This window comes from Rhyacophila brunnea, unplaced genomic scaffold, assembly GCF_057557595.1.
Source record: "Rhyacophila brunnea isolate RB1 unplaced genomic scaffold, BYU_Rbru_1.0 scaffold_16, whole genome shotgun sequence".
Taxonomy (NCBI): Eukaryota; Metazoa; Arthropoda; class Insecta; order Trichoptera; family Rhyacophilidae; genus Rhyacophila; species Rhyacophila brunnea.
Window position 1 is genome coordinate 2,916,238 of NW_028232816.1, and position 119,312 is coordinate 3,035,549.

General features: G+C 33.9%; 5 protein-coding genes across 9 annotated transcripts; 1 reads left to right on the forward strand and 4 right to left on the reverse strand.

Annotated features, from left to right (window-relative positions):
- The first annotated feature begins 3,174 nt into the window (after positions 1–3,174).
- LOC147074210 (uncharacterized) lies at positions 3,175–10,255 on the forward strand. Its single transcript, XM_085944024.1, has 3 exons — positions 3,175–4,230; positions 6,201–6,334; positions 9,123–10,255. Exons 1-3 carry the CDS (start codon positions 3,344–3,346, stop codon positions 9,311–9,313), a joined length of 1,212 nt encoding a protein of 403 aa, XP_085800150.1. The 5' UTR covers positions 3,175–3,343; the 3' UTR covers positions 9,314–10,255.
- On the reverse strand, positions 4,819–21,871 carry LOC147074211 (putative peptidoglycan muropeptide transporter SLC46). 2 transcript variants are annotated; one of them, XM_085944022.1, is made up of 6 exons: positions 21,684–21,871; positions 17,539–18,396; positions 16,552–16,653; positions 14,725–14,946; positions 13,560–13,716; positions 4,819–5,341 (listed from the first exon to the last, which is right to left on the reverse strand). In XM_085944022.1, the coding sequence occupies exons 2-6, from the start codon at positions 18,362–18,364 to the stop codon at positions 5,317–5,319; spliced, it is 1,332 nt and encodes a 443-aa protein (XP_085800148.1). In that variant the 5' UTR covers positions 18,365–18,396; positions 21,684–21,871; the 3' UTR covers positions 4,819–5,316. The 2 variants fall into 2 exon arrangements, with proteins under 2 accessions (XP_085800148.1, XP_085800147.1); XM_085944021.1 differs by lacking the exons at positions 4,819–5,341; positions 21,684–21,871 and adding an exon at positions 10,902–11,162 and having other exon boundaries at positions 17,539–18,401.
- A 9,358-nt stretch (positions 21,872–31,229) lies between these two features.
- Positions 31,230–37,331, reverse strand: LOC147074212 (lysosomal proton-coupled steroid conjugate and bile acid symporter SLC46A3-like). The gene is made up of 4 exons (XM_085943927.1): positions 36,398–37,331; positions 34,490–34,591; positions 33,113–33,334; positions 31,230–31,390 (listed from the first exon to the last, which is right to left on the reverse strand). The coding sequence occupies exons 1-4, from the start codon at positions 37,329–37,331 to the stop codon at positions 31,230–31,232; spliced, it is 1,419 nt and encodes a 472-aa protein (XP_085800053.1).
- Positions 37,332–43,142: 5,811 nt separating this feature from the next.
- LOC147074213 (lysosomal proton-coupled steroid conjugate and bile acid symporter SLC46A3-like) lies at positions 43,143–71,087 on the reverse strand. 4 transcript variants are annotated; one of them, XM_085943519.1, is made up of 6 exons: positions 71,013–71,087; positions 67,957–69,037; positions 60,058–60,159; positions 54,723–54,944; positions 50,731–50,887; positions 43,143–44,815 (listed from the first exon to the last, which is right to left on the reverse strand). In XM_085943519.1, the coding sequence occupies exons 2-6, from the start codon at positions 68,951–68,953 to the stop codon at positions 44,716–44,718; spliced, it is 1,578 nt and encodes a 525-aa protein (XP_085799645.1). In that variant the 5' UTR covers positions 68,954–69,037; positions 71,013–71,087; the 3' UTR covers positions 43,143–44,715. The 4 variants fall into 4 exon arrangements, with proteins under 4 accessions (XP_085799645.1, XP_085799642.1, XP_085799643.1 ...); XM_085943516.1 differs by having other exon boundaries at positions 70,773–71,078; XM_085943517.1 differs by having other exon boundaries at positions 70,960–71,067.
- A 13,440-nt stretch (positions 71,088–84,527) lies between these two features.
- LOC147074214 (lysosomal proton-coupled steroid conjugate and bile acid symporter SLC46A3-like) lies at positions 84,528–103,794 on the reverse strand. The gene is made up of 7 exons (XM_085943928.1): positions 103,764–103,794; positions 101,479–102,460; positions 99,346–99,447; positions 98,186–98,407; positions 94,891–95,047; positions 89,671–89,745; positions 84,528–84,636 (listed from the first exon to the last, which is right to left on the reverse strand). The coding sequence occupies exons 2-7, from the start codon at positions 102,455–102,457 to the stop codon at positions 84,528–84,530; spliced, it is 1,644 nt and encodes a 547-aa protein (XP_085800054.1). The 5' UTR covers positions 102,458–102,460; positions 103,764–103,794.
- Positions 103,795–119,312: the final 15,518 nt, after the last annotated feature.

A 119,312-nucleotide genomic window follows, 5' to 3' on the forward strand; every position in this document is an offset into this window, starting at 1 on the left:
GTTTCAGCGAGTTAAATTATTCTTCATACAATCAGGTCACGTCATCTACTTCTCCAGTCAAATTTAATAATATAGACACCGAATTATCTATAGGTACCTACCTTCGAAACTTGTAAGTACATAACGTGAAGTGTCCAACGCGTTCTTTGGTCTTAACCGAAACGTCCTAAACGTATTATTTGTATTTTGTTGAATAATCGTGAATCGGGAATCTGTTCCGCGCGTGACAATCTATTAAACAACGTTTTTCTTAGCTCGTATTCTTATTTGTCCGGTGGTTCTTTGTCCAGTACAAGTCTTGCAATTGATTTTTAACTTATTTCCCGACTAGCTAGACATTTGAAACTTTTAGAATGTATCAGAACACGATGCCAATGCATTTCTTAAATACTTTTAGCCATCTTTAAGTAGAATTGAATTCATTTTCAGTTAATTCTGTTCTGTATGAAAAGTTATTTCGACACCATTATTGGTTGCTAAGGGTTTAGCAACTAAATTATTAATATATACGTGCGTTACTATGGAAATCAATATGACATGTCAAGTACATTTTCTTTTGATCATTTAAGCTAGTCAAGTCAAGTTTATAAATGGTTCAACAGAAAATTTAAAAACGTTGTATATAAAAAGTTCTTTTTATCTTGTAATTATTTGATTAAGCGGGACATCTCGCAAAAATCGGGATGTCTGGCAACGCTGATTGGTGGTGACTCGATAATAATAATTTATCTATGACTCGAATGACTCATTACATTGTTATGTGCATACAGCTGCATTCTGTATCTTATAAAATAATTGGTTAAATGTAATAATCAGAAACACAAGATAAATAATAACCTTCATAAAATCTTGTAAATTCTGATAAACGGTCATATTTTTATTACACATTTTATGGAAATAATATTTTTCGTCACTGTTCTGGCAGAAGACACTAATTCGAAAAAATGACATATTGAGTAAGTACCAAAATGTTCCTTATTTCAAACTTTACCGTCTGGAAATCTTCTTAATAAATAAACAGTCTTTATTTTAAAGTCATCCTTTTTATGATTACTTAATAAACTCACATGATAGACCATTATTTCAAACTTTTTAACAACTTCAAAGTCAAACTACTCAAAACTAGTATTTTCCAGTTAGTGTGTTCTGCCAGAACAGAGACGAATGTTCCATGCGTAGCAAAAAACAAGTTTGTTTAGTAGATATAGGTACTCGTAGGTAGGATACATTAATAAATTGTAATTGTAACAAAAGTGTGCTTGCGCGATTCTTGCGTGAGTCTTTAAGACGATACATCAGTGAAACGGCAAATAATTTTCAACTATAGGCGCGACGAAATTTTGGACTCGCTGGCATTCGGAGAGAGAACGTCGAGCTGGGAACACGTCAATTTGTTTCGTGATGGCGACAGGGGTATTTAATCTTAAATCGTGTAAAGATGACTAAAAACGTTACCCATTTACTTGAAAAAAGAAAACATGTCAATGAATATATTATTATTGTTACTAATAGAACAATAAACAGAACATAAAATGGACGTATGTTGGATTTATATGACAAATAATATTTCGTTTGACAGGCGTCATTTGCACCCGCGACCCGCAATCCGCGCATCGCCTAGCAACGATCTTTTTAGACCGTGCCTCAACTGATGTACGGCCTTAAGACGATACATCACTGAAACGGCAAATAATTTTCAACTATAACGCGACGAAATTTTGGACTCGCTGGCATTCGGAGAGAGAACGTCGAGCTGGGAACACGTCAATTTGTTTCGTGATGGCGACAGGGGTATTAATTATTAAATCGTGTAAAGATGACTAAAAACGTTACCCATTTACTTGAAAAAGAAAACATGTCAATGAATATATTATTATTGTTACTAATAGAACATACGTTAAAGTGCCCACCACCACCCGTCATATATGCACAACCGTGGATATGCACGGCCGCTTTCTATGACGCTTTAAACGTGTCTGAAAGAAGTGATTTTAAGTGCTCATTCCGTCTCGAGACGGAGCCGCACGGGACTGATGCTGCAACCATGCACCGTAGTGCTTAAAGAAGAAAATTAAGAAAGAAAATGTTTGTTTTTGGACTGGCTCTGCTGTCCGCTGACATTAAGCGCTTTGTGTACCCGCATACTGAGTGTCACGAATTGAAATGGATGTTACTAATAGAACAATAAACAGAATATTGAATGGACGCATGTTGGATTTATATGACAAATTATATTTCGTTCGGCATGCGTCATTTGCACCCGCGACCCGCAATCCGCGCATCGCCTAGCCACGATCTTTTTATTCCGTGTCTCAACTTAAGGCTATATTTCAGTTGAGGCATGGTCTAAAAAGATCGTGGCTAGGCGTTGCGCGGATTGTGCAAGTGATGCGTGCCGAACGAAATATAATTTGTCACAAAAATCCAACATGCTTCCATTTAATGTTATGTTTATTGTTATATTACTAATAATAATAGTATATTCATTGACATGTTTTCTTTTTTTAAGTAGGTACATACTTAAAGTTTTTTAATCATCTTTACACGATTTAAGAATATTTTCATGCGACGCCATGACAAAACAAATCGACGTGGAGACACTCAACTGTCGGTCTCCGATTGGCGACTAGTGAGAAATTTCGTCGCACCTACTACTGTTGAAAATTATTTGCCGTTTCACTGAAGTACGCTCTTAAGCGGTCAATTTATTACATTTGCAGCCATGTTTACCAATGAAAATCGTAGTAATTAATTAGTACTTACCTATTAAAATTATTCTAGAATTTATATAAAAAGTTCATTAAACTCCATCCAAACTCTTTAGCTACAACTAAATTAAAATTGGTCACCATCTGGAGACATTGTTCTATTACTTTGTCTTCATGAGGACAAAATTAAAAAATGTGGTTTTCCCGCTCTTTTTCGAGTCAGTGGGTATGACGTATGAGACAGGATATTAAAAATGTAGTTCGCGATTTTAACGAATAAGTTGTGTCTGCATGATTTTATGTTTATTTTTTATAAAATGACAATAAAAATATTAAAGTATATTATAATAAATTATTGTAATATTTGTTGTAAAAAAAAAATGAACACGCTAGGTTTATTTCTTATTTAAATTTCGCTGGGTGCCAACATTACTCCATATATTTTTTGTAGCGGCAACTATTTTTTAGTTGTCATCAGTTGTCAGAAATTGAAAATGACAGTTCAATTTTATTTGTTTACGAAATAAATATACAATCAGTCTTTTTCGTCATTATCATTCGACCGTTTGCCAGAATTATTATAAAATGAAGATATATAAATAGTGTTCACCATTGTTTACCCTAGTGCCTTAACTATGACTACTTGCAACCTGATGCACTGTCAAAAAATAATTGCATTAACCTCACTTTTGCAAAAGTATCGCTTGCATAATATTCCAGAAATATGCATCAGCCTCAGCCGCCTACAAACAAACGACAACAAATACACTACAGTTGATCTTATAGATGATTTTACTAAGAGTCTTGTCAAGCAGAAGTCTGTAAAATGGAATTCTATGAACATGTCTAAACCAATACCCAAAGAAACATTCACTCCTATCGGCCAATGGAAATTAGATTTTAAATCGAAACTGAAGAATATATCTAACAATAAATTGGATATAGACATTACTACATTATCTACTGAACAGTTAGATTCGTTGGTATTGGGGGCGTTAGAGGCAAAAAGGTTGGATGATGTTGAGTATTTGGTAATGCAATTTATTGACAATGAACAGTGCCCATCGTTGGACGTGTTACTCGATATTTTTTCAGTCTACTCACAAAATGGCAATGTAAAAATGGTTAAGTCTCTGCAAAGGTTCTACAAAGTTGTAAATCCCGCTGTTAGTTCGGATAATTCAGATTTTAATCATTTTTTAGCACGGTCACATTGGATGAAAGGAAATGTTCAAATGGGACTTCAATTATTTTTGGATGTCTACAAGAATAACGTAACGCTCAGATTCCCGATAAAGAAAATGTTGAAGCGTTTGATATACGATACCATTTTAAACAGATCTGAAGCATCGGTAGTCATTTTGAACAAATATGTCATCCTGTTTGGTACCGAATGTCAAGAATGGTACCCTCTGTCTTGTTTTTGGGAGAATTGTTGGCTAAGTGAATGGTTTTGTGATCAGCAGTTAGCCGATAGCCTATTCAAGGACCATAAACAACTGCGATATATACTAAATGATTAGTAAGTATTTTTTGTAATTATTACTCCAGATTTTTTTTTCATAATATACTTTTACCAGTGACGTCCCGTGGGGGTAGGCAGATTGAGCATCGCTTGGGGGCAGCAGTTATTCGAAGGGCGGCAAATCGAGGAGAATCATTAGGTTCTATATGTAGAAATAGCCACCCAAACTTAGTAATAACGGAAATATCTGTCCATTAAAGAATCCAGCTCACTAGTTGGAAACAAAATGTATTAATTAACAGAGGTTTAGATTTAATTAAAGAAGAACAAAGGTTTAACAGGACTGTATTTTTTGTCGGGTTCGCGATGTCTAGTTTACTTCTGTTGTCCTTGAACGTCACATCCTCGATGGTCAATAATGACACGTGCAGATTTGCGAATTATAAGTATTTTAATTATTGGCAGGTACATACTTACCTAATTTTAAATTTATCCAAAAATGTTTTTGCCAGTCAGTCATGAAATTTGGAAGTTGTTATGTGTATTTTTAAATGTTATCACCGGCCTTCTGCGTGTGAAGCAGAGATAGCAGGCCGTGATAACGTCAAGACCAAAACGGGGGTGGGAGACAGAAACGCACGGTGTATAGTGTCAAGGCTGGTTTATTAATCGTATTGCAGGGTAGTCGTCGTTGGCGGTCGGTTGGTAATTGGGATTTGGCGGACTACAACGTGGTGTCGCGGCTGGGCTGCTGATGCTTGGCATCCGCGTCCGAGGCGAGAGAAGAGCTCCTGGCTGGTCGACGTCTGATCCGAGAGAGATGCTGGCTGGTCGACGTATCAGGCAAGAGAGAGCTTTCGCGCCCATCCAGATCCAACTGCCAGATTCGCGGCGTCCTGTTTATCCATCGGTCGGGAAGCTCCCTGTTTTACCGACGGATTGACTAGTGGCGGCGCGAGCGGCTGTTTTTGACAGACCGCGTCTGTTTTGGCGGGAGATTGACGATTTGAATTTCCCGATTCTTTGAGGCGGGCTTCGCTCGGCCGAGGGTTGCGATAACCGCGAAGAGTGGACGTAGGCTGTGGTGTACGGGAAAGTTGATGGTTCGGTCTGCCCTTTGAGGTAGTCTCCTGTGGGAGACTTTCATCTGGTATCAATGTATCTGAAACTGTGGACTCGCAATATTGTCTATTCATTGAAGTAGAGACGGCATTTAAATAAAATTAGATTTAGTGGTAATTATATTTTGTTCGTAATGTATCCATACATCACAGTTCTTAAATATTGGAGTCATGGAAGAATGATAAAAAATACTGTTTAAAAAATGGGACGGCATTTTGGCCCTGCCTGAGGGCGGCTAGGGACGTCACTGACTTTTACGGCACATGAGACGTTGTGTTGCACACATAGTCCAATCTGGTTTAAAACCTTGATTATTTTTTCTCCATATACAAAGGGAATACATTCCAGAGATTACCGAGATTGGTTCCATTACTTAAAATCAAATCAAAATATAAAATTCTCGAACTCAAAAATAAAATCAAATTTTTTTTTTATTTACTTATATATAAGTAAATATAATTTTATAAGTTATGTACATTTTATGCTCTGGGTTTAATTTCCGGTGAGGACATGTGATTGTTCAAAATTACCAACAACCACCTTATATGAAAAAGCAAGGACATGGTTACACATTCGCAGACACGTGTTACCTAATACATGTTAGTGATATGACACATTGAAATTATTGTATTAAAAATGTTCCACTTACTTTTTTTAACTTTTGATTTAAATACATATATAGAAATGAAGTATTAAGATATGACATTATCTAATAGAAATATGTTCGCGCTGTGACACAAGTAGACAGGGAACATATAATTTTAATCCAAAATACGACTTCTGTAAACGTTGTGTCGTATTCCGTTCCACAGTACATGACGTCAATGGACGTCCTGTCATATCACAACTAATTTATTATTATGTTTGATAAGTATCTATTTACATGGCAAATATTCTTCTTTCAGCCTTTTTCCAATGTCAATCGGAGCTCTCAGAAATCATCAAGAAGATGCTGTCATAAGACTTCTTCAACTCACTTTACACTTTGAAATGCAATTTCACTCTACCAGAATCATACAAGCACTTTTCAACTATAGAAGTAAGTATTCATACGACTGAGTGTTAAGGAATTGATTGCATATCGACTGTAGAAAGTAAAAAGAACGTAATCTACACAAATCAAATTTTACAGGAGGAACAAAAAGTTCTTGTTATGGTTTTTGGTCAAAGTTAAAATACAAAATATACATAACCTTGAAGTGCATGGTAATTAATAATTTAGTTATTTTATTCCTAATCTGATATTAATTATTTAGTTAATTAAAGAAAAACCAGCAAATATGATGGTTAACCTTATCACTGCCAGCCAATTTTTACTAGGTGGACACTTGTAGGCCAGCTATTTTCGGAATAAAATAAATCATTTAAAAAATATGAAATAGGAACGGAATGATAAATATTTGTGAAAACTTTGTAACACAACATGTTTATCAAGATTATCGTGAAAATTTTCACGTTAATATGATAAATATTGTTTAGAAATTATACACAGAATGTTTATTCAGAAGTTATGACGATTACAAGAACCCGCGAATATATTCGTCTGTGGCCTGACGCGACATGCATGCTTTGGCGAGTTAATTCGTCCGTGGCACGGATCAGGTTAAGTAGTTTTTCCCTCTTCACTTCCTTCTTTTTTTAAAAATTGCCAGCTAAATTTAGATAAAAAAATCGGAGTTTGCTGCTTACATGCTTTGGACACATGTATTTTAGTTGTGTACAACGTTATTATCCAATAAAACCTATTTTGAAAAAACTGAGGGTTACGTCATTTTTCCTTTCTACAGTTGATATGGTATGAGCAATAAGGTGTGCGTTGAACAGTGGTGAAGGATAGAGGTAGGCTGTCAAGATCCAATATAAATAGTACACACTATACTTTGTCAGTATTTGTTTTCATTGAATTAAGAGTACAAATTGCAGATGGTGTCGGTTAATTTAAAATAATCAAATAAACCCTACCTAAATCAAACCATACAGCGTCTATACAGCCACATCTCTAAAGCTTCATGTATAGACGCATCCTCAAAATTCCTTGAACTGACCGGGTGACAAATGTTGAAGTTCTCAATCGAATCGGGAAGGACCGAGAAGTTCTACGTAGTATCAAAACCAGGAAACTACATTAACTCGGCCACATTATGAGAGGACAAAAATACACCATTCCCCAACTTGTCATTCAAGGAAAGATCAATGGAAAGCGTAGCAGAGGACGGCGCCGCATTTCGTGGCTTAAGAACCTCCGTGATTGGTACGAGTGCAACTCCACTGAACTGTTCCGGGTAGCAGACGACAAAGATAAGATCTCCTTGATGGTGGCCGACCTCTGCTAAGGGATGGCACAATAAGAAGATGAAATCAAACCATAATAGTTTTGGCATGCTATGAGCGATCCAACAAATTTAATTTCAAATTGCAAATGGTGTTTGTTAGTTTTTAAAATTCATGTTACCATTCCTAAACCGTAATAGATAAAAAATATTCTTCTATTTATAAAATATCTAAAATGATGTATGATTTAATGGAATAATTTTGGATATTTTATAGATAGATGAGTATTTTTTGACTATTTATTATGGCTTGTTTGTCGCAGGGCTTAATTGAATTTAAAAAACTAACCAACACCATCTTTAAATTGTAGTCTTAGTTCAATGGAAACAAATATGTAAGACGCGGAAATTATTGTACACTATTTATGGATCTTAACAGCGTACCTCCACCCTTCGAAAGTTGCTTATTCCTCTGAAGTGAAACATTTTTAAATTTTGGGTTGAGCAAACAAGAATGTCGTTAAACAAGTAAATTACCGCGATCAACCCTATGGGCCTACACAGAGTGGAAGTTGTATTAACAGTTTTTTGTCTGTACGAGAAATTATTGTTAGTCACTTGCTGAACGTATTAGGTCCATACTCTGGGTCCGAACACATATTGAACAAAACTGTATGTGAATTCGTTGAATGCGGGATTTGAATTTGAGACTTACGACTTTTTAAGTCGACACGTTCATGCTCGATCATCATGGGTTGGAATGAACTAAAACGCAGCTATTACCTTATACGTATACCAAGACAATGCATTCATGAACGGATTCACAAGCCTATTAAAAACAAACTATTATTACTAGCTAGCTGCTCACAGAACAGATTAATAAATAGAAATGTAAAAGCCATCGCCATTGACCAAAGCTCTGAAGCAGGGTGGTTTATGGCCTGACTGCCATAAAACCCAAGTAAAAAAAAACGCGTTGAGTGTTCCAAAGATTGAATGCACGTTACATAAATTACTGCAGCAAACACGTATCTCGACTTGTGAGAAAGAGCTTCAGTACAATCATCTGTCGGAGTTCACTATTCTGTATACTTACAAACACGTAACTCAAGATACGAGTTTGTAATATTTATAAAAGTCTTTAATTGTGATACGAGTTTTTGTTAATGCTTAAATCTATTATGTTGTATAGTATGTTTTGAGATACGTGTTAGTGGAATATGTGCTTATTCAAATTCTTAATTCATTACATCAAACAACTCAAAACTGACAAAAATTGAGATACGTGTTTGTAGAAAATTAATGACAATATGTTTCTTTGACCCTAAGGGGCTGTATTTCTAGTAATAATGGATCTGTTAATATAACTTCGACTTTGTGGAGGCCCATATGATTCGTTTAAGAACCTCCGTAATTTAGACGAATATATAATTTAATGTCAAACAAATCTTTCAGTGCGTCACCAAGTCTTTGCTATAAATAATGTATTTTGTTTCACCGGATTAATGTAAAATTGTATTATTAATTACGATAGTATATTCCATTTCTCAATTTCAGGTAGACGAAATGATATCAATGGCTGTTCGGAAATAATTCAAACATGTTCCACATTAAAGATACACCTGACATCTTTACAATATAAAAGGTATCTCCATATGATGATTGATAATGATGACACACCGGCCTCTCCAAATACTTCTAAATTAAAGCAACCAGCACCTGCCGATCAATATAGACTGAAATTTTAATTTTTTTATGGAAATATATTCTTTTCATGATATAAAATTATAGATTGACTTTATCAGAGATTAAAATGTACATATTCAATACATTGCATATTTTATTTTTTTATGATTGCAATATTTGTATTTTTGTAAATAGAGTACAATATTAGGAATAAGTTAGTAAGTAGGAAGGGAAACTAGTGGCGAGGGATGGATGTAGGCTGTTAAAATCTGATATAAATAGTGCACACTAAATTTTGTCAGTTATACATATTTGTTTTCATTGAAATAAGAATGCAAATACAATACTACTGTCAAACAAGATCTTGTCAACGTGTTAAAACTGTGAACTAATAAGCCCCTTCTGTTTTTAACCGCACTTTGACTGCAATGACTTCCGGTTATCGACGAGTTGTCCACGTGTTAAAACTGTGAACTAACAAGCCCCTCCTATTTAGGTAATCGCACTTTGACTACAGCTACTTCCGGTTATTGCCTAGATCTTCTTGTTGGACAGTAGCGTAGTACACCTATGTTAATATGTTGACCAAGTTGTTAACATTCATTTCTCATAAAAACAACAATGTGTTAATACAAATCTCCACTCTGTGGAGGCCAATATGATCTTAGGATTGGATACGATCTAAATGTAATCTCTAATAGTGTCTAGTTTTGAAGTCAAGTAACATATATAATATGGAAATTTTACTGGCATTTATAAGATTTAAAATTCATGAAAAAACAAGAAATGGATAAAGTTCATTAATAATAGGTAATTATAACCAGAGGATTGGTGCGGATCCTTTTTTTGAGTTGCTCCGCTCCAACTTCAATCAAGGGTCTGCTCCGCTCCGGGTAAAAAGTTTTAATAGTGTACAAATTTTAATATAAGAAAATTAAAACAATAAGTTCTTTTGAAATACGGTTTATTACTCGTCCTTTTTATTATTAATTCTATTAAACGAAATTGCCAAAAGCAAATCGTCTTTCATTATCTGCCTCTTCTGTCAAAAAAAAGTGAGGTTATTTATCACTTATCAGTGTTGCCTTATTTCAAATAATTCCTTTGTTACAAAGTGTCAAATATAATATTTTCATTGGGTTTTAGGATGAAAATTTAATAATAAAAAAAACATCCGGAGCAGTGGAGCACTACAAATTTTTGGTGCTCTGGTAAAACCCCATTGTTCCATAGCTCCGTGCTCCTGTCCAAGCTCCGCTCCAATGCTCGGATTATAACAACTATAATATCATTATTGTTTATTTAAATTTTTATATATATATGTACCATTATAATTAATATTCGTAGGTAACTGATAAGTTTATTGCATGCCCTGATGCCGTCACACTTCACCGTGAAATGTTGTATCGGAAATATATGGCCGTATATTAAAGACCGTCCAACCTCTTTGGGTCGTATAGTACTGACATAAAATTCATGTCTAAATACAACACGGTTCTTGTCGGTCTACACTTTACAGGAAGCCAGCAGCAATCAAATTTTGAAAATAGCCGATATAGTAGATTATTTGTAAGGTTAGGTTTTCATTAATGAATTTTGCCAAAATTAGCTATGAAAGTTGAATTATTGTTCATATTGAATCTAATAAAATTGGAGACCGTCTACTATACAGTCGTCTCTTTCCGATAAGAAAGCTCATGGCGAACTGTGCCACGGTGAAATGTTTTACGTACAATTTTTTACATGTAACCGGTTAATTGTTTACGTCACTTGACTAACATTGTTTAATCAACATCTTTGATATCATTGGTCCTCAATGTGGCTAATTCACGATCATTTTGTTTGTTAATCTCTGTACTTGAGCCAACTGCGATTGAGGATTCTTCAGTCTTGCTGAGTTTATACATATATCTGGAAATATTTAAAAACAAAACTTTTTATATACGTTTTTAAATTTTCTGTTGAATTATTCTGCTCAATATGCTCAAACTTGTACTTCATATGAAGTAAATAAAAAACAAACAAACAAACAAATATAGAATATCTACTGAAATGTCATTTTGATTTCCATAGTAACGCACATATATATTAATAATTTAGTTGCTAGGACCACCCCCTAGCAACCAATAATAGTGGATTGGATTACGGATTTCTTCCGAAATAACTTTTCATACAAAACAGAATTAACTGAAAATGTATTCAATTCTGCTCAAAGATGACTAAAAGTATTGAAAGAATTCATTGGCATCGTGTTCTGATATATTCTAAAAGTTCCAAATGTCTAGCTCAGGGGTTCCCAACCCCGTGCCCGCGGGCACCATGGCGCCCGCGGAACGATTCGTTTGTGCCCGCCACTATTCGACAGAGACAGAATTTTCACGCTAGCCTGACACACGCAGAAAGCCCGAAGTAAACGAACGCCATGAACTGAGCCGATGAACGCCGAAGCACGTGACAGTAGTCACGTGCTCGTACCGTCCCGATTGCTTCAGCGATCATCGGCTCAGTTCGGGTTTTCGGTGTGTACAAGGAGTGATGTGCAAATAGCATTCCCCGCCTGGAACCGCGTTGTTGTCATTGTGATTGCGATTGCTGCCCCGTTCGGGTCGCGACAATTAGCTAGGAAACATCTTCGTCTGACGAAACACGAATTAGGAATTTTGATATTCCTTCTATATAGTTCTAAAATGAGTGGACCGAGTAAAAGACAACGAACCTATAATTTTAACACTGACTGGGAGGAATCATATTGTTTCTTTAATGTGAAAAATAAATGCGTCTGTTTGTTGTGTGGTAGTAGTATTGCAGTGCCGAAAAAACGTAATGTTGAACGACACTTTCAGACAATTCATGCCACTTTTGATGTGAATTATCCACATAAATCTGAAGTAAGATTACTATTAACTATTTTTTTATAAAATGTTTTCTTTGTATTTGTGTTTTTTTTTTATTTGTTTACGTTTTGTAAAAACATTTCTCTGTGTGTATGCAATTTGAATAATAGTTTTATTATTTTGAAACATTTTTTTTTATTATTTATTAATTAATTATGAATATAAGAAAATAAATTATGGGAAAATGAGAAGTTATGGAAGGAGTTTGTCGATTAAAAATAGGTGGTGCCCGCCACCCTACCGATATTTTAGAATGTGCTCTAGAGTACAAAAAGGTTGGGAACCCCTGGTCTAGCTAGTCGGGAAGTTAGTTAAAAATCGATTGCAAGATTTGTACTGGACAAACAACCAACGGACAAATAAGAAAACAAGCTAATAAAAACGTAGTAAAATAGAATGTAATTATTATGATATAGGAATCATTCACAGTTTTTAAATTATTACTAGTTTAGCAGTGATGTATTGGGGGTTTGGTGACTTTTTAAGACAAAGCATGATCCTTAAAAGTACGGGTATAAGTGTATTTTTTCGAGATAGTACAGTCTGGTGGCGATATATATTTGGCGGTAGATGAGGTGGAGGAGAAAGAAGGTCGTTGTTGTGAGAGGAGAGTTTATTGGTCGATACAAGAATACAATGATGAAGATGACAGCGTGAGGTTATAATCGCGGGTAATGATGTACTTGTGAGATCGATGTGATCAAAAGATTGATTATATTAATGAACTGAGAGACTTGATTCGAGTGAAATGACAGTTTACTACGTCGAGTGAAGGACTCGTGACGATAGTTGTGAGTCGGATGAGTTGAGTGAAGATTCCTGCATTGTCCTTCCAATTTATATAAATGCAGTACATAATAGATATTGTCGTAATTACCAATCATAACAGACCCTACTGATACAGTTATGATTGCAGAAATGCTGACAAATATTATCACTCTAAGCTGGCTCTCACATCAAAACTCGTCTCACCTAAAACGTGTCGAATACGTCCGTGTGATGTTATCGTTATTCCCAATACACACATTACCAAATGGAGCTCCGCAGATTGGTCGAATGCAACTGTTGAATCCTTCTCGGGCTCCGAGACACCTACGAATTGGTCATTCCTATACCGGCTCGCCGATCACCGCATTCAAATATCTATACGTTTCGAAGGCTACAAGTGACTGTCGCTAGGTAGATGTGCGCGATGTACACAAGCAATACTGGATCTCAGTTCTCGGAAGGTTTGTTTTATGGCTGTGGCACACGAGACGAGTTTTGATGTAAGAGCCGGCTAATGTTTTGTTTTGACAACGAGACATACATATTAAAGTGTGTCACTCATTTAATGCTGAGTCGTATGATTGCTACATATAGATTATTTTGACTTGTTTTTTGATGTTTAACAAATGATATTTGGAATACTTACAAGAAAATAAAAATAGGCGGGACAGTTAGCGAAGCCCCGAGTAGAAAAAATGCTCCGGGCAAGATGTTCAGAGTGTTCACATAAAAAGCTGCAAACATTGGGCCGTATGCCAAACCCAGAATGACTTCACACACACCAAATAAAGAATTTATTTTTCCTGGAATGTGAAAACAAGAATATTAGTCAATATCGGTGGCGAAAGGTGGAGGTAGGCTATTAAGATTCAGCACAAATAGAGCGTCAGTGCATAAACCGAAAGCATTTGTCAGAACGAAGGACCAGCTTAGAATGACGTACATATTCTTGACACGTGTTTAAGTTTTTCCCATATTCTTCCATACTCGAGATCGGTTGCCTGTTACCCGTTAGGTATTTCAGTTCCCATTAATTCTGTATTCCCTGGTCATCATCATCATCATCATCAGGGGCGCGACAACCCGGTGTTCATTGTCATTCATACGGTGCACATGACCTAGCCATCGCAGTCTCCCAATCTTAATTGATTGTACTGCGCTGCAATCTTTGTACAGCCCGTAGAGCTCAGCATTATATCTTCTCCTCCAATTGGTGCCATCCCTGATCGGTCCATATATACAGCGGAGATGTTCAGGGCTCGTTCATTTCGCAGAGTTAATGTCCAGGTTTCCGATGCGTAGGTGAGCACTGGCTTCACAAGTGTCTTGTAAAGAGTGCTTTTAGTTCGGCGAGATAGTATGCGGGACTTAAAAATGTCTTAACAGGCCAAAGTAGCATTTATTCGCAGACATGATTCTCTTGTTGATTTCTTCTGTAATATCATTATGTCGAGTTACAAGAGATCCAAGGTATATGAAACTGTCGACCGTATCAAACTTGTATACACCAATATCTAACTTTGGTGCGCGTTCTCGTGGTGTGACATAGACAGGCATGTATTTGGTTTTTGCCTCGTTTATTTGTAAGCCGATTCTTTTGGCAGAGGCTTCTAGTGCTGTGAATGCCTTTTTCAGCGCCAATTCTGATATGGCAATGTGTATTCCCTGGTCACTGCTTATTAATTTACATGTCCCTGTAGTTAGGGGTTCCCTGATATTTCATAAAATATCCCAACAGGTTCTGCCAACCAAAAAAGTTTCAAAAGTAGTAGTTGAAGGTATAAAAGAATATTACAATTGAAATGGTGTACCTATTTCATCGGCTTCCACGATCTTTGTGGCCATTGATCTCATTGCTGTTGTTACAGTAGTTCCAATAAATTCCACCACAGGCGCTACATACAGCCACGTGATATTCGGTGCAAACGCATACACAAAACTGGCACAGATTTTGCTTGTGCAAGCCAGAATAGCCAGGGTGCAATCGTTTATCTGGAATTTCTTACTGAGAAAATGTAGTGCAAATAACACTCCTGGAACAAAAGTACAGCACAATTTAATTTTTTTTATTTATGTAAAGCGGACTTTACAAATTATTAATATACAAGAATAATGAGTGATATTTGACAAAGATATACTAAATACAGAACGATTAAAAGTGATATTTCACTAGTATTTATGACCGAGTAAGCGAAATAGACAAAAGAATTAAAACAACGTCAACCTAAACTCATCTTACATGACGTAGAATATATTAAGGCTATACTTCAGCTGGGGCACGGTCTAAAACGATTGTTACTACGCGACGCGAAGATTGTGCAAATGACGCGTGCAGAACAAAACATAATTTGTCATAAAAATTTAACATGCGTCCATTTAATGTTATGTTTATTGTTCTATTACTAATAATATTAATATATTCATTGACATGTTTTCTTTTTCAAGTAAATGGGTAATGTTTTTTAGTCATCTTTACACGATTTAAGAATTAATTCCCCGGTCGCCATCATAAAACAAATTGACGTGTTCACAGCTCGACTTTCGCTCTCCGATTGCCAGCCAGTCCGAAATTTCGTCGCACCTATAGTTGAAAATTATTTGCCGTTTCACTGAAGTACCGTCTTAATATTGGAAGCAATTATGTTCTGCGGAAGAATGTGATAACTAAAAGCATAGGACAGTAAGTAATAGAATCAGTTTGGAGAGGCCTTTATTCATCAGTGGATTATTCCAGGCTGACAATGATGTCCAGGTAGGCATGTCATGTATTGCTTAGGGGTGGAAAATGAGGGAACGAATACGATTATCACAACTTTTGAAAGCAGTGACGGTTTTTCATGAAGTAGATTTCATTAGAAAGTACCGGCATCAAGGGGATCTCTTGTCTTGTCTGTGCCGCAGATGTTTATGTAGGTACTTAAAAACACTGGTATCTGAGAGTGGATTTCGTAGAAATGCTCTAATCTCAGTAGATTGTATGTAATTTTTTCAAGAATTCTGTTATAATTTAAGATTTATATTATTTTGTAGGTATGCACTTAACAATTTTGCTTTCTTTCTAGCTTTCTATGTCTACCTAAGAGCGGCAATTTGCTTAGAGACGTCACGGCAGGCTGACGATCTACATAAAATAATTACAAGATAAAAAGAACTTTATATATACCACATTTTTAAATTTTCTGTTGAATCATATAGACTTGACAATTCTATGTATCAATAATTTAGGTCAACTAAGGTAATTGTCAACAAATCATTTTTTTGTTATTTTTCAACAAACAAACAAATATAGAATTCTGAAATGTCATTTTGATTTCCATAGTAACGCACGTATATATTAATAATTTAGTTGCTAGGACCACCCCCTTAGCAACCAATAATAGCGGATTGGATTACAGATTTCTTCCGAAATAACTTTTCATACAAAACAGAATTAACTGAAAATGAATTCAATTCTACTTAAAGCATTGGCGTCGTGTTCTGATATATTCTAAAAGTTTCAAATGTCTAGCTAGTCAAGAAGTTAGTTAAAAATCGATTGCAAGATTTGTACTGGTTAAACAGCCACCGGACAAACAAGAATACGAGCTAAGAAAAACGTGGTAAAATACCAAATATATTGCATATATAAAAATACTTACCCAATAGTTGTATAATAATACTGTATAAAGAAAATATACTGAAGTCGACTTCATCGAACTTGAAATTTTTACGTAAGAACAGATATTGTAACATTTCTCCACCTGCAATGGGAAAAAATATGTATATGAAGTTAATTGGAATTAATTAGGTGTTATTTAATAAATACATATTCGACTGTAGAAAGGAAAAAGGACTTAACCCTCAAAATTTCAAAATAGGTTTTATTGACTAATAACTTTGTACATGAGGCGTCTAATTCCAAAAAGCGATAAGTCCGCATTTGGTCAAAATCGAGAAAAAAATACGCACATATTCTTTGTGTAATTTTACACAATATGTATTGAAGGAAAAATCCCAAAACGCGACAAATCCTAGGAAAAAAAATATTTTAAGTCTCGATTAATTACAAAAAGCGCCAAGTCCGTGTTTCATATTATTTAAAGCTTGGTTGATTTCGCGCGTGTTTAAGTCAACCAATAAAGGAACGTTTAATATTAAAAATGGCGTCTCCCATGCTGTAGCATCCGGTAAATTTATGACAGTACCACGGAAATATGTGCCTTATGCGGAAAAAATTAAAAAGTGAGGTACAAGTAGCGCTACATCCAATTTTATTTTGCATATATTTATTACATTTAAGAGTTTTTCGGCTGAAACAAATTGCCATTTGGTTCTAATTTTGACATAGAATACAACGGAAAAAAAAATCTCACGTTAAAACAAATAATTGAAGCTTGAAACATAAAAACGTTGTTACCCGAAAATATTGAATTGTCGACTTGTCGCTTTTTGTAATTAGACGCCTCAAATACGCTTTTTGATGGGTTTTTTACATTGCTTTACTTTTATACATTCAACATTCATACACATTTTTAAAAACCAATTATGTAAAAAATTTGAGGACGGCCTGTAATAGTTTATTAACCACAGTGTGATTATTTATTTACAAAATATTAATCTCTGGTTCTTGTACCGTAATATTTTACCTCGTATCGGTCCAGTCACCATAATATAAACCAACATCAGCATCAATATCTGCAACCTTCTTCTTCCCTTTCTCTTCTTGAATAAAATCATAAACGTATCACGGATATGATTCACGTTGACTACCTCTTCGCACGTGGATTTATTTTCTTGCTTCTTTACATTATCATCTTTTATCCTAAGCAAGATGTATACCAGCGCGGTGATATACAATCCTAAGCACACTGAAAACACTCCGTAATATCCGATGTTCTTCAACATAACTCCGCTCAATGCTTTACCTAAAGTAGTCGCAACCAAAGTGATGATGTCTATTATCCCAAGACGAAATGTTCTTTCTCTCACTGTCGTATGGTCAGCTATATAACTGTATACGGCCATGAACATCGTTGTCCAGCCGCCTGTAAATGCTGGAAAAATCGATTCGATAAGCCCTGATACTTCCAGCGGCCATTGCGTGAAGTAATACGTGCATAATATAAGCCCGACAGAAGTGCAGCTCTCCCCGATGATGGGAGCTATCATGCACGGTTTTCTCCTTCGAGTATAATCACTCCACGCACCGATAAAGAGCACCAGTATTGCCGGAATAGCTGATTGGATGATCATCCGCCAAGAATTCATGTACGCGACTAATGTTTGCACTTCTATTTCTTCTGGTCGTTGAGTTGTGAATGTTTGACGCATTAATCCGTCGCATATTTCGGTACTGTAGTTTTTGTTTACCCGACAAGCTTTTTCTAAGCCTAAATTTTGTACTCCTATTCCTTCGAGGATGCTGGGCATTATAAAGCATGCAAACATCGGTTCGACTGTAATATTTTTCATTATTCTACATGTTTTATCCCTTAATGACAGATCTTTAAGGTGATGTCTCTAGGTAAAGTTGTTATCGAAAAATAGCTAGAAAAGTTTATTAATCGGTAAATATATATTCAAAAGTAATGAGAAAAATAAAATAAAAAATTAAGATGTATCGTGGAGTTCTATATACCAAAAATACATGTCAAATTCGGTACATTTCTATCGGGTGGTAAGAATGAATGACATAAGATTTATTATCAAAATTACGATAAAAATGTACGTAAATCTATTGCCTAGGGAAACGCTAAACGTTAATTGGAATTTATTATATCCTTATATCTTTTTTTTCAAATTTAAAAAACATCGATTTAGAGGTTAGAAAGCATGCAATTAAAATCGAAACATCTTGGTTCAGACTTAATTTATCGCAAAAAACGATTAGCGTTTCTATTAAAAATATTATTTAATAATTTTTAGGCTAGTTATTTAAATTTAATCTTGTATTTTTGTATATTAACGAATCGATTGTAAATAAAATGAATATTTGACAAGACTTTATCGACATATGCTGCTAACGCGGAAATAAATCGAACTATTTTTGAAACAGTACTTGCATAGATTAAAAAATACATACACACACACATACATTGAAAATAAAGGTTCGCCAGGTACGAAGACAAAAACTGTGTTAATTCTGCTGTCAATAATTTTTGTTTGCGATATTGGAGCATATGTCAATGGACTACATATATCAACCTCCACTTTCTGAAATAGTGTTGTGTAATTATTTCAGATATTTATTACTGTTTTGACGTACCTACCTTTTATAAAGCGATTTTAAAATAAATATAGTTTCATAATAATATAAAGAAAGCATACGAGCGAAAATGCCTAAGATACTTCTGACACACATCAAATTTAATCTTTGTCTAGTAACTGTACAATTTATCCATATTTATGTTAAGTGTTTAAAATGTTATAAGTAAAAAAAAAATCGTCTATTCACGTGGTAGTCGCGAAAATTATGAACAATATACAATGTTAAAAATAATAAGAATTGTTAAAATTTCTAGTCACAATATTATTCAAAGACAAATTAACCCGATCAAAACAGCCTCGACAAACTTCCACTTCACTAACTTTTGTTCTATATGTTTATCCTGGATACAGCGGCAAACACATTTTGAAAATAGCCGATATACTGGATTATTTGTTAGTTTGGGTTAGCTTAAGTTAGATTAGGTAATCCTAACAAATAATCCAGTATATAGGCTATTTTCAAAATGTCTTTGCCGCTGTATCCAGGATAACCGACTTGTACCCTAATTTTAATTACATACATACTATTGTACTATATTTGGGCCACCAAACGTTCATTCCTGTCTACGGCCTTAAAATTATTATCTACGTGCCTATATAACTGTATGCCGTCCTGTCAAAAAGTGGAGGTTGATAATTTAGTATGTAGAAAATAGAAGTTATTATTAGTCTCCATAAAATATAGGGTAAACAATTCAGTGAATGAACACATAAGAGGTGAATTTGAAAATAAATTAAATTAAAAACGATTAAATGAACTAAGAAAATTATAACAATAGGTAGGTACAATAAATTGTGTATAACCGTGGTATTACTAATTTTATGCCGTGATGCTTTGATAGTTGAACTTTTCATAATATTTGGATCACTATTTAGTTGCTCATTTATCTGCTACATCATAAAGTCGTAAATATTGTTTTTTTATGAAGCAATCATAAATACAAAAAATTAAGATTTACTTTTCAATCATAGTAGATACCTAGGAATATGGTATAGGTGTTGATAATTTTTAATTATTTATTCGAGATCTTCAGGGAATTACAAAAGTCCACACCTAGAAACCACTGGGCCAATAAGGTTTCTTTTTATATCTCCAAATCCATTTCACTTACACATTTATAGGTAAAATAAATAAAACTATCTTTTATTTTATCTTGCACTGTTCTTTAAAATCGACATTAGATTTTTTCAAAGAAATAACGTTCTGTCTTTTTCTTAGAATATTATGTAATCAGTGGTGCACTTACTTCAAATTCTAAATTTTTTTCTTACGTTTTACAATTTTTTTTTTAATTTGTCACTTATTTTGTCCTTGGGTTTGCTTATCAAGATTTGTTCGCATGTTTATTTACGTTTTTTCTTACCTCCAACTTCTTTTTTATTCAATTCGTTGCGTGTCTTACTTTATTCTTATCTCAGATATAGTTAGTTAGTTAATACAAACCGTCCACTCTGTGGAGGCCCATATGAACCCATTAGGATCGGACATGGTTGAAACGAAATGAATTGGGATGTCTATATAATATCGACATTGTCATAATTATAACTACAGTCGAACTCGGTTATTACAATCTCGGACATAGCGAGATCTCGGATGTAATGAGGAAACAGTCGTTGACATTTGGTATATGATTTTCTCCGTACATTTTTATTCACTGTTATAACGAGATACTTATCGGATATACCGAGCTAAAATACTGGTAATGTGTTGATCGTTTAAAGACATTTCGACCCTAAGCAATAAAATCCGATCGGACAGGATGCCGCCGGGGACAGATTACGTTTATGACACTAGTTAAGTGTCTAATTGTTGTTTTCGCCGACAATAAAAATACCTATTCTCTGATATAACGAGTACCGCTTATAACGAGCACATTCAGCCGGTCCAACCTTCCTAGTAATAACCAAGTACAACTGTATATTCCTTATTTTGTTTAATAATAATTCGAATGGCATTTGTTTTGCTATTCATTTCATATCATTCTTTTATTCCACCTCTAGTAGAAATTCGATGTAATTGTCAATTGTACAAGATTAAACTCAATCTTATAAACATTTGTACTTAAATGTTCATTTACTACTATAAATGAATTTTACTGTAGAAAAATATTTATATTAATTCGTATTGACAACGTAAAAAAATCTGGTTCATTGACTGGACAGGATACCCTTGTATTGCCACTGTAAAAAAAACTACGGTAAACAAAATGTAAAAATCATAAACACTTTAAATCAAATCAAATAGATATGTTAGAATTGTAAATATTTTATGGGGAAAATATTAATTGTAAATATTTTTACATAGGTAAGTAAATATATAATAAATTTAAATGCATTTTTATCAAGCTTATGATTTTTAATATGTGGCGACACACAATATTTTATTTTATATTTTATTGCCATCTGGTTGCGATCGACGAAAGTTTTTAGTAACACATTTTTAGAAATTCATGGTAGATGCCTGTAGATGCCTTTAGATGGCGTTGAAGTCACATTTGATCGTAAATTGAGGCAAAGAATTCGCCTTAAACTGACTAACCTCATTTTTACTTTTTTTTTCTTCATTATCACTTCTTTCACTTTCACTATTTTTTTTAGAAATGGTCACCATTTGATTTTTAGCTTAATTAAATCACTAACTTATAAATCGCGAGAATTGAATGAGTATAAAAATTATTCTAGCATTGTTTAAACTGTGTTTGATTGCAATACAACATTACTTATGGTTATATCTGGTTATGTTGAAACAACTTAAATAATTGTACGGATAACAATGATAATATTATTAGGGGTGTCACTTCAACAATAGAAAATATTATACAATGTATGAAATACAGCAGAAATCTTACAGAATTCTGTTTGTTGAATATTTTAAGTCATTCATAAGACCACTAGCAGGTGAAAGTGAAAGGTAATTCTGTACCTTAGAGCTGAAAGTGCAGAAGTCACATTTTTATAATTTTTGAGTAAAGTATGCAGATTTAAATGTGTATTCACGTTCTCTTAATGCTGAAAATTTGGGAGTCCAATCGTCGCTATAGGATTGGTTTCCCGAATATCCGTTTTTGTCGAAATCGACCTCTTAATGCAGAATGTTTTTTTGTATCTAATTGGACGAGAACCATCCCTTTCTTTAAATTACTTTGTAATGGTAATGAATACATCATTCATATGCTGTAAAAATAACAATTTAAATATCTCCATGTATTTAAATATAGGAATATTAAATTTGTTTTTCGTCTCCTGAACATTTGGTCTATTCGGGAAACCAATCCTACAGCGACGCAATGTCACATGGTTTTCAAAATACTTATTTATAGAACGACGGTAGTCCAATTATTATACTTTAGAGCTGAAAGAGTGGATGTCCAATTTTCGTCATTTTCGCTTAAATCTATAGCAAAAAGATTAATAATTGTAAAAGTGCGGAAGTCCAACATACGGAGTTTTAGTTCGAATGCGGGTGAGTATTTTAACTAGATTAGATCAATGGTTCTCACGTGAAATTTAACTGTGGCCTCACAATTGACATTGACAGTTCTATGGAAACGTCTGGTGGCCGCACCAAATTTCACTTTTGGTGTGATTGAAAAAATTAAAGCTAAATTTTATTCACAAAAAAAAATGGATCGATTTATTTATAGACAAGTCCATTTAATCAAAGACATTTGAACATTTTAGTACATACCTATCTATTTATTTTAAAATAATGCAAATGGAAATTCCAAAATACTTTTTCAATGCGAGCCGCATGGCTGCTTCTAAGTTTACATCTGTCAACTGGCTTTGATATGTGTTTTTTATGAAGTGCATTACACTGAATGATCTTTCACAGTATATAGTAGTAGGAAAAATCGACAATATTAATAAAGCAATTGTTGCCAATTCTTTGAATTTACTTGATTCTTGGTCAACGTATAACTTCAACCAAAAATTTTCAACCGTGGTATTAATAAAATGGTTTTTAAGTACTTGGTCATGACTCATTTTCATTAACGCATATTTAACGTTAGCCCAGTAAATTAAATTAAATACTGAAAATGATGTTGGTGGCCGCACATGAGAACCACTGGATTAGATTAACTAGGTATTTTAAAACTGCTCTCCTCCAAAATATTGAATATTATGCGACTTCCAGACTTTAAGCTCTAAGGTACAGAATTTTACGTCACGAATTATAAATTATTTATGCAACAAAGTTGCCAATGATTAAGCTGGCACACTATTGATGAAATATTAGGTGAGTTTGTAATGATGATCAGTAAATTCGTCCACCAGTATTAGTTGTCCGCTGAGTGAAGGCGCCACATACTAATATTTGACATAATATCATTAACCGATTCACTGCGGAGCATTTCATTACTTTTTAATCACCACATTTAAATAACATGCTAATTATATCTAATGGCCTCCTAATCAGGACACAACAGCTGTGGCGTTCGCGCTGTAAGGATTAAATACTTTTTATACTGTGTTGAGCTTAGTTCTAAATTCGAATACGATGATTCAAGATGGTATATCTATACCTATTAATTTTTTTTCTTGAAAAATATTATGCCGGGCGGGACTTGAGCCCGCATCCATCGGATTTTGAGCAATATCGTTATGTTCTCATGTGTATTAGCGACTGAATCGTATACTCTACCAATGTACTTACCTTGATTCCTAGTCGGCGTCTTTTACTTGCTTATAATTTTAATAAAACAACTTTTTTATTTAACGAATAATTTATAGGAGTGGAGGTGGCTAAATTGGTAAAACAAATTGGCCGGAATCCCTGCAGGTTGAAATACCTCCCGGCACTATATTTTGTTCAAGATTTTTGTTAATAAGTAGGTATGTTTCCAAATTATGTAGTACCTAAGTTCAATAAAGAATGTTACATTCTTAAATCTTGTGAATTATTTGTGTAATAAAAAAAATAGTTTTAATAGGTAAGTTATTTTTAGTATTAGGTCCTAGGGCTTTCAGGAACACCCTTATGTTTGTTGTTATCTAACTCTACCTTCAAAAATGTTGTTGCCATAAGCAGAAAGTGGTTGCGGCTTCCTATGTCGTGGCTTGCGTGTAACTTTGACAGAAACATTAATTATTTACATACATTGAAATACACTTACAAGATAAATAAACATTGCAAAATTATTACTTTAAATCATTTTCTCGTAGAGTGACAATTTGATGTCCCGGCCCTATGTTATCATTAAATTGATATCATATTGATGTGCATATAACCTCTTATCATAGTGTGGTATGTTTTATTTATGTTGGTAAAGTTGTTTTATCATTCAGAAAATCAATGAAAAACCGGTTCTTCATTTCATAAACAAACAGTGGCAGAACATCTTTGAAAATAATATAGCTCGAGCTATTCTCGTGTATTTGTTATCATTTTTTTAATACCTCACCAATTATTATTGTTCTTCTTTCATTTTATTTCTCCAATGTCTCAGGCTTGTTACAGGGACCATTCTCAAGAGATAAAGTGGAGGAGCGTACTTAACTGTCAATTACATGAATGCGAATATTGTTCTAAAAACTTGTGTTTCGAAAAAGGTTGAAAAATAGACTAACAACGAACATTACGCAAAGTAAATGCTGGTTGAGAATAGAGATGAGTTGGAAATACTGTCACCAGTTTGTGTACTCAAGTTTAGGATGAAACTACCCATACTCAGTATGTGTGGCCCAATAAACTTATTCCAAAAAACTAGCAATGATATCATCGCGAGTCGCTGTTCTGTGCACTCGCCAGTTGGTAGACTTTCAACAATATTGACATTTGATGCGCGCGAACGAGATAGCACTTGAATATAGGTATATTTTAATTTATTAGTCTATTGCGTTCGAATGTATGAATAATAGGTCATAAATTTTGTGTCGCAGCACAGTGGTGAGATGACGCACAGGCTTAGGCATATTATGACAGCTCAAAACATGTTTAGAATTTTAAAAAAATCACTGTTATTCATTTTTGTTAACAAGAATATTGTAACATAACAGAAAAATAACTCATAAATTTAAAATGTGTTTAAAATTTTATAATAAATGGGACTTTTCGACAAGCGGATCTCAGCATATTTTTAGCGATTCTACTGAAGCCGATACACAGTCTGAGTTTCCTGAGCCGATACGTATTTCAAAAACTAATATGGAGTTGGTTTTAGTTTCAGTTGAGTATGAAACTTTTATCGAATACGCATGCCAAACGCTCTATATAGTATTCCAAATACTAGTAAGTATTTTGGAACAAGTTTCCATACTAAGTATTTTTTTATACTGGTAGTAAGTATACTTAGTCTTCAAAATCGACCAGTTTTCCCATCTCTAGTTGAGATTGTTGTCATCGTGATTCCTCAATGATAAACAAGACAGTCTTATCACTCTCTGCTTAATATTGGAATTAAAACAATTAATTTGTAATATGTAATTTTGTACATGCAATGAGTAAGGAGCTGAATTGGGCATATTGTAGATGAAGTATAATAAAAGTGACTCTATCCAGAATCAGTGTTACATATTCAAATGGGTTAATACATAAAAAATTAACACAGTTTCAAATATTGTATTTTGACTTCTACTGAATTTGTTTCTTATCTTTAATTACATTAGAAAAAGGTATATGTATTAAAGGGAAGAATAATTAATATAAATAATCAAATGTGTTATACCTCATTATAAATTATATTTAAAACTTTATTTAAAATACAATCTTATTTTAATAAATTATATAATATTATATTATCATCATATAAAAACACAAACACCACTGTCCTTCCTTGAAGTCATTAATTAAATTTGCATGTCATTTACGTGTGGACGGTTGTGGCTTTTCACGTAGAAATTTTCGACTGTTTCTTGGGTATTTTGCATTTAATTTGTTAGGTGGCACATGTAGACAAGAATATAATAATATGATTACTTTGTACATGTACCTATATGACATATAATATCTGAAATTGAAAATTTGAAAACCTATACATTGTATAGGTTTTCACATTTTCAGGTCAGCCTGCATTTGTGGTGCATTGGTGAGTGCGGATAGTGTCTGAAGATTCCGAAAGGCGAAATCCTGATCGCAAAAAAATTACTCAAACGGAATATATCAAGAAAATGTAAGTGTAAACACATATGAGGTGTCTAATTCCAAAAAGCGATAAGTCCACATTTGGTCAAAATCGAGAAAAAAATACGCACGTAATCTTTGTTTCATATTATTTAAAGCTTGGTTGATTTCGCGCGTGTTTAAGTCAGCCAATAAGGGAACGTTCAATGTTGGAAATGGCGTCTCCCATGCTGTAGCATCCGGTAAACTCATGACAGCGCCACGGAAATATGCGCCTTATGCGGAATAAACTAAAAAGTGAGGTTCAAGTAGCGCTACGTCCAATTTTATTTTGCCTATATTTGGTTACATTTAAGAGTTTATCGGCTGAAAAAAATTGTCATTTGGTTCTAATTTCGACATAGAATACAGCGGAAAAAATAATCTCACGTTAAAACAAATAATTGAAGCTTGAAACATAAAAACGTTGTTTCCCGAAAATATTGAATTGTGGGCTTTTTGTAATTGGACGCCTCATTTCATCCGATGGACTCCCAACAACATTCAGAGTCTTTTTTAGAATTCGGCATCTCCAAAAACTTAAAATTTGATACTGAACATGAAACTTGTCGCTTTTTGTAATTAGACGCCACATATTATCGTGTATTTGTAATTTGCAAAACTGAAAAAATTTCTGAATTTTCACTTCTCAGAGTATGCGCAGTAGAAATATAGTGGTGATTTTGTTGTTTACCGATTTTGATAACCTGTCCGAACCTGTCAAATAGCACCACATAACGACAACAGATGCGTTTGCTTATGCTTGAAGAATGAGATCGGTGAGACAGTCAGCATTTTTGTGTGTGAACAATTATTGTCACGATAGTTTAATTCACACTTTATTTTCCAGTAAATCCATGTAACAATAACGTCGAGTGATTCAATAAGGACCATGAGGCAGCTGATTGCTTGATGTACCGAATTGAAAAGCGGCCACATTGGCTAGAGATACGTGAACAGAATTGTCGAGCTCATAGTGATGATGATGAGACGAAAAAATAATAATATGAACAATGTCATAATTGCAATTTTATGTTTTTGATTACAGAGTCCAAATGCTCTCACATGTTTAGTTTCACTCATTATTATTACAAGTCTGTCATCTGTCTATGATTTATTATAGGTATCAATAAATTTCTTCTATTTTATTTATATATTATTCAGTTTTGTCAATTCATCGTCTTTGGTAATTTCTTTGATGAACTGTGTTGCTTCAGATCTGTTATCAGCCTTTTGCAGATTATACAAGTACCTGAAAGTAATAAACCATTGATAAGTTTGTTTACCTTTTTGATTGACAATAATTTGCAATATTATGAATTACGATATTAACACATTCTATGACATCTATAAATGTCCTATTTTGTGAGATGTGATATTATGACAGGACGTCCATTGAAACTCTGTACTGTGGGAACGGAATATGACACGACGTTTATAGAAGTCGTATTTTCGAATAAAACAATATGTTCCCTGCTACTTCTGTCACGGTTCGAACATATTTCTATTAGATAGTGTTGTATCTCATTTTTATAATTATAATTTATCTAAATCGAAAATTTTAATATGTCTCATATAACTAACATGTATTAACTAGGGATTGCAATACCGAATGAATATATCAATACTGGTATTTCGGTATTTCTTATTGAATATCGGTATTAATACCAGTATTCGCCAAGACATATTATAGAAAAAAATAAGTACCTATCAATAAATATAACTATTTAAATCTATTTAAAACATTATTTTATGGCAACCTAAAGTACTGAGATGCCCGGGGTTCCAGCGGCTAGCTCAGGTGTCCATCGAACCCCGGATTCACAAAAAAAGATATTTTAAATTGAGGAGAAATTAAATGAAACCACGTCTGTCTCGTGCGTAACTTGGTATTATATATTTTAAATTTTCTTTACAGGTTTATATATTTTGTTTTTACAATAAGTTTCGCAGGTCCGTACATGTTGGAAAAGGGACGCTTACTTCTTTTTTTTTTCTCTTTTTAAATTCCTCGTACCCACGCCGATCAGCAAAAAGGACTCTCGTGATTGGCCAAATTTTATCGCGTGATCCTTTTGATTTGACAAATCACGAGGACCACCTCGGCACAGGCGCGCGGAGATTTTAATGTTGCCAGCAAAATTTATTAGATTTAAATACTTATATTTTATACATTATATTTAGTCTTAAAATAATCTCTTTCATCCATCATCATTTATACTTTTTAAATCAAATTAAATTTATCTTAATTACACCTCCGCCCAGTATGTGATTTTCACACACCGGACGAAGGCCTTTACTTATGAATAAAAAAAAATTTACATAGTTGAGCAAGGAATCAGATTAGATGTTTTATGAAGCCGTTTCTAGAGGTCAGGGTTACGTTTCGACTTATGACTACTAAATGATTATTTTACACCGGGAGAAGCCCGCCTGTAACAGGGGTGTATCAGTACCTACCTAAATTTATTATGTTGACCTTTATTAATATGTATTGATCATAATGTTTTAGAACTTGAAAAATCTCTCTCAAATTCAACGATTGTTGGATGTATGTAGTGTTATTGATTATTAGAAATGTTTGCTACGCATAATGTCTTTTTCAAACATGTTAATTTATAGCGACAATTCCATAAGCATGTTTGAGGGATTTTATTTTAATTTTATTTAACTTTTTGTGGTTCAAGTCAATATATTTGTGTTCCGACAACATTAAACTTATACACTTAATTTAATATACAATAAATAATAGTAAGTAAATAACATTAAATTTATTTTCGAAAAACATAAACGTGTATGCTTTTTTAATACCGAAAATATCGGTATTTTGGTATCGATAAATAATTGAATACCGGTTTTTAAATACCGGCATTGCAATCCGTAGTATTAGCTAACACCTGTCCACGAATATGTTAATATTATTATTATTCAATATTTATAATTATATCATTAATTGAATTTGAAAGTTATATATATATATATATTGTCATCCAGTGGTGAAGGGTGTAGGTAGGCTGTTAAGATCTAACATAAATAGTGCACACCAAACTTAGTCAGTTAAACGTATTTGTTTTCATTGAACTAATACCCCGTTTACACGTGCTTGGATTTACTGTTGACAGTAAACAAGAAAATGTATGGGTAAACATGTATTATCCTGCAGCGAGATAGTGGACTACAATTAGATTTGATGGACGACAATTAAATAGGATACGGCGATTTGGAAAATTAATACTAACATTGTGACAAGTCAAATGTCATTGATAATGCAAAATATTTTTTTATATATATAATTTTAAGGAATTTGTGATATACAGTAAGCGCTCGGTAATCCGGCACCTATATTTTTTCACCTATGCCGGATAGTCGGAAATGCCGGATTATTGGATTTCTATAGGAAATAATATATAAGATCCGGCACCGAACTGCCAAGCGAATGGCTCTCCGCTTTGTAATCCGGCAGTTTAATTTGAAACTTGCCGGATTATAGAGCAGGAGAGCTGAGTTGCAAAATGCCGGACTATTGGATGTGCCAGATTGGTGAACGCCAGATTACCGAGCGCCTACTGTATATTACAAATGCCGTATATAATACAACAATAGTTACAAACCGTGATAATATAATGTATATACGTTAAAGTGCCCACCACCACCCGTCATATATGCACAACCGTGGATATGCACGGCCGCTTTCTATGACGCTTTAAACGTGTCTGAAAGAAGTGATTTTAAGTGCTCATTCCGTCCCGAGACGGAGCCGCACGGGACTGATGCTGCAACCATGCACCGTAGTGCTTAAAGAAGAAAGTTAAGAAAGAAAATTTTTGTTTTTTGGACTGGCTCTGCTGTCCGCTTACGTTAAGCGCCTTGTGTACCCGCACACTGAGTGTCACGAATTGAAATGGATGAGTCTACAGAAGAGTCGGGACTATCCCGCTCCCCATACGACGCTGCAAATTTCTCAAATGCCGCAAAGTTGGCCTCGGTTGCTACCAGATCTCCATGACAAATTGACACAATAAAAAAAATGTGGCAGCGGGTGTTAGGTGTTAACTTGCAATTATTTAGACAACCGCCTTGATCAAAATCTGTATTATTTCGATTCAAGATAAATAACGGACAGGTGTTATTGTGTTAACTAGTTGGAGTAGCCCTGCAGGCATGGTATATTATTAGTAGGGCCCGGATTTATATGCTAGTGAATGTTTTGTTATGGTGTATGCAGAGCTGCACAGAAATCCGTTTTGAAAGACGCAGAATCCAAAAATAAAATTTTATTGTGCATATAAATGCATATTTGAGACATTAGTGCATATTTTAGAGCTTTTGCATTAATAATTTAATTTTTTTTTATAAATTATTTTATCGAAATATTACTAAATTAGGTAGGTAGATAGTTTAGATGCACTTGCATTTTTAATGGCATAAAAGTGAAGTCAAGTCGGGCACCTTTTTTAAAATTTAGCGCAATCACCTCTATGGACGTTGAGAGGTCGTTTTCAGCATATAAACAAAATACTGACAGATATGCGGAAAATTTAATGCCGAAGCACAATATTAAAAAAATATTGTAACTTTTTTTCGGACAAAAAAAAACAGCACTTAAATAATAGTATTTAGGAATAGTTAAGTATGTCATTTTTGTTTTTTTAAGTTGTGTATAGTTTACATTGCATTTCTTATTCAATTATTTGTACTTGTAAACAAACTATTTTGAAAATTGTAATTGATTAACTTTATATTGATTATTTGCGTTTTTTTATTATTGTATTATATTGATTGAGATTATTAATTTGTTATTCGATTTTTTATCAGTAATATTGGATGAAGTGGGTATTTACAATTTTTTTCCATAAAAATGTAAATTTTTATGATTTTAAGTGCATATGTGCATGCATATAATCATGTTTTTTGTTGCATATAAATCCGTTCCCTAATTATTAGTATGGTATAGCAAAATAAATGTGCTTACAAGAATATAAAGAGAGATGGCACCATTAATGAGGCTCCAAGTAAACAGAATGCGCCTGGAAATGTGTGAACTGTCTTCACATAAAATGCTGTGTACATCGGTCCGTAAACCAATCCCAAAATAACTTCACATACTCCGAACAAGGAGTTTACTTTTCCTGAAATAATATGGAAATATTATTCTATAATAAAATTAAAATACAAAGTACAGGCCTATAAACTTATCTGTAGAATGGCCAAAAATGGAACTACGGACTACCATAGGACGCCATTTTTTAAATTTCATTTGAATGTCAGATTTTGTCCGGTTACAAGTCTTGATTGGGTAGTTTTCGACAGTGGCTCCCCCACCCCATTCTTCAGATAAGTTTGTAGGTCTGTGTGTTTGTTTGTTCCTTCCAATTTTGAATTTAATTTGAATATGATTTTAATTTGGTGTTCTTTTGTTTAACTTTTACTCCTGTCAGAAATATTTTTTTATTTTGACACATTGTATGTATATAGAAAAATGTGGTAATCATGTATTGTTTATGAACATAACTGTTTTTAACATATTGTAAATGTGGTCTTATTCTCAAACGATTCCTTATTAGTCCTATTACTATTTCTCGAAAACAAGTTCTCATGTGGAAACCACCCTTTTAAAATCTATATTATGCCACGTTCTCATGTGTTGATTTTTGTTCTTCAACTGTTTGTTAAAAGTCGAACAAGAAATCAAAAGGAATGTTTCCACCACGTATCGATTTAAGTTGAATCGATAGTTGTAATCAAGATGGTGTCAAGTGAAACAAACAAGTTTAACGTATGTGAGTTGTTATCAATCAATTATTGACTTCAATGATGATTCACTGTTGAATCAACAAAAGTCGACCTCCATTGGTAATTAATTATTGGTAATTAAAAATGCTATGTTTTTGTTGTTTGCTGATGACTTGAAACTCTTCATGGAAGTTGTCACCTTGGACGATTGTCGCCAACTCCTACTTGATATAGATAATATATTAGATTGCGGAAGGCGTAACAAACTGGACTTCAATATTGCCTAAAATTGGGAATACACGAGTATTGTTTTTCCAGTATTCAATGATGCAGCAGTTCTCAAGCGAATATCATCTGTAAGGGATCTTGGCATTACGTTTGTCAGTAAACTGACGTTTAGTGATCATATTATGGATACCATTTGTAAAAAGGCGCTAAAAATGTTGGGTTTTGTGTTGCGTACTTCCCGGGTCTTTTCGGATGTTACGGTAATAAAAATTCTCTATAACTCCTTAGTTAAAAGCAGACTTGACAGTGGGTCTATTGTTTAGGCCTCGCATCAGTTGAAGTACAGTTTTATGGTGGAAAGGGTCCAGATGAATTATCATTTGTTATGTTAATTATTTAAAATTAATAAATTTGAATTTTAATTTGAATTCGACTTCATTCAATTCAACTTACAAGTACAATAATTTACTTGTCATTCAACATACCTACAGCTTTTTTTATGTGATTGCTCATTATTAACGCTTTCGCTGCTGAATAGATAATGAGATTTTAATTGCCCCCTTTAAAATGCACGTTAATTACATCGATCGGCCGCCTGGTCATTACGCACCGTGTGCGTCTTCCGCGTCCAAAGTATTAATAATTAGTTCACTGTACATATAAAACCCTTCATAGATTTGTATCACTAGTGTTTTTAGCTGTCAGTTTTTAAGATATTGGCAAATTGTCAAATAATTTGTGCGCTGTTAGATAAAAATATGAGAGTATGGTATTTGTTGCAAATTAATTTGCAACACGAAATGAATTACACCTAATTAGCCTTAATAACTTTTCAGCTTCACGTTTATTTATTTATAATGGTTATTTTTATATCTTTGTTATTTATTTACCTATTTCGTCCGGCTCAACAACTTTTGTAGCCATTGATTTTACTATTGTCAGTGCAGTGCCTCCAATAAATTCCACCAGAGGCGCTAAATACAGCCACCGCCTATTTGGTGCAAATGCATAGACGAAACTCGCGCATATCTTTGTAGCGCATGCCATTGTTGCCAGGATGTTATCGTTCAACTGAAAATATTTGCTCAGTATGCACAGAGCAAACGCCACACCTGAAACATTGTAGCATAATATTAAAATAAATATTTATTTTATAATTGCTAAAACACAAGCTTGTATCTCTAATAAATGAGAATTTTATTTAGCACTACAAAGGGTATCACAGTAACATCGAGGATGGAGAAAATCACATAGATGGATAGATGTGATGTGACCTCCTGGGAATAGATCCCAGAGCCGTAGGGCAGGTATGACAAGTCAGTGCCATGTGTATTTGGCTATAACAACTGCCTAGGTTTATGACGCTACATACCAGTGGCGAAGGGTGGAGGTAGGCTGTGAAGATCCAACATAAATAGTGCACACTAAACTTTGTTAATCTAACATATTTGTTTTTATTGAACTAATACTATAATGTGTAGATAGTGATTGTTAGTTTTTAAAATTCAATTAAACCCTACCTAATAATTATTCAAGCCCGTAGTAGATAATAGTCAAAAAAATGTTTATAAAACATCTAAAATTATGCCATTAAACTATAGAAACCTATCTATAGAAGAATCTTTTTTATCGATTATGGTTTGGTTTAAACAGGGCTTAATGAATTAAAAGAAATAATAAGAAATAACTTTTTATATACAACGTTTTAAAATTTTATGTTGAATATAAACTTGACTTGACTAGCTTAAACGATCAAAAAAATTTGTACTTGGCATGTCATATTGATTTCCATAGTAACGCACGTATATATTAATAATTTAGTTGCTAGGACCCCAGAGCCGTAGCTAGCCTAGTCGAAATAACTTTTCATACAAAACAGAATTAACTGAAAATGAATTCAATTCTACTTAAAGATGGCTAAAAGTATTAAAAAAATGCATTGGCATCGTATTCTGATATATTGTAAAAGTTTCAAATGTCTAGTTAGTCGGGAAGTTAGTTAAAATCGATTGCAAGATTTGTACCGGACAAATAAGAATACGAGCTAAGAATAATGTTGTAAAAATGAAAAATTGTGTTGTCATGATTTTTTATGCTTCAATTATTTTTTAAACTGAGATGTAGATAGTTTCTAACATTGTCTAGTTTATTGAAAACCACCATAGCTCTCAAAAATTTCTATTCGTTGCTTCATTTACCGCCCATATGCAAAGCATGACCTGCCTACCCCGACGGGACGACACTTTTACTTATATACAGATACTTACCAATTAATTCAATTATAATACTGTACGATGAAAACATACTGAAGTCGACTTCATCGAATTTAAAATGCCTGCGCATGTATAGATATTGAAGTAGGTTTGCTCCTGAAATGGAAAACAATTAAAATAATATTAAAACTTACTAATAATAGACAGTTAAGTAGGAATACAAAATAACTGTGTTATCTGAAATGTGTATTAAAACTTCTTTATAATTCCTTGGTTAGAAGCCGTCTTGAGAGTGGGTCTATTGTCTGGGCCCTGCATCAGTGGAAGTACGGCTTTATGGTAGAGAGGGTTCAAAAGAAATTTTTGAGACTCATTTACTTTAGGCTGTATGAATATTATCCCTGGCTCTAACCAACTGACTTTCTCTGAGGAATGTATACATTTCTTTTATTTTGTTAACTGTCAATTCATGGTGGAACTGCATTGTATTGTTGTTTTTATTCAATAAAACGCATTTTTTTTTGTAGTACTTATTCCACTTTTATTCAATAGATTAGGACGGGATTCGTCCGCCTCAGAGGGAAAAATCTTGAAAATGTCCCTCTGAGGCGGACGAAACCGGTCCTAATCTATTGATTAAAAGTGGAATAAGTACTACAAAAAAAAATGCGTTTTATTAAATAAAAACAACAATAGAATGCATACATACTGTACTTTAAAGATATCTATATTTTTATTTACAGGATATTTTATCTAACTTATTTTTTTTTCTTTTGACCATGTCCGATCCTTATAAGATAAGAACCACAATGTGGAGGTTTGTATTAACAGATTTTTGTTCTTACGAGTAATGGATATTAACCATTTGCTCAACCTATATGTCCATACACATACTCCAAACACAAATTAAAATACAATATACGTATTTACCAGGCCCAGGATTCGAACCTGGGACCCACGACATTATAAGCTGCTCGGCCATGGTACATTCATACGCGGTGTAAATTAGAAACTTTGGTAGTATCGGGTGCATCCATTATAGTAGTAGTACCAGTTGAGAGTGTAATAACAATGTTCAATCAAATCGCTTCAGATATTGATATATTACACTTATGTGAGTTTTAATGGAAGATTGTTTTAAAACTTTTTAAGATAGGGTCTACTTAGTTCACTTGGTGTATTTCCTTTACTCATATTCACCATCAAAGTGCCTTAAGCCGGCTATAAACATACTAACAGTGTACTTGTACAATTTTAATGCATATTAAGTTCATGGTTCCAGTTTACGCTTGAACCATGTCGTTAAAAAATGCAAAAAGTGACTGGTTCAGACTTGTGCAAGTCTTTGTTACGCATGTGCAAGTATGCAATATAGAAATTTAAACATTTTCACACTTGTGCAATACATAATATTATCATATTATTATACATGCTAATATGTGCACAAAATTTCACAAGTACACGACTTAAGTATGCAATTACGTTTGTAGCAGGCTTTAAGTCGACTGTGTTTAGGAAAAAGGGTGTAACCAACTACAAAAACTAATAAAGTGCTTTTATTAGATATTAACCATGTATACAACTAAATACACGTTCTATAAAATTATTATCTAAATTCAGGTTTTAATTGAGGTTAATTAATTTTTAATTTATGGAAAAAAGCACTTATCCTAAATTTTTATGATTTTTCTGTAATAACTTCTTTAATTATTATTAGATCGAAAATATATTACACCAAATCATCAATCATCATGCACTCAATGTCTGTGCCTATTTTTTTTTAAATGTTAAACTAAAAACTCTCAAAAAACGTTTTTTGCCTCTCCTGTAAAATTTGTTCAGTGAGGGTTAGGTCCTTTTTCCTAAACACGGTCGAAGTATTTGACTATTTTGGAACGATGGTGATATTTTAGCTATAGTTCAATTTATTATTCTTCGCAATGTAATATATTAGTTACCTACCTCTTACTGGTCCACTGGTTGTGATATAAGCGAGCATCAGTAATGCAATTTGCAGTTTTCTTCTTCCTTTTCGTTTTTTGAACAGAACCGAAAACGTGTCATAAATATGTCTCCAGTGGATCACTTCCTTCAATGTTATCGTGCTTTTAACTGTTACTTCTTTAGTTACCAAATTATCTTCAATTCTAAACGATACATATACCAAACCGGTTATATATAAACAAAAACATATTGTAAAAACTCCATAAAATCCAATACTTTTCAACATTATTCCACTAATCGCTCTCCCTAAAGGGGAAGCAACTGATATAAAGACATCGATAATGCCTATTCGAAGCGTTCTTTCTTGTGTTATAGTATGATCGGTAACATAGCAATACATTCCCATGATCATCGTCGACCATCCTCCAGTGAAGGCCGGAATTAATGACTCGATAAGTCCAGAAACTTCCAGTGGCCATTGAGTGTAATAGTACGTACACAACATAAGCCCGACGGCTGTGCAAGCTTCACCGATTATCGGAACGAACATGCAAGGCTTTCTTCTTCTCGTACGGTCACTCCACGCACCGATAAACAATATCAAAACGGCTGGTATAGCTGTTTGGAGAATTAATCGCAATGCATTCATGTATGCGACTAGCGATTGAACCTCGATTTCTTCAGGCCGTTGAATTGTGAAGGTTTGTCTCATTAATCCGTCGCATATTTCTGCGCTATAATTTTTATTTACACGGCAAGCTTTTTCTAGTCCCAAGTTCTGTACTGCTAAACCTTCTAAAACACTAGGCACAATGAAACATGCAATTATTGGTTCGACAGTAATATTGCTGAAGATTTTATTAATTTTTTTTACGCAAGGTAAACATTTTTTATTGAGACTTTTATGTATTTCATTGTTATAGACTTTTTCATCACTTTGTTCCATATACATTTTAGTCATGATTTGAATGTATCTAACACCTTCTATTCAAAATTAAACAATACACAAAAATTAAAATGTCTTTTTATTATGTATGCATTCACTATTATGTATTTAATTTATTTATTGTTGTAATTAGATTTAGAAAGGAATTGAAAGAAATTATAATTAGCATAAATTAATTATTTAAATACACTATCAATTAACACTATGTAAGAACTGCTTTTTACTACTGATCTAATGAAACTGTATTATCACATACAATAAATAAGAACATAATAATATAGCTACCTACTAATCGTATATTATGTGTATGCTTAAGGCTATGCTTGCGTTTGATGTTAGATATTGCATTTATATATCGTCACCTCAATACTACAACTAGATAACTTGATTTTCACTGTTTTTAAGATAGCTATTGAATTTGATTCTACATTTCCTTCTCTACAAAATGATAAAACTAGTTATATCAGAAGTTAATGGGAACTGTATTAATTTTTTGTTTAAAAATATTAGATAACTTTAAAACCATAAATGCATTAAATAATTAAAATAATAGGTACAGTTCGGTTATGAGGAATACAACAGTGGAAAACACATTTTGAAAAAACCCGATATACTGGATTATTTGTTAGTTTGGGTTAGTTTAGGTTAGGTTAGGTTTGGTTAGGTTAACCTAACAAATAATTCAGTATATCGACTATTTTCAAAATGTGTTTGCCGCTGTATTCCTCATAACCGAACTGTACCAAATAATATATTATCTACAATATTTTTTCATACAATTGAACATTATTTAATAGTTCCAAATTATTAGACAAGCAGAATTTTCCATTTTTACTTTAAATAATGATTATAGCCTAGATTTATGTTAATCAAGTAAAGCTAAAATTTCATTTTCCCAATAATGACCAAATCAGAGTTATCTAGTTGTAGTATTGAGGTGACGATATACATACGGCAAATTGTGTTGACAGTTAATATTTTGTTGTTTTTTTAATTATTAGCAAGTGCAAGTACGTTAAGCAAAAATTTGGAGAGATCCGGTCGTCGGATAGGAATCAAAGTAAGTAGGTACCTATTATTGAAACTACAAAAGCAGGTAACCGATATAAACAAAATTTAAGAATCACCTCAGTTCGTAATTAGGTAGGGTACAGGTGGCTATATTCGTAAAGTACATTGGCTAAAATCCGATGGAAGCAGATTCGAGACTCGTTTGGCACTATATTTTTTATAAGATTTTTTCTAATTTGTATGTTTCTGAGGTGTTCCAAATTAGATAATATTTTAGATTGTAGCATACTTCATTGAAATTGAAATAGCCTCATATTAATTAGTACCTACAGACTAAAAACATCTGTATGTGAACAATGTTTTCATATTTTGTAGGTATCATAAAATTTTCAATGTTCATAAATGTTCACTAAAAATGTTCATGTACATAATTTAGAAAAATCTTTGATTCAGTGGTATTTGAACATCTGTCTTCAACGCATGGGCTTTAAACATTACACTACCAACCTAAATATCCTTTGCAGACATTTTCTATGCAAATAATGGCTATATTCAGTGACGTTTCGTGGGGATAGGCAGATTGAGTGTCGCTTGGGGGCCGCAGTTACTCAAAGGCGGCAAATCGAGGAGAATCATTAGTTATGAATTATAGGTAGGTACATAGGTACCCACTTATCTAATTTAAAATGTATATAAATATGTATGCCAGTCACTCGCGAGTTTTGGAAGTTGTGGAAGTGTATTTTTAAATGTACCTATCTGAAACCGTAAACTCGTAATATTGTCTATTGAAGCAGAGATGGCATTTAAATTAGATTTAATGGTAAAATACCACATATAATATATCTTGTTAGTAATGTATCCAATACAACACATTTCTTAGATATTGGTGTCATGAAAGATGATAAAAATACTGTACGTATAAAAAAATGTGGCTCCATTTTGGCACTGCCTAGGGGCGGCATTTTGTCTAGGGACGTCACTGGCTATATTCTTAAGTTTTTGAAAAATTTATTGGTGTGAAACAGGTCGCAATCTAGCGTGGTCATCAAGGCTTTCATCAACCTATTCTCAATTGTGTTATTTAACTAAGTTCTGGGACCAACATATTAATGCATCAGTAAAGCATCTAAACTGGTGTGGTATATAATTTAGAATTAATCTGACAGCACACGACTATATATTTTTTTAAATCCATATTTCGCGTCATTTTGTATTAGATAAAATTTCACAGTTGCAGCCTTTGATAACACAAAAAACGACCCCTTTCCTTCTCCACCTAACTCAGGGAAAGAACAACAAGAGAGTAACTTGTGTTAAAAATATAATTGAGTAGGTACATAGGTAAATTCATTCCATCATTGTTTTCAGGGCCGAGGAGATATAAGTCTTACTGATAACTGTATAATGTTATAATTGAGGCGTCTAATTCCAAAAAGCGATAAGTCCACATTTGGTCAAAATCGAGAATAAAATACGCTCGTATTCTTTGTATAATTTTACACAATATGTATTGATCTATAAATTCCAAAACGCAACATAACCCTACGAAAAAAAATATTTTAAGTCTCGATTTATTACAAAAAGCGCCAAGTCCGTGATTCATATTATTTAAAGCATGGTTGATTTTGCGCGTGTTTACGTCAACCAATAAGGGAACGTTCAATATTGAAAAGGGCGTCTTCCATGCTGTCGCATCTGGTAAACTCATGACAGTGCCACGGAAATATGTGCCTTATGCGGAGTAAATTAAAAAGTGAGATACGCTACGCTACGTCCAATTTTATTTTCCCTATATTTAGTACATTTAAGAGTTTATCGCCTGAAACAAATTGCCATTTGGTTCTAATTTCGACATGAATACAACGGAAAAAATAATCTCATGTTAAAACAAATAATTGAAGCTTGAAACATAAAAACGTTGTTTCCCGAAAATATTGCATTGTGGACTTGTCGCTTTATGTAATTAGACGCCTCAATTATATTATTGTGTTGTTGTGTTAATAGTCAAATCTATGTGAAAATAAATACATTTGCGTGCGGGCTGTCAACTGTAGTATGTTGACATACTGTAGTTTAAGTACTAGAAGATATCAATATTTGTGTCGCTACATTTCAAAATCAGCCAAGTCCACCTTAAGGTATTTTTGACATTTTTGTAAATTGCTGAAGAACTACAGCTTTCTAACATTTCTGAATTATCAAAATGTGGAATTTATTAATTTTAAATATTCTATACTCGAAATAATATAAACCTGTGACTTGTATTTCAGAAAACAAAAAGCTGTTTTTCTCCTATTCATCTATTATGGACTTGGCTGATTTTGAAATCTAGCAACACATTTGGCCATGTATTTTTTTCGACTTATACGTGTGTGAATGACTATCTTAGAAATCAGGAGCATCAGTTGTTTGTTCTCGCAAGAAGCAGAACTAACCTGCCATTGGTGATGCCGATTGGGAGGGCAATAACTCTGTTCAACCAAATCGCTTCGGATGTTGATATATTCCATCTACGTGAGGATGAGTATAAATAGGTGGACGTTGTTAATTTACGTTATAAATTCTTAAAATAGGGTCTGATTAACTCATCCGGTGCACTTCCTTGTATACTTTATATATTTTTTTTGTTGTATTTACACATTTCTACTGTAGAATAACTTAATACTGATATATCTCTTTTTTTATGTACCTAATAGGTACTGTTTTAATAATATTTCTTTGTTTCTAAATGTCATGTTGTGAACGTCTTAAACTTATAATTTGTAATGTCCACAATATGTAAAATAAATAAATTGAAATTGAAACTATGTGTATTTTTTTCTTAGTGTTATTAAATACAAAAATCTTGCTAGGAATGGAGATCTCTGCCCTGTGGAAGGTAACTAGAAGAGAAACGGTTACAATATTTACTTCACCTTTCTCTGATTTATAGCAATTCATGCTAGCTTCGCTTTAATGAAAGATCTCTCTGTCAGTAATGTAAATATGCTTATCAAAACTATATGTAAATAGAAATTGTTTGTTTTTATCAGATTTTTATAGTGAATCCAACGATTTGTTTAATTTGACATTAATATATTGCTGTGAATGTAAACAAAAAGTATGCTATTAAATATATCACTGTGTGATTAATTAATTTTGTTCTCGGTCTGTTTATAGAATACTTGCAGACATGTTATTTACACATACTAAGTATTCTACCTTTGTACCTACCTAGTCGTTTCATGATAGTCTTGGAGATAATTCACTTTTATAATAGAGGCGAAGACATGCAATTATTTAGTGCTTGCCTTAAAAATAGCGGTGGCGAAGACTCAAATGATTATTGTTACAATTGCAAATTTTTCATTTTTCATTTATTATGCCATGCTGTTAAGAATTTCATTGTATTTTGAATTACAGACAATGACCTTATTAATGGACTCAATACAGTAGCTAGCGAGTAAATTCGCATGTATAGGTAGACGTCACGCAATTTCCATTATGCGATATCACGCATCGGGAATTTATAGCAATATCACCTTTATTGTAATGGCGTTAGAACAGTGTTTCTAGTATCAATGTTCATTTGAGCGAACCCGTTCGAACCGAACCATTCGGCAGACCCAACAAAAAGCATCAGGAATTTATAGCAATATCACCTTTATTGTAATGGCGTTAGAACAGATTATGCCATTCGGCAGACCCGACAATAAAGTGAGTGTCATTTTTTTTCCCAGATGACTCGTCCATATTAATGTCATTGATTACAGACCTCAATGACATTAATATGGATGAAGCATCTGGAAAAAAATGACACACTCTTTTTTGTCGGGTCTGCCGAATAGCATAATCTGTTCTAACGCCTTTACAATCAAGGTGATATTGCTATAAATTCACGATGCTTTTTGTCGGGTCAGCCGAATCTTTCAGTTCGAACGGGTTTGCTCAAATGAAAATTGATACTAGAAACACTGTTCTAACGCCATTACAATAAAGGTTATATTGCTATAAATTCCCGATGTGTGATATCGCATAATGGAAATTGCGAAATTTTGTCACATGATGTCTACCTATACATATGCGAATGTCGCTATGTGCCAATTTACTTGCAAGCTACTGTAGTGAGTGCGTTGTCCATTAATAATGTCATTGACAGACCTACACACTTATCTAAAGAATGGCCAAAAATGGAACTACGATCTACCATAGGACGCCATTTTGAAAATGTCATTCGAATGTCAGATTTTGTCTAGTCACGTGTCTTGATTGGGTAGTGTTCGACAGTGGCTCCCCCATTCCATTCTTCAGATAAGTTTGTAGGTCTGTACATAACAAGATCTCTAAATCAATTATCCAACTGTATAAAAACAATTGACTCTAAAGGTTCTAGATTTCTCATCTCGAGACATAATGACATTAAGGGCTGTCCACATATGACATCATACTCTAAGGGGAAGGGGTGGGTCTGATATAATTTGCTGATTTGTGATGAATTTTGGTCAGAGAACATGTGACGTCACAAAGTAAACAAAAATTATAAAAGGATCTGAAAACACAATATCGATCGATCGAGGATTTAAGGATAAATTTAAAAAAATCATTTTTTCTATTTTTTAAGTTTTAGGGGAGGGGGGTGTCAAAAATGTGACGTTATATACACAGGGGGATAAATGGTTATGTGACGAAATGTGACGATGGGGGTTTAAACAAATTTAAATGAAAAGGATTTCGGGTTACAGACATTTTTATTTTTTATAAAAACCGATGTTTTAAAAATAACTATAAAAAACTTTAAAACTATAAATTTATCAAAAACCTTTTCTGTGCGTTAGAGAAAATTTAATAAACTTAATTTTAATAATAAACATTACCACAAAATAACATGTAATAATAAGATGGGTTCTTTTAACGAATTCACAAGATTTAAATCGCAAATATTATTATGTTTTAAGATAATGTAAGTAAATTCTCAAGAAAATGTCTCATATAGCAAGCTTCGTATTTTTTCGCCAGATGCCTCTGGTAGGTGAAGTATTTATAATTTAAAAATAATTTTAATTAAAATGACATCTAGCGACGTAAAAATAAGTACATTATTAATTACAAATTCAATATACCTACTTCTTAGAAACATACTTTGTAATAATAAAACTAGATGTCATATTATAACAATAATGATAATTAAGTTTAAATAATATGAAATCTTACATCTAAGTATATACATTATTTATTTATTTATTTATAATTTCCAAAAGTCTAAGGCGTAAAGTTCAAAAAAGGCTGCGTGGCGACAGCGCGATAGTCAGTTTTACAAGTTGGGTCTCAATAATCAATATCTACAACCGATTCCGTGGTCGGTTTCCAGATATAAATGTAAAAAAGGAAATTTTACAATATATAACAAACTGAGTAGTGTGGTGTGCGTCTCTTTTGTGTATGACGTGTTGAGGCATGCCTCGCCGCGAAGCCTTCTGTGGGTTTTTTGCCACTTGCTCATACGTTAAGTGTTATGCCAGTCCATGAACCTCTATCGAACAACGGAGGAGACTAAACTTGAATAATTGCATCAATCCTTTTTCGCAACCCACATATCGCCTTTTGGCAATGACATTAATATGGACGAAGCATCTAGAAAATAAAATGACACTCACTTTGTGTCGGGTCTGCCGGATGGCGAAATTCATATTTTAATATCGGTATCCTACGCTCAAATGAATATTCTGCTTGCAAGCGGTCTGGCGACACCGCTGGGTCTGCCCATACAAAATTTCTGACTGTCAGGTTTCGACTCCACCGTTATTATTGTGTTACAAAATGCCAATGTGCCTAGTTAAAAATTGTAAAAAAAATCTACTAAATACCCCAAGAAAGATGGGATATCACTTTTCATGTGTTAGTATTATTTATTATTTATAAAATGCCATTTTAAGATAGTGTTTATTCAATGCAATTGAATGACAGAAACCATTGGACAGTCGCCTGTGATGCGCTGGGCTCACTTGCGTCTAATCTCCGAGAAGTCGTAAGTAACCGAGAATCTGTTTCTAACGCAATGAGTCATGACACTAATACGCCATTACAATAAAGGTTATATTACTATAAATTCTCGAAGCTTATATCGCATAATGGAAATGGATACGTCATATGGTCACGTGACATCTACCTATACATCTGTGAATGACTTTCATGCACAATTTCTCGTGCGCGCCGGTATGAAGTGAGTTGTCCATTTAATAATGTCATTGCCTTTTGGCATCTTTAGTTGTCATTCAATATTGTGATACTGTTAATTCTAATGCCACAGTTTCTAAAACTGTACAAAGTAATAATTGATTATTTATTATTATCACAGGTAAGACATTCTTATTTTCAAGTAAACAATATAATCACTGGATCAAAAGGCTGTGTTTTCATATGCATGCTCCTCCTTAACTGCTTTCCTGTCTGCTTCTTCCTTTCGTATTATATCCTCTTTCTGCAATTTGTACATATACCTGAAAATTAAAGAATATATAATTTTATGTTTAGGTATATATATATATGTTTTATATTATGTTTATAACGTTTTTATTAGCTCGTATTCTTATTTTTCCGGTGGTTATTTATCCAGTCTTGCAATCGACTTTTAACTAACTTCCCGACTAGCTAGAAATTTGAAACTTTTAGAATATATCAGAACACGATGCCAATGTATTTTTTTAATACTTTTAGCCATCTTTAAGTAGAATTGAATTCATTTTTAGTTAATTCTGTTTTGTATTATAACTAAATTATAAATATATACGTGCGTTACTATGGAAATCAATATGAATGTCAAAATGACATTTCAGTATTATTTCTATCTATTTTTTGATCATTTAAGCTAGTCAAGTCAAGTTTATATGATTCAACAGAAAATTTAAAAACGTTGTAGATATATAAAAAGTTCTTTTTATCTTGTAAATATTTTAAACTGAGATGTAGATACTTCTAACATTGTCTGCTTTATTGAAAACCACCATAGCTCTCAAAAATTTCTATTCGTTGCTTCATTTACCGCCCCTATGCAAAGCATGACCTGCATACCCTAACGGGACGTCACTTTTACTTATATACAGATACTTACCAATTAATTCAATTATAATACTGTACGATGATTTGAAACTTTTAGAATATATCAGAACCCGATGCCAATGCATTCTCTTAATACTTTTAAGCAGACTTGAATTCATTTTCAGTTAATTCTGTTTTGTATGAAAAGTTATTTCGGAAGAGATCCGTTATCCAATCCACTATTATTGGTTGCTAAGTGGTCCTAGCAAGTAAATTATATTAATATATACGTGCATTACTATGGAAATCAAAATGACATTTCAGTATTCTATATTATATTTGTTTGTTTTTATTTACTTCATATCAAGTACAAGTTTGAGCATATTGAGCATAATAATTCAACAGAAAATTAAAAACGTTGTATATAAAAAGTTCTTTTTATCTTGTAATTATTTAATTTTGATATTTGGATTACATGATTTATTTAATTTTTCAAATATTTAACCGCTCCGTCATTACATTTTTTAATAAAATTTAATAAGAAAACTCTAATATTTTCGAAAAATTATCGAGCGTTCCGGTTAAGACGACACATCAGTGAAATGGCAAATAATTTTCAACTATAGGCGCGACGACATTTTGGACTCGCTGGCATTCGGAGAGCGAACGTCGAGGTGTCAATACGTAAATTTGTTTCGTGATGGCGACGGTGGTAATAATTCTTAAATCGTGTAAAGATGACTAAAAACGTTACCCATTTACTTGAAAAAGAAAACATGTCAATGAATATATTATTATTGTTACTAATAGAACAATAAACAGAACATTAAATGGACGCATGTTGGATTTGTATGACAAATTATATTTCGTTTGGAATGCGTCATTTGCACCCGCGACCCGCAATCCGCGCATCGCCTAGCCACGATCTTTTTAGACCGTGCCTCAACTGAGGTAGGTATAGCCTTAATAAACTTTTCTATTTCGAGCGCTGACTAAAACAGGCCATGAAGTCCAATGATGGCGGTGTAGTGAAATAGTAATGTTGTTAGTGGGTAATTAATATAAGTAAAAAAATCCCAAACACACGGGAATCGAACTCAGACCCTCTGCACGAAAGGCCAGCGACTTCAATTATTTAATTTATAATTCTGTTAATGGGTCGGTAGTGCAAAATATGCATGAATGTTGTGTTAATTTTATTAAGTACCTATGCGTGATGTTTTATTGAGGGTTTAAAATTTTGTAACGCATGTAGGCACAATGTATCTAGTATAATTATTAAATGTATAAATAAAATAATAATAAGATAAAAGCCAAATGGATTAATTAATAAAAAAAAATGAAACAGGGATCGGTAACGCGGCTTACGAAGAGGATATTCAATTTTATGTGTTTTCACAAGTGTTTTTTATAACTCTCATTAAGAGTTACTTCAGTGAAATGGCAAATAATTTTCAACAGTAGGCGACGAAAAATTTGGCACTCGTCGCCAATCGGAGACCGACAATGGAGGTGTGCGCACGTCGATTTATTTTGTCATGGCGTCGGATGAATATATTCTTAAATCGTGTAAAGATGACTAAAAAACTTTACGTATGTACTTGAAAAAGAAAACATGTCAATGAATATACTATTATTATTAGTAATATAACAATAAACATAACATTAAATGGACGGATGTTGGATTTTTATGACAAATTATATTTCGTTCGGCACGCGTCATTTGCACAATCCGCGCATCGTCTAGCCACGATCTTTTTAGATCATGCCTCAACTGAAGTATAGCCTTAACAAAACTCTCACAGACGAGGTAAGAAAATAGTCTGTATATTCATATAAATTCTGAATGTTGATAATAACTCAAATTTTATTATAAATTTGTTCAAAGTACAATAAAAAAAACTTCCTGCGGCGCAATTTTATTTAGTAGATATCTGAATACATTTTAAAACTGCCCTTGCTCAATAGGTACTGCATAAATGTTTCTCAAGATTTGATTTATAAAAAGTTTAATATCATAATATCAAAGCCTCTAATAAATCCAGACCCATGGCAACGATGTGCGATTTTCCGCAAAAACCGTAAAACTGTCCCCGGGGTGCAACTGGTTAAATCTGAAATTAGAGACCCCGACCACGCACCCTGGTTCGTCAGCCTCCGTCTATCTTCCCAATTGTGTCGAAATCCGACTGCGCGTGCGGATTTGTATAAAGAAAAACCAACGCGACGGTACATACAAACATCAAAATATATTTTCGAAATTATATTATAGATTTGCATCACAAATTTAAAATCCTGCTAACCTTTTGAAATTCGGTACTCTTATAAATTACTCATTTAGTTAAGGATCTGATATGTAGGAAGAAAACTAAAAAAAGCCGAACCTAATTTTCTTGGGTTAGACGGATTTTTCGTGTGGAAAAGCTGACCAAAAGATACAAAAAAAGAATTTTCTTGACTTAACTTGACGAAAGAAAAGCTAAGTTATCAAGCATTGATCAAACACGTCATACGTGCGCGAGGCAAAGAAATGTTGGGAACCCATAGCCTACACGAAAGTGAGAATTGACTTTGAGTGGATTGAACTTTGTTTATACTGAACATAATGTATCTAATTACTATTTATATTATGTCCATGCTTGCTGTGCTATGTTGAAAAATACTGCTTTCAGCTTTCAGACAGTCAAAAAAATCTATGTGCCTACTTGACGATTTAAAAAATATATTGTGCTCTCCACAAGGAAAAGGTTGCTGACATCTGGTCTATAACAATATTATTAATCCATAGAATATAGGTGCGAATATTGTGCAAAATAAAATGTGTACTCAATATTTGTGGAGATTAAATCAAACAGAGTGTTTACTTTTCAATGAACTTAGTTTATTTTGAAAGACACCCTAAGCCCAAGGCCAGCCATATTCAGTCCGTGACAATGAATTGTGAGTTACGACGGTAGTGATACTATATTGGAATGCAATCGTCCTACCTGTTTGGAATAAATAAAGATTTTCGATTGCATATTTTGTTAAAATTATTACCATTTATTTCAATATGCAACCATCAAAATCTTCAATAAAAAATATTGTTTTGGAAAACAAGTGTGTTTAACTTGAAATCTGTTTTATTTATATTGAATCAAGCTTTGGTTACGGTCCGTCTGGAAAAGCAGGCTTTCTAAATATTTTGAATTATTGTTTATCACCAATGCAGGACATGTCCTGCAGTTCGTTTGGGTCAAACAGGCAGAAGTTTTATTAGCAGGTATAAGGAGTACCTACATACCAGCGGGTGGGGTGGAGGTAGGCTGTTTAGATTCGACATAAATAGTGCACACTAAAACCACATTTATTTTCATTGCAATAAGAGTACAGTGTGTAAATAGTGTTTGTTTGTTTTTAAAATTCAATTGAACCCTGCATAATCCATGCACTGCATACTACATAATAATGTACATTCATAGAATAGGTTCACAATTCGCCAGTCACCAGTTAGATGGTCCTATACATATTATACACGTAGGCATGGGCCCCACATCGTGAAGAGGGCCCCCAGGCTAGGATATTTGGCGGCCCCCCCTACCTATCACTAAGGATAAAGGCAGTGTGACGCTCTACAGTAGAGTTTTCCAAATGGTGTATGGCGTACGCGGTAAAATTAATGTGTATGTTTAGTGTTTTATTGTATATTTTAATAGATACATCCATTTAAATTATGGAGATGTCGAGTATTGATACACAATCAAAAATTGTATCGTACAATTACACTTAGTATTAAAGCAAATTTGTGATGTGTGTTTATCTCACTTATCTGGTCGACTCGGCTCGCCGGACCACTCCTGAGCCCGGCCCAACAAAGTTCAGTGATGATCTTTTTAATGCTCAGAATACATAACCAAAGCTCGGTTTGAAAGAGTCGCATTCGATAAATATTTAAAATACACAATAAATATTTTAATAAAACATGTTAATTTATACACACTTTAACTGGAAAGTCCCCCGAATTTATTAACATATTAATTTGATTTTATTTTTGTTTTCAAATGTTTTGCATATTATTTTAAATATAGAAACAATGTACCTATACTTTTAAAATGTGTTATTGTCTATTCAAATATACCTATGAGTAGGTATGCCAAAACCGGTTTTTATAATCTTACCTGCTAAGTGTATTTTAGAATTCATTTTTATTTGTGTTTTAAAAGCATGCAACACGATTTCGTGTATGTTTTTTTATAGAATCATAAGACGAGTTACTAAGAGGTAGATGGTAACTGTAAACAAAGAATGCAATTCATTAACACTACGCTAAGTCAAAAAGAAAATATTATCGTAACCTAGCGACGACTTTGGTGAATCTGAGAGAATTCCTGTCAATTATGAAATAACAATAAAAAAATATTATCTTTGGAATCTAAAATTGATAAAAAATTACTTAGATAATGGACAGCGAATCGATTAAACGAGCAACCTATAATAATTTTAAGAAATTAAAATTGCCAATCGAGACCACAATAATACCTTGATATTATGATTGAAACAACTCGTCTTGAGAATTCTCGAGAAATAGTTAGAAAATGTCAATCTTGAATCTCGAGAAATCAGCTTTAAAAAAATTTCATGAATTCTCATTTCTCGAGAAATAGAGAAACAATTACTAGGCTAACTGACTGCAACCGGAATGGAAAATCGCCAGTAAAAAGAAAAGAAAAATAACGCTCTTAACTGTGATTCTAAAATGATTTATTTTTGGCCCGATGTGCTAAAAAAAGTCTCGACTCTCTCAAAAAAGCTAAAAAACGAAAAAAACATCGGAAATTTTATAATGATGTCTAATTCTCGACAAAATTAATACTCTTTTCGAATGTCGAGAAATGAAAAAGTCGAGAAATTATTACTTAAGACTGAACATGGTTGGCTATATTGTTCACTGAATGATTTTTTATAGTAAACATGACCTATTTTGGGTGAAAACTGTTTCCTCATGTCAGGCTTATCAGGTACTAATAGCGATGGCTGAGCGACTGGTCAATGCACTCATAGAAACGTTAACATGTTTTACTGATGCACTTTGAATTTTGTTTTTAAAAATCTATTTTATTGATTAATTTGTATTTTTCTTGTTTTTTTAATTTTATTTCTTTTACATTCTCAAGCGAAATGAAAAGGATCGACAGATTTTGCGGAGTATCAAAATAATAAAACTTAAGTAGGTACTAACAAACCTTCAATAAACTTCATAAAATAAAAGGTTCGTTAGTACCTATGGGGTTATAAAATGACTTGTAAGTAAAGTACTGTCATATTTGACATTGACGCGTTGTCGCCATATTATGAGTTAATGAATGAATGAAGTAAAATATTATTTAAAAAATCTTACAGGAATATTCCAACAGCAGGTATTAATAGTACCGCAGCCAGTACGCAGAAGGCTCCTGGGAAAGAGACCAGCGTGTATACATAGAAGGCGGAGAAAATAGGAGTGTAAATCGCATTGACGATGGCTTCAAATACTCCAAATAGAGAATTTATCTTTCCTGAAAAAAAACATAAAATATAGTCAACAAACAATTGTTTAAATTCTAATGGATTTAAGTTTTGTACTCTTCTATTTGAGCGACCCGGGTTTCGCCTTTCGGCATCTTCAGGCGCTATGGATGTATACTCACCAAAGGTACTCGTACCACACACTGACAACGAACACTCTTAACTCTAACTTATACAATAAATCAATACAATTAAGTAGGTAAAAACTCCATTACCTACCTATCAAGTCAAGGGTCACAATAAAAAATATAACAAACAAAATTCGCATCCGGGAAATAATAGTGGCACAACTCGAAAAAACTTGTTTTTGCAGGAGAGCAGTTTGAATATTTTATTTTAGTGTGTAAAATCATTTTTTTTTAAATTTACTCTATAATAGCATGAAGTTGGCACACTTGAGTCATCTCATTTTGAATGTTATCCGCAATAACAATGGCACAATGATCATTATGCCACTATTTCTGCTTGAATTCAAGTAAAATGTTATAATATGATAATGACAAAAATGCTTTTAAGGCCACCATTATATTTTTAAGAATTATGCCGCTATTTGTGCGGATAGAAACGATATCTTGGAATATTTCTGCATACTTAACTCAAACTTTTATTCTATTATTCCCCGGGTGAAAAATTATGAATAGTTTAAGTGTTAGTAAAAATCCCTATCTTATTAATAATAATACACTCGATAAGCATGTTATAATAAATCGCCAAAACCTAATAATATATCATTAGTACTTATAACCAATAAAAATACTACACTCAAGAGGTGTAAAATCGTCAATTATTCCAGAAAATCCATTCGAATTTAAATTCAAGTACCTTCGGTCGATAGTATTAATATTAATAAACAATAGTTTACAAAAGTGTATTTCAAAATCAATACTATCGACTTGGTGGAATTTGAATTTAAATTCTAATTGATTTAAGCTTTGCACAATATTCCATTTCCAATTCCAAGCTGCCTAAGAAAATTTGATTTCTCGATAAAAAAAGTTCTCGACTTCTGATTCTGAATGGAATTTGTTAAATTTCCTGTGTTTTTTCACAAAATTGTCACATCAGACGTTTTAACAGCAAAACGAAGATTTATAATATTGTGGACGATAACGCTGATTCGACATTTAGTATATTTCTGTTTTTTTGTTGTTATGAATAATGACCATAGCGCGCACGTAATGCAATCGAAACTGTGACCATAGCTAATGTTTTATACAGCGACATACTGAGGATTCTTGAACAAGTTTTGTCTTGTTTTTCCTTTTGGAAATACCCAAAACAATCGAGCAATAATTACAAAATTATTCAAGCAGAAAGAGTAGCGATTTCTATATTAATTCGTTTAACGGTAAGTAATTATTATATGTTAGACACAGTTTACCATGACATATGTTATAGCGCCTGTACACGTGCATGGATTTACTGGCAGCAATAATGCGTATTTTAAACTATCGTGACAGTAACTGTCAGTGGCGAATGGTGACTTTTGGAAACAGGTAGGCTGTGGAGAAAGCACACTTGTTAGATGTATTTACGGGAAATAAAAAGATAATCCGACATAACTACTGATGAATAGGTAGGTACACAAAAACCGATGAAATTTCAAAAGCTCACTGATGGTATAAAATTAAGCAATTAATTTGAATTATGTATTTTCCTAAATATAAACGCAAGATACGCTCAAAATATATTGAAAATATCCGTTGTTTTAAATCTGTTCCATAAGAATTTATAATTTAACCCGTAAACTAGACATTTTAAAATACTTCTATATTTAAAACACAGACTTAGATACAATATCAGATTTCAACTTACATAATTGGCTGAGTAAATTGTCTTCGTCTATGAATAAACTAACAAATAAAAATCACGAGATAAATTATTTATTATTTTTAACAACAATCGATATTTGTATGTGATTGAATCCCTAGAAATTATTTTTTTAAATTACCTTATAAATTATTTTGAATAAATGTGCACTTACGTAAAATGTAAGCGATCCTTAAATAGCTTACCAATTTATATGGGCCGCCGCAGACGTCTGGAAATTATGAGAAACAAACTTCATATAAAAAAAGTTTCCGATTCACGCGAACGTAATCCATACAATATGTGAATCGAAACGAGATGTCGCTTATTTTTTTAAACCTTCGAGACATGCCATAATTGGTGCTTATTGAAATAGTGGAAAAGATCGTACAATTACTATGACAATTATACGATAGACGTCGTTGGGCATATTGAATATATTATTATGTGATTATATTATTTAATATGTCAATATAAAATTAAAAAATATTTTTCTTAAGGTAGGCTTTAAATAATCGCCTAGTATGGAGTCTTCGCCACTGGTAACTGTTGTAAAACGTAAAAGTGCTGACTCAGCTGACTGTCTCTCCAATCTCATTCTTCAAGAGTAAGCGAGACGCAATATTGTCATTTTTTAGTACTATTTGACAGGTAATGAATATCGGTTAACCTCAAAAGAAGTATAGTTCGTTTTTTTGCCGACAAGTTCGCCACTATCGTTCTACTGCGCAGGCGCAGATCGAAAAAATCCCTACTGTCGCATGAAAATATTCAGATGCTTCAGATACTTGAGATAATTCTTATTGTCAACAGTAAATCCATGCACATGTAAACGGGATATGAGGTATTTCTTCGATCCACCAAATAATGTTAAACGTTGATGTATAAAAAATTGTGGAAACTTTGGAGTAAATATTTTAATTTTACACGAAATGCAACAACGAAAATTGATTTAGGTACCAACTAACGTTGCCTTTAATTTTTCTATTGTGTGTGCGGATCATCAACGCGTCTTAGCAGTGGCATAACTAGGGTTGGTGTCACCCGTCACCCGGTGCGGTAAATTCACCCCCCCCCCACAAACACACACATACAATTTCTCACTAAAACTTATATTTTTAAAGTATTTATTAATTTCACTGATTTTATAATATAATAATAACACTATCAACAATTTCGATTTTGTAACAGCATCCCGGTGTACTTTTTGACTTAAATGCTTTTTCAAAAGATACAACCTCCATTCAATCCACTTCTTTCCAGACGTGAATTCTCCTTGCATATTTGCTGCGGAGCATATGATGCATTTGACATAATTTTCTGTTTCCGAATAAACATAATAATATTCATCACCAATTCTCATTTTTTGCGAATGCATTTAAGATGGCATTACGTCCAATTTAAATTTGGATTTAAATTAAGATTTAAAATTAGATTTCTTCTTATGCGTCAATTACATTGAGCTACTTTACAAGCTGTTGATGGCGAATTTAAAAGCGGGCGATTCAGCTACTGCGATTGTGATGATGACACACAAAACTTTCCATTCGCTGAGAAGCCAACAAGCTAGCAACTATTTTGACAGAACGTAGTTCGTTTTTTACCGGGAGGTCGCTACTACGCTCTAGTGCGCAGATGCAGTAAGCCCACACGCCAGTATGTAGCGTGTAAAGTTGACCGGCTTTCAACTTTTCTCGGTAGATTGTTTACAATCTACTTGTTAGCTTGTTCGATGATGACACTGGGCGACTTTACAGGCAGATTGTACATTCGCCAACAAGTAGCTCGTAAAGTAGCTCAATGTCATTGACGCATTAATGATCGCATTTGAAATATCACATCCACTCCTTTCTGACGTTTTTATGGGATAAGTTTTCTATAAGTAATTAATAAGTACTTATAATAATAATTGTACTAGATATATATTATGTAATATTTGTGTGAGGACTATGCGGGGGATGAAAGCATGTGTGCGCGCGCACACACGCACACCTTACAGATAACATTGGTACCAACCTATTTCATCTTCATCGACAATTTTAGTCGCCATGGACCTCATCGCTATGATGGCGGTTCCCCCGATCAGCTCGACGACCGGCCCCAGGTAGAGCCATTCTTGGGTTGGGGCGAAGGCGTAGACCAAGTTCGCTCCGACCTTCCCCACGCATGCCAGCGCAGCCAGGAGATTGTCGTTCATTTGGAAGTGCTTGCTGAAGACTGACAGTGCAAATATTATACCTGAAAACAATTTAATTACAATTATGTTACCATCATCATAATGAGATGAATACAGTGGCGTCCCAAGTCAAAATGCCGTCTTTAGGCTTTATTATCCGTCAGTTTTGTTATTCCAGGACTTAACTAAGCCGATTGCTAATATAAATTATGATCCTGTCGAAATCTTGATATAATTGCTTTTACTATTTATTCAAATTCAATTTTTTTCAAATTCTATTTATTTTTACATACCTACCTATAGTGAACATTACAAATTATTAATTTAAGACGTTCACAACACGACATTTAGAAACAAAGAAATATTATTAAAATAGTATTATAATAATAAAAAAGAAATAGATCGGTATTAAGTTATTAAACAGTGGAAGTAGGAGTGAGCTGACTCTATTTTAAGAATTTATAAAACAACGTCCACCTATACTCACCTCTCGTAGGTGGAATATATCAACATCCGAAGCGATTTAGTTGAACAGAGTTATTGCGCTCCCAATTGGCATCACCAATGGCAGGTTCGTTCTGCTCCTTGATAGAACAAACATCTGATGCTCCCGATTTCTAAGATAGTTATCAGGCACACACAAGTCAATACTACCAAGAGTAGCAGAGTTCTCATTTACACCACATATATGTAAAAAAAAAAATCGTGGCCAAATGTTGATATCTTCTAGCATTTAAACTACAGTATGTATGTTAGCATCATGGCCCCCACAAAGGGGGGGGTTGACAGGGCTCTAGCATAGGGGTCCGGGCTCAGGAAGGACCCGGCGTGACGAGTCGACCGATTAGTGAGATAAACACAGACCACAAATTTGCTCTAATAGTAAAAAAAGTCGCCTGCAGCGCTATTTTAGTTCAATAATTATTAATAATTAAAATATTTGATTGTACGATGCGATACGTGTGCCGATACTCGACAACTCCTTAATTCAAATGGATGTATATATTAAAAATACAAAAAATCGCTAAAAATACACCTTAATTTTACCGCGTACACCATGGAAAACGCTACTGTAACGCGTCACACTGCCTTTACCCTTAGCGATAGGTAGGGGGCCCCATCAAACATCCTAACCTGGGGGGCCGCTTCAGAATGTGGGGGCCATGTTTAGCATACCTAAGAGAAAGCTAGTTGGATAAAGCCACGGATAGTATCATATTATTTAATCTGCAAATCATGGTCAATATTTCCAAGCTATAAATAAAATTAAGAAGTCAAGATTTTTTTAGTAACGTACGGCTATAAAAATAGTAAATTAAATACGTAATACATAATATCACAACATTTTTTTTAATTAGTCACAAAAAATGTTGGTAAAACTAATGTTGGCCAGTGAAGGTTGAAGGATGATTAGGTCATGTAAAATTAAAAAAAAATAATACCTGTACGTAAGTTGGTACGGATGAATACAAAAAAAATCTTTTTTTTTATTTTATTCAACGATATAAAATTCTTAGCATGTCTATAGTATGACAGTTAAATGTCAGACATAATAGCTGTTTGAACAACACTTAAAAAAAATAATGTTAACAATTACACAACTTATTCTGTTACTAAACATGCGCCTATATTCTATACACAAGACTGCAATCGGCCACTATCGACGGCTATAGAGGGTAGTTTTTCATATTGTTGTATTGAGACATTATAATTGTTACAATAAGTTAGCCGTCTAAACAGCCAAATCTGTTCATATCGCTCTATAAGTTAGCACAGCCAAGAGAGGTGCTGTTAATATATAGCACTTATTGTAACAATTACAACTAGATTATTGTAAAAATTATAATGCCTCAATACAAAAATATGAAATACTACCCTCGATAGCCGCCGATAGCGGCCGATAGCAGTCTTGTGTATAGAATAGATGCGCAGTACCTACGCTAAAAGAATTGACCATTAGAAGGCTGGATGTTTTGTATATTCACATATTTTTTAAATAAGTATTATATTTAAATAAACTGTTTTTTTTATTTAATACAGAATATTATAATCAATAATAATATTAAGATTAGGGAATCCAATCCCGAGCCAAAATTCTGATCCCGGGATTTCGGGATTACAATTTGACAATCCCGGGATCCCGGGGCTGGTCCCGGGATTGGCATTTTTTTCCATTGTTAATATAAAATTTTTATATTTACAAATAACATTGATAAAATAGGTCAAAAATAAATCTAGTATAATTGATACTATTTAAGACATTTATTGTTAATATTGTATACGTTCAATCTTGGAAATGCACAAGTTTAATGGAGTAAATAATAATGTGAATTTAATATGAGATTGCTGTTTCTGATAGTAAATACATAATGAATGGATTAGCGAGATTTAAAATAGTAAAAGCAAATAATCGTGGCGTACTTATGGCCTTTCCGCTTCGTAAAGCTAATTAGTCAGCCAAATATGAAACTGCTGTAAAACGTATGATATCATGGTCGAATTACTTTGTTAAAAGTGTGAAGCATTGTTTTTTTTCAATCTTTCTCATTTTTAATAATTTATGTGAAAAAATAAAATGAATCGGCAACCTACACTTCATTCAAACTCAGTTTATTTCTAATGTAGTTATTTTTTATTAAAAGTATTTTTTCTGTTATATTTTCGCTTTTATTTTATTTTCCATAAAAATTGATAACAAAAATCAATCCCGAAATCCCGGGATTATGTTTATCAATCCCAGGATTCATAGGTATCGAAAATAGCTCGAGATCCCGGGATCCCGGGATTCGGGATCCCGGGATTAGAATCCCTAATTAAGATATATGTTAGATTAATGATAATAAACCATTTTGAAAAACATTGGAAACATACCATAGAAAAAAAGGTTGAACTGAGTTGGATTTTAAATCGTATTTTTCAATGTCCGGGTGAGTGAGCTGCTACTGATCTGTATCTTAAGGGGGGACATGCTCGGCGTAGGTCAAAATGGAGCTTTTATTGCATTTTCAAACCATGATCCTGGACATTCCTTAAACGTTGTAGATAATCTATTTATATAATTTTATTTTATCTATTTTATTATATCTATTATTTTATCTATTTATATGATTTAATTTTACTAAAATTATCTCGTCATAAATTAAATTATACTAATGGTTTTATAAATGCGCTTAAAAATTAATAAACTTAAAAAATCTTAACACCACTGCACAGTTATGTACCGAAATATGACTAGATTCTAAAACATTAGAACGAGAGGTTTAAAAGAATACTATTTTATGTAATAAAAATACTTTATGCAGTCATCAAATGTTTAAAATAAATATAAAGGATAATAAGGCTTCAAAATTATGTAAATAGATTATCTAAAACGTTTAAGGAATGTCCAGGATCATGGTTTTAAAATGCAATAAAAGCTCCATTTTGACCTACGCCGAGCATGTCCCCCCTTAAGAATCATGCAAATAATCCAATTATTTACGTAAAGCAATGTGATTCCTTTAAAATCGATTTAAAATTTGACTTAAAACGTGGAAAGTGTTCATAAGGTTAATAATAATAGGTCGCGAGACGTATTGAAAAAAACCGCGATCATGTTCATGCATAAGAAAGTGAAATTTACATTGATTAGATTTAATATTAATCAGGGCTTGAAATGGACCGGAGCGGTCAGGAGCGCGCATCTAGTTCGTGAAATCTTCGCGACAAGTGCTCCGTTTCGCGAAAAAAAATTAAGTTGTGCTTAAACGCATGGTAAAACTATAATATTTATGACAATAATACGTAGTAATCGTCTATTTCTACAAGCAATAATGAGCTATTTTGTTAGTTAGCTACAAAGTTTTTCATGGGATTAAAATTTTTATTTAATTGAAAACACTATGTTTTACTATGTATTCCTCATAAAAGAAGTCTGTTACATCTACACATGCTAACCATCTTGTTACCAACCTTAGTAACAATATTTAACGATTGATTCGTTGTTACAGTAGTTATATAAATTCTAATTAATTAATGAGAGTTTCGTATAATAGGATTTCGATTTTGCGTCCCTAGTTTTGCCTTCATGTATCTTCAGGGTCTGTGTATATATTGTATGTTATTACAGGCTTAATTAAATATTCTTTAATATGTAATACATAGAAGTGATGTCCCATGGGGGTAGGCAGATACACTGTTTATGGGCGGTAAATAAATGAAGAAACAGAATAATGATACAAATATGTTGAATCTTCTTGCAGATGGAGCCTTATGTGCCACTGCCTATAAAGACCCAGTTTAACATACGTATGATTGTTGTATATAAGAAAGAAGCAGCAAGTAGATAATTCTGAGAGTGTGAATGAAATTTATTATCAAGTCTTTGAGATCCTTTTTTACTTCATTTTCATATGTTAAGGTTCCATGTATAGGTTCCATATATATATAAGGTTCCAAGTATACAGAACAAAAGTATTTTATACACTTCGTAATTAGTACTTACTTTCACAATTTAGTAGAAATGACTTAACTAACAATTTTTTTTGTAGCCATGCATGTTAGAAGTTTATAATATGCTGTTATTCCGTTTGTTCATCAATGGTAGGCATATATATATATATATATATATATATACAGTATAACCCCTATTTTACGTTTTTTAAGGGACTGAAAAAAAAACCTAAAAGCAGGGAAAATGTAAAAGGGGAGTATTGAAAAAAAGAACATTTAAATTTTATGTTTCTAAAAAAATAACGTTTTATTAAAAAACTACTTTCAATTAAAATTTTTATTAATTTTTTTTTATTTTTTATTAAAAAAATCATGTAAGTATATTAGTTTGTTGCATTTTTGTTTTTTTGTTATGTAATTCTCACCTTACGCCATTCGAATGTCACGACCCAATCATTGTCAAGCGCGCGTAACTCGCATATTTTGAATATTTTCGACGTAAATCGCAGGAAAGAAAAACGTAAATGCGGGTATTAATGTACTGAAATACATCGGGACTGAAAAAATTACACGCAATTGCCGGGAAAACGTAAATTCCGGGCACGTAAGAACGAGGTTATACTGTATATATACTTATAATAAAAAAACAAGCACACTCCTTTCGGAAAATTAGTGAGCACTCCGGTTCATAAAGTTTTCCATTTCGAGCGACCGATAAAAAATATAAATAAAATAAGATATTACCTATAAAATTCATGATAATTGAATATGCAGAGTAGACGCTGTACCCATTCTCAGTGAAAGAATATCGTCTTCTGGCGTACAGATATGTCACTGAGCCGGAACCTGAAAACAAAAAAATATATAAATTATAATTTTATTAATTCTTAAAATAATAAATATTTTAAAAAACAGACCACATCGGACAATAATTGACTGCCGAAGATACGTCACCATGGTGGCCGAGCGGCTTACGCGTCGGTTTACCATGTCGGGGGTCCCAGGTTCGAAGCCTGGGTCTGGAAAATACGCATATTGTTTTTTAATTTGTGTTTGGAGTTAGAGTAAGGACCTAATAGGTTTAGCAAAAAATGGCTAACATTCATTTTTCGTGAAGCGTCAATTACATTGAGCTTCTTTACGAGCTGTTTGTTGGCGAATTTAAAAGCGGGCGATTCATCTACTGCGATTTGATGATTACACACGAAACTTTCCATTCGCTGAAAAGCCTCAAGCCAGCGACTATTTTGACAGAACGTAGTTCGTTTTTTTACCGGGAGGTTGCTACTGCGCTCTACTGCGCTGACGCAGTAGGCCCACACGCCGGCGTGTGGCGTGTAAAGTTGACCGGCTTTCAACTTTTCTCGGTAGAGTGTTTACAACCTGCTTATTAGCTTGTTCGATGATTACACTGGGCGACTGTACAGGCAGATTGTAAATTTGCCAATAAACAGCTCGTAAAGAAGCTCAATGTAATTGACGCTTAATAACAAAAATCTGTTAATACAAACCCCATACTGCGGAGGCCCATATTATAATGATCTTATTAGGATTGGATATAGGAAATATATATATTATAGGTATATCACTCGGTTAGTTATATTTTTTGATTATATAATGTGTATATTATTTATAAATGGTTAGTCCTACAAGGTCTATAATATAATATAGGCTGTTCAGATGTGTTTACAAAAAGGGCTAAAGGGGCTACAGGTCCAGGGCCTTAAATTAGTAGGTCTCCGGAACGTGAAAAATAATTTGAAATCACAAAAGAACCTTGCAGCGAAGGAAGACACAAATGTACAAGCTTCTAGAATTTTGAAGATAAGAGCCCAATTCTAAGAAAATTGACGAAAAATAAGTGATTTTGCAAAAATGAGTAGGTACCCATTTAAAAAAAAGCTACATTTTAATGTTGTAATGGGGGGGGGGGGGGTAATGTGTATTAGCGCAGAGCCCCTTCAAGTATAAATGAAATCCTGATTATTAGGCATATCGCCTTTTTGATATCCGAAAAATATTTAACATAATTTCATATTTTTGAATGATTATTCAGCGGTCCGGTGCGTAAGATTTTCTATTTCGAGCACTGCGATAACTGATAGAAAATCCACCCTGTCTCGTCTCCGTTTTGGTTTCAGTCGGCCGCTTGAGTTTTGCATTTGCACGCCAGTTTAACGGACAGCTCGACGGAAACGGAGACTGATTGGCTAGCAAAACTGATCGTTTAAAAGCACCTAGTATTTAATTTATAAAATCGCCGCCTCTCAAGAAGAAATTGTTGTCCTCTGTCAGGTGGCGCGGTCATCCGGACCCGCGGTAAAATACATCACGCCTGACGGTTTATATCCCGGGATAATTAACTATCGGAATACGATATAGCATAATATTATTATTTATTGATTTTGTAGTTTAGTGATATATTATATTCTTAGAATAATGATCCTGCTGAGGTGTGACTGCATTGTACGTGCAGAGTGCTTCATTGTCAGATACCTAGTCATTGTGTCTATTATGATACTGGTATTCCCCGAGTAAATATCAATATTATGCAAGTACCTACGATGTATGACGTATATTGTATATTCGTACAGCTTATGAAAATTGCAAGCATACATAATTTAAGACACGTGAATTGGATAACTAAAATGCTTACGTACTTGCTTTAAGGTTTAAAAAAACCTAGAGTCATCATGACTCATAATGCTACTTTAAATAGTTTTAATCCATGATCAGATCACGTAAAACATTGACTTCAATTAAAATGTAATTTTAAAGCATTCCTTATTATTGCTTTGATTACCAATTTATAATTTTATCACGACTTTTTATTGTTTTGATTGTTTATTTATGTCATAAGATTTATAGATAGATATCGATATTGTTCTAAAACAGTTGTGCAAAACCTTTTTATTAGTTGGGTCAATCTGATGGCACCCACATAGGGGGGGGGGACTGACAGGGCTCTTTGGGGGCCTGGCGTGGCGGGTTGACCAGACAAGTGAGATTAACACACATCACAAAAAATTGCTTTAACAGTAAAAAAAGTGACTATTTTAAATTATATGATTGTGCGATGTAATTTTTGATTATTGTGTGTCGATACTAGACTCTCCATGATTAAAGTATCGTACTAATATCTACACTAAATAGGTACCCTTAATTTGATTTGAAATACAATTTGAAAAAAGTGCGTCACACTACCTTTAACCTTAATGATAGGTAGGGGGCCCGCCAAAGATCCTAGAATGTTGGCCCGGTTCAGGATGCGGGGGTCATGGTCAATCCATTTCTTAAATATTCGCGTGCCGCACAAAATAACTGTCACGAAAAATGATAATTCTTTTGATAAATACAAAACGTTGGTTTTCTTCGCGTTGATTTTAAAACTAACGCGAGATGAATAAATAGCACAGCATGTAAATTGTCTATTGAATGCCTTCGATTGAGTTATCGAATAGGACAAATAGAGTTGGATTTCGGGAATTTTCCGATGGGAATTCTCGAGAAATTTTCGGGATTTTCCATCCCAAATCTCGAGAATGGAAATTTTTAACATTTCGGGAAATCCCGGATCTCGAGAATATTTTCTCGGGTATCGGGATTTCTTTATTATCAAATATTAATTGAAAAAAACGATTTTCTATATAGAAGAAGTGGACAGAAAACACAAAATTCAAGGACTGACCGGTGCATTTAACACAATTAAGCCAACGTCGAATCAAAATGAGCGCAATTTTTGCAACATCGGGGAATTTTGTGTCTCAAAAACGTACGTGATTGTCAGACGCAGCGGTTGACAGTCTGTGTTTTTTGAAATTCTATTTTAGTAAGTAATGTTTTAAATTATTGTTGTTTTCCTGAGTACTTCTATCTTGTTTGTCTTCTTACATAAATAAAAAAATCATATTTTTTGGAATTTGTCTGTTTTTACACAGATTTTTAGGATTTTTTTGTAATTTCCCGATTTCTCGAGAATTCTCGAGAATTGTTTTCTGGAAATCCCGAATCTCGAGATTGAAATTTTCTCGGGAAATACCCAACTCTAAGGACAAAGTCATCGGCTTTCGTCTACGTATATTTTTCTTTTTAATACGACAGACATAGGCCTAATGACAGCAATGTAGTAGATAGTACTTAAAAAAAATACAGATGTATTGTAACCTTGCTGGGAATCGAATCCGGAAGAGATTTTATTGCTTTTGAAAAGTGGTGTGTGAAAAATGATTTTTTTTAGAGAGCATGGAACGAACCAATCCATCAACTAGAGACGCCACTATAGAAAATAAAGTAACGGCTGTAGACAATTATTATTTCTCGGACGTTGATTATTGTTGTATTTGGAAAAAAAAACTAATGGTTTTCAGGAAAGGCATACCTATGGGTCTATTCTATACTTATCGAACACTAAATTGATAAATAGTATCAAACTTAGGGTAGGTTTGTATCAAAATATTAGCACTTATTGTAACAATTACACGAAGCCGGTTTTTATTGTTGCAATAAGTGCGATATTTTAACAGCAGCAAGATAGGTGCTGTTAAAATATAGCACTTATTGCAACAATAAAAACCGGCTTCGTGTAATTGTTACAATAAGTGCTAATATTTTGATACAAACCTACCCTAAGTTTGATAATATTTTTCACTTTATCACTTTAGCGGTCGATAAGCATAGAATAGACCCACTAGTAGATGAAAAGCAGCGAGGCGCAGTAATGACCAAGTGAATACGCTTACTGGGGACAACCTTTACTTTACACTGAAAGAAACGGAGGACCGTGCCGAGTGGAGATTGTGAAGAATCCTGGTCGCGTAGAAGATAAATGTGCTTAGAATTGGTCACGATTCACTCTCGAGGGAACAACAAAGAATATAGTAGATATCTTTCGCTAAAAAAGACATAATAAAAACTGATAATTTTTCCGATATAAAATAACTTTCCAAAAATATTAAAAATAATGCATAATTTCTTCCATTTGTCTAGACGGTTTTTTTAAATTTTGAAAAAAGGTTATTAAAACCGTGTGGGTTAATCGGTCAAAATATTTTTTTATGCATAATTAACTTATAAATACCCATAGTGTGTGTCATTTACTGTAAAACGTGTTCGCTTTAAAAGGTGCTTTGGCAATATGAAAAGGTTACTGTTTAATATTTTTTCTATAATCTGAGTTTTAATATTGAATTAGAAAGTTTTTGAAAAAAAATTATTATTTTCTGAAAAATGAAAGGTTGATTAATATCTAATAATAATAAAATTCTATTGTATGGTATATTTTTTATGAGAAACTTTCACAAAATTTGTCAATTTAAATAATAAATGCATTTCTGATGATCACTCATAATATTTTCATTAATAACATCCATTGGGTCTATTCTATACACAAGCCTGCTTTCGGTCCTCTACGTCAGCTAAATAGGGTAGGAAAGTATCGAATTATTAACACTTATTGTAACAATTACTATAAGTTAGCCGTCTGAACTGTCAAAACTGTCTATCTCGGTCTAAGATTTATCACAGCCAAGAGAGGTACTGTTAAAACATAGCACTTATTGTAACAATTATAACTAAATTATTGTAATTATTACAATAAGTGTTAATAATTCGATACTTTTATACCCTATTTAGCTGCCGTAGAGGACCGAAAGCAGCCTTGTATATAGAATAGACCCGATTACCTTCACGTAGGTCAAAATGAAGATTTTATGCTATTTTCAGAGCACAACCCTGGACATTCCTTAAACGTTGTAGATAATCTATTTATATAATTTTGAAGCCTTATTATCCTTTAGGTATATTTATTTTAAACATTTGATGACTGCATAAAGTATTTTTATTACATAAAATAGTATTCTTTTATATCTCTCGATCTAATATTTTAGAATATAGTCATATTTCAGTACATCCATGTGCAGTGGTGTTAGGATTTATTAATTTTTAAACGCATTTATAAAACCATTAGTAAAATTATTGTTGTTAACATTATATAGTGAAATATTAACGATAAAACATTATATTTTATAATCATTTTGATCCCAAATTTGACAAGAATTAGGCATTTTATTATTCAAAAAATGGGCACTATTAACACATTTGAAGATAATTCTAAAGATACTGATTATAAGCTATGTCTTTGACCATTCAAATGTGATAAAACATTCTACGAATAATGATTTTTTTATAATAATTATTGACCTAAGAATACGATAGTATTTTTGAAAATGATTATCTCTACAACGTTTAAGGAATGTCCAGGCTTATGCTCTGAAAATACCAAAAAAATCTCCATTTTGACCTACGTGGGGCATGTGGGCCCTTGAGTTCGGAAATATTATGATATAAGAATAATTTTGAGCGAATCCGAAAAACAGCTGTGATTGTTTTGACTAAATGTTACGTTAATATAATATGAAAATAAATGGTAAAAACGAGCGTAAAGTACCATTTTCTACGATATTTAAAATAAAATCACCGGTAGGTAGGTACTAGCGTTGTCAACAAATCTTTTGCGTGAAATATTTATTAGTCATTCGCCCAAACTATTGGGTCGTTGCAACTGTATCAAATAAACATTGAAAAAATAACATGCAATTTTTCGACCAGCGATGGAAGAGGGCCACTCTACGCACTAAGCCAACGTGGATATATACTATGAAGCAATGACATTATTAATGGACGACGCACTCAGTACAGTAGCTAGCAAGTAAATTCCCGCATAGCGACATTCGCACGTGCATAGGTAGACGTCACGCTATATCCATTATGCGATATCACGCTTCGGAAATTTATAGCAATATCACCTTTACCCCCGTTTCAGACGGGACACCGGTGTCGCGCTCGTATATAATAATGAGGCCTTTGTATTCGAATAAAGGGGCCTTTGTATTATGTTTATAAACGCCCAGAGCTAATGAATCAACGCATAATTTCGCGATATAAATTAGAACATAAAACTGGCTGCGGTCATAAAAACAAGTGTATCGGCGGCTTGAGAATGTAGCGGCCGACGGAAAAGTGTACCGGACACGCTTTGACTCATTAGCTTGGGGCGTTCATTAACGTAATACAAAGGCCCTTTTATTCGAATACAAAGCCCTCCTTATTATATACGAGCGCGACACCGGTGTCCCGTCTGAAACGGGCCTTATTGTAATGGCGTTAGAATAGTGTTTCTAGTATAAATGTTCATTTGAGCGAACCCGTTCGAACCGAAACATTCGGCAGACCGACAAAAAGCATCGGAAATTTAAAGCAATATCACATTTATTGTAATGGCGTTAGAACAGATTATGCCATTCGGCAGACCCGACAAAAAAGTGAGTGTCATTTTTTTTCCAGATGCTTCGTCCATATTAATGTCATTGCTATGAAGCCACGGAATAAACGCCTGATTTAGAACGAGAATGATCATAATAATAATAGATACGCTCAGAAAACTTGAAGCTTTAGAAATGTTTTTGAAAAATTTGCTTTAATAAAAAATATCTATTTTGGTCACCCACCATGCATGTTTTGCACATTTATGGACTAGGTGGGTCTCTGCATTAGCTATCAATGCGGAGGTCACAGGTCATACGTTTCTCAGATGGTTCAAATCAATCAAAATACCGGATCCAGACATATACCTATATTTGTACAGTGATCTTATGAGAAACCAGTAATTTTATTTATGACACAGAGATCATAAATTTCAGATTAATTTTAAAATTATAAAATTTTGAGCTCAAGGTTTCAGGCTTGGGATTCCGAATTTGCAAAATCTACTCAGTACCTATATATTATTATCGAATAAAGTCACAATCACACCATAAGCGTAAGTTAATCTATAGTTTATCTATCTGTCCAAGCAGAAATTTATAATATACATTCTAAATAATTACATATTTTGTTAGTATGTATCAGTGGCGAAGGTTAGAGGTAGGCTGTGGAGATTCGACATAAATAGTGCGCATTAAGCGTTGTCATCATATTTATTTGTAATCATTGAACAATGAATACAAATTGCAATGGGCAGAGCTCGAAATGAACCGGAACGTACCGGAGCGCCGTTACGGTTCGTGAAATCGCCATAATTATCGCTCAGTCTCGTGAAAAATATTTTGACCGTCTGAGCTAGATAGGCCACTTAACAAAATCTAACACACTTTTTTTTATGAAATACAGATAAACGTAGATAACTATATTAGTATTTTCAGAAAATTATCAAACGCTCCGGTTCGTAAAATTTTCCATTTCGTGCGCTGGGCAAATGGTATTGGCTAGTATTTAAAATTCAATTAAACCCTACCCACAGGAAACATTATATCTATTTTATATCTATAAAATATGGTTTGGTTAGGCAGGACTTAATCGATTTACAAGAAACAATGTGCAATTTTATTATTAGTTAAATGAAAACAAATAAGTATGACTGATAAAGTGGTAGTATTTTTGTGGGATCTCCATAAGCCACCTTGGTTTGGAAAAGACAGGGTTTAATTGAATTTTAAAAACTAACCAATACCATCTGCAATTTGGATTATTCGTTCAATGGCAACAAATAAGTATGACTCACAAAGTTTAGTGTGCACTATTTATGTTCAATCTCCGCAACCTACCTTCACCCTTTTTTACCACTGGTATACTATATATTATACTAACCATGTACAGGCCCCGTCACAAAGCAGAATGCCAACAGCAGGAGTATAGTCAGTAGTCTTCGATTGGAGTCTCTCTTCTTGAACAGAACCATAAAAGTCGCTATCAAATTCTTCAAATCGAAAAAGGTACTCCATCGTTGTTTGCAACCAGTATCTTCTGTCACATCTTCAGGAATCTCCTTTTTCTTATCCTTTATCCTCAGCAAACCATAAATAATTCCAATCACGTATAAGACAATAGACACTGCAAAAGTTCCATAGAACCCTAATTCAGTAATCATAATCCCACTTAAAGCAGTCCCAATTGGCACAGCAATAGATATAAACATGTTAACAACACCGATCCTAAACGTCCTATTCTCTTCAGAAGTATGATCTGCCAAATAGCTGAACATCGCCATGAACATGGTAGCCCAACCTCCTGTCAAAGCCGGAGGAAGACCTTCAATAACACCAGCAGCCTCCAGTGGCCATTGCAAGAAGTAAAACACGCAGAACATTAACCCAACCGAAGATAGCAGTTCTCCGATAAATGGGATCAACATTAAACGTTTTCTTTTGCCTGTCCGATCACTCCAGGCTCCAATAAACATGATGATGACTGCCGGTATTGCTGTCTGCATAGGAAGTCTCCATCCCAACATATACGCCACAAGAGCTTGAACTTCTACTTCTTCTTGCGTTTTATTAACGTTTGTTTGTTGTATCAGTCTATCACAGACGTCTTCTCCATAATCTAAATTTACTCGACATGCCTTTTCTAAGTTTAGATTCTGGATTGCCAAGCTTGCGAGAACGCTTGGCATTGCATAGCATGCTAATAGTGGTTCAACTGTAATGTTATCAACAAAACTACCCACTTTTTCTCTGAACGACAAATCGCCCCATTTTCGTTCTGTTTCTTTATTGCCATTTTCAGGCTTTGGGTTTTCTTGGTCGATGGAATCTATTGGTTTGGTAGTGGGCTCGGTGTTGCGACGATGTAGGTCTTTATCCATTTTTCAACTGATATAATCAATGTTTTTGGTGTTAAATAATACCACGAATATCACTTATCATGCCGGATAATAATTTGAAAAATACTAAAACAATATTGATCGAAACAAATATTATTAGAGTAACATTTTATAAGGGTTAGATTGGAAGGTTTTTCGGTACAGTTCGATTATGAGGAATACAGCGGAAAATCATTTTGAAAATAGCCGATATACTGAATTATTTGTAAGGCTAACCTAACCTTACCTAACCCAACCTAACCCAAACTAACAAATAATCCTGTAAAATCGGGTATTTTCAAAATGTGTTTTCCGCTGTATTCCCGATAACCGAACAGTACCGTGATGTATGTAAGTATTTGTTTTTAAAATTCTATTTTATTGTTTAATTTGTATTTTTTTTAATTATTGTTTTTTTTATTTTATTTAATTTCATTTCTATAAAATTATTTCTTGGTTTGTTTTTTTTCTCTACTAAATTGTTTTACCTGAAATTTTTATTCTAAATATCATGTTGTGAACGTCTTGATTTAATAATTTGTTATGTGCTCAATGTGTCTTTTTTAAATAAATTATATTTAAAGTCATGTTTAGACGTTTAGCTAAACATCGTAATATAAAAAAGGCGACTATAATCAACTACGGAATGTATAAAAATTAATAATATTCAACCAAGATCACATAACGTCACTTATAAATTAATTTCGTTAGGTATACGGTATACCGATGTGTGTTTGGACCCATAGCATGTATCTATTAAGTTGAGCAAGTCGCTAACATCCATTTCTAGTAGAAAAAAAATCTGCTAAGAAAAATCTAGGCGCACATAGGATTGTAGAACCAATTAAACAAAGTCTACACGTCATGGATCAGGAAATTTCTGTAAGCCGGCTCTCACATCAAAGCTCGCCCGCCTGCAACGTGTCGAGTACGTCGATGTGACGTCATCGTTATTCACAAAACACACGTTGCCAAATGGAATTCCGCAGATTGGTCAAATGCGACTTTTTAGTTTGAAAAAAACATCTACTGTTGCAATCGACAAGTTGCATGCTTCTCGGGCTGCGAGTCGAGATGCATACGAACACCTAAGAATCGGTCATTCATATACCGGCTCGCCGATCGCCGCATCCAAATATCTATACGTTTCGAAGGTTGAAGGTCAGATGGATTGGGTTAGTTTTTTTTAAATTTATTAAGCCCTACCTAAACCAAACCATAATCGATAAAAAATATTCTTCTATCTATAAAATATTATAATGCACGGTTTAATGGTATAATTTTAGATATTTTATAGATAAACGAATAATTTTTGACTATTATCTTCTATGACTTGAATTAGGCAGGGTTTAATTTAATTTAAAAAAAAAACTAACACACACTATCTACATATTGTAGTCTTAATTAAATGAAAACAAATACATTTGAGAAAGTTTAGTGTGCACTATTTACTATTTGACGCCCACGGTGGCCGCGCGGCTTCAGCGTTCGACTATAACGCCGAGGGTCCCAGGTTCGAATCCTGGGCGTGGCAAGTACACATATTGTTTTTCAATTTGTGTGTGAGTCAGGGTATGGACCTAATAGGTTGGGCAAGTGGCTGATATCCATTTCTCGCAAAAAACAAAATCTGTTAATATAAACATCTACTCTGTGGAGGCCTATAATATGATCCTATTAGGATCGAACATGGTCAGAAAAATTTATGTCGGAGCTTAACGGCCTACCTCCACCCTTCGCCACTGTTATACAATATACTATTATGACCTACGCACGGATTGTAATATTTTGGTTTCGAATAAATTAATAATAATATAATTACATAATGTAGGCACTTAAGCATTGATTTCTAAAATTTTCCTATAACTATAATTATTATTATTGAAATTCACAAATTTAATACACTGGTTATATTATTGCTATTCAAAAATCGAACTAAAGTATTTTTATTTGACACTTGTTTTCACTCGGTGTTTTTCACTTGTATATTATTAAATTTATTGTATTGCCTTGTTATGCCGGTATTTTTTCATATTCATACATAGTGCACGCGTAAACAAACCACAGGTGGACGTCCGATAGTGGTTATGATCGTACGACCTTTCGACACAGGTGTTGGTTAATGACTGAAGAAGAAACAGGTAAATTATAGTTTCTCGAAAGAGTCATCCAGCACAACGTTTACGAAGAAGTCACGAAAAAATCTTTCACACAATACATTGGTGCCGTGTTGATTGATACTAATTACTATATTAAAATAATTGTTCAATAAATGTTTATAAAAATGTTATAATCATCATTCGATTACACCGTATTAAAAATATGTACTCAATGATCGTATTATTTTGTTTCTAAGAAAAAAAACTAAAATCATTATTTATAAACAGTGACGTCGATATACATCCAAATAAATATTTCACAAAACACCCTTTTTTATTTTATTTTTTTAAATTTAACCAGAGCATTGGAGCAGACCCTTTTTGAGTTGCTCCGCTCCAGCTCTACTCCGGGACCTAATACTTGCTCCAGCTCCGCTCCAGCTCCGCTCCAGGGTCTCCTCCGCCCCGGGTTAACAGTTTTAACATGTGTTATATGCATACAAATGAGCAGTTTTGAAATAAGGTTTATTTTATATTATTCGCACTGTTCATTATTCATTCTATTAAACAAACTGACAGCAAATCGTCTTTCATTATCTGCCTCTTCTGTCAAAAAAGTGAGGTTATTCATCACTCGGCAGTGTTGCCATATTTCAAATAATTCCAGTGTTGCAAAGTGTCAAATACAATATTTTCATCGGATTATAGGATGACAATTTAAGAATAAATAAAAACATCTGGAGCAGTGGAGCACTGCAAATTTTCGGTGCTCCGACTTCGCTCCTACTCCGGGTAAAACCCCATTGCTCCACTGCTCCGTGCTCATGCTCCGAGCTCCGCTCCAACGCTCTGCTTTTAACACTACAATAGGCCATGGGACCCAATTACGTATAGTAGAACCTCGATAGAACGGACAAAATATCCGGTAAAATGTGAAAATTATTATTATTAAAAACATCTTGTTAATGTTATACATGTTGAAATACAAGTGAAAATAATGTTTTGCGCGTGATAATCATGTTATACTTATCGTAGACTGAACATAGCACTGGCGTTTGCAATGCTGGCCGCTAATTCACACAGCTGCATAGCAGTTTAACTTATTGGGAATCGAACGAGGCACCTATGTGATGAGAAGTAAAAGCCTTGAGGATTGGACTACAAGGATATTATCATTATCATCGTTTTTTCTCTACAATGCGTGACCATGGTCATGGTCTCCCCCAGGAACTTTTCAAATCTCCTGTAGCGTATTTCAGCCATCTCAGTTTTGGTCATCGAAACCTTCTTTTGACCTTATGGGACGTAAACACTTTGCTGGTAACTCCTCAGTCATCTAGGAATTATATTATGTGCATGGTCAATAGTGCGCAATCATTCAATAATTCAAAATTTAATATTTCATGTAAGGTTGTTGATTTAGATAGGGGATTAAAGAATACTAACTAACAATACTTCAATTACACTTAAGGTTGTACCTCAGTTGAGGCACGGTCTAAAAAGATCGTGGCTAGGCGATGCGCGGATTGCGGGTCGCTGGTGCAAATGACGCATGCCAAACGAAATATAATTTGTCACATACGTCCATTTTATGTTATGTTTATTGTTTTATTAGTAACAATAATAATATATTCATTGACATGTTTTCTTTTTAAAGTAAATGGGCAACGTTTTTAGTCATCTTAACACGATTTAAGAATTAATACGCCCGTCGCCATCACGAAACAAAGTGACGTGTTTCCAGCTCGACGTTCTCTCTCAGAATGCGAGCGAGTCCAAAATTTCGTCGCGCCTATAGTTGAAAATTATTTGCCGTTTCACTGATGTATCGCCTTAACACTGTGCTCAGACTTTTGATAAAAAATGTTGACCTTCACTCTCACGATCATTTAAAATTATACCTGAAGATATACGTAATCATCACTCGGCCTTGCTTTTGCGTTAAACATACGGTGGCATCAAAAGGTGAATTTTTGGTTAGAATGATTGAAGTTAGGTACGTCAAGAGTTGTTGGGATATTTTTTGAATCATATGTTTTGATTAACAAACATTTCGTGGTTATCCTACTCTAATAATATCTCACTGACATATGCACACAATTTAACATATCTATCACTTCAAAGAAATTACCTCTCCCTCAAAACAACATCATCCAAATCAATATATTAGTAAAATTGATTTGAAAAAAAACCTACTATCGTTTACATGCTTGGCTTAGACAGTGGCGTCCCGTGGGGGTAGGCAGATTGAGCGTTGCTTGGGGGCGGCAGTTACTCGAAGGGTGGCAAATCGATTATAATCATTAGGTATATATATATAAATATCTACCTAAACTTATTTACACCCACAGTGGCCGGGCGGCTTAAGCGTTGGACTATCACGCCGTGGGTCTCAGGTTCGAATCCTGGGTCTGGCAAGTACACATATTGTTTTTCAATTTATGTGTGAGTCAGGGTATTGACCTAATAGGTTGAGCAAGTGGCTGACATCCATTTCTCGTAAAAAACAATATCTGTTAATACAAAAATATACTATGTGGAGGCCCATATGATCCTATTAGGATCGGACATGGTCGGAAAAACTTAATAATGATGGAAATATATTTCCATTAAAAAAGCATTTCACTGGTTGGAAACAAAATGTATTAATCAACATACAAGGTTTAACAGGACTGTATTTTTTGTCGGGTTCGCGATGTCTAGTTTACTTCCGTTGTCCTTGGATGTCAGTCCTTGATGACCAGCAATGAGACGTGCAGATTTTTGAATTATATGTAGGTACATACTTGCCTAATTTAAAATTTATCCAAATATTTTTGCCAGTCACTCGCGAGTTTCGGAAGTTGCCAGGTGTATTTTTAAATGTATCTGAAGTCGTAGACACGCAATATTGTCTATTGAAGCAGAGATGGTATTTAAATTAGATTTAGTGGTATATATTTTGTCGGTTATGTATCTATACAATACATTTATTAGGTATTTTAGTCATGAAAGTATAATGAAAAATAGTGTATAAATAATGGGGTGGCATTTTGGCGCTGCCTAGGGGCGGCAGTTTGTCTAGGGACGTCACTGGGCTTAGAATTCAGTGATGCACAAACCGCGGTCCAAAATGGCATTTGTTGCGGCCCAACATAACAAGTACTTCTTCATCACCAATATGTAACTATGCTCTCGTGATGCAGTGCGCAAGGTGCTGGCCTTCCATCCGGGAGCTCTGGGTTCGATCCGGTGAGGAAACAATATATTTATGTGGTTTTCTCAAAGTCTGGGTGTTTGGTTAAGGACGTGGTTATTAATAATAAAAAAAATGTAATGAAGTATAAAATTTTAAATAATAAAATGTACATCTCTATAATAATATATAATTATTTTTCATCACTTTTACCCACTGCGTCCAGTGAAAAATTAGAAAATGGTTAAATTGGCCATTTGTTCAAATAGCTTGTGCACCACTGGTTTAGATCTAGTCTCCTAGTTTACTCTTAGGCCATCCACTTACGTGAATACTCAAAAAATACGATACTGAATCTCCAGTATCTAGCTACTTATTTCAATGGCGGATTGCTGACGGCAAGACTGGAATCTCTCAGTTTCAAAATGTCCGCGACCGAAACCGAAGAGACGCGACATGCTAGTCTTCCAGTCTTTCAGTTTCCAGTCACCGATAAAACAGTGGTACCAACTTAGACTATAGATACATCTAGACGCCACCCATTGCATATCTAAATGAAGCTACGTGCCGTGCGTTTGGATTGTGGGCGAGCGAACGCATTCGTATACAAATGTTTGAGACCATAGACCATTTCGCTAGTGTTCGCACGAGACGCTCAGAATTAAAATATAATTTTCAATTTTTTTTACGTTATATAGTATTTTTATGCGGTCAAAATGGAACCATTAGGTAAAGCTATCCATAATTTAAGTTATTTTAAAGAAATACTAGGTCACTTCATATTAAAATATATAATAAAATACAAATAAATTATCACGAGCATGTATCAACTTACCTATGAAACATAATACCATCTTCTTGCTTATCAGTATGGCTACCATATTTTAATACAACACACAGAACCATCTTTTCTACTTAATTAACTAAAATTATTTACCACTGACTTTATGTTTAACACATGCGGCGACATCCCAGCAAATCATCTCACACATCTGTAAACTTTTTATCTTACTCTAGCCCGTGTCGCAGAGATTATATAAGGATGCCGAATACTTTCTCACTTGCACTTATGCATAGTTTTTGTTCAGGCCTTGGGTACCTACCAATATCAGTAGATTCAATGAAAAATCATATTTTCTTACCAAAATTAGGAGCACTGAACTGAACTAAACAAGCAATAACAAGTCAAGACGTCAAAAGGTAAATATAGGCGAACAGATTTTTAATTTAAAATGTGCGGCAGATGTTAAGAAATACTCCTGCCTATATAATTACAGGCTGCCAGAATTTTCCCGTAAAGATATTACGGAAAAAGCTTAGAATGAAGTAGGAAAGACAGTTGACAGTTTGACAGTTTGAGGTTATGAGATTATTAGGTTTCAGTAGCGCCGTATGCGAAGCATCAGTCACTGGCCAGTTTATGAGTTCCATCACCAACCAGTTCGTTAGATTTTAGTTTCTGCGTGAGCGGGTGGCCTTAGGCTCAAAGAAACCTAAAATAAAGTTATACAAAACCAATATTGACCGATGAATCGGAATGCTGGGCATTATCAAAGATGTGAGAGAAAATTGGGCATCTTTGAAATAAAGATAGGTACTTACTGAAAAGGGTCTTTGGAACCATATGCGAGGAATTAAGAACCATGAATTATACGCATCGTACGATGATCCCCTGTTGTCTGACACGTAAAGGATATAACATACACAACTACTAATGATACTTCTCCTAAACAGGCCAGAAGGAAATAATACGATGATTGAGATGATGGTTGGACTGCAACTGCATTAACAATGGTTGAATCAATATGATCAGCACATGATCGCCACAATGAAAGGAGATTTTTGGCAACTCTTGTAATTCACCATCCTCAGTAACAAGGGAAAGGAATTAAATGCTGTTACAACGCTTAACATTGATTACCTACTGACCATGTTTAGGAAAAAGGGCGTAACCCTCACACAACAAATTTTACAGGAAAGACAAAAAACGTTTTTTTGAGTGATTTTAGTTTAATATATTTTTTTAAATAGGCACAGACATTGGGTGTATGATGATTGATGATTTGGTGTAATATATTTTCGATCTAATAATATTTAAAGAAGTTATTACAGAAAAATCTTTAGAATTGAGGGTAAATGCTTTTCTCCATAAATTAAAACTTAATTAATCTCAATTAACTCAACCTGAATTTAGATAATAATTCGACATTTGCGGCTTACTTCCTTTTTATAGAACGTGTATTAATTTAGTTGTATACATTGTTGATGTCTAATAAAAGCACTTATTCGACTCACTTACAAATCGAGGGTTACGTCGTTTTTCCTAAATACAGTCGCTATATATGAACAAAGGTTGGCGGAATATACTAGTTTTTAATAGCTAAATACTTTATTATTTTAATATAATCTTTTTTAAACATTGATTGTTTATTATATTATACAGGTATTTAAGCTGAATGAGATAAATAATTATAATACCTGATTCGTAACATTCCACCGTCATTATTCACGGGCCCGTATATGAAATAGTTATGTCAAAACTGTCAACCAGTTAAACTGTCAGACCTCACAGCCATTGCCATGGGCTTACTGCAATATCTATGACAATCACACTCATTGTAAAACTGTCAACCAGTTGACTTCATTATTAAGTAAATGTATCTATACGACTCACATCCGCATCCGCTTCATTCATTCATTCAATCCCTGCCCAAAATTTGAAAAAAGAACCTTGACAAATTCTTTTTCTTTCGACCATGTCCGATTCTAATAGGATCATTTGAGCTTCCACACAGAGTAGAGGTTTGTAATAACAGATTTTGTTTTTTTACGAGAAATGGATGTCAGCCACTTGCTCAACCTATTAGGTCCATAACCTGACCCACACACAAATTGAAAAACAATATGTGTACCTACTTGCCAGACCCCGGATTCAGAACCCAGAATAGTCACAAATAGTCAAGACCAAATTGTTCTTATTCTCTCGATGTAGTGCTGTCTTCAATTGAAGGTTTGCGACCAAATTGCAGTAGGTACCTACATCTCGCTAATTCGGTGCAGTTGTATCCAGCGGTGTTTTTCTTTGACGGTAATGACGCAACCAAATCATCAAAAAAGTTAAAAGGGGGTCAGTTCAAACGAGTTGAAAATAATAAATTATAACAACATCTATAAAAGATGGATATTTCATAAACACTTAATTGGCGTTTTTGTAATAATGTCGATTTAACAGAAAAAAACGCTCTTGTGGGGCTAGGCAAATCATTCGTTGCTGCGAGAGATCAAATTGAAGCAAAAAATTCGAATATTACATAATATTAAATACCAATCTACATATTTGATGATTCGGTTAACGTGATTTTTTTTTTCGCCTGTGGCGCTAACGTATCGTCCTGCCTTAATACGAGGGTGGGTCAATAATTCCTTAGAAAAAAGCATTAAAACAGTTTTTATTTTTGTATTTTTTTTTTATTTCTCAACATAATCTCCTTGGAGCTCAATACACTTGGTTAGACGTTTCTCAATTTTTTTTAAACCGTCAGAAAAATAAGTTTTCGGAAGGTCCTCAAAATAAGCATTTGTCCGATCGATGACTTTTTCATTTGAAAAAAAAACGTTGTCCACCTAGCCATTTTTTTAAGTTTGGGAAAAGGAAAAAGTCACTGGGGGCTAAATCTGGCGAATACGGTGGGTGGTCGACCAATTCGAACTTCAATTCTTCAATTTTAGCCATTGATCGTAAACATGTGTGAACACGGGCATTGTCCTGATGAAAGAGGATTTTTTTCCTGTTTAAATGACGCCGTTTTTCTTCAATTTCGTTTTTTAGCTGGTCCAATAAAAATGCATAATAATCCCCTGTTATTGTTTTTCCTTTTTCCAAATAGTCAACGAAAATAATTCCACGTGCATCCCAAAATACAGTAGCCATAACCTTACCAGCTGATTTTACGGTTTTCGCCTTCTTTGGACATGGTTCGCCTTTCGCAATCCACTGCTTTGACTGTTCTTTCGTCCCGGGAGTATAGTGGTGTATCCATGTTTCATCTACAGTTACAAAGCGACGAAAAAATTCATCCGGATTGCGTTGCATGAGCGACAACAGGGCTTTAGAGGCCACCACCCTATTGCGTTTATTGTCGACTGTGAGCAAACGCGGCACCCATCTTGCAGAAACTTTTTTCATGCCCAATTTGTCATGTAAAATAGAAATGACGCTACCTTTTGAGATCCCTGTAACCTCAATTATCTCACTCAACTTTAATCTTCGGTCACTTAACACCATATCGTGGATTTTATTGATCATTTCTGGTGTAGTCACCTCTACAGGACGTCCTGAGCGTGGTTCATCCTTTGTTGATGTACGACCACGTTTAAATTCATTTAACCAGTTATAAATAGTTGCAAGTGAAAGAGCAGATATGCCGTGAACTAAATCCAACTCATTTTTTATTTCCTTTGCTGTTAACCCTTTTATATTAAAATGTTTAATAACAGCTCTAAACTCAATTTTCTCCATTTTCCATTTTTCCATTTTCCACAAGCAATTTTTTTTTTAAATGTACGAGAAACACACAACAACCCGACCAATCTGATTGAAACTTCGCAGCATACTGAATCGGTAGTGCCGCTGCATGAAAACAATGACAAATTGGGCATGAAAAAAATTTCTGCAAGATGGGTGCCGCGTTTGCTCACAGTCGACAATAAACGCAATAGGGTGGTGGCCTCTAAAGCCCTGTTGTCACTCATGCAACGCAATCCGGATGAATTTTTTCGTCGCTTTGTGACTGTAGATGAAACATGGATACACCACTATACTCCCGAGACGAAAGAACAGTCAAAGCAGTGGATTGCAAAGGCGAACCATGTCCAAAGAAGGCGAAAACCGTAAAATCAGCTGGTAAGGTTATGGCTACTGTATTTTGGGATGCACGTGGAATTATTTTCGTTGACTATTTGGAAAAAGGAAAAACAATAACAGGGGATTATTATGCATCTTTATGGACCAGCTAAAAAACAAAATTGAAGAAAAACGGCCTCATTTAAACAGGAAAAAAATCCTCTTTCATCAGGACAATGCCCGTGTTCACACATGTTTACGATCAATGGCTAAAATTGAAGAATTGAAGTTCGAATTGGTCGACCACCCACCGTATTCGCCAGATTTAGCCCCCAGTGACTTTTTCCTTTTCCCAAACTTAAAAAAATGGCTAAGTGGACAACGTTTTTTTTCAAATGAAAAAGTCATCGATCGGACAAATGCTTATTTTGAGGACCTTCCGAAAACTTATTTTTCTGACGGTTTAAAAAAAATTGAGAAACGTCTAACCAAGTGTATTGAGCTCCAAGAAGATTATGTTGAGAAATAAAAAAAAATACAAAAATAAAAACTGTTTTAATGCTTTTTCTAAGGAATTATTGACCCACCCTCGTAATATCCTAAGCTTGCCGGCAACACCGAGTTAAGTCCCGTTTATTTGAGGCTTTCTAGCGATTATGAATGTAAAAATTAGGTATATAATTTGATTTATTATGGCGTATTGAAAATCTGTGCTATTAACATAATAGAGATAGGACAATTTCAATATTAAATTTAGATTTTTCCTGAAAGGTCATAGTTATATTTATCGTTGTTCTGTTTTGTCACTGTTCTGTTTTGTCATGGAACCGTTACCATCCTAGGCGGTATCTACGCAATTAGTTCGACCCTGTGTGCATCTTCATACTTCATTGATTGACATCCGCCTCGTGTAAGCAATGCTTTTGTATGTATTAGTAATTTATAAAGACTATTTTCACACAGCTATCTTCGTTTTGTGTATTGTTAGGTTTAAAAAAAATACATTCGTACGTAATGTGACCTTGTCTACTTATTGCCATCTCAGATCCGTGATCTGGAAATTAAATAATCAGTTATAAGAGAGGCCTGTGTAAAATTAGGCAATTCTGCTTTTAAATTTTAGTTTTCTTCCAGTTGCAGTTCTTCAGTTTTCCACTAAGCAGTGGCTTCGTCATGAAATGTAGAAATCTAAGCTTGAGCCTGCGCGCCCAGTACGACGATTAGCTGGTGCAATTATTCAACCGGACGGCCAACCACAAGAAATCCGTGTAGATTGCGTACTGTCTGGGTATGAACCCACCCACGATGGCAGCGCTGCTTAAGCGTCGGCCTATAGCGTCGTGGGTTCCAGGTTCGAATCCTGGGTCTGGTAAGTACACATATTGGTTTTCAATTTGTGTATGAGTCAGAGTATGGACCTAATAGGTTGAGCAAATGGCTGATATTCATTCCAGGACAACTTACTACTGTTGTAGGTATTACACTAAATGGAGGCTTATAAACAACACTGTACAACAAAATATATAAAGGGACCTCCACACATGTCAGCGCCTCAGGCTAAACTAAATTAAATGATTGAATGTTGATAAAGTTACCGAGGACCCATCGAAACAAACTCGTCCGGACCACACTCGGTTTTAATCGAGCGATTCACCAAACCCTATGTTTGATGTGAACTATCATCAGTTTTCTTACGCCTGGGATTCCTGGGAATATTTCAGGAGCTGTTACCAAGGCGACGTCGCCAGGCACACAAATGTGCAGTAACTGAGCTTAAATTTTGTGGGGTTACTGCGAAAAGCTCTCTCGAAATTATTTAATGGAGTAATTTCAATTTGAAAGATTGACATGCAATCTAAAATAAGGCATTATGCTATTTTTTGTACTTTATGTGCATTTTATCTGATATCGGACGACCATAGTTTTTTTCTAGCCTACTATATACCTACACATAATCCGTTATTAACTCTAAATAATTTTGGCAGCGAACTCATGATTTACTTATTTAATGAAACATGCCCATGGGAGAGAACATAGAGTTAGAGGGACAAATAAAAAAAATTTAAATAATATTTTATTTAAAAGATTTAACTGTTTTACCTACATATTTCTGACAAAATAACACTTACAGGTATTTAACCTTATAGTGGAATCCATAGTTCGTGAAACCAACATAAGAGGATGGGTAGATAATAGTACAACGCAGATGTGCGCTTATGCTGACGACATAGTAATTACAAGCAGATCCAAACAGAGGATGATCGACCATGGTGGCACTATGAAAATAAAAGCAGAAAACCCTGGGCTGCAAATAAACCAGTCAAAAATAAGTATATGGTCAGCACACGCGATCAGGTACCGCTGCAGAATATAGACATAATTAGGACAGCATGCATATGAAGGGGTGGACAAGTTCACGTATCTTGGATCCAGCCTAAATGCCCAAAATATGACAGCAGAGGAGATAAAAATCCGCCTTATCTCCGGGAACTGGCATGCCTGCAAGCGACTGGTGGTGTCGAAAATTCTAGGCCGAAGAAGTAAACTTCTAATATATAAAACAATTATAAGGCCAGTGGTCACTTATGACTGTGAGACTTGGTGCTTAACTCAAAACGAGGAAAATAAATTAGCTGTCTTCGAGCGCAAAATACTCTGAAAAATCTTTGGACCCACGTTGGATAATGGGAGCTACAGAATATAAATTGAACCACGTGTTGGAAGAGCTGATTGAACAGCAAACAATCATAAGATACCAGTGGCGACCGGTGAGTTATTTTACTGGGAGTTCACTTTTTTCACCTTTTGACTGCCGTAAAAAGGCCTTTGCCTTCATCAAAACTTCACCAAAAAATCAAAAAAAAAACTATTGAGAATATTATCATCAACAATGCCATTTATCAATTAATTCCAATAAAAAAAATAGGACGTCTACTAATGAGAAGCAGCATATTAAGGATTGGCTTACTTCAATAACAAATTAAGAAAATAGGTGACCTGATTTAATGTGGCTCTTCAAAGCAGTAACTCATCAAAATTGACATTATTTAAGCATGTAGCCGTGATATTTTACGATTTCCACCCTACCACGCATATTAAATCCCCCACAGAGCTAGTTTGGAGAGATATCATACTTGATAAACATTGTGAATTTAGTTATCAAACTGAAAAAAACTTGAAGTTTATTTTTAAATTGTACTTGCCTAAATTTGAGAAATGTTGTCAACATGTGCGGAAATTTAATATACGTACTTTGAAAAGAATTAATTTGTATAATAATATTGAATAAAAATTGTCAAACAATAATTGTACGTGTGATACGAGCTGTATTGTTTTAAAACCGAAGAAGCCGCATTCGGGCCGGGAGCGACTGAAACTGTCGCTCCGGAGCACGCAGAAAAAATATTTACATATTGCTAGTCCACGAGGCAGACGACGCTCTTTCTCATTGCAAAGAAATCAAACTGGGCGCTTAGGTCGAGCGATGTCGGTTATCGCTCCCATCAACAAATAATATTTAAAATAGCCGGTTAAAAACACATATTAGAATTTGTTTTTGTATATGAATTAATGACTACGGTAATAGATCAGAACACTTTTAATTAATCAAATATAAATGAAATACTTATTTTAAAAAATAAGTCTTTTCGCATAAATTGAGTGGGTGGGTGTCACCGCTCCAGCGCTCTCAAGGGAGCATCGCCACTGAAGATACTGTAAGTCCCAAAGACTACGATGGGCGGGATATAATATTGTGGAGAGTATGCCTGAAGTTAGAGCGCCAAGGATCATGACGACGTGGCTACCCCAACGGAAGAGACCCAGAGGCCGACCAAGAAGGAGATAGGCTGACGCCGTAGAAGAGGACTGGCTTCATATAGGAAGACCCGGTAACTGGAGTAGTGTGACGAGAGACCAGAGTGAGTGGAGAGCGGTTGTGGAGGAGGCCAAATCCCACCCCGGGATGTAGCGCCGTGGAAGAAGAATAACACTTACAGAAAGATGCCAGGCAGTGTGATTAAAAAGTAGGCAATATATTATGTCACTAAACGAATAAAATAACAAAGATCGACAAATTTGGATAATAATAATGTAAAGGTAGAATATTATTAAATATGTTAAGAACCATATTTTTCCTGGCAAAATTTATGGTTTTCCTGTTATAGTAATTAGATAAATTAAGATAATTTTATAATAAAATTTGATGTTATTATTTTGTACTTTAGTGCCTAGGTATTTTAAAAATTACAACATTTTTTTTATAACGATATCTAGCGGAAAACGGCACAACTATTAAATTTGTACAATAATGAATCGTTTCGATTTGTTTTTCTTTTCGCCGATGGCTGGCACGAATAATTTATTTATTTAGATTATTTAGAATGTGCCACAATGTGCAATTATAATTATTATTGTACATACATACTAATAGAAAACTGTAACAGAAAAAAGAACAAAATAAGTTAACAAAACAAAAATCTTAATGACAACTAATGAATATTATATTAAATGAATAGGTAACTGTTACGATAAAATTATTCTTCATTATAAACCATATGTTTATAGAAAATGAAGTCTTCTTTAGAATTCGTTGAAGAACATTGCCCATTACTACGCAACAAACAACTCATATGATTTAGACATTCTTTGATCTCGCGAAAGAATGTTCATAATTTCGATAAAACGCGACCCAAATGGAGGTCCATGTCACGGTGCATGACGCCTACTAACTGTCATGGGTTGCCGCTACGGGAAAAAGTGTGTAATTTCGTTGTTCTTGGTGTTTAAAATGTTATCAGACTGATGCTCCCATCCCGTATCACATTTTCTACCTTTAAACGAACATTGGTAGTTGGCAAAATCTGCCGAAATCACTAAAACAACAATGAGTTCACCTCACGTTGAACTGCACTGCATCGATACCTGCAGTACGTTTAAACGTTTTTATCATATTCCACATGCCTACACTTTTCGAATGTCATGTCAAAATATTTTGTTTTTAGCGGTTGGCACTATGTATTTTCGATAACAATGTTGTCTATTATCTATGGTCTACAGGCTGGGTTCTGTTCAAAATATTATCTATGGATGTCATGCCGCAAGTATTTTAACATATTCATTGAAACTAGCATGGATAATGAATGTTAATTCAAATTACTAATACATTAGGTACAGTAGGCACTCAGTGTCATTCTTCAGTGAATTTACAGAGATGGCGATGGTTCAAAATATTCTGCAAAATGTTGAAACCATAGACTAAATTTGTCGCCGCAACAGCGTGACAGTAGGCGACATGCACCTCAATTTGGTTCTCGCTGTGTAATACATCCGATAGAAATATTTTATTATCGATCCGTGATACCAAAATCTTACAAAAAAACATGAATTAATGACACATCATATTAAAAATAGGCGGAAAACCTAATTTCATGGTACTTTATATTATATTTAAAATTTAAATCAATCGTTTACAATAGCAGCGATGTTGATTTCACATAAGTCTTCCTTCTTCGCTCTGGTGACCTCTTTTTCTTTCCGATCATCACGTTTCTGTAAAATATACATCCACCTAAAAACACAGAAATTTTTTAAATCTTAATATTATTCGTGGAATGCGACATTTTACTTTGAAAAAAAACATCAAGTATTGCTAGCAACAAATTGCATGCGATTCACGTTGCGAGTTGTATCCAGCAGTGTTGCAACCTGCGCAAACCGCTACTAGTCAGTCATTCAGACCATTCGTATTCAGACGCAGGGCTCGAAATGGGCAGGAACGCACCGGAGCACCGTTCCGGTTCATAAAACCCCCAGAATTATCGCTCCATATCGCGAAAATATTAATTTGACCGTCTGAGTTAGATATGTCATATAATTAAAAAATGGGCACACTTATTTTTTTTAAATACATGTACAGTTAGATATTATTTTTGATATTTTCGAAAAGTTATCGAGCGTTCCGGTTCGTAAAATTTTCCATTTCGAGCACTGTTCAGACGTCCACCTCGGCGGTCCTCGGTAGTCACATTCAAAATGGCAAAAAAAATTAATGTGAAATGACATTTACTTCGTTCAAGAAAATGAGAAATATCCGTGTATATATGACTATACTAGGAGAATGTTCCTTATTTAACCACGTTTTTCTTAGCTCGTATTCTTGTTTATCCGGTGGTTGTTTGTTTATCTAGTACAAATCTTGCAATCGATTTTTAACTAACTTCCCGACTAGCTATACATTTGAAACTTTTAGAATATATCAGAACACGATGCCAATGCTTTAAGTAGAATTGAATTCATTTTCAGTTAATTCTGTTTTGTATGAAAAGCTATTTCGGAAGCAATCCGTAATCCAATCCACTATTATTGGTTGCTAAGGGGGTGGTCATAGCAACTAAATTATTAATATATACGTGCGTTACTATGGAAATCAAAATGACATTTCACTATTCTATATCTGTTTGTTTGTTGCAAAATAGCAAAAAAAATGATCTGTTGACAATTGCCTTATTTGTCCTAAATTATTAATACATAGAATTGTCAAGTTTATATGATTCAACAGAAAATTTAAAAACGTGCTATATAAAAAGTTCTTTTTATCTTGTAATTATTAACGTCTGATACTCTGATGGAATATTTGGCGTTTGACTACTTTTACGTTACGAGAGGTTACGCGCGTCGCTGTCACTAGGCTCCTATGTGCGCGATCAAATATGCAACATTCTTACCATATTCCTACGAGGTTTGATTTATGACTGTGCCGCAGACGGGCAGACACGTTTAGATGTGCGAGCCAGCTAAGGCTGCCATCCCGTTACTGCAATGTCACCTTGGGTTACCCAACCAATTAAACCGCAAATTTTTCAGTTAATATGTACTAAGTCATCTTCATATTTCGGCTATTTCTAGAATCAACAATATAACATCTAATTACTATGATATTGTTTTCAAAATCCTTAGTATTACCCAGTAAATACAAATAGTTCATAGATATCCGTAAGACTTCATGTCATAAATTATAAATGCACATTGCAAAATGTATTATGACGTAACAGCAAATAACGATGATGAAACCTTATTAGACTTATCTAGGTATATCAACAAAATAGACATGTCTATTTTACCAATTGTAATATTGTCAATTTCGTACGGTAACTCAACTGAACGAACGGACTTTATCATCACCGCAAAGGGAAAGTTAAGAAACACGTTTCACGACGTGTGCAAACAAGAGAGAAAGAACGTGTTGTTGTGAACTGTTAAAGGGTAACCCACAAGACTGTAATAATTACAGAGGAATCACTCTCCTCAGCGTTTCCGGGAAGGTGTTGGCGAAGATTCTCCTGTACAGGATTAGAAGTCCCATGCTGGACGTTTTGCGTGCGCAGCAGAGTGGATTTGTCCCGGGGAAGTCCTGCTCAGAGCATATTTCAACTCTCCGAAGCCTTCTGCAACAGTAACAAGAGATGAATATACCTGTCGCCTGCTGCTTCGTGGACTATGAAAAGGCATTTGACAGTCCTCATCGTGAATCTCTGTGGCAAATTCTGCTAGGATATGGTGTCCCACGGAAACTGGTCGCCGTGATAAGTGCTCTCTACACCAATACAGAGTGTCGCGTGAGAGCAGCCGGAACATCCTCAGACCTCTTTGAAATCACGTCAGGAGTCAAGCAAGGATGTGTACTTGCGCCCTTTCTTTTTATCATCATGATGGATTTCATAATGCGTAAGACGGTTTGCCCCGACAGTGGGATACGCCGACATCATGATGACACAAGCGATCTATGCGAAGAAAAACTGTGCGACTTGGAGTATGCAGACGACGCAGTCGTGTTTGACTCGACGATCGAGAGGTTGGAGGTGACCGTGAACAGGCTAGCCGCGAACTCGATGCGTGTGGCAGCTGTGACATGAAAAGGTTGAAAACCACTGAGATTTAGTTACTAAATAATAATGTCGTCGAAGTGCTGAATAACTTACTATTTATCTACGCTCATCGTAACAGATTGATTTGTACTGCAGCACAGATTGACATCTATGAATGACATGATATAGTAACATTTTGTAGTATAAACTCGAATGTTGTGTATCGTATCCTGTATCGTGTCAGCCATAAAGAAAATAGCGCACCTGTATATTTATTTTAATATTAATTTTAATTGAAACCGTGTTAGGTAGTAAAAGAAAATTGAAATTCAATATATTAAAAATAATAATATTATACGTATACTATTTATTGTATCATCATAAAAACTTATATCATTTTCCAATAGATGTCAGTATAAATGACATATTAGTGATTATTCATTTGATAATACCAAAGTTTCGAATCATATTTTCGTGCGTTTTCAATTTGGTAGTCAATTAATTCTTGTATAATATATACCTTAAGGGGGTACGTGCGCAGCGTAGGTCAAAATGGAGCTTTTTTCCTATTTTCAAAGCATGATCCTGGACATTTCTTAAACGTTGTAGGTAACATATTTACATAATTTTGAAGCCTCATTATCCTTTACATTTATTTTAAACATTTGATGACTGCATAAAGTATTTTTATTACATAAAATAGTGTTCTTTTAAACCTCTCGCTCGAATGTTTTCGAATATAATCATATTTCAGTACGTCCATGTGAAGTGGTGTTAAGATTTTTTATATGTAAAATTTATGTCGACATTCATATAGTGAAATATTTACAATAAAAAATTATATTGATAATCTCTGTGATCCCAAATTTGACAAGAATTAGGCTTTTTATTATTCAAAAAATGGGCAAGATTTACACATTTAAAGATAATTCTAAAGATACTGATTATAAGCTATGTCTTTGACCATTCAAATATGATAAAAATTCTACGAACAATGTTTGCTTTATAATAATTATTGACCTAAAAATAAGGTAGTATTTTTTTGAAATACGCCATTTCTATTAGCATTTCCCAGTAGCTAAGCTACAATAATATACGGCCATAGCCATAAATTGACAAACGATAAATGAAGTAGGGAGTAAGATCATGATAACACGCGTGTTTGAACATGTACCGTTTAAAAAAAAAAAAAAAATCGGTTAGGTACATGTTCAAACACGCGATTGATTGATTAATTGATTTTTGATTTTTCAAACAATTTTTGAAACAATTTTATGAAAAATAAAATAAAAACGAAAATATAACAGAAACAATACGTTTAATAACAAATAACTACATTAGAAATAAACTGAGTTTGAACGAAATTTGATTTATACCCATGTATAAGTTGCCGATTCATTTTATTTTTTCACATAAATTAATAAAACTGAGAAAGATTGAAAAAAAACAATGTTTCGCACTATTAACAAAGTAATTCCACCATGATATCATATTACGTTTTACGGCAGTTTCATATTTGGCTGACTAATTAGATTTATGAAGCGGAAAGGCCATAAGTACACCATGATTTGCTTTACTATTTTAAGTCTCGCTAACCCATTCATTAAGTCTTTACTATCAGAAACTGCAATCTCATATTAAATTCACATTATTATTTATATTACTATATTATTTACTCCATTATCAATAAATGTCTTAAATAGTACGAGTATAAATTATACTAGATTTATTTTTGACCGATTTTATCAATGTTATTTGTAAATATAAAAAAATTATATCAACAATGGAAATAAATGCCAATCCCGGTACCAATCCCGGAATTCCGGGATTGTCAAATTGTATTCCCAAAATCCCGGGATCAGAATTTTGGCTCGGGATTGGATTCCCTACTTAGGAGTGCAGTATAATAAGGGTGACCATACTCGTGTTTAATATTTAATAGGTGCATGTTTATAATATTGACTGTACATTTGTGTGTACTATTATAAAGTAAATTATAAAAATCACATAAATAGGTAAATACTTACTTTTGGTAGGGGTATTGGACTCAATAATCAAGATTCAAAGTTCATTTACAATGATAGATTTTTAATCATTGTACCTATAAGCTCAGGAGGCCAGGGTAGGGATGAAAACGCACCCTTTAGAATACAAGGGTTTGCTATTACAGCGATCTCAAAACTTTTCTTAAGCGCATACTCCAAAATAAGAAAAAAAAAACCTGTGTCTTTGAAAATATAATAATTTGAATTACCAACTGGTTTATGTATAGGTACGTGTAAATGTCTTTTTTGGTTCACTCTCATTAAGTTTAGACTTCATCTTTATATGAGAAGGTTTTCTTCAAAATCTTTGGCTGTCATGAATTACATTATAATAATTATGCTGCCAAAAGTTGAAAGTCTGAAAGTTTGAAAGTCGATAATTTAGATATTTAGAGATAACAGCAGACTGTGTCTTTATGTATAAATATGTGTGTTAGAAAACATATTCAAGGTCAGTCGATGTATAGAACATGCACATAAAGCGCGAGGAAATTAGCATTTTGCCTTATTTTAGAGGACATGTCAAACTTCAAAATGCAATTACACCATAACGTGATTTAGAGATTTACTAACTTTTTGCAGTAACCCCACAACTATATATTAAAAATATAATCTTCTATTGTGTTATAATTATATTTAATATAGTACTTATAGTAATAATATTAATCAGTTACAGTCGTACTATTTGTATACGTAAAATATTCCTTGTTAGGTTTGGCAGCCATTTTTTCTTTTCGATCATCATGTTTCTGTAAAACGTACATCCATCTGAAAATTAAACGAAACATATTTAAGGCTGAGAATAATTTTTAGGACAATCTGCAATTTGATACATTTTACCAATACCTTCCATTTTCAATAATTAACGCGCATCTAGGGACATTAAAAATTTAAAAAAAATACGAATTAAAAAAAAAATACCTACTTTAGTATATTATTTGACCATATCCGATCCTAATAAGATCAAATGGGTCTCCACAGAGTGGAGGTTTGTATTAAGGGCGGACGTGCTCAGCGTGGGTCAAAATGGAGCTTTTTTCCTATTTTCAATGCATAATCCTGGACATTTCTTAAACGTTGTAGGTAACATATTTACATAATTTTGAAGCCTCATTATCCTTTACATTTATTTTAAACATTTGATGACTGCATAAAGTATTTTTATTACATAAAATAGTATTCTTTTAAGCCTCTCGCTCGAATGTTTTCGAATATAATCATATTTCAGTACATCCATGTGAAGTGGTTTTAAGATTTTTTATATGTATTAATTTTTAAACGCATTTATGAAATCATTAGTATAATTTATTACGAGATAATTTTTGTAAAATATTCATGATAAAAAATTATATTGATAATCTCTGTGATCCCAAATTTGACAATAATTAGGCATTTTATTATTCAAAAAATCGGCAAGATTAACACATTTGAAGATAATTCTAAAGATACTAATTTTATTATAAGCTATGTCTTTGACCATTTAACCACTGGGGAATGCCAAAAGAAATGGCGAATTTCAAAAAAACACTACCTTATTCTTAGGTCAATAATTATTATAAAGCAATCATTATTCGTAGGATGTTTATCACACTTGAATGGTCAAAAGCTTATAATGAGTAGTAATTTTAAGATATCCAGAAGAAAATTGTCCCAAAATTGTATTTTAAAAGTAGTGCAAGTTTCATTGATATTGGTCTAGTAGTTTTTTTTTAAATTATAATGGAATAAAAAAATAGCCAGACAAAATTAAAAAAAAAAACCAAATAATATATATTTTGTGTTTAGGTAGGTACCTATCATGTAAAGTCAATAATCAAAACACGCTTTCAATATTGTATTATTATAATAAGATATTTAAACTATTGTTTATTAAGCAATAATTAGCAAATAATATAGGGTCATTCAGTTGACTTCCTAATAAGATAATTAGCAAGTTCATTATAATATTAATTAGCCATGTGTTTTACTATCAAATAAATTATAAATTGCAGATAAGATACAGCTATTAATTTTATTGTTATTAGCAAAATACAAAGGTTATTGAATTTTAATTGAAACAGGGACCGAAATGGAAAATCTCATGAATCGACGCCCTCCAAAACTACACTTGAAAAATGTGTTCGATTTATTGTTTTATGTCATGCTTCAAACTTATGATATGCATATCTACTGAAGATTGTAGCCAAATAACATAAAAGCTCATTATTGGATGTCAGATATTTTATTTTACAACGTTTTTATTAAGTCGTATTCTTATTTGTCCGGTGGTTGTTTATCCAGTACAAATCTTGCAATCGATTTTTAACTAACTTTCCGACTAGCTAGACACTTGAAACTTTTAGAACATATCAGAACACGATGCCAATGCATTCTTTTAATACTTTTAGCCATCTTTAAGTAGAATTTAATTCATTTTCAGTTAATTCTGTTTTGTATGAAAAGTTATTTCGGAAGAAATCCGTAATCCAATCCACTATTATTGGTTGCTAGGGTCCTAGCAACTAAATTATTAATATATACGTACGTTGCTATGGAAATCAATATGACATGTCAAAATGATATTTCATTATTATTTCTATCAAGTACATTTTTTTTGATCGTTTAAGCTAGTCAAGTCAAGTTTCAACAGAAAATTTAAAAACGTTGTAGGTATATAAAAAGTTTTTTTTATCTTGTAATTTTTAATTAAAACTTGAGTTGAAAAACTTTTCTCACATATATATGTCATAGAAAATGGGAACAGAACTGCGATAGCCTTGTCGGAAAACCGAGGATATTCTTTATTGACCAAAATCCAGAAAACATCCAACGGAACATCGGCGAGGTTCAGTTTTAGCGTTCCGTCGTTCCTCTATTCAACAAATTCCTCTCGAATTTGTAGGGAAAGCGCTTCTATAGGGTTTTCGGTATTTTTTTGCAAAATGATTTCGAATACAAACGTATTGATTCAGTAATTTTTATGGTTTAAAAATGAACCTCAAGAAAACAAAACTATTACTAGTATCAAAAACAGCGACACCAGACACCAACACAAATTTTGTCATTAACAGCGAACCAATCGAACGTGTGACCCATTATAAATATTTAGGTACATGGGTCAATGAGAAATGGGACCAGTCTCAGGAAATAAAAACTAGAATTGAGATCGCAAGGAGCGCCTTTCTCAAAATGAGACGCCTCCTTAGCAATCGAGATCTTAACCTAGGTCTGAGACTGCGTATGGTACGTTGTTATGTGCTCTCAATTCTTTTCTATGGTATGGAAGTATGGACGCTAAACCAAGAGATTTCACGGAGACTTGAAGCTTTCGAGATATGGCTGTATAGACGCATCCTCAAAATTCCTTGGACTGACCGGGTGACAAATGTTGAAGTTCTCAATCGAATGGGGAAGGACCGAGAAGTTCTAAGTAGTATCAAAACCAGGAAATTACAATACCTCGGCCACATTATGAGAGGACAAAAATACAGCATTCCCCAACTTGTCATTCAAGGAAAGATCAATGGGAAGCGTAGCAGAGAACGGCGCCGCATTTCGTGGCTTAAGAACCTCCGTGATTGGTACGAGTGCAGCTCCACCGAAATGTTCCGGGTAGCAGACGACAAATATAAGATCGCCTTGATGGTGGCCGACCTCCGCTAGGGGATGGCACAATAAGAAGAAGAAGATTGTACGAAAGTAATGATGAAATTTCTTTTGCAGCAAAGTTAATTGAGCCAGATCCGAAATTGCTTGTTTTCAAACGTGATCTGGCAGAGTCCTTTGCTACATTTGTAGAGATCCTTGTTTTAACTCTTTTTGCCAAAGCTTGAGTTTATTTAAGTTTGAGTAATTATTTTCCATGCGTTTCGTAAACGTAGCGATACGTCGGTCCTCTCCTGTCATTTTGAGCGCTGATTGAATGTATTATGTAGGTAGGTAATGCAATTCGCAATTCGATACTACACAATCAAATAAATGGTAATTTACTGAAAATAATAACTAAAAGTGATAATGCTGAATGTATTATAATTATTATTATACCGAATATATTTTGCATTTAATAATATCGTGGGTTATAAACCCGGCTACAGAAATAGGGTAGGTAGCTGTCAAAATTTGTTGGCTGTAACTAAAAACTTTTTTCTTACAATGCTTGCCTTGACGTCGATTTCCTACTGATTTTATTACGGTTGAATTGGTTGACATTTGTATTCTGTATGTTGGCAGCATTGATATACTACTGGATGAATCATATGCTTCTTAAAATGACGCCCGATTTTCAGCGACTCGGCCTTTGTTAAAACTTACTGAGTAAGTGCAACTAGCTTGCATCTTTCTCTAACTAATAGTCAGTGCATGACGACTTGCTCTGTCTGTTTTGCGTTGCAGCCACCCTTAGGTTCACTATTCCAAGAACGCAAATTTAGTTTTACAGCCAGGGCAATACGGGTGAAATTCGGGAATCCATGTTAACGGTCTTAACGCATTATACCTACAAGGAAATATTATAAGACGATATTCGTAATATCTTTTGTGGTACATTTTTAAAATGACACTTGTATGGGAACTGCTCATCTAGTAGTATATCAATGGTTGGCAGATTGAAAATTAAAATGGCGGCTATATTTTTTTTTGTTTATAACAGAACATTTTGGCAGCTGTTTGTCGTTTTGTTAGTTAGATTATTATGCTACTAAGTGTGCTACAAATGATTTTTTTTCGTCGACCATGTCCGATCCTAATAGGATCATATGGGACTCCACAGAGTAGAGGTTTGTATTAACAGATTTTTTTTACGAGAAATGGATGTCAGCCACTTGCTCAACCTATTAGGTCCATACCCTGACTCACACACAAATTGAAAAAAAATATATGTGTACTTTGCCAGACCCAGGATTCGAACCTGAGACCCACGGCGTGATAGTCCAATGCTTAAGCCCCGCGGCCACCGTGGAATAAATGTGCAATGCGAAATCACTTTCAGTTATTATTGTCAAGTAAGCTGTTTCGCTCGTCAAAACTCATCTCGTCTGGATCGTATCGAATTCGTTGATGTGACGTCATCATTATTCATAAAACACACGTTGCCAAATGGAGCTCCGCAGATTGGTCGAATGCGACTTTTTAGTTTGAATAAAAATATCTAGTGCTGCTATCAACAAATCGCATGCATCTAGGACTGCGAGTCGAATACGCCAGAACGCAAACTCACACCTACAAATTAGTTATTTCTATACCGGATCGCTGGTCGAAGGAACCAATAATCTATTAATACGTTGTCCGACTGTCGCTAGGTGGATATGCGCGGTCTTCATATAAAGCGCCTAGTTTCAAAATCCCCTAAAACGACTTTAGGTGGTTCTGAGAAAAATGAGAAAAACGATTTTAGTTTGTTTTGAGAAAAATGAGAAAAAACCATATCTATCAAATCTGTGAACTTTATGTATTTATTTTTTAATTCGTTACATTCTAGATTCTAAGAGTATTTTGGCTTTCCATTTTAGGGGTATTTGAAAAGCACACCCAACCATTTTAGCGGGTTTTGAATTTTACCCTAATTTTTGATCATAGTAATTACGTATTGACAGTTTTTATGCGTTTTTTAAAGTTCAATCTTTGGCCGCCATCATATAGGTAACAAAAACATCCATCTAAATCCATATCTAACTAAAAAAAATCAAAAACCGTTTTAGGGGCTTTTGAAACTAGGCGCTTCATATGCAACATTGGATCAACGTTCCTTGAATTTAATTTAATTTATGGCTGTGCAGCAGACGAGGCGAGCTTAGATGTGAGACCAGCTAAGTGTTGAGAATGTCATTCTCGTTACGGGTGCATATTGGATACAGTTTTGAGTTCAAACGATGCGTATAAATTATTTTTTAGAACGTCGGAGATGAAATTATTAATATAGTAAAAAATAGGCTTTACATGTAAACAGCGATGGCTGGTATCGTGAGAAGTCCTCCCAGTAAGTAAAATGCTCCGGGAAGTGTGTCCAGTGTAATGACATACACTCTACTGTACATAGGGGTGTATATGATAGGAACAATTGCTTCCACCACCCCAAAAAGTGAGTGAATTTTACCTGAAAACATAACACGAGATTATTTTTTAAAATTATTTTTATATTACGCGTCTAAGTCGATTCGGCGCCGCCAACTTTACTGAAAACCGCCAACTGGACGCCGTCAAATGGACGATGCTGATTGGACGTCGCCGATTGGACAACAGAGTAATTGAAGCGCCTAGTTTCAAAAGTCCCTAAAACGATTTTAGGTAGTATTGAGAAAAACGAGAAATAATCATATCTATTAAATCTGTGAACTTTATGTATTTATTTTTTAATTCGTTATATTTTAAGAGTATTTTGGCTTTCCATTTTAGGGGTATTTGAAAAGCACACCCAACCAGTTTAGCGGGTTTTGAAATTTACCCTAATTTTTGATCATACGTATTGACGGTTTTAGGCCGTTTTTAAAGAACAATCTTTGGCCATCACATAAGTAACAAAATATCCATCTAAATATATATCTAACTCAAAAAATTTCAAAAACCGTTTTAGGGGGTTTTAAAACTAGGCGCTTCAATTGGCCGACGGGACTAATAGATGACGGATATCTTGGAACTGCACAGATGAATTAAATGCATACCCCAAGTAGTATGAAAACAGTGGTAACACATACATTCAAAGTACATTTTCATATTATAGCTAGTCAAATGCAGGGGCGGCTCTAGTTTAAGGGTTCGTAGGGACCACCCCCACATCGTTATCATGTCAAAAATACACGTCTGATTTTTTTATCATTGTCATAATCATCATCATCATCATCATCATCAGCCTGAATCTATCCACTGCTGGATGAAGGCCTCTTCAAGTTGCTTCCACTTCTCTCGGTCCTGTGCATTGCGTTGCCACGTACTTCCGCAGAACTTTATCATTTCATCGATCCAGCGGCCTCTAGGTCTACCTTGTGGACGTTTTGTACTTCTTGGATACCACTGGATGACTAGATTTGTCCAACGATTGTCTCTTCTTCGAGCTATGTGTCCAGCCCATCTCCATTTAAGGCTTTTAATAAACTCTATTACATCGCAAACCCTTGTCTGCTTCCTTATCCACTCATTCCTCTTTTTGTCCTTTCGCGTTATGCCCAGCATGCACCTCTCCATACCACGTTGTGCTACTCTAAGTTTCTGGATCTCTCTTTTACTTAGGGTCCATGTTTCACACGCATATGTCATCACGGGAAGCACACACTGGTTGAACACTTTGCGCTTTAGGCACAGTGGAAGGTCACTTTTGAAGACATTATTCAGGCGGCCAAAAGCACTCCAGCCTAGCTTTACTCTGCGAACAATTTCATCAAATATACATCCATCTATAGATACTTGTTGTCCCAGATAGATGTAGCTTTTCACCTGTTCGAGCTGAGTGCCATTGATGAGGATCTCTTTTTGGCCTGCAAAGCAGTTGAACATGACTTTCGTCTTTGTTACATTTATTTTCAAACCTACTTTGTTGCTTACTTCAGCGAGTTCCTGCATTCTGCTTTGGAGGTCTTCTGAGTCTTGCGAGAAAATTACTATGTCATCGGCAAAGCGCAGATGACTCAGGTATTCTCCATTTATGGGGATCCCTTTGTCATTCCAGTCAAGTTGCCTGAATAAGTCTTCAAGGGTAGCTGTAAATAGTTTAGGTGAGATTGTATCACCTTGTCGGACTCCTTTGCTGATAGGAAATCTGCGCGATGGTTTATGGAGATTTACAGATGCTGTTGCGCTACTGTATATATTATTAATATACCCATTTAATCATGTTATTACTATTTAATTTATTTTATTCATGTAAACCCCTAGCAATTTTATAGAGATATGTATTGTTATAACACAAATAAGCAATGACTGTAAATTACGTAATAACATAATGATAATTACGCGGTATTAAAATAATTAATTAAATTAAACTAAAATTTGTACAAATTAAGAAATCTATGGCGTATATTTTTCGAAGACCGGGGTCACTCAGGCACAACCCGTCACCGCAGTACAAATCTCGTTCTGCAAAAGGTATGAATGCATTAGCGTTACTAGTCGGATACTGGGGAGCGAATCAAATAACCCTTAGGTGAGTAAAAAAAGCTCGCTGTAATAATATGTCGTTGTTCAAAACTGATAATGGTAAGTCTATACTTAATATTATTATTAATTAAGTTAATATTTTTAAACATGCTTTTTAGATGTGATTGAGTAGCGACTCAGATAATTATATTATTTATTCTAAAAAAATACTCATATTCTCATTTATCATAATATGATTATAAGTAGCTTGGTATATAATTAGGGAATCCAATCCCGAGCCAAAAATTCTGATCCCGGGATTTCGGGATCACAATTTGACAATCCCGGGATTGGGATTTTTTTCCATTGTTAATATAAAATTTTTATATTTGCAAATAACATTGATAAAATCGGTCAAAAATAAATCTAGTATCATTTATACTATTTAAGACATTTATTGTTAATATTGTATACGTTAAATCTTGGAAATACACAAGTTTAATGGAGTAAATAATATTGTAATATAAATAATAATGTGAATTTAATATGAGATTGCTATTTCTGATAGTAAAGACATAATGAATAGAACAGCGAGATTTAAAATAGTAAAGCAAATAATCATGGCGTACTTATGGCCTTTCCGCTTCATAAATCTAATTAGCCAGCCAAATATGAAACTGCCGTAAAACGTATGATATCATGGTGGAATTACTTTGTTAAAAGTGCGAAGCATTGTTTTTTTACCAATCTTTCTCATTTTTAATAATCTATGTGAAAAAATAAAATGAATCGGCAACCTACACATCAAACTTCATTCAAACTCAGTTTATTTCTAATGTAGTTATTTTGTATTAAAAGTATTTTTTCTGTTATATTTTCCATAAAAATTGATAAAAAAATCAATCCCGAAATCCCGGGATTATGTTTATCAATCCCGGGATTCATAGGTATCGAAAATAGCTCGGGATCCCGGGATTGGATTCCCTATATATAATGTATACTATGAGAAAGTAGGTAAGTATATAATGTATTTAATAATTATTAATGGCTAAACCCCACCACCTAGAAAGTCGTCGAGCCGCCACTGCAAATATATTGTGTACTCTTGCAATGAGGTAAACAAAGGATTTTAAAAATCAGATAAACAAATATAGCTCTGTTTTACCTGTTTCATTTGGCTCCACCAATTTCGAAGCAATTGATCTCATTGTGATGATTCCAAGACTACTGATCATGTCCACAAACGGTGCTACGTAGTACCAAGCCACCGTTGGGGCGAAGGCGTAGAAGAAACAGGCCGCAATTTTGCTGATGCCGGCCAAGGCTCCGATCAGACTATCATCCATCTTCAGATATCGACTGAAGAGTGAAATCCCTACGAGGGTTCCTGTAAACATTATAGAGATTAATAAATATATTGTCTATACGTTGTACCCACGTTATTTGACTAGTTTGGGGTTCATGCAAGTTTCTTTGTGGGGTATCGAGCCACAAAAATAGTGGTCTTCCCGTACATAGTTTTCTTTCTGGACCAATAAATCAACTTGTAAAGGAAAAGGGGCGTAAATCACAGAAATCAAATTTTACAGGAGACACATAAAACGTTTTTTTTATGGTTTTCGGTCAAAGTTAAAATACAAAAAAGACAACCTTAAAGTACACGATAATTAATAATTTGGTTTTTATATCCTAATATGTTCCTATTATTTATTGAATTAATTTAAAAAAAAACCAGCAAAAAATATGGTTGTCGTTTTTCCCACTTCACTTCCTTCTTTTTTTTTAAAAAATTCTAGCTAAATTTAGATAATAAATCGGCATTTGCAACTTCCATCCTTTAAACACAATGTGCATATAGTCGTGTTATCTTAATTATATTAAATTATTAATGGACGTGTTAAATAGGTTAAATTTATAATTGTATATATTATCATGTTTCTTTAATATTTACACATGCTTTCTTTTCTACTTTCTTGTCATATTAGTTGTTATTTGTAATTCAGATATTTTTATAATTTTGTATTTATTATGTATTGTGGCACATTGGCCAATCGCTGCAATGCCGTAATACTCTTTTTCTAAATAAATAAATAAATTATAATTTATTTTGAAAAAACTGAGGGTTACGCCCGTTTTCCTTTCCACAGTCAAAATGTAAGTCCTTTTTCGGTGTCTTTTTATCCATGAGTAGATATTACATGGACTCAGTTATAGGTACTAAAACTGGCAAGATGGCAATTCAAAAGAGTATTTTTCCCCACTACAACAAGTTAAAACCGGAGTAGCGACTTATAACATATTATATTAATTATTAACTTAACTCACCAATCAGGGTAGTAATGGCAGAGTATGTTGCGAACAGACTGTAGTCCACTTCAGTAAAGCCGTAACGGTATCTTGCGTACAGGTAAACAACGCCTAATTCACCTGTATGAAATAATTCAATAATATTAAATTACAAGTATTACAACCATTCATAAAAGTTCGAGCCAAGGGTTTCTGCCACCCGAGTGCCAACAGAAAATTACCTTAACCCCTAAACTATTTTTTATTAAAAATATTTTAAAAAAAATCAAAGAAATATTATTTATATTATAACAACAATTAATTATGCCGTGTTTTGGCTATTACATAATATAATAACTATTTTGAAATACTACGTGTAGGGATTTTAAATAACCAAATGTAGCAAAATTTATATAAAAATAATATGCAATGATTTGAAACGTAATTGACCGCAGGCGACTTTTTTTACTATCCGTGAAACACACCTGTGAGACAATTTTTTCTTTAATTTTTTTTTGACGGCTCGTTCGTTTTCTGACGCCGTCATAAATATATATATATATATATTGTTAAAACATTTTATTTATTATGCTAGACCAGTGGTTGGAAAACCGCGGCTCGCGAGCCACATGTGGCTCTTTGGCCCCTTGAGTGCGGCTCTGCCACAAATGCCCTCTGCTCTATTTGACATGGCTACAAAGAAAAGCAAAGAAAAACGGAAGACGAAAAACATGAATATAATGTTCCGAGACTTTCGCGTTTGTTCAAAACTTAAATGGCCTACTGACCTGTATTATTTATCGGGAAAAATTGGCGCATAACAAGAAGTCAAATTTGGAGAGACACTGTACGACTAAACACGCTGTCACGTCATTTAGCATTAAATATCCTGTCGGTGATGCAAGGAAGAGAGCATTTGAGGAACTTTAGAAGAGTCAAGAAAAATCAAGTTCTGTATTTAATTACTGAATAAAATCTTCCAACAATGTTAATATTGCAAGTTTTGTGGTTGGTAAAGAGATTTATATGAGAGGAAATCAAGAGTAAATTGAGAAGTCGCCTTATTGATGAGAACCTGGAATCGTGCTTAAAATTAAAAACAACAACATGAAAACTTGACTTCCCAAACTTTCCAAGGAGATGCAAGGCCATTATTCACATTGAGTGTTTGTCAGTCATTGTCATGATTCAATTTTATGGATACCTAACTTACAATTTAATTTTTATTAATAAATAAGATCATTATTACGTATATTCAGTTTTATTCAGTGTACCTACATATAGTTTAATTAAGACTTAAAACTTAAACTAAAGTTTAGTAAGTAAATAAACAGTGTACCTACCACCTACGTATATAATTCAAGTTTAAGAAATTTGGCTCTTAAAAGAAATCTCAATCGTTGTACTGTTGATATTTGGCTCTGTTGACTAATGAGTTTGCCCACCACTGTGCTAGACCTACCCTACTGAGACTTTGAAATAATACTTTATTTTACGTTGTTTCTGCATACAATTGCGATGCATTAGTAAGTTGTAGAGTGTAGATTTTAAGCGCCTAAATAAGAATATAGGTACATTTTGTATATTTATAGGAACGCTTTGATTTGGCACACACTGTATGTATGGAGTTATAAATTCTAATATAAGATTGATTTTATGTAATAGAATAAAACATTTTTAATTAACTATTTCTTTTATTCAATGGATAAGAGTTAAGAATGTATCATTCTAATTATGGAACATACATAATTTTGAAAAACACTATTGAGAAAATACATTATAACCAATAGAAAAAATCTTAGATTTTTTTTCTATTGGTTACTTTCAAAAGTATGTATGTTGAATAAAACATTGTTATAAAAATATTTCAAAATGTGTTTTTAAAATTTTTGCCGCCCCCTGAATCCTGCCGCACGGGTGTTTCGCACCCCTAACACCCCCACTTGGCGCGTCCCCGTGGTTGAGTGACAAGATGTCGTAATACAAATAAAACCTTTGAAAGTAGATTCTGTGGATACGACAAATTTTGTTTCATGACAATTAAAATTTAAAAAAGTGAGATTTGGATAATGCTGTAACCAGAAAATATCGAGAAATTGGGACCGACCTTGTAATCTCGGTATAACGCGGGGTCAAAAATTTATGTAATTAATATAAATAAAAAATATTTACCGTGAATTGGTCCAACTTGAGTGACAAAGATCACCATAAGCAGCATAACCCTCAGTCTTCTACTTCCACTCCTAGATTTAAAGGCCACCATAAATGTGTCTTTCACATGTCTCGGACTGAAGAACTCAAGACATCTATTATTACTTGAAATATCTTCATTTTTACCATGGACTGTCAACGTATCTTTGATTCTAAAAAACCCATAGCAGAATGTTAATATATAAATAATGATTGAAATACTAAACACTCCATAGTAACCCAATTCTTTGGTTAAAATTCCACTCAGCGCAATTCCAATTGGAGAACTGAGGGACACAAAAACATTCACGACTCCTACTCTGAAAGTTCTATCTTCAATAGACGTGTGGTCTGATATGTAGCTGAAGACAGCCATGTACATCGTAGTCCATCCACCTGCCAATACTGGAGGTATTGCTTCTATCACACCAGCCACTTCAAGAGGCCAAACTGTGAAGTAATACGTGCAGAAAATCAACCCAACGGCAGTAATGAACTCTCCTACTATCGGTAGAAGCATGCAAGGTCTTCTTCTTCCAGTCTTGTCACTCCAGGCTCCAACGAACAGTATTGTGAGTGTAGGTAGCGCTGTCTGTAGTGGAGATTTCCATTCGTTCATCTTCGCGACTAAAGTCTGTACAGTTTTAACTTCTACGGTTAAATCTGTGACGTTTTGATTGATCATCTGTGTGCATATTTTGTCTCCGTAGTTCTGGTTTACTCTGCACGCTTTCTCCAAGTTCAAGTTTTGAACAGCCAAAATAGAGAGTACACTCGACAGTAAGTAACATGCAAGTAGTGGTTCGACAGTTATGTGTTTACGTGTTTCCGATATCTTTTGGCAAACAGTTAAATCTTTCCAATTTTTATCGCTGTCGTTTTTAACTTCACTATTTTCACACGCTTGACTGACAATTTCCCTCTTGTCAACACCTTTAATATCTTTAAGTTCATTTTCCATTTTCTTTAAAATTAAAATAATATTATATATATATATTAAATAATCAAATAATTCAACGATTCCATTACATAATATGTCCTATTGGATTCACTATCATAAATAAATACAAGATAAAAAGAACTTTTTATACCATGCTTTTAAATTTTCTGTTGAATCATATAAACTTGACAATTCTATGTATTAATAATTTAGGACAAATGAGGCAATTGTCAACAAATCATTTTTTTGCTCTTTTGCAACAAACAAACAAATGTAGAATACTGAAATGTCATTTTGATTTCCATAGTAACGAACGTATATATTAATAATTTAGTTACTAGGACCACCCCCTTAGCAACCAATAATAGTGGATTGGATTACGGATATCTTCCGAAATAACTTTTCATACAAAACAGAATTAACTGAAAATGAATTCAATTCTACTTAAAGATGGCTAAAAGTATTAAAAGAATGCATTGGCATCGTGTTCTGATATATTCTAAAACTTTCAAATGTCTAGCTAGTCGGAAAGTTAGTTAAAAATCGATTGAAATATTTGTACTGAATAAACTACCGGACAAACAAGAGTACGAGCTAAGAAAAACCTGGTAACATACTTATCAAAACGTTTAAAAGTAATAGATGATCTGTCAACGCGTATTTTTTCTTGTCGGATGAGGGCATTACTGAACTAAGTATTAAACTTGTTGATACTCAATGACAACACTATAAAAAATGATATATTATTTTGAAATGCCATCAATAATTACTACTATCTTTGTAATTTGAATTAAGGTAATAATAACATTGATACGATTCATAGTATACTATGCATTATCAGAAAGATGAATTGTGTATTTTTGTACATTTGAATATAGTAGGTATAATAAGAGAAATGGCTATTTTTAATTAGACAATTTATAATAGACACGTACGTCAGTACCACACTCATAAATACCCACGCGTGTTTCCTTGATAGAGACCCTTATAATATCACATCACACATCCAAACGCAACCGTCTGAATTTAATATATCAACGTGGGTAGGATGACAACGCCAAACACCGCCCAATAAATGGTGACCCCGACATAAATAACGAAATATACAAACAAAAAAACTATATTTCGCGATTATTTGTCATGATAATAGTCAAAACACTGATCAAAAGGTAAATATTTTGAAATCACAATCATTATTAACATCGATTAATAATGTAAGTAAGACATACATTATTTTTTTATAAATACATAATTCTATAATATGTTTCACGACAGATTTATAACACCAACTGTATGTAACTGAAGCATTGATTGTTTTATTACTCACAAAACTGTTTATAATAACATGTATTACTTCACCAACACTATTTATACAATTAGTAATTATTTGTTATAATATAATATTATGTTAGTTTAGATTTTTAATAATTAATTTATATCTGTTGGTTTTACCCCTCTTTCGATATTATCTGTTTATTGCACCCGTCTTCGTTTTGTTTAATCATTTAAATGCTGATTACTAATTTAATTATTTTCAATCATTATTTTACAAAATAAATAAACACCAATGATAATCACGTGAATTATAAAAAAAATACTGTATTTCGATCAAGTTTATTGAAATATTGAATTTCTGTCAGAAACACTCTCCTACAATATTTTTATTCGAGTCACAGTCAGTCAATTAAAATATAGGTTAGGTTATCTGGCAATAAAAAAAATATAACTATTTTTATCTTTAAAAAATTGATAATGTGCGCAATATTTTTTTCAACAAACACGTAATTTATATTTTAATTTATTTTATATAATATGATTATAATCATTCATTTATTATCGAGTAAACAGTTTAAAAAATGGCAATACTTTTAAGAAATAATCAATTCAACTAAATAATATGTGTTTCATCACTCTGTTTTTAACCTACTGAAAAGAGTTAATCGTAAAAATTGGATTAACTATTATATAAAATTGCGTATGTGTGGGGGGGGGGGGTTCAGGAGACCGGTTTGGTTAACTGCTCAACACGAATTGAAAGGGAATTCTCGTTCAGTACGGTGGCTGTAAAACAAAAAAATACACTCATACATTTTTATGCAGATTGCACAATTGCATGACCGAGATAGTTACACTATGTAAGAAGCTGGGCTGACTGTTACAATCTCTGTTTCTAAAGCGTCAAGTACATTGAGCTTCTTTACGAGCTGTTTATTGGCGAATTTACAATCTGCCTGTAAAGTCGCCCAGTGTAATCATCGAACAAACTAACATGTTCGATAATTACACTGGGCGACTTTACAGGCAGATTATTAATTCACCAACAAACAGCTCGTAAAGAAGCTCAATGTAATTGAGGCTTAATGCAATGAACATACAGATTTGAGGCAGTGCATGCAATTTTATGCACATGCATGAATCCAAAACAGTTTGGTGGTAGTTTCAGAAATACAATTAGATAATTTAGTATATGTTTTATCATTGAAACTTTTTTGAAGTTATACTTCTTTTGGCGCGTTTGGGAAATAAGATCAGAGTGTATTTTTGGCGTGTGACATGTAGGTAACATATAATTTATTTTTTTCACACGAAAAAAAACGCACTCGATTGGATTCGAACCACCGATTGTTCGGTTATCAGCCGAATGCACTACCTTTACGTCACAGTATTGTACTGCCATCGTGACGATGATACAGTATAATATTATAGTTTAGAATTGTTCCGTTGCCTAGGCAGCGAATTTATTATTGTCAGCCATTTGCAATTCCTTACGTAATCAAACGATTAAACGTTATAGAGTGACAGTTGGCACTTTAAAAATAAAAACATCAAGAAACCATTATATAATAATTTAGTAATATAAGTTAAAGTGTATAGAAATAAACCAACGGCGTTCCAATAAGCGGTCCTTTTTCTAGAGTGTGTAATTTAACAAGATAATTGAGAGCTAGTCAAAGAATCTAGTTTATCACAAGTTCTGTTTTTGTTTTGTTACGCCAAAGAAGTAGAACTTCGAACGCGCGTACATAAGTACACGCACCGATTTTTTTAGCGTGCATTCAAATACGTTTTAAAGATTTCATATATATTATAGTAAATACATATATAGAATGATTATATGCAAAAATATAATTATTAAACACTTTGTCATGTAATTTAAGGTAAGTAGGTACCTAGTTCTGAGGCTAACTGTGATATCTGCACCGTACTGTCATTAAATATGAAAAACTTTAATTCATACCGAAGTGAGTATTGAAAATAACATACCTAACTCCAGTTACTTCAGTACTCCTAACCAGCTCTCCAAAACCCATCATCGACACGCCTACTAGTAAGGGACATTTTAACACTACCAACACAGCTTCGAATGATAGGAACAATCCCTAGATTCTTCTGGATAAGAAGTCACACAGGGATAGCCGGAAACGAGGAAGCTGATAAATACGCTAAACAAGCCACAACAGATAAAAGACCTTCAACCTACACATACTTCCCTCTAAGTTACGCAAAACAAAAACTAAATGACGACACAATATAACTATGGAACCACAGATACACAACATCCGCCACATGATCAATAACACAGAAATTTATTCCAAACATAAATTCTGCCATCACTCTTGCCAGGAACTTAAAAATATCACACGAACTCACACAGATACTAACAGGCCACGGAGCGGTGCGAACTTATCTAAAAAGATTTAAATTGAGGGATGATGACTGTTGTCCTTGTGACGGCAACACATCTCAAACTGTGTGGCATGTCATCAACGACTGGCCTATACTAGAAAGGGAGCGATAGACTCTCAGGACTCGATGTAGACAGCATAATCATGAAATTGACCTCCAAAAGCCTCACGAAGTACTAAGCAAGAACACTACACAGAATATTTAATCCTGGCCATAAATACTGCTCGATTTCAACTACAAGATGGCGAAATCTCAAAAAAATGTATGGACTAGCGCTGAGGACACGGCCCTCGCCGAATTAATACACGCCAGTTGAAATATAGCCTTGGCTTGGAGATTCAGGCTCGCCTAGTTATTCATGATGTAAATTAACAATAAGTATACCTACAAAACTTTCTATAAATGTCAAACGGCCGCGCAAATTTCAACAGATGCTCACTAGGTTTGACAGCTCAGTTTTTTTGACGTAAAATTGCGCGGAAATACGTTCAGTGTAGCCACCAATGTAAGAAATATCTAATTTTCGGTCAACCTATATTTTTAATAATAGCAACACTATGTTTATTTCAAACCAATCAAAGGTAAGGACCAACGCGATTGAACCGTTGCGTGTAATTGCAAATAGTGTTAAAACGTTGGCTACGACGGTTGTTGGATCGGGTTGGGTCTGCGCGTTTGCCAATGTAATTAAGCCTTTATAAGAATTGATTGATTTTTTTTGCATGACTGACAAAGTTATAAAAAACTATATATAGGTTAGTATTAAGTATGTACCTAAAGAATTTGCAGACAATTTGAAAATAAAAACTAAAGGAGTCGGCATTCTAAGTTTGATAAAGGGCAGCACTTTGCCTAGGGACGTCGCTGTACTGTTGGCATATTATTTATTATCATGAGATGAATGTTAGGGTTTTAATGATCGCAACACGATTCCTCGAATCCGTCATCTATAATTATTAATATAATATGATGTTGTCATCCATCTTGTCACGAAAAGGGATCTAAAGCGATGATAAAATCAGACGCATTAGGTTTCTAATGAATTTATAAATCATAACGAAGTGCAGTACGTTACGTCCTATTTCTGAGAACTGGTTTTGTTTGGACCAGAATCCATTATGATTATTGTGAATTGAAAGATTAAAATGCATTGTTATTGCGTTTTACTAATCGATTGCAGAAAATTGTTTGCACGAAAGTTGACTGCGACAGGGGCGCCGCGAGGGATACGGTCGCCCGTGTGCGAAAATAATGCGCTCCTTAATTAGAAACAGTTTACTTTTTTAACCATTTCCGATCCTACTAAGATGATATGGGCCTCCACGGAATTGAGGTTTGTATTAATAGATTTTGTTTTTACGAGAAATGGAATGTTAGCCACTTGTCCAATATATTAGCTTAGGGATATAAAAACTAAATTATAAATTATCATGCACTTCAAGATTATGTCTTACTTGTATTTTAACTTTGACCGAAAACCATAACAAAAACGTTTTTGTGCCTTCTGTAAAATTTGATTTATGCGGATTACGCCGTTTTTCTTTTCCACAGCTGATAGTATTTTGTTCAAATTATTAGAATATAATTCAATATGCAACAATCATCAAATCAAATCAAATCAAAACTATTCATTTTACATATAATGAACATAACAAATTACAAATTCAAAGCGTTCACGACATGACATAAAATAAAAAAAATAAAATAAAGCAACAAAAATAAAAGTAGATGGAAGCACACAGAGTGAACTATCGATAGACCCTATCTTAAAAACTTATAAAACAACGTCCACCTAAGTCCTAAATTCACCCTCACGTAATTGGAATATATCAATATCCGAAGTGATTTCATTAAACATGGTTATTGGCCTTCCAATTGGCATCACTAATGGCAGGTTAGTTCTGCACCTTGGGAGAACAAACAACGGATGCCCTCGTTTCCTAAAGTAATTATCGGAGACACAAGCCAACACCAAGAATGGCGGATTTCACATTTACGCCGCGTATAAGTCGGAAAAATATGTAGCTAAATAAAGATCCCTTCTAAATTTTAAGCTACAGTATGTAAGCATACCTAAGATAAAGTCAGTCGGATAGAGCCACGAATAATATCCATACAGCCGAAAGTAAAGAAGTCTCAAAAATTTCTTTTGGACTCTCTCCACCATAAGGCCGAACTTCAACTGATGCGGGACCCGAACGATAGACCCATTCTCAAGTCTGTTTCTAACTAAGGAGTTATAGAGAGTTTTTAGTACCATAATTTCATTTTCTCACAAGTTTCATAATATTCTGTACATACAATTTACCATACTGTATTCGAACCATATGCAATAACTGGTACTACCATCGAAGTTTACAGTTTTGTGTCACGATCTAACTATAATGGGCCTTGCACCTACAGTTCCGACTATGTCCGATCCTAATAAGATCATAAATGGGCCTCCACGGAGTGGTTTTTTAATATATATAAAAAAAACGTTAAGGCTATACCTCAGTTGAGGCATGGTCTAAAAAGATCGTGGCAAGGCGATGCGCGGATTGTGCAAATGCCGCGTGCCGAACGAAATATAATTTGTCATATAAATCCAACATGCGTCCATTTATTGTTCTGTTTATTGTTCTATTAGTGACATAATAATATATTCATTGACATGTTTAGTTTTTCAAGTAAATGGGTAACGTTTTTTAGTCATCTTTACACGATTTAAGAATTAATACCCCCGTCGCCATCACGAAAAAAGTTGACGTGTTGACAGCTCGACGTTCGCTCTCCGATTGCCAGCGAGTCCAAAATTTCGTCGCACCTAAAGTTGAAAAATATTTGCCGTTTCACTGAAGTACCGTCTTAAAACTATGAATTTATCAAAAACCTTTTCTATGTATTCTTCTTATTTCACCCTGTCAGACCCAGATTGGGGCACAGGGCGAGTACAATTTCGAGCCACTTCTCTCGGTCCAACGTCAACTCTCACGCCTCCCGCCATGCCAGACCTGCAGCATGTAGATGGGTTTTGTAGCACCACTGTATGGTGAGGGAGGGCAGTCCACGTCGACGGTAACCTTGAGACTGTGCTACAAGGGTATGAAGTGTCGCACTCTCTGGTGGCATCCGGAGTACATGTCTCAGCCACGTGAAGCGTCTCTCCGCGATTATGTACCTTAATTAACTAGAGAAAACTTAATAAACTAAATTTTAATAATAAATATGTCCATAAAATAATATGTAGGTATATAATATAAAATGGGTTCATGTTTTGTAACGTCTTCTTTTAATTGTATAGTTTGAATAAAAAAAGTTTTTAAATATAATATGTATCTACGTATTTATAAATTAAAACACGAAATGTTATTATTTTATATCATGGCGTTGCTGCCAAAAGTAAGATATTTCATCAGATATTTAGAGTTAACATCGGATTATGTGTACCTATATATATAAATCTAGAAAAAAAAATCAAGGCCATCCGATATAGAACATGCATATAAAGCACAAAGAAATTTGCATTATGCCTGGTTTTATAGGGCATGTCAAACTTTTAATAATTACAATTACTACATAACATGATTTTGAGACTTACCGCCTTTTGATTATAAAATAATTAAGTTTAGAGAGGATTTCAATTATTATCAGTATTTTTAGTTAAATGAAAACTAAATATAAGTATGACTGACAAAGGTTAGCGTCAGGGTTCGAAATGACCGGAGCACACCGGAGCGCCGTTCCTGTTCCTGAAATCGGTAAAATTATCGCTCCGTCTCGTGGAAAAAATAATTTGACCGTCTGAGCTGGATAGGTCATATAATAGAAAATCTAACATACTTATTTTTATGAAATACACTAAATTGATAACTATGTCTTCTAAGTATGCATTTCTAAGTATGTATTGTTCTTCAGAAAACCGTCGTGCTGGCCATCTACGGCAAATTGATTATAATTCAATTCAATTAAATTCATTTTTTTTTTTAACATATTGTGGACATTACAAATTATAAGTTTAAGACGTTCACAACATGACATTTAGAAACAAAGATATATAAATATAACAGTATTACATAAAAAAAAGAGATATATCAGTAGATGAATTAGATAGGTACAAGGAGGTACACCGGATGAGTAAAGCAGACCCTATTTTAAGAATTTATAAAACAACATCCACCTAAACTCATTCTCACGTAGGTGGAATATATCAACACCCGAAGCAATTTCGTTGAACATAGTTATCACTCTCCCAATTGGCATTACCAGTGGCAGGTTCGTTCTGCACCTTGGGAGAATAAACAACTGATGGTCTCTATTTCTAAGATATGCCCAGAATGGCAGAGTTTTCATTTATACCTTGTATAAGTCGAAAAAAATACGTAGCTAAATAAAGATTTCTTCTAAATTGCAGACTACAGTATGTAAGCATGCCTAAGAGAAAGTCAGTTGGATAAAGCCACGGATAGTATCCATACAACCTCAAGTAAAGGAGTCTCAAGAATTTCTTCTGTACCCTCTCCACCATAAGGCCATACTTCAACTGGTGCGGTGCCCAAACAATAGACCCACTCTCAAGTCTGCTTCGAACTAAAGAATTAAATAAAAGTTTTAATACCGTAACATCTGAAAAGACCCGGGAAGTCCGCATGACGAAACCCAACATTTTAAGCGCTTTGTTACAAATGGTAACTATATGGCTAATAAATGTCAGTTTACTCTCAAACGTAATGCCAAGATCCCTTACAGATGATATTCGTGACAGAACTCTGCCATGCATCGAGTATTGGAAAAACAACACTTTTGAGGCTCTGGTAAACGATAAAAGATTGCATTAATCAATATTGAATTCTAGTCTGTTACGCCTGCCCCAATTTAATACATTATCTTTATCAAGTTGGAGCTGACGACAATCGTCCAAGGTGACAACTTCCAAAAAGAGTTTCAAGTCATCAGCGAACAACAAAAACATAGCATTTTTTATTACCAATGCTATGTTTTTGCAACAGCAACGGCCCTAAGTTTGAGCCCTGGGGGACAATACTTTCTATATCATCGATATTTCACAAATCTAAATTAATATTCCACAAAACTATTCAAATCTGTAAGCAGCACATTGGCGTACTAAGAAATTTAACAAGAAATAAATGCATATTTTCTCACTAATTACTACAAAACTATAATCTAAAACCACGTCACTGCTTTCTATCTGTCAAACTAATAGACTAATGATTGTCATTTGTTTTCTTTCGAGAATTATAACCAGTTCATTTGACGTGTCAGAATTCAAATTTAGAATGTGCAGAAATAATCGCAAAAATGTGACATTTCTATTGGCATAATCAATTTCAATCAAGACATTTTATTGTAAGATGAATTTTCTATTAATTAATAATCATAGAGAGTTTTATTGATGATTATGGTGTGATGATAATATGCAATTATTCCATAGATAACGTAATTGTATTCCAAATTTGATTTTTTATAAATACTTCTTTGTGGCTGTTCATACGCTCTTTTTTATTGAATAATTACCTAGGCTACTAATTTCCTTAGATTACAATATAGTCATTTTAAGTTGCCATTGCAAAAAATTAATACGAATTGTTATAGTTAACAAAATTTGTGATATTTTATAATATCTTTCTATTTTTATCATCCTTACCATCATCAATATGGACCTATCCACTGCTGGATGAAGGCCTCCTCAGCCTTATTCTACTCCTTACTTACACATGAATTACTATATTTATCAAAATCAGTGATATTATACTATCTACCTATCTATATTTATAATGCCATTATTATCACGAGCCTCGATAAATCCACTGTTGGGTGAAGGCCTCTCTACGTTGATTGTATTCTTGACAGTCTTGAATTTCATCATCATCATCATCAATCCACTGCTGGATGAAGGGTTCGGCAACCTGATTCTACTACTATCGGTTTAACGAATTTGTGATATTATACCTATTTCTATCGTCCTTATCATCATCGACCTGAGCCAATCCACTGCTGGATAAAGGTCTCCCTAGCCTGATTCTACTCCTTTATGTCATTTGAATTACTGTATTTATCAAAATCGGTGATATTAAATTATATCTATTTATATTGCCTATGAGCCTGAATGAATCCACTGGTGGATGAAGGCCTCTTTAATTTGTTTGCATTTCTGTCGGTTATATGAATTGCTATATTTATCAAAATTGCTGATATTATATTTACCCATTCAAAATATCGTCATTATGATCATCAACCAAGATCAATCCACTGCTGGATGAAAGTTATATCAACATAATTCTACTCTTCTTGGTCATGTCAACTGCTATATTTTTTTTAATTTGTGATTTTATATACCTACCCATTTATATCGTCATTATCGTCATCAACCCGTATCAATCCACTGCTGGATGAAGGCCCCTTTAAGCTGATTCCACGTCTTTAGGTCTTATAAATTCCTACTCTTATCAGAATTGGTCTAAAATAGACTCAGATATGATTTGTATTGCTTTATTATTTATCAACATTTGTCAAGATATGAATGCACCGGGAAACTATATTGTTTAAGGTTAATTTTTAAATCAAAATATGATTTTAAAATATTATTCTATGGCTGCAAGCATTTATTTTTAATAGACAATGAAACAAAATAATGTTTAAATTAATTTTTTATGCTGTTTACCTTTTTCTATTATGTAAATGGGACCCGAAAGAGATTAATATTCGCGTTATATTGGATCGCTATTTATGATAATCACAATTGAGATTTATAATTATTTATCATATTTAAATGCACATACCTACACATATATTGTATTAAAATTAAATTAAAATTTCAGTGGTAGCAATCGGCGATTGTCAGCTGTTCTGCCTGGCATAACAGCCTGAAATGGTGTCAGATGATATTGCGAAGGCCAGACTCCAAAATAGACTACGCATATGACTCCAAATTTGTATTAGCAGTGACGACATGCAAATCGTAAAACTGACAAATCAGCGAAATGTCAAACTGTCTGACGTGAATAAAAATCCATCCCGAAGGGAAAACTATGGCGCCGTCTATACATACTTTACAATTATATTAAAATCCAACACCATGTCATTATGATGGAAAGCTGTCTGCAAGACCTAGCGAGACAGACTGGCGAGAGCCAGCTGGCTCGGCTAGTGGTGTCAAAATAACTTTTCATACAAAACAGAATTAACTGAAATGAATTCAATTATTCTACTTAAAGATGGCTAAAAGTATTAAAAAAATGCATTGGCATCGCGTACTGATATATTCTAAAAGTTTTAAATGTCTAGGTAGTCGGAAAGTTAGTTAAAAATCGATTGCAAGATTTGTACCGGACAAAGAACTACCGGACAAATAAGAATACGAGCTAAGAAAAACTTTGTAATAAAAATTAGCATATTCCACTACCAACTTCACAACATTTTATCATATTCTAATTCTTGAATGAGTTTTACCTCTTCATACAAAAATACGTTGATTAATAAAAGATTGTATTTCATTCATAAATAAAAAAATGCAATTACAACATAAATTAATTAATGATTAATTTTTTTTCGTAAAAAATGTAATTTGTTTTACTTTTAGAGATTTAGATTAGATTAAAAATTCTCAGGAAATCAAAAAGGTTTTTCCAAATTTAATCCATCACTAATTATTACATGAAATTTTTTTGAGATCTGGTAATTGTTGCGCTGTATAAAAACACCTGAGATGTTCTTCAAGGCTTAATTATTGTGTCGGCAGGTAGGTAGATTTTACCTGCTACAACACAATTACCTAATCCATTGTAATTTGTTTATTCCGACAATCAATGTATGAATTATTTCATTGAACTTGAAATAAAAAAATGCTTTATCCGTGAGCAAGTAACTATTATTATCAACGTTTTGTTATGTAAGAGCTTGCCAAATATCTACCTTTTTTTAAACGATGCAAAACAAAATAAACACCTTTAATTTTTAATTTTTTTCCCGTCAAGTTCTGTTCTATTCTAGTCAGAGTTATCTTTCCATATTTTGGGAGGTCTGCTAGGACAAGGAATTGCAATACCGAATGAATATAATATTATCAATGCCGGTATTTTGGTATTATTTCTTATATACAAAAAAATAAATACTTACCTATCAATAATAATATAGCTATTAAAATCTATTTAAAACACTATTTTATAGCAACTTAAAGGACATATATATATTTAGTACATAATACATTGACCTTTATAAATATGTATAGATCATAATATTTTAGAACTGGTAGAAATTTTACAAATAATATTAGTCCAGGTACAGGAAAATCTCTCTCAAATTAAACGTTTGTTGGATGTTTTATCAACGTTGGATCAATAGTTATAGAATAATTGGAAATATTTTCGATGACTGTTTTCTTTTAAGCAATATATGAATTTATTATTAATCGCGACAATTCTATATTATACCTATTATATTCGAGGGATTTTGTGTTATTTAACTTTTGGCATTAATCTTATACACTCAATTTAATATACAATATAGTAAGTAATGAAAAATATCATTAAATTCATTTTCGGAAAAAATAAACGTGTATGCTTTCTTAATACCTAAAATTCCAGTATTTTGGATTTTTGAAACCGGTATCGATAAAAAATTGAATACCGGTATTGCAATCCCTAACTGGGACCACTACAGCCTAGTCTTGCTCACGTACTTAAGCGTTCTTGAATATTCTTTTTGTTTTCCCCATCTGACGATTATCTCAAGTTCGAAAAATTTTCAGATCCGTTAACTTTTCAAGTAACCTCTGGAAGTTTGACCAGTGACATCCCTATGCAAAGTGTGACCGTTAAGCTGACTTAGAATGACGTCCCTTTTTATTATTACAACGTTTTTCTTAGCTCGTATTCTTATTTGTCCGATGGTTCTTTGTCCGGTACAAATTTTGCAATCGATTTTTAACTAACTTCCCGACTAGCTAGACATTTGAAACTTTTAGAATATATCTGAACACGATGCCAATGCATTTTTTTAATACTTTTAGCCATCTTTAAGTAGAATTGAGTTCATTTTCAGTTAATTCTGTTTTGTATGAAAAGTTATTTCTACACTATTATTGGTTGCTAGGGGTCTGGGGCCCTAGCAACTAAATTATTAATATATACGTGCGTTATTATGGAAATCAATATGACATGTCAAGTACCAATTTTTTTCATCGTTTAAGCTAGTAAAGTCAAGTTTATATGGTTCAACAGAAAATTTAAAAACGTTGTAAGTATATAAAAAGTTCTTTTTATCTTGTATTTTTTTTGGTTTCAAATTCACTGCAGATTTATGTAGATAATAGTAAAAAAATATTCGTTTGTCTATAAAATATTTAAAATTACGCCATTAAACCATACATCAATAATTTTAATATTTTTATCGATTATGGTTTGGTTTGGCAGGGCTTATTGAATTAAAAAAAATAACCAATGCCATTTTAATAAAAATGACTGAATAAGACGTATGAACTGTTTTTGTCGGATCGTCCATAGTACACATAAATTATTATGGTTTGGTTTGCAGGGCTTAATTGAATTTTAAAAACTAACCAGCACCATCTGCAAATTGTATCTATTAATAGTTCAATGAAAACAAATACGTATTACTGACAAAGTTTAGAGTGCACTATTTATGTCGAATCTTAACAGTCTATCTCCACCCTTCGTCAGTGCTACCTACTATTTTATAATTTATTTTTGGCTATTACTTACTTACTTCACCTTGTCACGCCCCAGCATTGGGACATAAGCACAAGTTCGCTCCACTTACCTCGGTCCATCGCCAACTCTCGCGCCATGTCAGACCTGCTGCGCGTAGATAGCATTTGTAGCACCACTGCAGGGTGAGGGAGGGCCAGCTACGGCGACGGACCTCTTGAAGTGTTATTTTCTGCTATACTTACATTTAACAGACAAATACACTAAAAATCTTAAATTGACATGGACACTCTCAAAAAATTTGTGGTTTCAGGTGTGTGGAGGTGTGTGGCGCAGACACGTTTGGAGGCACCTCTGTGAAAAATTGGCCTGTGTGGTAAACTGCCATAGCAATTTTCTTTTTTCTCGCGTGATATAACCTTCATAGCTCTACGTGCAAGTGCATAAGCTAATATGATTCATCATGCCAACCAAAACCATTCAAGAGTCCAAATGTCATGGTCCCCACAAGGGGGGGCTGACAGGGCTCTAGCTTATGGGCCCGGCGTAGCGGGTCGATCAGAAGAATGAGATAAACACACATCTTAAATTTTCTCTAATAGTAAAAAAGTCGCCTGCGGTGCTATCTATTTCAGGGTTATTACCATTTTAAAATATAAGGTTGTGCAATGCTATTTTTGGTTGTTGTGTGTTGATACTCGACAACTCCATAATTTGATGTATTAAAAAATCGCTAAAAATATGTACACTAATGAATTTCATTTGACCTCGAATACCATTTGGAAAACATCACTGTAGAGAGTCAGACTGCCTTTTAACTTAGCGATAGGTAAAGGGGCCGCCAAAACTTCTGGCCTGGAGGCCCGCTTCAGAATGTGGGGGTCATGCCAAATGTCATACGTACACTCTTCGTTAATTCGTCAAACGATTATTTTCCGACTGCCTTTCTACAAGACTTTTCACTCTCTTGAATTACGTATGCTACTTCTGCTCTTGAGACATTTTCACCTGCTATCACGAGGGATGGTTTCCAATCCTGGCAACCTAAATAATTTGAATTCATATGCACCGTTACTTCCTCGTGTCAAGTTTATCAGACACCATTATCGAGGGGTGCAAGACTAGTCAATGCGCTACCCAGATAGAGACATTTTCAGTGATGTGGTGCGTATTTTGTTTTTGAAATTTTATATAATTATTGTATAACATTTTTTACGTTTTTTTCTTTTTTTTAAACTAAGATGTCAATACTTTCTAATAAAGCGGCAGAATCGTCTGCTACATTAAAAACCGCCACTGAATTCATTACATAATTGTAATATTTGAAATCATTCCTTAATTTGCTCTCCCTATGCAGCGCACTACCTGCCAAATCCCACGAGACGTCACTGGGTTTAGCTACGATGTATCTGTATAGTCTTATTTCATAACATAAATTTAATTTTATCTGTGTCTGCCATGGCCTCAATCCCACACTTATGTCATCGTAATTGGTATTATTCTTATATTTTGTAATTTTGTATTTAGCTGACTATTATCGTGGTTTTGTTTCTCCAAACAAGGTCATGTAGACATCTTCGGATGTATGCAATTTTATTTACTAACTAGTAAACTTAGAATATCAGCTAATCCCAGACCTTCCTTATCGATAGGTATGTCTTCGATCCTTACCTTTAAAATGTTTGGTATTAAAAAATTTCAATACTATATACTATACAATACTAGTACCTAAATCCGGAAATCCTTACCAACGGGCCCCGATCCTTCACGTAGTCCAGTGTGTAATAAGTAGGGCCCGGATTTTGTTCTTTTATTTTTGTTTTCTTATTAATTTGATTATATAAATCGTGAAAGCTGCGAATTGACATTCTAAAGTAAATAAAAAAACGCTTTTCGTCTCGAAGCAACTGTGGAAAAAGCACATGAAACTCTCCTTCTTCTTCTCGCTTCTTATTTATCGGATGCACCCAGTGCTTCCGTTTTTTTGAGACGCCAGTAAGCTCCACAATATCAATACTTCGTCTTCAGAAGAGGAGCTGTCAAACGACATTTTGCAACAACGTTTGTATACGAATGGAACGCATATTGTTGACGGCCACCTGTCTGCTGTCCCTGACCGCTAGCGGTCAGCGGTCGGTTGAACGCAGAACTTCGACCGCTCTCTGTCTGCGCAAGCCCTTAGGGTGTATGCACAGCTATGGGAGTTGCACAGAAATCCGATTCGAAAGACGCAGAATACAAAAATAAAATTTTATTGTGCATATAAATGCACATTTGAGACGTTAGAGCATATTTAAGATATGAGTGCATATTTCATTTGTAGCTGCAGAATAATAAGCGATCAGATATCTATTGTTTATAAAAATATCAAATTACTTTGCAGTAAAATATTCCCAATCCATTGCCAGTAAACAACTCAGCTAGAAAGGCGAAATAAGAGACGGTGTATTATTACATCATATTATAGCACTATACCATTACGGTGTATGAGCTGAATAAACATTTCTCATGGTATTTTCTTACAACTGTATAAACAAATAATATTTCTTTTCGCTACTCAATTTAAAACGCTGATTCTATATTTAGTTTAATATGATTATGTAACATAATTTAATGTTAATGTACTAACTTTTATTGTATAAATAACGAAGAACAATTTATCTCAATGTCACTCGAATCAGAGTACTTAGCTAGTAACTATCATGTATAATAAACTATTGTACCGATACGCTGCTAATAAATCTCACCCCGCTACATCGTAGACTTCGTCATTATCATCATCCTCAACCTACACATCGAACACCACACTAGAGTGACCCCAACACATTAATAAATGCATATTTTAGGGCTTTTGCAATTATACTTTTATCGAAACATAACTAAATCGGGCATTTCATTAATTTATCAGAAAAGGTGAAGTCAACTCGGGCACTTTTATTTAAATTTTGAGCTATCACCTCTGTGGACGTTGAGAGATCATTTTCCGCATATAAACAAAATACTGACAGGCGTCGTCATACAAGAGAAAGTGACCAAGTGCATTTTTTACGAAAATGGTTTTATTGACTATTTGACATCTTACTAACATAATGGTTGTCTGGAAAAAATTACCAACTGAATTTCAGCCTGGAAACATACTATCTCAAATTTATCAAAATGACTATCTGCATTAAGGCACATTTTTTGCCAAGCAAAATTGACTATTAGACACATGGTCATTTCTTTTTGTAATCTATTACAATAAAAAATGACCATGTGACAGTTTTCCTTGTAGTAGTTATTCTGTAGCAGTGAAGTTAGTCATTTATTTCTTACAAAATGTTTGACGTATCAATTTTCTCTCATTGTAAAGTGATAGAATTCGTTCATAAAATGATCTGTAGAAGTAAATTGATGGTGGAAATGTGTCAAAACCAATTTAGAGGTGAGTTGGAATCTATTTGTTTATCAATTGTATAAACATATACATTTCCAGAGCAGCTCAATCCCAACAAAATAAAAATAGTGATACCATATGCAGTGAA

Excerpts from the sequence above, each read along its gene's own strand:
- LOC147074212 (XM_085943927.1), bottom strand. The coding sequence starts at position 37,331 with ATGTATATGGAACAAAGTGATGAAAAAGTCTATAACAATGAAATACAT. Across the intron at positions 34,592-36,397 it reads AACCAGTGGACCAGTAAGAG|GAGCAAACCTACTTCAATAT; the intron begins GTAGGTAACTAA and ends TTTCCATTTCAG. Across the intron at positions 31,391-33,112 it reads TGTTGAGCCGGACGAAATAG|GAAAAGTAAACTCCTTGTTC; the intron begins GTAAATAAATAA and ends ATATTATTTCAG.
- LOC147074210 (XM_085944024.1), top strand. The coding sequence starts at position 3,344 with ATGACTACTTGCAACCTGATGCACTGTCAAAAAATAATTGCATTAACC. Across the intron at positions 4,231-6,200 it reads CGATATATACTAAATGATTA|CCTTTTTCCAATGTCAATCG; the intron begins GTAAGTATTTTT and ends TTCTTCTTTCAG. Across the intron at positions 6,335-9,122 it reads AGCACTTTTCAACTATAGAA|GTAGACGAAATGATATCAAT; the intron begins GTAAGTATTCAT and ends TCTCAATTTCAG.
- LOC147074214 (XM_085943928.1), bottom strand. The coding sequence starts at position 102,457 with ATGGAAAATGAACTTAAAGATATTAAAGGTGTTGACAAGAGGGAAATT. Across the intron at positions 99,448-101,478 it reads TCAAGTTGGACCAATTCACG|GTGAATTAGGCGTTGTTTAC; the intron begins GTAAATATTTTT and ends TATTTCATACAG. Across the intron at positions 98,408-99,345 it reads TGCCATTACTACCCTGATTG|GAACCCTCGTAGGGATTTCA; the intron begins GTGAGTTAAGTT and ends TAATGTTTACAG.
- LOC147074213 (XM_085943519.1), bottom strand. The coding sequence starts at position 68,953 with ATGGATAAAGACCTACATCGTCGCAACACCGAGCCCACTACCAAACCA. Across the intron at positions 60,160-67,956 it reads TGTGACGGGGCCTGTACATG|GTTCCGGCTCAGTGACATAT; the intron begins GTTAGTATAATA and ends TTTTGTTTTCAG. Across the intron at positions 50,888-54,722 it reads TGTCGATGAAGATGAAATAG|GAAAGATAAATTCTCTATTT; the intron begins GTTGGTACCAAT and ends GTTTTTTTTCAG.
- LOC147074211 (XM_085944021.1), bottom strand. The coding sequence starts at position 18,364 with ATGAAAAATATTACAGTCGAACCGATGTTTGCATGCTTTATAATGCCC. Across the intron at positions 16,654-17,538 it reads GGTGACTGGACCGATACGAG|GTGGAGAAATGTTACAATAT; the intron begins GTAAAATATTAC and ends TTCCCATTGCAG. Across the intron at positions 11,163-13,559 it reads CCGCCTATTTTTATTTTCTT|ATATATGTATAAACTCAGCA; the intron begins GTAAGTATTCCA and ends AAATATTTCCAG.